Here is a 143,900-nt window from a genome sequence, read left to right on the forward strand (position 1 = left end):
GCAAAGGGCTCTGTGCTAAGTTGAAGAAGACAAATGATATGAGGGTTCTCTGTCATAATCATCTTTAATTTAGAAGTGATAACTACAAAGGTGGGTAGTCAGCTTTTCTCACCAGATTGAATAGTAGGATTTGACCAATATTTATTAAACCCATATTTGTCACAGTTTGTTTTTTTTATTGGTAATGTGATTGAGTCACAGACAAATTCTAAAGGAATCTGACTTCAGGTTTTGGGCCTTCCAGATATCTTCCTACTTCTTGAATATGTACAAATATAGTCATTGAAACAAGCCTTATTATTCTAGAAATCAATAAAGGTATGTGACAAAACTATAGTATTTTATCAAAAATGCTTAGTAGAACTAAAAAACAGACCAAAACAATTCATAAATGTTTCTTATCCTGGATTATTCTTTGCATAGAAAATTGTATTTTGTAGTTAGGCATAAAGTATTTTATGTATTCTTATTCCTATTTGAAAATTCCTGAAAGATAAACGGAATGAAAATAATTCATCCTAATTGAATCATTCAGTATTAACTACAGCAGATGCCTTCACTGAAACACAAACACATATTTTAAGAGACCCATCCTCTCTTCAAGTTATGGTTTTCAAATATTAATCCCACTGATTTAGTGGCCAGCATGCTAATAGATCAATTGTTTATGGCCAGCAACAGCATTGCTTAATAATCAAAATGAATTATCTGAAAAAGGGACTATGCTTAGGGAAGAGTATATTTTATGATTCTAATAACCCTGAATATTTTAGTGATAGAAATACACAATGTGATTAAATTCAATTTTGACAATTTTCATACAGTTTAAACTCAGGAATTTGAGTCTACTATCAAAAGATTCCTGTATAATACAGTATATATAATTAGTTATGTATACTGCTACAACACCACTTGTGGCATCGACTGCCATTTTGAATCTGCCAATGATGAGTAGATTCAACCCAACAGGAAAGGAAGCCTTTATTTTCTCTTTCATTAGTTCCCATTGACCACATGTCGTTGTAGCAATATAACTGAAAATCGTATACTGGATATAACTGTCATACAGTAACCCAATTATTAAACGTTCATACTTGTGAGTGTTGCATGCTGATGCTATCAACATTGTTATCACGAGCAAGTGATTATGTGTACCAAATACTCTGACCAGTAGTAATAAATATAAAACCAACCACACTAGTCTCTTTGTTAACCTGTAGATGACCCAGGAATGTCAAAATGTTGTTCTCTGCTTATCAATAAGTGTTAATATCTATACCAGCAGTTCTGATATACAACCACACTGCTAGTTATGGTGAGGATATAGAATCTTGCCCTCATACCACTAAAGTTTCTTCTCCAATCTGCATTAGTCCCTACTTTTAAGAGTATAGATCTGGAAAATTCTCTATGTCTAGGAGTGAACTGCAGAGCTTCAACTCTACAGATTAATCATTAGGCTCAATTTCAGTCCTGAACCAAGTATAACTTAGGTTAGTAGTTACCCTTTGGTGCTGTTGGCTTATCTGCTGAAGTAAAGTATAATTATGTGGTCCATTGTCTATTTGAAATCTGCCTATAATTTTACCATTTCATCAAAATAAAAGCCTAACATATGTTTGTTTGTTGGTTTTTTACCTTGGTTGGGATGCTCGCATCGTATCATGATGGTGTAATAAGTACATCTCCTCAGAATGGACATCATTTACTGTATTATTGTTCAGAATAAAAATTTTACTGCCTGAAGGTCTATGAACTTGTTCCTACTTCACAACTAGAATACAATGCATCTTTATTACTTTTCGTAATACAGTCTGAAAATAAAAATTAGAGGCCATTTGAAGAGTGGAATGAACAGAACAATATTTAATTAAATTTTAAACAGTATAGAGTGAGATACTCTGTAACCTGCATATTGAGTGCATTTCCTACTCTTGGTTTGTATATCATTAATTATACAGAAAAAAAGAGACAGAAATTGGTAATGTGTTCCATTTCATCAGTGGGAACCAAGCTAAGTGTTTTATTCATTTTACTAATTATTTCAACTTACTTTAGAGTGTAAACATATGATGCATTAGAACTTGTATATACACACTCTGTCTTGTTTTTCATAATTAGAGAAAAAGAGGTTGAAAACAAGTTGAACTATGTGGCCTATTGGGATACTTCTGGTATCTTAGTTCTTTTTGATTTTTACATTATGTGTTGCCCCAAACCTTCTAAAAGATATTTTATAATGCAATAAATAATAAAAGAGTCACTCAATAATTCAAAATTTTAATGTGAATGATTATGTAACAAAATTCATATCAAAATAACAAGATTCATTATTACTTCTCTGCAGAAAAGAACAATACAGAAGTACGTTTAAGTTAAAATGCAACCTATTTTATTTGTACACTCAAAGAGAAGGACTTTGGTTCTATATACACCAGTGCAATTCCAGAACATTCTTAAACTTGAAACTTATTGGATCTTATTTAACAAGATAACAATTCTAAACATTCAATTTGTACACTCATAATGCTAAAACATACAGAATTAAAGCACTTTAGAAAGAATCTGTTTCAATAAAGTAACAATAAACAGTAACATATCTACTTATCATGGGTTATGGTTCAATAATAACATTTAAGATTAACCTTAGTGCTGGAGAATTCTTTCTGTAGCTTAAATAATCCTTAATAAGAAGGAAGCAAAAAAAAAAAAAAAAAAGAAGATTAATGACCCACAGTGAAAATTAGACATCTGGTAATTCTTATAAGTTACAGTATAGTAACAGTACTCTCTTTCTCTCTCTAGTTCTTTCAAAATCATTTTAAATTGTGTTAACTGCAGCTTTTTAACACTAATACATTAGGACACAAACAACGTACCTGAACAGGATATACACTGATTACACTCTTAAGTGTTTTAGTCCATACTAAACAAATAAAGGATTATCTCTAGGATAGCAGACTTTTCCCATGTTGTAAGCTGGCTTAGCTATGACATGACCCCAATCACTAGAATTCAATGACTTCCATATGTATCATAACACCCTCAGAACAATTCTTATAAGAACCAGGATGTTTCAGATATGTAATAAGGCCACACCATAATGACAAGATTAGAAAATTCATGATCCATATAAGCAGACAATCAGTAAGACAACAGAAATAAAAAAATATAACACATTTTCCTTAACTAGAAGCAATACTCATCAAGATATGTCACTCGAACACAACAGTTTACAAAAAACAACTGAGATACAGGAAAACACTGTAAGTGTAGTTCAAGCCACCATACAAGAATAACATTGGATATCACAGACTGCCTTGTCTTCAAAAGGAATAAGATTTGTAACACAGAAAATAAGAATGGTTCTTCTTGGCAATGGTTACCCTGAATATTTAAAGAAAAAATTAATGTCAGTAGTGACCAGGAAAGAAATTATATCAATATAACTATTTGTCATGTCTTCAGAAATCACAACATAGTGCATACCAATTAAAGTGCAGAAGAAATAAGAAGTAAAACCACTATATACTTCCTCTACAAATATGCCCCTCAATATATGGGAGATGTAAAAAGATAAAATGATATAAGGCACAACAGGTTACACATACACAGAGATATTCCAACAAATCATCTTTTACCAATAAAACAAATGGATGGATTTGAGCCACACACACAAAAGTAAAAACATGTTAGATCTAGTTAACAAATATCTCACCAAACTCAGAAATCAGCTAAATCTATATATTCCACTTACAAAAATAATCTAATGTAGGAATCTGATAACACTTACTTCATTTAATACAGATGTCAGCTAAACATAAATATCTCACTTAAAAAAACTACTAAATGAGTAAAATCATAATGTAACAAGAACCCAGAGAAATAGATATTACCCTAGCAAAAAGACCCAGGTTTGTATCTACATTTGCTACAATTACATTTCAAGATTTACCTTGAGATGGCATCAGATAAAATGTATTGTCAAAACCAATTTCTAATTAGTAACTAAACAATAGTTAACAAATCAACAGTTAGTGATATGATTATTGTATAAGCTACATGCTAATTATGATTGACATCCAGTCCAAACCCTAACTATACAAGTTTTAAATAAAACTAACCTGTCATAACTGATGAATCTGTTTAATAAAAAAAAAAATCAATCTAACTGTTCTTAAATGTTCACAACTTTTTAGTTGTAAATAAACAAATATTCTGGTAACCATGGAGATTTGTCTTCATCTAACAAATAAAAGACATTGCAAATGATTTTACTGTGTTATATACAGTAATGCTTAAAACATTTTTCCCTGAATCGTTTGTAATACATTCAAACTACAATTATCTTGTTTGTTCCAATTCCTGAAGTTTGAACAAATAACAACTATGTTAAAAGTTGTAACCAATGACACTATACCCTTTCTCTACAATTAACCTCTTGGTGTTTTACATTTCCACACATTATACTGATGAGGTTTTGCACATGAATCATGCAAGTGTTCTCTGTTACAAATGTACATCATCACTAAATATTTCATACTTCTGTGGTTTACCCAAAGTACGAATCCTTCAGTTTTTAGTACCTTGTTACTTCAAAATGAGTATGATTCTTTCTCAGTGTGCACCTTTTCATGTATTCTTCTGTCAGAATTTCTTGCAAATGTTTTTCTACATATTACACAACTGTATGATTTCTCTCCAGTATGTGTTTTGTGATGCATTTTTAATTTATTATTTGTTCTAAATTTTTTGCCACACACCACACAGCTGTAAGGTTTCTCCCCTGTGTGTATTATTTCATGTCTTCTTAAATAACTATGTGTTCGAAATTTCTTTCCACATATTACACAACTATATGGTTTTTCACCAGTATGTATTGTCTCATGTTTTTTTAAGTTACTATTACATACAAATTGTTCACCACACATTTCACAACTGTATGGTTTTTCTCCTGTGTGTGTTTTCTCGTGTTTTTTTAGGTAACTATTTCTTCCAAAAGTTTTCCCACATATTACACAACTATATGGTTTCTCCCCAGTATGTATTGTCTCATGTTTTTTTAAGTTACTGTTACATACAAATTTTTTACCACAAATTACACAACTACAGGTTTTCCTTATGGTATGTATCATCTCATGTGCTTTCAGTATATTATTTCTTCCAAAGTTTTTGCCACATACTATACAACGGTATGGTTTCTCTCCAGTGTGTATAACCTCATGTTTTTTGAGACTACCCTTTGTCCCAAATTCTCTGCCACACACAAAACAACTGTATGGTTTCTCTCCAGTGTGTATTCTCTCATGTACTTTTAGGTTACCCTTTGTTCCAAATTCTTTTCCACACACTACACAACTGTGTGCTTCCTCCCCAGTGTGTATCCTCTTATGTTTCTTTAAGTTAGTACTACCTTCAATTTCTTCACCACAAACTACACAATTGTGTTTTCTCTTGGTATCATGCACCATTTCATGTGATTTCAGGTTACTAATTCTTCCAAATTTTTTGCCACACACTATACAGCTGTATGGTTTTTCCCCAGTGTGTAACTTTTCATGTTTTTTGAGGTTTCCTCTTGTTGCAAATTCTCTACCACACACCATACAGCTGTATGGTTTCTCTCCAGTGTGTATCCTCATGTGTACTTTTAAGTTACTAAGTCTTCTGAACTGTTTGCCACACATTTCACAACTGTACGGTTTGTCACCACTAGAAGGAAGACGAGATTCTTTTAGGTTATCTCCATTTGAACTGGTTTTTATGAACACACCAGTACTGTTTGGCTTCCGAGATTTTTCAATTTTTGTTTCTGTAAAGGAACCTTCTTGTGTTAAACCATGATTTCCATAGCAGTTTTTCACACTGGTCTCTACAGCTGAAAGAAAAGATGAACATATAGACAAACACAGTTATTAAGAAATACATCATATTTTAATTTAACATAATTCTAAATAAATTTTTTATGGTCTACTACAATCAACTGATAAAATGTAGTTATAAATCTTTAAAAAATATCACCAAGATGAAGTGCTATTATCATAGTATAACAGCTTGGAAAACATTTCTACTCTGGTTATAAACAGAATGAAAAGGATAAAATGGAGGTAAGCCTACATGCTTATTAGCCCACAAGGATGTCCCTTTAAGGTGTAAACCATAACCACCCCTTAATACTCATGTATTCATTCAATCTTTCCTTGATCTCAGTTACATTTTCTGCCTCCACCACCCTTGAAGGCAGCTCATTATAAATGCTAACCACCCTGTTTTAAAAGTAATACTGTCTAAACCACAGATGACTGCTACACTGTCAAAATTTGAATTCGTGATTGCCGTGTCTTAATGTTTTTACTGCTAAGTACAAAAATGGTTAGTGGGTCTAAATTATCAAAACACCAAATAACCTTAAACACATTTGATAGTAGCAAAATGGAAACCAGATTCAAAACACACAAAAAGTCACCTTCACACATTTTCGAACACTGCAAATCAAATAAACACAACATAACCATAGAAGACACCCAAATATTAAGTAAAGAAACAAACATAAATAAATGCAAAATTAAAGAAGCCTTACTTATACAACTTATACAAATAAACCAATACAAAGGAACACCTTTATACCTATATTAATAAATATATCCAACATCTAAGCACACCCTCTACATTCCTACACTCAGTTACACAACTGCCTTTAAAGATGTGGTCAGCTACTGGTCAGTAACCCTTTCTTTCTTTGTGAACCTGATGATGACCGAAGAAGGTCGAAATGTTGTTCGCTCCTCCAAATAGAGCCTGCTCTACCAATACCAGCCTATTTTACATATATAACTCTTTGATAGACTGTTTAAGCAGAGTATTCATGATAAAACTTTGTAGAATGGATGGCAACTGCCTGTCGTGGAGATGAAAGTGTAGAGGATGATGTTTTGAAAGTATTCTGCCTTTCCGAGGTTGCCGTCCATTCTATAAAGCTCCAATCTTAAACACCTCAATCAAATTTCCTCTGACCTTTCTCCTCTCCAGAAAAAATAAGAGGTTTTAGTCTCTCCTCATAGGACAATTTCACCATCCCAGGTATCACCCTAGTGGCTCTTCTCTGAACCTTCTCCAACAATTCAATGTCCTTCTCGCATTAAGGAGCCCAAAACTGTGCACAGTACTTTTATCTTCCTTCATAAAAACTGAAGAGAACATATAATGTAGCAAGTACCATAATCTTCCAAGATCACCTTCCCACTATCTATCATTTCCAAGAGACCCAATTCACATCCTAATATCATACTCACCCATCACATACCCAAATAATTCCTTATTGTTTAACTCCCTCAGCCAACCTTCTTTTATATACAGTTTTTGCACTTTTAACTTCCTTTTTAACTAGGTCTCTTGATTTCCTAAAGTCCTCCAAGTCCTTATTATTTCCAGTAAGTCTGAATTTCTTGTATTTACTATGTTTATCCTTAAGATGCTCATTTAAACATTTAATAAACCATACTGACTTATTCCTCTCCATTGCCCTTTTTTTTTTCCCCCATAGAGAGTAAGTTTATTCTGTGTATATCAATTTATCCCTAAAGGTTTTCACATCTGTTCAGGATCCTCTCCCAACTATTTAGTCCACTCTACAAGAGCCAGATCACATATCATTACAAAAAAATGGGCTTTCCTGAAATTTGGAATCAGGGTGTTATTCTCTTCAATTCTGTGTGTATTAAAACCCCACAAATAATAATAGCCCTGGCACCTCATGTCAGCATCTTTACACACCTAACAAAATTTCTATCTAAATTCTTATATCCAACCAAAGCCCAATAGCTCTATACAAATTCATTTAGCATTTAATCTCTCAACATACAGGATAAAGAGAAACTAAACTTTCTGACAAACCCCAGAAATTAATTCTGAGATCTCAAAATTTTCAAACATAAATTTCTGCCACAATCTTTGGTTTGATTTGTTACTTAAATGTTCACCAACCTCAACTCTGTCTATCATATTCACACTGAATGCTAATATAAAATATAACTTCCTCTCTTGTAGGCTCATCACCAGTTAGTGTATAAAAATATCCCACACAATTTACAAAAACTTATCCTCCTAATCATCAGACTCAAAATTTTCCCAATCAACATCCCTGAAATTAAAATCTCCCATAAAAACATCTTTTTCAGCTACCATTCTGATCTCATTATACAATTTCTCGTTAATTCCTACATTATCACCTGGTTGTCTGTAATAAATCCCATTTAAAAGGCTTTTCCCCTTTATATCCATTCACACTAACCCAATCTGACTCAAATACTATATTCTCACCTCTGTCTAGCCCTAGTTTAAATTCACCACTATAACTAAATTAATAGTAATACATTATAAAAAGATTTACTTTACCATTAAAATTATCCCATAAATCCAACCACATTATTTGCTCACCCCTACATAATAATCTAAGCCTGACATTCAATCCTAGTTACCAATTTAGTACCTCATTACTATAATTTATTCTTGGCAATATCTATGACAAAATCAAGCTATGATTCCTTTTCTTAAATACTCTTATCAGCATTTTATATTTATCAATAAGCTCTTCAAATACATATTTCCTTACATCACTAATCCCAAAATGTACCACAAAAACTGCATTGTTATTAACATTCATAACTATCTCTCTGGTTCAGTACCCCTGCTCCTTGACAACATAAATGTAATCTTTAACTGTTATTTATTCCATATGTTTAACTAGAAAGTCACCTACAACTCCACTGCATTTCACAAAATCATACCTTGTAATCCCATCTGTTTACCTTACATGCCTTCCTCGTCACTACAAGTTCATCAAATTAGTTGCTTAATCTAAACCAAAGCCCATCCTTGGCCCTAAGTGCATTATTCACCAAGCTTTTACCCTTATTCCTTTCCTTACGTCCCTTTAAACAATATCTTCAACTTGTAATTTCCTGGATTAGTTTTCTAAGATAAATATATTTTGCTTCAACTGATTAATTATCATGAATTACTTCAAATGTATTGTCCTGTAAAACATTGGCTAATGTCAGCACTTTAATAGAATCCTTACTCAAAAGTTAAATAAGTTTTAGAAATGTCAAGGTTCAGACAAACAGAAATTTTGTAATGCATTATTTATTCTTTTATCAAGTTTAGGTTACAATCCTCTTTATAAAAACAGTGAGAGTATTTGCATCAATATACAGAATTAGAGACTTTGGTTTGAATCGCACAAGAATAGGAATAGGAAACTATAATGCTTCAAAGATTCACAAAACCATATCCAGGGAAATCAATCATAGCAGGACATTAAACGTACGTACTCGAGTACAAAGTTTTACACACAAAGAAGCTTGGCTGTTTTCTATATTTAACTCCCAGACAAGCTGTGCCACTTTCTTTTACTGCTTTATGCCTTAGCTATGACTGATTGCCAAATTCCAACAGTATCCAATGTTCAACAAACATATTTTTCAAAGAAATGACAATCACACTGTTACAGAATAATTCAATGTTCCAGTATTGTCAACTGTTCTAACAACATGAAGTTATTTTCACACAAAAGATGGTCTTACCTGCAAGCTTTAAATTATACACTCTTTATCTACACTAATGAAAGGTGAATGTTAAAAATTAAATATTACATTATACAACCAATAAGAGAAAAAGAGATTCTGAGAACACAACTTCTGATAAACAAGGCAGTGTTCTAAGAACTGATCTAATCAAGAACAAAAGACATTTTTGATCAGGTAGGTGTATTTAACCATAATTAATGAATTTGTATGAAAACTACTACCGAGATACATTTTGAATTCTATTAAGAACCAATGAAATATAGTTCAATTATTCTTAAACATTTACCCAGATTTAATTATTTCATTTTATCCAGTGTCAAAGAATTTACTTAATTAGATGTGTTTATACTTACCAGATATACTTTCCAACCCAGAAACAGTTTGTTGTAAGCCATCTTGAAATTCATTTTCTTCATTCACATTTGTAACATCATATTTTAAACTACCCACATCATTGTTGTCACTATCACTGAACTTGGAAATAGCTTCATCATGTGGTACATCAGCAGGTTGCTCTGCTTTCACTCCAACAGCTTTATTCTAAAATCAAACAATATTAAAATTGTTGATAAAATTAAGTAGTGCAATCACTAAAGCACACACAAAACAAAATTACAATAATCTGAGAATGATTAAGACATGCAGTTACCCAATTTTTATACTTATTGGAGATTTAAGGGCCTTGTATACAGAGAAACAGGTGTACTAATTTGTTTTAGGTGAAATGCAGAAAAAATAAAGTTGTGTGGATATAGAATTAAAACACTTGGTTAAAGTTAGATGATTATCTGAATGAAGCAGGAATAAATGTATAATTATACTCTTGAAATAACAAATCACTGTGTAAAACGAAAGATATTATATTAACCACACGTCAACAGCATCAGCTTACACGTACATATCATAACAAGAATACAAAAGTTTAGTCTAAATAGCTTAAGTGTCATAAAACTATATATTTACATATTTATCAGGTCATCTCTTCAGTAATGTCCAAATTTAGGTTCAGAAAAAGATAAAAGATTTCAAATGTTTTTAATGTTATTTAATCAATAATGTATGTTCCATTATTATTAATTACTTCCTGCCAACGATTTACAAACTTCTGAATGCCACTTCTATAACGTTCTTGGGGTTTGGAGGGAAGAATGTAGAGTGGGTAGTTTTGACATATTCATGTGTTCCAAGCTTTTTCCATCACAATAGTTCTGCAAACATTGGAATAGATGATAATTTTCCAGTCTAGCTATTCAATCTTTACAGATGTGATCCTTGATGTATATGGACGTGCATTATCCTGGTGTAACACAACACATTTACAATTGATCAAAGCATGCCTCTTTTCTTTCAATGCAACATTCAAGCACTCTAACTTTTCATAATACAAGTCTCATGTAATTGTCACATTGTGTGGCAGCAACTCAAAGTGGATCACACCTACAATATCCCACCAATTGCTTAACAAGACTTTCTAGGCTGGAGGTCCATTTTGGGCTGGGCTTTAGCCAGTTCACTTGCACTGAGCCATAGTATGTGGAGCATAACATTTTTCATCTCCAGTCACTGACCTGTCCAAAAAAAGGTGATTTACTTTCACAAGAGTGCAGAGAAGCTCAAATGTCCACTCTTGCTCTAAGGTTGGCTTCTGTGAAATCATGGAGGAACAATTTTTCAAGTTTTGACACCTTTCCAAGCTGTTGCAGAAGATGAACTGTTGAATGAATTGAATTAAGCTTTTGTGCAAGTTCTTCAACTGTTACAGCACAATGTTCATCAAGTGCAGCCAGCAGCATTTTCTTATTACACTCAACAAGACGACCTGAGCACGGTGAATCACTTAAATTGTAGTCACCTGATTTGAACTTCTGAAACCACCTTCAACATTCTTTCATTGAGAGACTCTGCACCATAAACACCTTAAATGTTTTGTGTAGCTTCTGCTGCACAATTGCCTTTTTTAAACGCATACAGCATTATATACCTAATGTGCTTCTCAGACACATCCATCTTCATAAGAATTTATTTGATTAATGATCTGCAAAAGTGGAGTTGGGTTAGTTTATTTTACTTGTTTGAACATTTTTATACACACCCTACTACATGTTATAGTCATTAAAGTCTTCTACAAAGACAGAAATTATGATGCACTTTCTGTATTATATTTTCAGACATTACTTATGGGATGACCTGATATTCATTATTTTTTTTATTATATTGACCTTCCAGTCATGCATAGCTAACATTACACAATTTGCATTAACATGGTGCATGTGCACTCATGTTACATATCCAGTAATATAAAACTGACCTTTAGTCTTCCCTATCATGGCTGTGTTTCAGTGGACTAGAATTTTGTAATATACAGTCACATTTCAGTTATTATACATTATACATGTATACAGATTAATACTATTTAGAAATAAATTATGAAACAAATTTTTCTTAAAATATAGAACAATAAACAAATAACCATCTCTTTTTGTTACAATTTTTGTATGAGACTGTGATGAAAGTGTTGCTCAACACTATCAATTTTGTATCACACAATGTTTCAAGAGTCTTCAGCACCAAACAATAATTTGTATTACTTAGAAGTGGCCCTAGCCAAATCACCTTTGTGGAATGAGAATCTTGTTCATTTAAAAACAGTAATAGTTGTAACTGTGGATTTCTTTTAGATTCCATTATATGCAGTTTTATCCGAATATATAACAATGTTCTATGGCTTACCGTTTAATGAATGATATAATCCTTTGAATGTATTTTCATGTATGAGTGTTAGATCCCAATTGTAAACTAATTCAAATGCTGCACGTAGTGATACAGTATTGTATAAAGGAGGCAAGCATCTGTACGCTGGATCAGATCCAAGCGAGACTGAGACTATTACAATAAATATTGTTATCACGAAGCAGACACAAAAAACTTTCAAGATTTGGACTGTTCCTGTTTTTTGTATTCAAAAAATGACTGTATTCTCCCCAAAGTCAGTAAGCATTTGTTTAAGTTTTGTTGATCATAAACAAATATATTGATTTTTGTGGGAATTTTGCCAATTCACCACGAGTTTCGATCTAATAATAGAATTTGCAATTTTGTTTGTAAATGATACTTTTGTGTTCAATGAATTGTATGTGTCGATGCTATTCTGAATTATTTATAGATTGACATGTTTTCAATTCAATTCTGCATTTATGTCTACTGCACTTTGATATGTTTTACGTGGCCCTTTTGTGTTTTATATACGAGTATAGGAAGATACATTGTTTTTGCTAACCAGATCAAATCACGTATCAATTAAAATGTTTTGTTATATCATATATTTTCAACTGTTATTTTTCTTTATTATAATTGTTGGTTGCTTATTACTTAGCACTTGCTATTTAATAAAAAGATCAGTAATACAACACTTGGATTGAGTTATTGGATCACAATACATCACACAAGACAGTGAGTAATTACACTTTGTATTTGGTTGCTGAGACTTTTAAAATTTCACACTTGGAGGATATCAAACAAAATTTATTTTTAGGTTTTATATGTGTATTTGAATAACCAAAAAATTAGAAATAACTACACTGATACCATAGAATTGCAATATTAGTTATTACACTTAGTTACTAAAATGAATGTAGATTCAAAAAAGTATGAAACTTTGAGTTGACTACAGACACAACCCTACCTCTATGGAGTGTTGGATTGAAAGAACATGGTAACCTTTTTGCAGATTAAAATGGCTGCGAAAACCACTCTGCAGACATTCTGAGCTGTTTACTGGTTATTCATATGTCATATATTGAAGTAAGTGTATATAATGGACTGTTTTCAAAATGGAAAGAGGTGAATGTGCTTGGTTCAGTACGAAAGCCATTTCTCAGCAAAACAGAAAGATAATGAGATTACTTTATATCCTATCTTAATATTATTAGTAATAATGAGTTCATAATTTATACAAAACTATAGACTTTGTATTCTGACATCACAAACATCTAATTTTAAGCAGTGTTGCATTCAATGTACCACATGACTCACTAAAATCTATATTTAGATGTGTTCTTTTAACATTTACTTTTAAATTAACTCATACCTAATATATTTGAATTATAATCCACAATTTGATTCCAAAATTACTGATATAAAGTAATAAAATAGTATTTCAATAAAACTCTGAATGCAAGTTAATAAACATGGTGACATGGCCTTTGACCAACGACTCATAGCAAAAATATGAAATCTTTCCAGGCAGGTTACAAATCAAAGGTCGTGTCACCACATTTGTCGACTTTTGCTCATATTTTTTTTTAACTACTATTTTATGAACTTATATCAGTTAGTTTGGGATATGATGAAATATCACTAATGTTATGACTAAAACAGAATAGTTCCTTCTCACTTTCTTCAAATTTTGGAAATAGTTTGTTGCATACACTTGATTCTATATATCAACATGTGAATAACCAATTGAAAGCTCAGAATGTCCCTTAAGTAGTTTTTCCAGCCATTTTAAAATGTAATTTTTTTTCTTTCAAAGAAAACCTTCGTGCTGGTAAGTTGAGTATTCAGCTTGTTCAAAGTTTCATTTCTTTTTTCTTTATTTTTTTTGTCTCACATACGGCTCTATTACTAAACATGATAAATTATAATGTATTTCTGTGGTATCAATATAGTAATTTATTATTATTTGGTTATTCAAATGTATAAACAAAACCTAATAGAAAATTTAGTTTCATATCTTCCATATGCAAAATTTCTTAAGGTTGTAACTAGAAGAGTTATTTGCTCTTATTTATTGTTCTATCTTTTAATAAAAATAAGTTTAGAAACTTACTTGTAAATAGTAATAATACATATACATATGTACAGTATTATAACTGAAACGTGACTGTACCTTACAAAATACTTATCCACTAAAACACAGACAAGACAGGTCACTTAATAAACACTAACACTCAGTTTTATATTATTTGATACAGTTACATGAATGTAAGTGCACCACATCACTGTAGCTTCTATCTTAGCCACCAATGGCTAAGAGGTCAATATAATATAAATAACAAACATATATGCACTTATGTTTAAGTTATAATCTGTAGTCGCTCTAAAAAGAAAAAAACTGTAACTTATATTTACTTAATTTTTTATGGTGGTTATATGAGATTGGTCAAACCTATCAAACAAATACAGAGATTACAATTTGATAATGAAAATATCACACAAAATAATTTTTTTTTACAAAAACATTTGATAATTATCTGGAGGTTAAGAAGTGTTCACATGTGAAATTTAAAAAAAAATATTATGCATAAAAGTATATTTTACTCATAAAATGAAAATTACTCTACATGTTGGATAGCCAACATTCTGAAAGAAAAACATTTACAAGAAAACCTTTGATAAAAATATCTCAATACTTAATTTCAAAACCTAATATTTTGTGTATGAAAGCCTTGTAATGTTTTCTAATAATCTGCAAAATTTTGCAAACATATGCATACATTTCAAAAAATCATAGTGTAATTACTCTTATGGTTATGATCTGGGAGTATTCCACCCAAACTGTAATGGAAGGGTTAAGCAGTATTTTTTAATAGTAAATTTAGATACATGCATAAAATAACCTAAGTTATTTACTTAACATGTAGATTATCTTTAAATACAATCACCACAAAAAGATTTTTGGTTTGAAGGTATTCAGAAATTGGCATTAAACAGATTATAAACATCCAAATTGTACACAACCTTACAGCAGACATGACACCATTCTTCACTTTCAACTGCGACAAAAAGACAATAAAACAGCTGTTATAGATTTAAATCCTGTACATGACAATTAAGTAAACTTATATTAAACTTCTACAGCTTGTCACTAATAAGCATTACATGTAAATAAATCTTAATGCCTCACCACTGATTAGAGTCCAGATAAATGTTCATCAAACATACAACACTACAGCTATCATATTATAACAAATTAAAGTTTTCAATCTACATATTACTTCAATCTCTGTTTCTCCATCACAGTCATCTTCTTGCTCCTTTTTTGCTACATTCAACTTCAAAAATGGATATGATGATCTTTCTGATAAGGAATCAGCTTCTCCTGTTCCTAGAAGTATAAATAGTGTATGTAAGTTTTTGTTATAGACAAAGACTGGATACAGATTTTTTTTTATGTATCATTGAATCACAATAAAAGATTGCATAATGTGTGAACTATCTTTCAAAGTCAGTCATTTCTTCGGAAAGACAAGATGTCTAGAGTTTAGTGGGTATGGTTTACTGTTGTATATACAGACATAAATTTGTCCTTCCACAATAAATGAGGTTAGTTCAAGCCTCTAATTCCAGCAGATGATTGTTTCATGTTCTATTTTTTTATATTAGTAGGAAAACTTAACTTTCTTCATTTGTGTTTTTGTAAGCAGTATTTATATATGAAAATTCAAAATTAACATTTTTCTTTCCAGAAAACATAGGGATAATCAACTCTTCATACAGTAAGCTATCTTCCCTGTGTTTCTTTCTTATAGATCTGCATGCCACCAGCCTTTAGTGAACTCCAGCCTAATTTCACAAGATATTTCATTAACTACACTATTGCACAATAAAGTGCAACATATTATACTTTATCTCGGACGAGTCTCCAATCTATTATGTTATGTACATTACATATTATGATTTCAAATAGCTGGGAATTTTAATGTAAAAGTTGATTAAATGTTAACATGTATCAAATTTATGATATTTGCCAACAAGATTGATACACACAATTTTCTTTCTTAATTCAAATATATTTTAATATACAAACAACAATACAATTCATAACAACAGTTATTACAAGTATTGGTTTATATACAAGGGTTTTACAAGCTTACAAACTATAATGAGTCTTATCTCTGATCAAGAGCTAAATATTGTATTGACTGTCCAGATCCATGACAAGCAAATTAATTGTAAGTTGATATTATTACACCTCACTTAAAGTAACAACCGGTCTTTTCTTGGTTGGCCTCATGCTGCTTACAAGCTGACTTTTTACCAACAAATATATTTAATGTCCTCATAGAAATACTAAAGTCTGAAGTTAATTCACTGAAGTCAAATGGTTTGTAATGTTTGAAATCTATAAATGTTCCTGGTCATATTCTGTAGTTTTCCAATTAATAAGCATTAATCACAGTTACAGCTTCTGAAGCTTACAGTATATGAACTGTAGAGACCAAACAATATTTTATTTCTGTCGCTTGGCATGTCAGTGTATATATATTGAGGCAAGATTCTCAAATGTTCAAAGATATGCTAGTGTCTTCATAAAATACATATTGTTGATTCTTGTACCCAAGAATCTTATACAAATTTAGAAAGCAGGCAAAACTTATAAAATACACATTTAACAGTATGTGCTACATGCATCAAACTGAAACAAACATAGGTGTTAAAATAAATGTATAACAGTAAATGTGTTACAAATGTCATTATGCAGCAAATTCCCACCAATAGGAGTGCAAGTCATCTTGTACACTGCCTCCACTAGAGTATTTGCACTTATGAATCTTCATCCTTTGACAAGACAACTAAGAAAATGTGCACTGAAGGTGTGGAGGATGGGTGAGAGGTATATACTGGAAATACATTTTAAGTAAGAAAACTGTTGGCTTCTGAGACAATTGTCACACTTCTGCATCCAGTAAGCTAGAATTCCACACTTAAGTGTTTGAGGAGCCAGAACAAATGAACTACTTTGATGAGCTCCTTTCTGAGAGTGTCCAAAGGAAGCCTATGGAATATAAACCCTTCTTGAGAGCACATTTGTGGGAGACTACATCTCATCTCTATCAGAGTATACTCGTCATGAAGGAATAACAGGAGGAAGAGATATAAGAGCCCAGTGTATCCTAGGGATGGATAGCTTGCTGACCTTTTATATCAAAGTACTTGTACACAAAAAGTCAGAAAGCCAGTGCATAAAGTATGGTTGGGGTATGTTCAGACCACACCTCATGTGCTCACCTCAAATCTTTGAACCACCACAAGCTGAGAAAAGGGGCACAGTAGTTATGCAACTGAACAGACATTAATGTATTCTCAAGATGGCTGGTATGGATATTAAAACTTTAATTAAAATAAAGTACAGAACAATGTTTCAACCTTTTTAGATCATCTTCAGTTTAATAAAGAGAATTTGCAACATCATAAACAGAGATTAGCAGCAGGAAAAAATATAGTTTATTAGTGCATGCTTACCTCAACTGAACACTCACAGCCTACAGAAGGAGAACACAGTACTGTCATAGGTGCTTGTTTCAACCCAAGCGAGACCATTGACAGGAGATCAACTCCAGCCCAAAACCAAAGGAACATCCTGACCCTGGTAGATGGAGGGTCATCAACCACCTGTATACAAACTGTAAATAAGAGGTAAATTCCAGTCCAAAACTATAGAATCTAGGATTGTTTTGCCCAGTTTACAGAATGAGGTCCTTGATCAATTGAAACCAAATATGTCTAGGGCAAGTTGGACTGTAATCAGATCAACCCCATCTAAAACAGCAAACATAGTCCACAGTAGGAAGAAACTCATCTAACATTCACCACAAAATTATAAGCCAGAAAGAGAGGAACACATTCATTCTGAAAACCCAAGCCCTCATGTAAGCATATCTAACATGACCAACATCTGTCCTTGGGAACCAAAGAGGATGGCAGTAGTTAAAGGGGAATGCAATGTGGAGGTTCAACCTACACCAAAACCAAACATCATAGGGCATGTATCATCTATTCCATAGCAGGAAGAGGGTCCAGCCCTAATCCAACACCATCTCATCTGAGAACTGACATCCACTTGGTGGTACGATGAGGGATGAACTGCAACTTCAGTTTTGGAGCAAAAGGAGGATTCTACACCATCAGAACATCAATGATGTGCTCTCAACTGAGTGGTATTGAGCACAATCATGAAGTAGCTTCTATGGTCCACCACCCTAGCAGCTAGGAGCTGATAAATAATAAGTGCTCCCATATTTTAGTGAAAAAAGTAGAAGAAAATGCAATGGAACGTCAGAAGAAATGTGGCACTGGTAAAACTGCAATGGGTGACCACAAAACTTTACTTTTATAAGCAAGCCATTCATAATTTATTCCATAAAAGGAGTGGAAGGTAGGCAGCAATACCTTTTTCTTTACTCTTGCTAATCCATGAACAGTCCAATCCCTGGTGATTGGCCACTAGTCCTTTATCTTTTTGGGAAAAACAAACAACCAGGAATAGAACTCTTAAAATAACTGAGCCACAGGATTTATAGCATCTTTGGAAAGAAAGTCATGAACTACATTATGAAGTCACTTAATAAATATGGGATTCCAAGAAAGAGGGAAGAAAACTGGGTAACAGATAAAAGAATAGGTATTTGAGAAAAAAAAAAAAGGAAAATCCTTCAGCTTAAACTTGAAGAACCCAAAGATCTGTAGTAAAGGTCTTTCATATGAGGATAAAATTGTACAGCTTGGTTCCTATACATTTTGCATAAAGCAGAGTCCCCAGTACCGTAAGAAGCAAACAATATGCCTCCAAAACTCAAGCAGAAGGAACAAGTAAGGGATGGAAGAGGAGGAACTGGATACAGATATAAGAGCAGGGAAGGACTGAGAAAGATGAGTGGCCAAGGAAGATACGGAAAAATGGAGATGAGCTGACTACACACGAAACTGACACAAAAATGATGCCAAGTTTAAAAGCTTTTAACAATGTGGGAGCTTCTGTCCCCAAAAGATTCCAACATCACAAGGCTCAAGTGTGAAGGGACAGGGCAGAGGAAGACAAACATGCTTATACAGGCAACAGTATGGAATGAGTATCCCCTAAAAAGCCATCAAGGAAACAATGAATAGCCTCAGACAAGAGGTGACTGAAAGAAAGGTAGTAAATAAGGCTAAGGTTAAATGAAAGCAGAACTGTGCCTGAAAGAAGTGGATTGAAGTAGCATGGTCCAAACCCCAAACTGGGAGTACTGAATCCAACTGTTAAGAATCCAAAAAAAAATTCAAAGCTTAATGGTAGGCCAAAGAATAAGCTTCAGAACAGCAACAGAGATGTAGCATGCTATTCCACAAATGTAATTGGTCAGTTGAATGCTCAGCATGGGTCTTAATATTATGAGAGAGTGAAAAAAACAACAAATAATTCATGATCAGGTGTGTCAGGTAAAAAGAAAAGAAAAGAAAAAAGTGTGTCATATGGCCATAGGGATAAGGACAAAACACAACAAACCTGTGCTACCAAGTACAAAAATTATAAATTCATCACTGAATTATGAGTAGACAAAAATTCTTACTAAAAACAAGCTGTTGTTGAAAAAGAGAGAAATCATGAAAAAAGGTTCATTCATAATGAGCTCCTGTTAATTATTTAAGTTGAATGTTTAAGTTCTAAAACAATGAACAAAAGTAACAAAATAATGCAAAACTTGAAAATTCAAAGTGTACAAGCACAATGTCTGAATTCTTTAGTGCCAAATTGAGAAATGAGGCTAGACCCAGCAATACAGAAGGATAAAACTGACTCATTAGTGTGTGTTATGCTCCTATTGATGGAGGGTTGTTGCATGCTTGTGCATGTTAAACACATGTGGAGGTGGGTGGGAGTATCAAGGCTAGTGATGAGCAAAAAAAGGGAGGAATATAGAGAGAAGCATTAACCACAAATAGTTGTTATGCAAATAGAGGTAATGTATCATACTGAAAGTTGTCACATCCAACTTGTAAAGGTACAAGTAGAAAGACAGAGGAAGGAAATGAATCTCATGGAATGAAGAGTCTGTAACTGAATGTTTAAGTTCTAAAACAATGAACAAAAGTAACAAAATAATGCAAAACTTGAAAATTCAAAGTGTACAAGCAAAATGTCTGAATTCTTTAGTGCCAAATTGAGAAATGAGGCTAGACCCAGCAATACAGAAGGATAAAACTGACTCATTAGTGTGTGTTATGCTCCTATTGATGGAGGGTTGTTGCATGCTTGTGCATGTTAAACACATGTGGAGGTGGGTGGGAGTATCAAGGCTAGTGATGAGCAAAAAAAGGGAGGAATATAGAGAGAAGCATTAACCACAAATAGTTGTTATGCAAACAGAGGTAATGTATCATACTGGAAGTTGTCACATCCAACTTGTAAAGGTACAAGTAGAAAGACAGAGGAAGGAAATGAATCTCATGGAATGAAGAGTCTGTAACTGAAGACTTGAGAGTGTGAGGTACACGATAAGTAACAACAGCTGGCATGAACAGGGCACAATAGTCTGTCTATGTCTAATTAATTGTAAAGGTCAGAAAACAGGAGAGAAAGGGTGATCCCTTCCCAAGCAGTTGAAGTTTTAGAGAGGAAATACAGTCAGGATGAAGATGAATACAAGATAAAGAAAGTATTGAAATAATTGATTACATAAATATATGAATAATGGCAACCACAAACAAGGAGTAGGAGGAACCATGTCTTGAGAGAAATGTGGGGTTAAGTGCAAGTTAACAATAGCTTGAAAGGTTCATGGGTAAGAGCAAAATGGTTACTGCTTAATTAAATTTTGAATGTGACACAGTAAAATCTCGGGACATACACAGTGCAGAGGTGCCCATAATTATAGGGCTGAATTGAAAAATGATGTTTGATGTGTTCAGTGGAGAGGAAAAGAATGAAGATTCATGAGTGAAAATACATAAATGGAGGTGGAGGGCTTCTTCTGAACATTGATGTCATTATGCAGTAATACAATTCATGAGAATAAGTGGGAGTTCAATAAAGGCTTGTGGCAAGCTTAGTATGAAGTGTGGTATCATCTTAGGATTAACCATTTAAGAACTGTATCAATATGAAGAAAACACCACAAATGTGATGTACAGACATCATGGCTGTGCTACTTGAAATTTTGAAACTTAAAACACCATACAAGCTTACAGATATTTAATGTATGTATTACTGTCAAATTGTTTGGTTACTATTCAAGTGATAATAGCACATAACTGAAAAATATACACACACACTTGGATATTTTTCTGTTTACCTCTCTAACTTATTAACCATAATAGTACTTAAGCCAGGATTGAGTCCAGGTTACAATATTCTTACAATGCATTCTTTACTATGCTTAAATTAAATCGTTTAGTCCCAGCATGTCTTTCATCTGATACAAAAATACCTATGTGTGATAATTCTCTTGATTTGTTGCTGATCAGTTTCTAACTGACTCTGAATTTTCTTTTCTTATAAAACTTGGCAAGCAGAACTATAACAAACATTTATACATTAGTCAAATTTGTTGATACAGTAACAATACTGTTTCACAAATTTTGTAGGTTGTCTTCAAGCTGCTAAATTTAATTATACTTCGCCGTATATAGAAAACCTCAAAATAAGCCTCCATTTTAAAGTAAGAAGAAATTTTTTTATTAACAGTTGGAAATAAATGCAAGTTACATAATTTGAATGTGTGAAAGTTAAAAATGCTTGTTCCAACACTATTTTTTTTCTCTAAGAGGTAATTCAAAATGGTCACTGCTTCTGTCTACTAACAGTGACAGATCTGTGTTACTGTATCATTCCTTAATATCCTAGACAAAACAATACATCCTCATTTAACTGTTAGACATCTGTAGGACATGAAACCAAAGAATTTTACTATGTATTATATAAGTAATTTCTAATTAACGTGCAATGCAAAACTGGTATCTGGCCAAAGTAAAATTGTTAAGCTTGGGGCTGTTTTGTGAATGATAAAACTCTGCATGAATGCAATAGACTGAGAGCTATGTACTTACTGCTAAATAGTGTAAAAGTTTCCTCATTTTTTACCAATTTGATATCCAATAAAGCATTCTGTTCCTGATCAGAATATGGTTCCTCCTTGATCTTTAATACTTCCATGGTTAAGTCAGAGCTTCACTTTCATATTCTTATCAAAACTTGAAGTTAAGACTAAACAGAAACAGAGTACATATTAGAACTTACTACTACTTATTAAAATATTACAAAGATTCCAACAAATACAAACCTCAAAATTTATATCATCTTGAAAACTTTCATAAATTCATAAGTTTCATTTTCATTTACACTAAAAGAGACACTCTATATCTGACTTTAAATGATTATGAAACAAAATGTATTGTAAATGACCAGGACAATACATAAATGTGGTAGTTGGAGAGTAGGGCTTTCACTCATTGAAGAGATATCATAAGCAATACAGCTGTATTGAAGTACTGTAACTAACATAATAAATTTACTATATCTTTATGCAATTTTGGATTTTAAATTATTTTGATGTTTCATTAACTCTAGTTGTTTGTTCCCATAGTTCAAAACTACTACATAATAACTAAATAAATGTACACCATCATACCACATTCTAAAAAGTCAAATATGTTTAACTGTTTAAAAGAAAATCGTTTTTATATCACTGTTTTTAAATCTTCCATCTATCAAAACATATTTATAGATGGAAGATTTAAAAACAGTGATATAAAAACGATTTTCTTTTAAACAGTTAAACATATTTCAATGATTCATGAAAGGGTACTATGGAAGAGAGAAAAACGTTGAAAATTATTTAATATTAATATTACAGTTTGTAGTAATCAGGGTTAAATATGTGAAGAACAACTAGATATAGTAAGATTAGTAAATAAAAGTAAGACAGTCAAAGTTTTTACTTAAGAGTTTAGTGGCATAAATTTTACTGCAACATTAGGCTTAGTATGTGTGATAGTACTTTAGGCTTTGATACATTGAACGCTATTGGTAAACCATATAATAGGTTAAATAAACTACTTTTATTTAAGAAGCATAGGCAGTGGAGAATGGCAGCAAGATTTCAAAAGAAGTTTAAGCTTTAACATGCAAGGAATACGTCAGCTAACAATAACTTTCAGGAAGTTAAAAAGAGTTTTTCTAGGGCTAAAGGTAGTCAATTCAATTGTAATGAGCCTATCCTACTGAGCAACAAATTTTAGTCCGTGGTTTATGCAGACAAGAAGCTATTGGAAGGAGGGAAACAAAAGGGCCAGAGAAGGAAATGGATGACAAGAAGGTTGTAGTTATAGATGACTCCTTGACAAGGTATGGTGGTGGAATAGTCTGTAGGGTAAACACAGTGAAAAAAATAATAATCAGATTATGTCACCCAGAGATGCAGGTGGAGGATATAACTGAGAGATAGAGATATAATAAAATGGGCTAGCAGAAATGCAGGTTGTGGTGCACATAGGAGCTAATGATGTAGGTAAAGGTAGGTCAAAGAAGTTAATTAATAAGCACAAAAAGTTGATAAAGACATTTAAAGAAAAAGGCCATGACTTAATATTGTCAGGGATATTGACCACAATTAACTGGTGAGATGAAGTTATAAGCAGGTCACTAGGGCTAAATGGTAGGCTGAAGTTTGTATGTACAGATGAGCAGATTGGCTGGTTGAACTTGTAGATCAGATAACTGAAGAATGAAAGCATTTTGGAATGAAAAGTTTACGTCTGAATAAGAGAGGGGCTAGCTTATTTGCTACAGTTATTATCTCAGTTATAAGGAAAGCTTTAAACTAGAACTAAACAGTGGTAAGGGCCAGGATAAACTAGACACAGAAAACACGTTTAGCATAGGAAATGAGTAAGGAAGTAGTTATAAAGTGCAGGCTTAATTCTTACTGTCGTAGTGATAGAAGAATAAAAAATAAGATATGAGTTTAAAGCACTGGTAGGAATGGAGGATTTTGATATACTGGGAATAACTGAAACTATTAAATGTAGATGATTTTCTTTGAAATACATGATTACAGAATATTTAATAGGGTTAGAGTACTAAAGAACGGGGGAAGAGTGGCTTTATTACATAGATTGTGAGTTACATCCTATTGAAGTTGAGGATATCAGAGAAAACACCAAGGAGACTGAATCCATTTCGGCTTCTATTAGTAGGTAAAAAGACGTTTAGTAGGAATTTGCTACAAACCACCAAATGAAACTGATGAAATTAGAAACTTCACAGTGAGATTAAGATCTCAGCTATTAATGAAGTCATAATTATAGATGATTTTAGTTTCAGGTATACAGACTGGGAAATACAAGAGTCAAACTGTGAAGGAGAAATGTTTATAGAAACTGTTCAAGAGAGCTTTCTTCACCAATTAGTCAATGAACCTATTTGAAACAATGCTATTTTAGATTTATTGTTAACTTCTAATATAGAAATGATTGACAGGGTGTACACTGGGGAACATCTAGGTACAATTGGTCAATGTTCTATTAGGTTTAATGCTTTACTGCATATGGAGATAAGGAATGATGATATTTTGATTACATTTTTCAAAAAAGCAAATTTTGAAGAGATGTGACAAAAATTATCTGTTGCAAACTGGTCAGATGATTTATATGGAGACATTGTGAACCTGACGATGACCGAAGAAGGTCGAAACGTTGTTCGCTCTTCTATGTAAAATATTTTCTCAACCCAAACGAACTGTTTTTGCATATATATTTCTCTACAAGTGGGTTTTCTCAACATCACTGTTACAAACAGACTTCAGTCAAACTGGATTAATGTCATAAGTGAGCTCAGTCTTAGAACCTTTGCTCTTTTTGATTTACATCACTGACATAGATGAAGGAATAGTAAATAAACTGCTTCAATTTACAGGTGATATTAATATCTTGAGTGTTGCTAGCTGTAAGGAGAATACTTCTGATTTACAAAAGAATTTAGATCATTTAGTGAGTTTGGCAAATAAATGACAGATGGGTTTTAATTATAATCAATGCAAAATAACTAACACAGGTTATCATAATTTGAATCACCAGTACAATTTATTTGGGGAATAACCTTAACAGTGTAAAATAAGAAAGGGACCTTGGTGCAATGGTCGATCAGTCCATAATAATGGTTAATAAGTCCATCCAAGCAGTGTAGTGGTACAGCAAGTAGAATTTTAGTTTGTATCTACAGAATTATTGAATAAAAGTCTAACAGGATTATAATATCAATGTATAGGTAGCTGGTAAGGCCACACATTGAGTATTTTGTTTAGTTTTGAGCTCCTTACCTTAGGAAAGACATTGAATTGTTGGAAAGGGTTACTAGAATGGTGCCTGGGATGGAGGGGTTGGCATAAAAGAAGAGATTAAAATCTCTCATTGTTTTTCCTTGAAAAAAAAGAATTAGAGGGGATCTGACTGAAGCGTTTAGGATTGTTAATACATCATTATTTTTCATACTTAATAATGGGAAAAGTGTAACTAGAGGACACAAGTATAAATTCTGGCAGTGTAGAAGTCATCTTCAGTTAAGATAGTTTTATTTTTCTAAGAGGGTGATTGAGCTTTGAAATGGATTGCCTTCAGATGATGTGAAAGCAGTAAATATAAGCAAGTATCAGAGAAAGCTTGATAACCATATTAAAAATAAGGGATGGCTTTAAGATTTATTTATTTTTTTAAATTTATTTATTAATAGTTTAGTTGAGAGGATGGAGTAGTTAAGATGAACCAGTAGATCCATGTTGTCCTAACAAATCATGTTAACTAACAATTTAAGCGTTAGTTTCTCTTGTGTTAGCAAAGACGTACATATGACTGTTCTAGTTCTCAGATGAAACCTAGCATTTTACAGACCTCTCTAGCATTGTATTAGATATGAAAGAGACAAAAAAGATGATCAGCTATATAAACAATTTTCTTTAAAAGACTGTGAATACTACAACTAATCTTACTAATTTATCCATATTTCACTGATTTCAACATTACTTTTGAATCCAGGATTAAACATCAATTAAATAAGCTGACAATGTATAACCACCATATATTTTCTATGAACTACAGTACGGCACAACGGTGTAATACAATTTAAAATTGTAAATATTACTTCCTTTATCGGAAATCCCACAGTGGCGTAGGTAGGGGGGGCAAGGGGGTATATCTGTCCCCGGGCACAGCACTGGGGGGGGGGGGCAATTGATGTTACATAATTAGGAATTATGGCTTACATTTTGTCACGAGGGGGTGCGAAAACTGACTTTGTCTCTGGGCCCTGAAAACCCTAGCTATGCCACTGAAATCACAAGGGATCACTTGAGTTACAAGCATGAGTCACTAACTTAGTTTACCAGCCCCAAAGCAGCAATAGTAAGATCTTCAAAAGTTGTAATTACTTCTGTTATTACCTTATCAGAATAAGTGTTACATAATACTGGTTCTTTTTTCATGCAATTATTCTTTGAAACAAATCATTGCATTACTGTCATCCACACATCAGTAGTAAAATTTTACACTTAATGTATTTATAATTATACTTAAGTTCTTCCTTATAAAACAAAATATTTATACAATATCGGTAAAACCTAGTTTATATTTCAAATTTTTATACAAGTTTTACTTTTAAAAAGAAATATTCAATATCCAAATCTTTACCCTTCTTCATCACATTGTGTCAAATTGCCCAATTTAATTTTTTTTCTTTCTACTTATCGATATTCTAGGTTTAGCAAAGGTTTCTTAAACAACAGATATTCTTAAGCCATAATGCAAATTTCCCTCCAAACTTACTACCTTACTGAGATCCAACTTCTCAGAACACATGTTACTCTTTTGCATAATGGCTCATGCTGCAATTTACTGATTATTTTCAGGGGGAATTACTGCTCCACAAGAAAATAAAAACACAACAGAACAGGTGTGAAACAAAAGAATAAACTGTGAGTATGTGTAATATGTAACTTTACTGTCAGTACTAAAAAGGAAACAACTGTATTACTCCTTTTATATCATGATTAATAACCTTTCTTTTCATTAAGCAGTTTGTTTAGAGTAATTTACAGATTATGTAATTTTACGAAAAATATTTTTAATATTTATTTAAAATTTTCGAGAGATAATGTAAAAGAAATATGGAACCATTTTAATCCATATCATGTAATTCACCATTCATGCAGACTGAGTCAGTAATTTTTCAGCCAATTCTTTAGTAGAAATACTTCATTAAAAATATCAATTCTTGTCTATAATAAACTTTCCACATTTACGTACAGACTACAAATTTTGTGAAGAAACCTGAAGTTAATTTGGAATTATAGTAATAATTAATTTTCTTAGATAGGCTTGGTCCATTCAGTGAAATCTGTGCATGCAGCTTGAATGACATCATAAGTCCAGACATAAAACACTATAGTTGTTTAAAACACACATCAGTAAAACAAATGTATTTTTACTTTATCAGTAACCAGAATATTTTATTTTAGGTTTATCAAATCTAAGATTAAATATAAAGAAAGAATGCACCTTGATTTTATTATTAGACAAATATGAGACAGTATTAAATATTATAACAAATTTGGAATCTATTAGTGATGGAAGTTTCTGGCATTTGGCTAAAGTAAAATTATTAATATCACCATTATTTTGAATATAATAAAAATATTGGCAAGAACACCATACATTCAAATTCTACATATATACACTTACTGTTAGTTACTATACTAATTTCTTCATTTTTCACCAACCAGATATCCATCACATCACACTGTTTTTATTCACAAAAGGATTCAACCATAATCTTGAATACTTCCATGGTGAAGTGTCAGAGCAACACTATTCATATCATAGTTTTCTATTAGATTACAAAGAAACAGGGTAAGAATTAAAACTTGAATCCTTCTAAATAGATTGTTACAAATCTTTGTTAAATCTCAACATTCACATTATCTTATCAGCTTTCATAATGTTTTGTATGCTTCATACCTTTGCATTGTAGATATCACAAATTCTATATATGAAATTAACTAATTAAAAAACAAAGTATAGTTAGTAACAAACAGTTTGAAGTATATAAGCATGTGAGTGTATTTATGTTGAAGTATTGTAACTGTTGACACACAGTTTCTGTATCTTCATACAATTTTGAATTTCAAATTATTAATCACTTTCATGTTAAAAAGCATCATTAGTAATTCTTATGTTGATACATAAATCATGAACATACTATGACAAAAAACCAATGTTTATGTAAGTCAATACAATGAAGCAATGGGTTCATGAACCATTCAAAATTATTAATAATTTTGGTCTGTACTGAACTCCAAGTTAATATCCTCCAAATTCAAAACTGTTGTAAAATAATTTTCCATATACAACCATCATATTACAGTTTAAAAATCTAAGTCTCAACTAATTATAAAATCTTTTGAGACAAACATTGTTTAACCCTTAAACAACAAGAATATAGTAGGTAGCATCATCAATTGATGATGGCCATTGTTTAATGGTTAAAACACAAATTTATAGTTATTTTTTGTAACTACGATTCTTGACTTTTCATCACCAAAACATATATATTACAGTATAGCAAAATCAAAATAAGTCCAAATAATTATAAAAGCCTAAAAAAAAGAGAAATTATGGACTTTATGTATAAAAACATCATAACTCTTTAAAGCAGAGAGTTACTGATACAAGTTTAGAGAAAACACATAAAAATAATATCATTATTTTAATAATTAATAATAATAATTTTATTTAATAATAATTAAATTTTACATAAACTGTTGACAAATGTGCTGAGAAACATCTTAAATCTTACTGTACCAAACAGTTTTAACCTGTAACTGATAACAGCTTGGCTTTTGTTTTCCCATTTCAGTCAATACAAATGTTTGTTGCCAAAAAGAGTAGCCACTGGTAATATGTGTTGCAAGCCACTCATCTTCCAAGTTGGTCAGCATTTAAAAATTAGGGACTAAGGCAGATATCCTTAATAGCTGTGCCATAACTCAAAAACAAAGAAACATATCACATAGTTGTAAGGCTGAGCATGGTTGGTGGGATGAGAATCGAACCCATGGCCTTTTAATGATGAGGCAACCACCCTGCTCATTGGACATGTCAACTTAAAGCTTAATAAATCTAATGAGAAAAACAATAATGAGGCTTCATATTGGTAATATTTCAATTACTTGTATGACTGAGAGCAGTAATAATGTGAACACTTATTCCAATTAGCTGATTATTTTCACTGATCAATCAAACCAAACATAAAGAATGAGAAATAATAATGACAGTATTTAAATTAAGTGGATACTTGGGTTAATCCAAAACATTTATTTTGATTATCTATTTTAATGAAACTAAACAATTGTAACTTTGATTACATCAACTTGTGTCATATGAAATTATTAATTAATTAATGTTCATAGGTAATTGACTATATTTATTAGTCTAGTTTATCACCCAGTTCTATTTGTAACACTGTATTTGCTGTTCATTGCTTTCAGCAATCCAAATAAAAGGTTCTTCCATCCTTGTACTGACTGCAGGAAATTTAAATGTTCCACAAGTTAATACAGAATATTAATGTTTCATGAGACAATTAACATCCAATCATATATCTGTTTCTGGTGTAAGAACCATCTGTAGTTATGCTCTTTAAGAATATAATGAGCCTTTTTTCTTCTTCACCCAATGCAGTGTATGAGCTATGCATGTTCTATGTCTAGGCTGATTGTCATCAGGTTTTTATGTATAAGTCAAATTACTTACAGTTGTGACTGTGACTTGTTGGCATTAAATTTTAACAATAAACAAACAGCACACAAAATAATATATCAAAACAAGTCAAACATATAATCAAACATTTATCTCACTGTTGATTATTATAGTTGTATTCAGAGCATTAAATACTTATTTCTTTTATTCAAAGTCACATTCAGTTACTTTAGAAACTAACAGGACAAATTATTCTTTGTTATGTCATTACAATACAACCTGTATTAATTTCACTTTAAAAAAAAAGCTCATCTATATGTTCTTCACAGCTAAACGTACAAACACACAGTCTAGATCTATTTGACTATATTATATTGCTCACTAACTTTAGCTTACTTGAACTACATTTTGGATTTATAACTAGCCAAACTAAAGCCTAGAACGTTCTACATACTATGGGATATTATAAGGTAATATTACCTGAGAAAAACATGGAAGGTTCTAGTAACATGAGGCAATAACACACTAATCACCAATTTACAAAAACTGAACTACACAACGTATGATTTACACATTTAGGTAAACACGTAAATAAACTACTGCTTCTAAAAATAACTAAATTTATCACTGCTGCTATACTTAAAATTAAAACATTCATTTATATCTAATATTAATTTAAATGGATTCTAGTGAATTCAAATGTTTTTTTCACATAAGGATATCTGAAAGCTGATGGTTGTTGTACAGAACCAGTTAATCCAGAACTAGAGCTTGACATTAGGAATATTTCTAATCAAATACTTAATGGTCCCCATTAGTCAACTACATTTAATTAATTGATTCACCCAGTATTTCTCAAACTATGGTGCATAAAATCAAAGTAAAATAGAAAATAAAAACATTGGCAATGGGTGCTGCCAGATGGTTACTTTCCCAATAAATAAATTACTTACAGGGGTAGATAATCTTTGTAGTTTTGCAACAACAAAGATAGAGCAAGTAAGTCTGGTGGCAGTGGGAGTTGAACCTGAGGCCCTCAAATCACAAGCTCCATCCTGTAAATCACCAAGGTTTAACACACTTAAAATGAAATAAAAAAACATTAAGGCATAATTTGGAAGTGACACATTTGAACAGTATTCGAACAATTTGGATAACTGGAATAATTAATCCAAGATAGTAATAATCAAAAACCCTAATTGTGATTTGCTAATTAATTCTGCAACAGTCAATTTAATAGTAATTTCAACTGACTGTTTGAATAACCAAACCCAGTGATAACTGGAAATACTAATTATGATTAATTGATTCAAGAGTAATTCAATTATCAATAAATTATCTCACATGAAACTAATTGATATAATAAGCATTACTCATAGGTTATTGATTATATTGATTAAATCAACCAACTCTAGCCACCAACTCTCCCAAGGTACCTTTTAGGCCATCTTTCATTTGGGTTTGTGCCTGTAGGGTCATTGTGAAGACTGAATGTCCCAAATGTAAAGCACACTCATATGATGATGGGATGCATTGTACACTGCAAGGTTCCAGTGAAAAATTCCAACTTTAATTAATGTTGCTGAGACTAGCAAGATGTAATATGGTTTCGATGGGAGTGGCTGAAATATATCCAGTGACCAGACTTAAAAAGATTTTCTGTATCTTATCACTCATATGGGTCATTGGAAGTGCATAATCCAGAATGGAAATAAGGACCTTTGTTGATTACTAGACGAAACATGGAAGAACATAAAAGAAAAATAAAAGATTAAAGAACAAAATTTATGAACCAGAAAATTTAATATAAATGAAGAAAATGCCATAAGCATATGCATGCATACTCTATAATACTGGAAATCCCAACAAGTGAGAGGCAAATAATTAATTTCATTAAGAACAATTTTAAACCTGCATAGTGAAAAAGAAGCTTCAGAATAAACACTGTAAGGTTGCTAAAACAAATAGTAAATAAACACTGTAAGGTTGCTAAAACAAATAGTAAATAAACACTGTAAGGTTGCTAAAACAAATAGTAAATAAACACTGTAAGGTTGCTAAAACAAATAGTAAATAAACACTGTAAGGTTGCTAAAACAAATAGTAAATAAACACTGTAAGGTTGCTAAAACAAATAGTAAGTAAATAAACACTGTAAGGTTGCTAAAACAAATAGTAAATAAACACTGTAAGGTTGCTAAAACAAATAGTAAATAAACACTGTAAGGTTGCTAAAACAAATAGTAAATAAACACTGTAAGGTTGCTAAAACAAATAGTAAATAAACACTGTAAGGTTGCTAAAACAAATAGTAAATAAACACTGTAAGGGTTGCTGTAAGGTTGCTAAAACAAATAGTAAATAAACACTGTAAGGTTGCTAAAACAAATAGTAAATAAACACTGTAAGGTTGCTAAAACAAATAGTAAATAAACACTGTAAGGTTGCTAAAACAAATAGTAAATAAAACACAAATAGTAAGGTTGCTAAAACAAATAGTAAATAAACACTGTAAGGTTGCTAAAACAAATAGTAAATAAACACTGTAAGGTTGCTAAAACAAATAGTAAATAAACACTGTAAGGTTGCTAAAACAAATAGTAAATAAACACTGTAAGGTTGCTAAAACAAATAGTAAATAAACACTGTAAGGTTGCTAAAACAAATAGTAAATAAACACTGTAAGGTTGCTAAAACAAATAGTAAATAAACACTGTAAGGTTGCTAAAACAAATAGTAAATAAACACTGTAAGGTTGCTAAAACAAATAGTAAATAAACACTGTAAGGTTGCTAAAACAAATAGTAAATAAACACTGTAAGGTTGCTAAAACAAATAGTAAATAAACACTGTAAGGTTGCTAAAACAAATAGTAAATAAACACTGTAAGGTTGCTAAAACAAATAGTAAATAAACACTGTAAGGTTGCTAAAACAAATAGTAAATAAACACTGTAAGGTTGCTAAAACAAATAGTAAATAAACACTGTAAGGTTGCTAAAACAAATAGTAAATAAACACTGTAAGGTTGCTAAAACAAATAGTAAATAAACACTGTAAGGTTGCTAAAACAAATAGTAATAGTAAATAAAATGTAAGTAAATAAACACTGTAAGGTTGCTAAAACAAATAGTAAATAAACACTGTAAGGTTGCTAAAACAAATAGTAAATAAACACTGTAAGGTTGCTAAAACAAATAGTAAATAAACACTGTAAGGTTGCTAAAACAAATAGTAAATAAACACTGTAAGGTTGCTAAAACAAATAGTAAATAAACACTGTAAGGTTGCTAAAACAAATAGTAAATAAACACTGTAAGGTTGCTAAAACAAATAGTAAATAAACACTGTAAGGTTGCTAAAACAAATAGTAAATAAACACTGTAAGGTTGCTAAAACAAATAGTAAATAAACACTGTAAGGTTGCTAAAACAAATAGTAAATAAACACTGTAAGGTTGCTAAAACAAATAGTAAATAAACACTGTAAGGTTGCTAAAACAAATAGTAAATAAACACTGTAAGGTTGCTAAAACAAATAGTAAATAAACACTGTAAGGTTGCTAAAACAAATAGTAAATAAACACTGTAAGGTTGCTAAAACAAATAGTAAATAAACACTGTAAGGTTGCTAAAACAAATAGTAAATAAACACTGTAAGGTTGCTAAAACAAATAGTAAATAAACACTGTAAGGTTGCTAAAACAAATAGTAAATAAACACTGTAAGGTTGCTAAAACAAATAGTAAATAAACACTGTAAGGTTGCTAAAACAAATAGTAAATAAACACTGTAAGGTTGCTAAAACAAATAGTAAATAAACACTGTAAGGTTGCTAAAACAAATAGTAAATAAACACTGTAAGGTTGCTAAAACAAATAGTAAATAAACACTGTAAGGTTGCTAAAACAAATAGTAAATAAACACTGTAAGGTTGCTAAAACAAATAGTAAATAAACACTGTAAGGTTGCTAAAACAAATAGTAAATAAACACTGTAAGGTTGCTAAAACAAATAGTAAATAAACACTGTAAGGTTGCTAAAACAAATAGTAAATAAACACTGTAAGGTTGCTAAAACAAATAGTAAATAAACACTGTAAGGTTGCTAAAACAAATAGTAAATAAACACTGTAAGGTTGCTAAAACAAATAGTAAATAAACACTGTAAGGTTGCTAAAACAAATAGTAAATAAACACTGTAAGGTTGCTAAAACAAATAGTAAATAAACACAAATAGTAAACACTGTAAGGTTGCTAAAACAAATAGTAAATAAACACTGTAAGGTTGCTAAAACAAATAGTAAATAAACACTGTAAGGTTGCTAAAACAAATAGTAAATAAACACTGTAAGGTTGCTAAAACAAATAGTAAATAAACACTGTAAGGTTGCTAAAACAAATAGTAAATAAACACTGTAAGGTTGCTAAAACAAATAGTAAATAAACACTGTAAGGTTGCTAAAACAAATAGTAAATAAACACTGTAAGGTTGCTAAAACAAATAGTAAAAGGTTGCTAAAACAAATAGTAAATAAACACTGTAAGGTTGCTAAAACAAATAGTAAATAAACACTGTAAGGTTGCTAAAACAAATAGTAAATAAACACTGTAAGGTTGCTAAAACAAATAGTAAATAAACACTGTAAGGTTGCTAAAACAAATAGTAAATAAACACTGTAAGGTTGCTAAAACAAATAGTAAATAAACACTGTAAGGTTGCTAAAACAAATAGTAAATAAACACTGTAAGGTTGCTAAAACAAATAGTAAATAAACACTGTAAGGTTGCTAAAACAAATAGTAAATAAACACTGTAAGGTTGCTAAAACAAATAGTAAATAAACACTGTAAGGTTGCTAAAACAAATAGTAAATAAAACACTGTAAGGTTGCTAAAACAAATAGTAAATAAACACTGTAAGGTTGCTAAAACAAATAGTAAATAAACACTGTAAGGTTGCTAAAACAAATAGTAAATAAACACTGTAAGGTTGCTAAAACAAATAGTAAATAAACACTGTAAGGTTGCTAAAACAAATAGTAAATAAACACTGTAAGGTTGCTAAAACAAATAAAACAAATAGCTAAAACAAATAAATAAACACTGTAAGGTTGCTAAAACAAATAGTAAATAAACACTGTAAGGTTGCTAAAACAAATAGTAAATAAACACTGTAAGGTTGCTAAAACAAATAGTAAATAAACACTGTAAGGTTGCTAAAACAAATAGTAAATAAACACTGTAAGGTTGCTAAAACAAATAGTAAATAAACACTGTAAGGTTGCTAAAACAAATAGTAAATAAACACTGTAAGGTTGCTAAAACAAATAGTAAATAAACACTGTAAGGTTGCTAAAACAAATAGTAAATAAACACTGTAAGGTTGCTAAAACAAATAGTAAATAAACACTGTAAGGTTGCTAAAACAAATAGTAAATAAACACTGTAAGGTTGCTAAAACAAATAGTAAATAAACACTGTAAGGTTGCTAAAACAAATAGTAAATAAACACTGTAAGGTTGCTAAAACAAATAGTAAATAAACACTGTAAGGTTGCTAAAACAAATAGTAAATAAACACTGTAAGGTTGCTAAAACAAATAGTAAATAAACACTGTAAGGTTGCTAAAACAAATAGTAAATAAACACTGTAAGGTTGCTAAAACAAATAGTAAATAAACACTGTAAGGTTGCTAAAACAAATAGTAAATAAACACTGTAAGGTTGCTAAAACAAATAGTAAATAAACACTGTAAGGTTGCTAAAACAAATAGTAAATAAACACTGTAAGGTTGCTAAAACAAATAGTAAATAAACACTGTAAGGTTGCTAAAACAAATAGTAAATAAACACTGTAAGGTTGCTAAAACAAATAGTAAATAAACACTGTAAGGTTGCTAAAACAAATAGTAAATAAACACTGTAAGGTTGCTAAAACAAATAGTAAATAAACACTGTAAGGTTGCTACAAACAAATAGTAAATAAACACTGTAAGGTTGCTAAAACAAATAGTAAATAAACACTGTAAGGTTGCTAAAACAAATAGTAAATAAACACTGTAAGGTTGCTAAAACAAATAGTAAATAAACACTGTAAGGTTGCTAAAACAAATAGTAAATAAACACTGTAAGGTTGCTAAAACAAATAGTAAATAAACACTGTAAGGTTGCTAAAACAAATAGTAAATAAACACTGTAAGGTTGCTAAAACAAATAGTAAATAAACACTGTAAGGTTGCTAAAACAAAAGGTTGCTAAAACAAATAGTAAATAAACACTGTAAGGTTGCTAAAACAAATAGTAAATAAACACTGTAAGGTTGCTAAAACAAATAGTAAATAAACACTGTAAGGTTGCTAAAACAAATAGTAAATAAACACTGTAAGGTTGCTAAAACAAATAGTAAATAAACACTGTAAGGTTGCTAAAACAAATAGTAAATAAACACTGTAAGGTTGCTAAAACAAATAGTAAATAAACACTGTAAGGTTGCTAAAACAAATAGTAAATAAACACTGTAAGGTTGCTAAAACAAATAGTAAATAAACACTGTAAGGTTGCTAAAACAAATAGTAAATAAACACTGTAAGGTTGCTAAAACAAATAGTAAATAAACACTGTAAGGTTGCTAAAACAAATAGTAAATAAACACTGTAAGGTTGCTAAAACAAATAGTAAATAAACACTGTAAGGTTGCTAAAACAAATAGTAAATAAACACTGTAAGGTTGCTAAAACAAATAGTAAATAAACACTGTAAGGTTGCTAAAACAAATAGTAAATAAACACTGTAAGGTTGCTAAAACAAATAGTAAATAAACACAAATAGTAAGGTTGCTAAAACAAATAGTAAATAAACACTGTAAGGTTGCTAAAACAAATAGTAAATAAACACTGTAAGGTTGCTAAAACAAATAGTAAATAAACACTGTAAGGTTGCTAAAACAAATAGTAAATAAACACTGTAAGGTTGCTAAAACAAATAGTAAATAAACACTGTAAGGTTGCTAAAACAAATAGTAAATAAACACTGTAAGGTTGCTAAAACAAATAGTAAATAAACACTGTAAGGTTGCTAAAACAAATAGTAAATAAACACTGTAAGGTTGCTAAAACAAATAGTAAATAAACACTGTAAGGTTGCTAAAACAAATAGTAAATAAACACTGTAAGGTTGCTAAAACAAATAGTAAATAAACACTGTAAGGTTGCTAAAACAAATAGTAAATAAACACTGTAAGGTTGCTAAAACAAATAGTAAATAAACACTGTAAGGTTGCTAAAACAAATAGTAAATAAACACTGTAAGGTTGCTAAAACAAATAGTAAATAAACACTGTAAGGTTGCTAAAACAAATAGTAAATAAACACTGTAAGGTTGCTAAAACAAATAGTAAATAAACACTGTAAGGTTGCTAAAACAAATAGTAAATAAACACTGTAAGGTTGCTAAAACAAATAGTAAATAAACACTGTAAGGTTGCTAAAACAAATAGTAAATAAACAAAGGTTGCTAAAAAAGGTTGCTAAAACAAATAGTAAATAAACACTGTAAGGTTGCTAAAACAAATAGTAAATAAACACTGTAAGGTTGCTAAAACAAATAGTAAATAAACACTGTAAGGTTGCTAAAACAAATAGTAAATAAACACTGTAAGGTTGCTAAAACAAATAGTAAATAAACACTGTAAGGTTGCTAAAACAAATAGTAAATAAACACTGTAAGGTTGCTAAAACAAATAGTAAATAAACACTGTAAGGTTGCTAAAACAAATAGTAAATAAACACTGTAAGGTTGCTAAAACAAATAGTAAATAAACACTGTAAGGTTGCTAAAACAAATAGTAAATAAACACTGTAAGGTTGCTAAAACAAATAGTAAATAAACACTGTAAGGTTGCTAAAACAAATAGTAAATAAACACTGTAAGGTTGCTAAAACAAATAGTAAATAAACACTGTAAGGTTGCTAAAACAAATAGTAAATAAACACTGTAAGGTTGCTAAAACAAATAGTAAATAAACACTGTAAGGTTGCTAAAACAAATAGTAAATAAACACTGTAAGGTTGCTAAAACAAATAGTAAATAAACACTGTAAGGTTGCTAAAACAAATAGTAAATAAACACTGTAAGGTTGCTAAAACAAATAGTAAATAAACACTGTAAGGTTGCTAAAACAAATAGTAAATAAACACTGTAAGGTTGCTAAAACAAATAGTAAATAAACACTGTAAGGTTGCTAAAACAAATAGTAAATAAACACTGTAAGGTTGCTAAAACAAATAGTAAATAAACACTGTAAGGTTGCTAAAACAAATAGTAAATAAACACTGTAAGGTTGCTAAAACAAATAGTAAATAAACACTGTAAGGTTGCTAAAACAAATAGTAAATAAACACTGTAAGGTTGCTAAAACAAATAGTAAATAAACACTGTAAGGTTGCTAAAACAAATAGTAAATAAACACTGTAAGGTTGCTAAAACAAATAGTAAATAAACACTGTAAGGTTGCTAAAACAAATAGTAAATAAACACTGTAAGGTTGCTAAAACAAATAGTAAATAAACACTGTAAGGTTGCTAAAACAAATAGTAAATAAACACTGTAAGGTTGCTAAAACAAATAGTAAATAAACACTGTAAGGTTGCTAAAACAAATAGTAAATAAACACTGTAAGGTTGCTAAAACAAATAGTAAATAAACACTGTAAGGTTGCTAAAACAAATAGTAAATAAACACTGTAAGGTTGCTAAAACAAATAGTAAATAAACACTGTAAGGTTGCTAAAACAAATAGTAAATAAACACTGTAAGGTTGCTAAAACAAATAGTAAATAAACACTGTAAGGTTGCTAAAACAAATAGTAAATAAACACTGTAAGGTTGCTAAAACAAATAGTAAATAAACACTGTAAGGTTGCTAAAACAAATAGTAAATAAACACTGTAAGGTTGCTAAAACAAATAGTAAATAAACACTGTAAGGTTGCTAAAACAAATAGTAAATAAACACTGTAAGGTTGCTAAAACAAATAGTAAATAAACACTGTAAGGTTGCTAAAACAAATAGTAAAAATAAACACTGTAAGGTTGCTAAAACAAATAGTAAATAAACACTGTAAGGTTGCTAAAACAAATAGTAAATAAACACTGTAAGGTTGCTAAAACAAATAGTAAATAAACACTGTAAGGTTGCTAAAACAAATAGTAAATAAACACTGTAAGGTTGCTAAAACAAATAGTAAATAAACACTGTAAGGTTGCTAAAACAAATAGTAAACAAATAAACACTGTAAGGTTGCTAAAACAAATAGTAAATAAACACTGTAAGGTTGCTAAAACAAATAGTAAATAAACACTGTAAGGTTGCTAAAACAAATAGTAAATAAACACTGTAAGGTTGCTAAAACAAATAGTAAATAAACACTGTAAGGTTGCTAAAACAAATAGTAAATAAACACTGTAAGGTTGCTAAAACAAATAGTAAATAAACACTGTAAGGTTGCTAAAACAAATAGTAAATAAACACTGTAAGGTTGCTAAAACAAATAGTAAATAAACACTGTAAGGTTGCTAAAACAAATAGTAAATAAACACTGTAAGGTTGCTAAAACAAATAGTAAATAAACACTGTAAGGTTGCTAAAACAAATAGTAAATAAACACTGTAGGTTGCTAAAACAAATAAATAAACACTGTAAGGTTGCTAAAACAAATAGTAAATAAACACTGTAAGGTTGCTAAAACAAATAGTAAATAAACTAAAACAACTGTAAGGTTGCTAAAACAAATAGTAAATAAACACTGTAAGGTTGCTAAAACAAATAGTAAATAAACACTGTAAGGTTGCTAAAACAAATAGTAAATAAACACTGTAAGGTTGCTAAAACAAATAGTAAATAAACACTGTAAGGTTGCTAAAACAAATAGTAAATAAACACTGTAAGGTTGCTAAAACAAATAGTAAATAAACACTGTAAGGTTGCTAAAACAAATAGTAAATAAACACTGTAAGGTTGCTAAAACAAATAGTAAATAAACACTGTAAGGTTGCTAAAACAAATAGTAAATAAACACTGTAAGGTTGCTAAAACAAATAGTAAATAAACACTGTAAGGTTGCTAAAACAAATAGTAAATAAACACTGTAAGGTTGCTAAAACAAATAGTAAATAAACACTGTAAGGTTGCTAAAACAAATAGTAAATAAACACTGTAAGGTTGCTAAAACAAATAGTAAATAAACACTGTAAGGTTGCTAAAACAAATAGTAAATAAACACTGTAAGGTTGCTAAAACAAATAGTAAATAAACACTGTAAGGTTGCTAAAACAAATAGTAGTAAATAAAATAAACACTGTAAGGTTGCTAAAACAAATAGTAAATAAACACTGTAAGGTTGCTAAAACAAATAGTAAATAAACACTGTAAGGTTGCTAAAACAAATAGTAAATAAACACTGTAAGGTTGCTAAAACAAATAGTAAATAAACACTGTAAGGTTGCTAAAACAAATAGTAAATAAACACTGTAAGGTTGCTAAAACAAATAGTAAATAAACACTGTAAGGTTGCTAAAACAAATAGTAAATAAACACTGTAAGGTTGCTAAAACAAATAGTAAATAAACACTGTAAGGTTGCTAAAACAAATAGTAAATAAACACTGTAAGGTTGCTAAAACAAATAGTAAATAAACACTGTAAGGTTGCTAAAACAAATAGTAAATAAACACTGTAAGGTTGCTAAAACAAATAGTAAATAAACACTGTAAGGTTGCTAAAACAAATAGTAAATAAACACTGTAAGGTTGCTAAAACAAATAGTAAATAAACACTGTAAGGTTGCTAAAACAAATAGTAAATAAACACTGTAAGGTTGCTAAAACAAATAGTAAATAAACACTGTAAGGTTGCTAAAACAAATAGTAAATAAACACTGTAAGGTTGCTAAAACAAATAGTAAATAAACACTGTAAGGTTGCTAAAACAAATAGTAAATAAAACACTGTAAGGTTGCTAAAACAAATAGTAAATAAACACTGTAAGGTTGCTAAAACAAATAGTAAATAAACACTGTAAGGTTGCTAAAACAAATAGTAAATAAACACTGTAAGGTTGCTAAAACAAATAGTAAATAAACACTGTAAGGTTGCTAAAACAAATAGTAAATAAACACTGTAAGGTTGCTAAAACAAATAGTAAATAAACACTGTAAGGTTGCTAAAACAAATAGTAAATAAACACTGTAAGGTTGCTAAAACAAATAGTAAATAAACACTGTAAGGTTGCTAAAACAAATAGTAAATAAACACTGTAAGGTTGCTAAAACAAATAGTAAATAAACACTGTAAGGTTGCTAAAACAAATAGTAAATAAACACTGTAAGGTTGCTAAAACAAATAGTAAATAAACACTGTAAGGTTGCTAAAACAAATAGTAAATAAACACTGTAAGGTTGCTAAAACAAATAGTAAATAAACACTGTAAGGTTGCTAAAACAAATAGTAAATAAACACTGTAAGGTTGCTAAAACAAATAGTAAATAAACACTGTAAGGTTGCTAAAACAAATAGTAAATAAACACTGTAAGGTTGCTAAAACAAATAGTAAATAAACACTGTAAGGTTGCTAAAACAAATAGTAAATAAACACTGTAAGGTTGCTAAAACAAATAGTAAATAAACACTGTAAGGTTGCTAAAACAAATAGTAAATAAACACTGTAAGGTTGCTAAAACAAATAGTAAATAAACACTGTAAGGTTGCTAAAACTAGTAAAAAACAAATAGTAAATAAATAAACACTGTAAGGTTGCTAAAACAAATAGTAAATAAACACTGTAAGGTTGCTAAAACAAATAGTAAATAAACACTGTAAGGTTGCTAAAACAAATAGTAAATAAACACTGTAAGGTTGCTAAAACAAATAGTAAATAAACACTGTAAGGTTGCTAAAACAAATAGTAAATAAACACTGTAAGGTTGCTAAAACAAATAGTAAATAAACACTGTAAGGTTGCTAAAACAAATAGTAAATAAACACTGTAAGGTTGCTAAAACAAATAGTAAATAAATAAAACAAATAGTAAATAAACACTGTAAGGTTGCTAAAACAAATAGTAAATAAACACTGTAAGGTTGCTAAAACAAATAGTAAATAAACACTGTAAGGTTGCTAAAACAAATAGTAAATAAACACTGTAAGGTTGCTAAAACAAATAGTAAATAAACACTGTAAGGTTGCTAAAACAAATAGTAAATAAACACTGTAAGGTTGCTAAAACAAATAGTAAATAAACACTGTAAGGTTGCTAAAACAAATAGTAAATAAACACTGTAAGGTTGCTAAAACAAATAGTAAATAAACACTGTAAGGTTGCTAAAACAAATAGTAAATAAACACTGTAAGGTTGCTAAAACAAATAGTAAATAAACACTGTAAGGTTGCTAAAACAAATAGTAAATAAACACTGTAAGGTTGCTAAAACAAATAGTAAATAAACACTGTAAGGTTGCTAAAACAAATAGTAAATAAACACTGTAAGGTTGCTAAAACAAATAGTAAATAAACACTGTAAGGTTGCTAAAACAAATAGTAAATAAACACTGTAAGGTTGCTAAAACAAATAGTAAATAAACACTGTAAGGTTGCTAAAACAAATAGTAAATAAACACTGTAAGGTTGCTAAAACAAATAGTAAATAAAAGGTTGCTAAAACAAATAGTAAATAAACACTGTAAGGTTGCTAAAACAAATAGTAAATAAACACTGTAAGGTTGCTAAAACAAATAGTAAATAAACACTGTAAGGTTGCTAAAACAAATAGTAAATAAACACTGTAAGGTTGCTAAAACAAATAGTAAATAAACACTGTAAGGTTGCTAAAACAAATAGTAAATAAACACTGTAAGGTTGCTAAAACAAATAGTAAATAAACACTGTAAGGTTGCTAAAACAAATAGTAAATAAACACTGTAAGGTTGCTAAAACAAATAGTAAATAAACACTGTAAGGTTGCTAAAACAAATAGTAAATAAACACTGTAAGGTTGCTAAAACAAATAGTAAATAAACACTGTAAGGTTGCTAAAACAAATAGTAAATAAACACTGTAAGGTTGCTAAAACAAATAGTAAATAAACACTGTAAGGTTGCTAAAACAAATAGTAAATAAACACTGTAAGGTTGCTAAAACAAATAGTAAATAAACACTGTAAGGTTGCTAAAACAAATAGTAAATAAACACTGTAAGGTTGCTAAAACAAATAGTAAATAAACACTGTAAGGTTGCTAAAACAAATAGTAAATAAACACTGTAAGGTTGCTAAAACAAATAGTAAATAAACACTGTAAGGTTGCTAAAACAAATAGTAAATAAACAAAGGTTGCTAAAACAAATAGTAAATAAACACTGTAAGGTTGCTAAAACAAATAGTAAATAAACACTGTAAGGTTGCTAAAACAAATAGTAAATAAACACTGTAAGGTTGCTAAAACAAATAGTAAATAAACACTGTAAGGTTGCTAAAACAAATAGTAAATAAACACTGTAAGGTTGCTAAAACAAATAGTAAATAAACACTGTAAGGTTGCTAAAACAAATAGTAAATAAACAAACTAAAACAAATAGTAAAAGGTTGCTAAAACAAATAGTAAATAAACACTGTAAGGTTGCTAAAACAAATAGTAAATAAACACTGTAAGGTTGCTAAAACAAATAGTAAATAAACACTGTAAGGTTGCTAAAACAAATAGTAAATAAACACTGTAAGGTTGCTAAAACAAATAGTAAATAAACACTGTAAGGTTGCTAAAACAAATAGTAAATAAACACTGTAAGGTTGCTAAAACAAATAGTAAATAAACACTGTAAGGGTTGCTAAAACAAATAGTAAATAAACACTGTAAGGTGCTAAAACAAATAGTAAAACACTGTAAGGTTGTAAAACAAATAGTAAATAAAAGGTTGCTAAAACAAATAGTAAATAAACACTGTAAGGTTGCTAAAACAAATAGTAAATAAACACTGTAAGGTTGCTAAAACAAATAGTAAATAAACACTGTAAGGTTGCTAAAACAAATAGTAAATAAACACTGTAAGGTTGCTAAAACAAATAGTAAATAAACACTGTAAGGTTGCTAAAACAAATAGTAAATAAACACTGTAAGGTTGCTAAAACAAATAGTAAATAAACACTGTAAGGTTGCTAAAACAAATAGTAAATAAACACTGTAAGGTTGCTAAAACAAATAGTAAATAAACACTGTAAGGTTGCTAAAACAAATAGTAAATAAACACTGTAAGGTTGCTAAAACAAATAGTAAATAAACACTGTAAGGTTGCTAAAACAAATAGTAAATAAACACTGTAAGGTTGCTAAAACAAATAGTAAATAAACACTGTAAGGTTGCTAAAACAAATAGTAAATAAACACTGTAAGGTTGCTAAAACAAATAGTAAATAAACACTGTAAGGTTGCTAAAACAAATAGTAAATAAACACTGTAAGGTTGCTAAAACAAATAGTAAATAAACACTGTAAGGTTGCTAAAACAAATAGTAAATAAACACTGTAAGGTTGCTAAAACAAATAGTAAATAAACACTGTAAGGTTGCTAAAACAAATAGTAAATAAACACTGTAAGGTTGCTAAAACAAATAGTAAATAAACACTGTAAGGTTGCTAAAACAAATAGTAAATAAACACTGTAAGGTTGCTAAAACAAATAGTAAATAAACACTGTAAGGTTGCTAAAACAAATAGTAAATAAACACTGTAAGGTTGCTAAAACAAATAGTAAATAAACACTAGTAAGGTTGCTAAAACAAATAGTAAATAAACACTGTAAGGTTGCTAAAACAAATAGTAAATAAACACTGTAAGGTTGCTAAAACAAATAGTAAATAAACACTGTAAGGTTGCTAAAACAAATAGTAAATAAACACTGTAAGGTTGCTAAAACAAATAGTAAATAAACACTGTAAGGTTGCTAAAACAAATAGTAAATAAACACTGTAAGGTTGCTAAAACAAATAGTAAATAAACACTGTAAGGTTGCTAAAACAAATAGTAAATAAACACTGTAAGGTTGCTAAAACAAATAGTAAATAAACACTGTAAGGTTGCTAAAACAAATAGAAAATAAACACTGTAAGGTTGCTAAAACAAATAGCTAAAACAAAATAAATAAACACTGTAAGGTTGCTAAAACAAATAGTAAATAAACACTGTAAGGTTGCTAAAACAAATAGAAAATAAACACTGTAAGGTTGCTAAAACAAATAGTAAATAAACACTGTAAGGTTGCTAAAACAAATAGTAAATAAACACTGTAAGGTTGCTAAAACAAATAGTAAATAAACACTGTAAGGTTGCTAAAACAAATAGTAAATAAACACTGTAAGGTTGCTAAAACAAATAGAAAATAAACACTGTAAGGTTGCTAAAACAAATAATAAACAAATAAACACTGTAAGGTTGCTAAAACAAATAGTAAATAAACACTGTAAGGTTGCTAAAACAAATAGTAAATAAACACTGTAAGGTTGCTAAAACAAATAGTAAATAAACACTGTAAGGTTGCTAAAACAAATAGTAAATAAACACTGTAAGGTTGCTAAAACAAATAGTAAATAAACACTGTAAGGTTGCTAAAACAAATAGTAAATAAACACTGTAAGGTTGCTAAAACAAATAGTAAATAAACACTGTAAGGTTGCTAAAACAAATAGTAAATAAACACTGTAAGGTTGCTAAAACAAATAGTAAATAAACACTGTAAGGTTGCTAAAACAAATAGCTAAAACAAATAAATAAACACTGTAAGGTTGCTAAAACAAATAGTAAATAAACACTGTAAGGTTGCTAAAACAAATAGTAAATAAACACTGTAAGGTTGCTAAAACAAATAGTAAATAAACACTGTAAGGTTGCTAAAACAAATAGTAAATAAACACTGTAAGGTTGCTAAAAAACAAATAGTAAATAAACACTGTAAGGTTGCTAAAACAAATAGTAAATAAACACTGTAAGGTTGCTAAAACAAATAGTAAATAAACACTGTAAGGTTGCTAAAACAAATAGTAAATAAACACTGTAAGGTTGCTAAAACAAATAGTAAATAAACACTGTAAGGTTGCTAAAACAAATAAATAAACACTGTAAGGTTGCTAAAACAAATAGTAAATAAACACTGTAAGGTTGCTAAAACAAATAGTAAATAAACACTGTAAGGTTGCTAAAACAAATAGTAAATAAACACTGTAAGGTTGCTAAAACAAATAGTAAATAAACACTGTAAGGTTGCTAAAACAAATAGTAAATAAACACTGTAAGGTTGCTAAAACAAATAGTAGGTTGCTAAAAAAGTAAATAAACACTGTAAGGTTGCTAAAACAAATAGTAAATAAACACTGTAAGGTTGCTAAAACAAATAGTAAATAAACACTGTAAGTTGTTGCTAAAACAAATAGTAAATAAACACTGTAAGGTTGCTAAAACAAATAGTAAATAAACACTGTAAGGTTGCTAAAACAAATAGTAAATAAACACTGTAAGGTTGCTAAAACAAATAGTAAATAAACACTGTAAGGTTGCTAAAACAAATAGTAAATAAACACTGTAAGGTTGCTGTAAATAAACACTGTAAGGTTGCTAAAACAAATAGTAAATAAACACTGTAAGGTTGCTAAAACAAATAGTAAATAAACACTGTAAGGTTGCTAAAACAAATAGTAAATAAACACTGTAAGGTTGCTAAAACAAATAGTAAATAAACAAATAGTAAATAAACACTGTAAGGTTGCTAAAACAAATAGTAAATAAACACTGTAAGGTTGCTAAAACAAATAGTAAATAAAGGTTGCTAAAACAAATAGAAAATAAACACTGTAAGGTTGCTAAAACAAATAGTAAATAAACACTGTAAGGTTGCTAAAACAAATAGTAAATAAACACTGTAAGGTTGCTAAAACAAATAGTAAATAAACACTGTAAGGTTGCTAAAACAAATAGTAAATAAACACTGTAAGGTTGCTAAAACAAATAGTAAATAAACACTGTAAGGTTGCTAAAACAAATAGTAAATAAACACTGTAAGGTTGCTAAAACAAATAGTAAATAAACACTGTAAGGTTGCTAAAACAAATAGTAAATAAACACTGTAAGGTTGCTAAAACAAATAGTAAATAAACACTGTAAGGTTGCTAAAACAAATAGTAAATAAACACTGTAAGGTTGCTAAAACAAATAGTAAATAAACACTGTAAGGTTGCTAAAACAAATAGTAAATAAACACTGTAAGGTTGCTAAAACAAATAGTAAATAAACACTGTAAGGTTGCTAAAACAAATAGTAAATAAACACTGTAAGGTTGCTAAAACAAATAGAAAATAAACACTGTAAGGTTGCTAAAACAAATAGTAAATAAACACTGTAAGGTTGCTAAAACAAATAGAAAATAAACACTGTAAGGTTGCTAAAACAAATAGTAAATAAACACTGTAAGGTTGCTAAAACAAATAGTAAATAAACACTGTAAGGTTGCTAAAACAAATAGTAAATAAACACTGTAAGGTTGCTAAAACAAATAGAAAACTGGAACAAGTTTTAAAATGCAAGTTACATAACAGTTAAAGAAAAGCCTATAACATTCAAATATGCACAATATTCAAAAATAAGTATAATACAGCTAAAGATGAAATGGAAGAGTATGAAAGATTGGTTATTACTGAAAGTTTGTTAGATTTGGAGAACAATCATACAAGGAATTATTTTGACAATCCCACTTTTTAAGTTATTTAATAATGAAAAACAGTTTACAAGATAGGTGGGGTGGCTCTATACACAAGAGATTATTTGTAGCTTGTTTATTATGAAAATATAATAGTAGCTAATCACTGTGTAGTTGAACCTGTGTGGGTTATAATCAGGGGTGGTTTCAAGGGTTGGATTTTTTTTTATTGAAAAATGTTACAATATGCTTGACCAGACAGGTCATGGTCTAATGCTATCAGAGATGTTTACACAATGGATCTCGAATCAGTATTTACACAAGACTTTCATACACTGTGACTAAGTTTGTATTAAGTGATTCAATATATTTTTTTTAAAAACTCTTAAGCCTACACATTAATTTCTCAACTATTTTTAATATACTTCAGTAGAGCAATTACCATTATTTTTATCATAATAGTTTTCAAACTCTCAATATATGTAATGCAGACTATATAACATTACATCATTATAGTTAATCTGAAAGCTTCTAAGCAAAAGCAAAGACAAATATATGTTAGCCACAGTACATCAGCCATATCCAATGCTGATAATGCCTTGCACCCAGTATCAGGGCTCATTAGGCTGACTGGGGTATTACAGACACAGTAGTGACTTTAGCACTATTTATATCACCAGCTTTCATGAATAACAACTGTTATGGTCTATTACACTAAGAAAGCTAATTGCAATCATCATCAATCTAATTCATGTCTTCAGTTTCTGTTAACTATTTTGTCATATTTACCATAACTGTTCTGTGTTTAAACATTATTACTGTTATTTTTATCAAGCTTCATTATTTCAAGTAAATTTCAGTTGGGCCTTAAAGCAGCTTCAATTATTACTTCCAACTAACTGCCCTATAACTTGACGATATTTGTAGGAACAATTTAGATCTGATTAGCTTTTTCAGACATACCTTACAGTTTGTTTAATAAAGTATTTTTGTTTTTCTTGAATTTACCTTGGTTGATTTAAGTAAAGAATTAATGTTATTACCATTTGGTGTATAATTTTGCTTTTATTTTTTCTCTTCATAAACATAAGATCATATTTTGTACTACCTGTATAGTCCCAATTATATATTTATATAGCATATGTTTTACCACAAATACCAAGCTGCTCTAAAGTTAAACTGTTGGAGCCAATTAGTGGAATTTTATTGACCACATACTACTTTAGAGAATATTACAGATAAGTTTGTACATACCAAGTTGGTTGGAATTTTAATGTTATTGTTTTGTATTTTCTGTTTTAAGAAATAAGGGATAATAGCATTCCTGATCTTAGGCATTCTAAAGGAACTAAGCAGTGTCATACATGGAAGTATGGAAGTAAATAGGTCAAAATAATAAAAACAGACAGACCATCAGCAGTGTCTCCATACAGGGAACCAACCTGAAAGTCCTCAAGCTTACTGCCAAACTACCATGAGACAGAGCAACTGAAGTAAATCATACTGGCATAATGTTGGAAAGACACTCAAGTCATTGTGGTAATAATGTGTTGCTACAAGTAAAGATAATATAATGTTTGGATGTTTTGACAGACATATTGATTACAAACCAAAAGAGGTAATTTCCTCTTCACAAATCATTGGTTAGGCTTCATTCGTATGGGAACCAACACAGACATATTCTAAACGGTTTGGGGAAGAGCTGAAATGATGATTCTGGATATGTTAAGATCACTTCATCCCACAGAGAGAAGAAGGGTAAGAGGTGGTATTGTAGTTTTCAAGGTTATTTAAGGAATGACTAGAATAAAAAATATATTACCCATCATGTTTGCTGCTCTTAATGTCAAGCAATAAAAGTTTAAAAATTAAACACACACTAGAATACAACAGAATAATGTTCTGTATCATCAGTACTGGTAATGTTCAATACCAACAGTTTCCTTAGTTTCACAGAAATATATATTTACACTGTACTTCTATCAATGTCAAGTATTTTACCAGAAGCCATACTGTGATGCCAAGTAAAAAAATATGATATCAAGATGAAAACATTTACCTCCTAATAAGAGATGGTGGAGCAAACACTGTAAAAGGATTAATGATACTGTATTTTAAAGTAAATCAGATTTTCTCAACACATAAAACATGGGATACTCTAGAACCTGAGTGATCTATAAGTACTATCACATAAGCCATTAAAATAATGTTACACAGTCTAATCACTTGTCCATAGTTTGTTAAAAACTAACAACTAAACTGGAGTGATTTAAATATCTCTAACAAAATGTGTACAAATGTAAAGACATTTTAACATACTACTTCACAGAAAGGATTAAAAAGAAAGAAAAATATGAGTCTACACCTAACACTAATCATAAACCACAACAGTAATCAGTAGCCCCAACCAAAGACATTCAAACTACTGCAATCACTAATAAAAACACCATCTGAATGGACTCAATCATTTCAGAAGTTATATTACCATTCTTACCATTAACCTTTTATTACAGATTGAGTGGAATACACACACCTTGTAACCATAAAGCATCCAAGAGAGTAATTATGATTTGTTCTAATGTGAGTACATGTTTACAAACCTTTGCAGGTTACTGCTAAACATTACAAGGCTTTTATACCCAACATATCAGGTTTTTAATCCGTGATGACAAAAAACCCACTTGTAGAGAAAATTATATATGTAAAAACAGCTGGTATGGATAGAGAAAGCATTATGTAGAGGAGCGAACAACGTTTTGACCTTCTTCGGTCACTCTCAGGTTCACAAAGAGAAAGGGCTATTGACCAATAGCTGACTACATGTTTGAAGGCGGTTGCATAATTAAGTGTAGGAATGTAGAGGGTGTGCTTAGATGTTGGATATATTTATTAATATAGGCATAAAGGTGTTCCTTTGTATTAGTTTATTTTTTGCTTGAGTTGTATAAGTAAGGTTTCTTTAATTTTGCATTTGTTTAAATTTGTTTCTTTATTTAGTATTTGGGTGTTTTCTATGGTTATGTTGTGTTTATTTGACTCGCAGTGATCAAAAACATGTGAAGGTGACTTTTTGTGTTCTTTGAATCTGGTTTCCATTTTTCTTCTTGTTTCTCCAATATAGAAGTCGTGGCAGTTATCACATTGTATTTTATAAATAATGTTGGTGTCGTGTTTGTCAGTATAGTTTTTATATAGTACAGACCTTAGTTTTGTGTCTGGTTTTCGAATAAATTTGGCATTAACTGGAATGTCATATTTAGTTTTTACCAAATGTTGGTTATTTTTCTGCAGATGTCGGGAATATATGATATGCAGCAGTAAATGGTTTCATGATTTGTTTGGTGGATTCTTATTTCAAATTGTGTATTGGTTCTTGGAACTTTGAGGTTAAGAAATGATATTTAATTGCTTTCTTCCTGTTCACATGTGAAGTTAATGTTGGGATGTATAGTTAATGTGATTGAAAAAATTAAGTGTGTGTTCTGTAGATGTGAATCCTGCGACTGTGTCATCTACATATCTGTACCAGTATAGTAGTGGATGTAATGCTGTGTTAACTGCTTGTGTCTCAAGTTGTCATAAAAATATTGGCTAGAACTGGTAATACTGAATTGCCCATGCTTAGACCATTTTTTTGTATATAGTTGTGGTTGTTGAACATGAAGTTTGTCTTCATAGTGGTGAATTCTATGAGGGTTGCTAATTGGTTACTGGGAATGTCTATAGTTGGGTTAGGGTCTCGGATATAGAGTTCTAAGGCTATCTTGCAGGCTTCAGTGGTTGGAACTTCTGTAAAACACCTGCGATCAGTTATTGGTCAGTAATCCTTTCTTTCTTTGTGAACCTGACGCTGACCAAAGAAGGTCTTAAACATTGTTCGCTCCTCTACACAGTGCTTTCTCTATCCATACCAGCCATTTTTACATATATAATATCAGGTTTTTTTAATTAAGTATTAAGATATTTTAAAGATTTTGACTATCCAACATGCAGAGTAATTTTCATTTTAAGATTAAAATTATTTTTATGTATAAGAAAATTTTAAATGTGAAATTTTTATAACCTCCAGATAATGATTAAATGTTTTTAAAGAAAAAATATTTTATCTGTTATTTTCAGTATTGGATTGGAATTTCTCTGTGTTCATAGGGAATGTAAACACATGTGCTTAGCTTAAATACTTTAAATGGTTAACATACACAGAAGTTACAATGATACTAAACACATGCACTCTTGTTACCCTATCCCAAAATGTAAAACTGACCTTTATGAATTATATATATATTATTACTATTTACAAGCAAGTTTTTAAACTTATTTTTCTTAAAACATAGAACAGTAAATAAATAATTAAAGCAAACAAATATTTCTTCCAGTTATGACTTTTGTACTTGTTGCCGTTTTCATAGGTTACTAAGCCTTAAGAAATTTTGCATGTAGTGGATGTCAAACAAAATACATTTTTTAGGTTCTATATATACATTTGAATAATCAAATAGCCATAAGTTACTATATCATTACCACAGAATTCCATTATAATTTATCAAGTTTTGTTACTAAGCTATATCTGGGTCAAAACAAAAACTTTGAACAGGTTAAAGACTCAACTTAGCAGCAAGATGGTTTGTCTTGAAAGAAGGAATTAATATTGTTATATTTGAAAACAGCTGAAAATACATCTGTAGGAGACACTAAGTTTTTGATTGGTTATTCGCATCATATATAGAAGTGTACATGACGAAGCATTTCCACAAAATAGGTGACTGAGATCACGGAGTATGATCCAGTGGAACAATATCTCAGCAAACAGAAAATATAGGAGTTTCTTATTTTATATTCTAACTTTTCAGTACTGGTAATCTGGGTTTCTAATTCATACAAAACTGTAGACTTTGTATTTTGACATCATAAATATCTAATTTCAACCAGTTCTGCATTAAACAACCATGTGAAACACAAAAATAGATTTTTAGGTTTCTTTTAATATTTGCTTTTTAAATTAAGAAATTAAATAATGTGTAACATGAAAACTTGAATTACAGTGGAGCGCCATTAAGCTGCGGACCAGTAAACCGCGAAATCGCTTAAGCCGCTGTAGCAAGTCTTGTCCCAAAATTTTTGATGTATTAAATCTACTACCTGGCTTTTTAAAGTTTCTCACACTCTCCTTGTCGTTGACACTGATGTGACAAATGTGAGCGAGGATTATCGTGGCTCACCGCTAATTTAAGAACATGTAAAAACGCAGCTTACGAATTTAATCCTGGCTTTATAACTTCAAGGGGATATTTGAAAAGGATTTGCTTTAATTTGGGGAAAAGTGAACCATCACAATGCATTGGTCGTTTTTGTTAAAACGGCATTTGTCAATTGTATCTGAATAGTCTATACATTAATATTATAATGATCACGCAATGGCCCGGATGAGGCTCCTTGGTGGAGCTATTGGCGACTTCGGCTTTTCAGTCACAAAGGTTTAAGCCGTGATTAAGCAGGTTGACCCCCCAAATACCACGGCTTAACGGCGCTCCACTGTATAATCTACAGTTTGATACCAAATATAATGACAGAAATTCATAAAATAATAGTCCAATAAGAGTTTGAATGTGAGTCAACAAATGAGATAACATGGCTTTTCATTTGTAATCCATATGGAAGGGGCTAAAAAAAAAAAAAGTATCACACCTACAGTATCACTAAATTCATTTTAATCACTTCAGTGAGATTTCATCATAACTACTTATTTTAATCCATCCTTGTATAGATTTTTTCCATCACAAGTATCATCCTAACAACCTTTCTTAAGGCAGGGCATCCAAGATTGAATGCAGTACTCCAAATGTGGGCTAACCAATGAAATTATAGCCTCTTTACACTTGCATTCAATTCAATACCTTTGTAGATACAATCTAAAATCCTATTTGTCCTACCATCAGCAATTAATGTAGGAAAGTCACCATCTGATTATTACTATTTAAAAATAAATTAATACAATTATTCTTTTTAAACACAGAACAATAAATTAAGAAGTAAATCACACCATTATTTTTTCTGGCTACAATCTTTGTACTTGTTGCTGGACATAGGATGCTAAGCCTTTTAAAATTTTGCATATGGAAGGTATCAAATGATTTTTTTTTAGATATATATATATTAACAACCAAAAAAATCATAAATAATTATACTGATACCATAGAACTTCACTACAATGTATGCAGCTAAGTAACTATGATATATATATATATAGCTTTAAAAAAATATTAAACTTCAAACATAATAAAGACAAAACTTACCTCCTTGAAACCTTGCTTAGATCAAAAGAATGTGACAGTCTTTTCTTTTATTACACATTGACAAACATAGCTGAATTTTTAATGGTTTTGGTTACACAGTTAAAAAGATTGAAAAATTATGACTGTTATGGAACATTATTTTCTTTTTGCATGTTATTATTCTGTGTTCTTTGGTATATTAGTTAATTCAATAGAAATGATTTAATGCAGTAGTACAATTAGTATAAAAAAAAAGTAAAGTTTCACTGACAACTGATTGAGAGAAAAAACAAAAAAAAGGTCTAGATAAATATTTCTTTTCTAGTTTTTCATGTGTATTCTTTGTTAATTACTATAAAAATAACTAAAATGTAATAAGTGAAAACATTTTAGGTTAGATAAAGTAAAATAAATAATTATTTATGAGCTACACTTACAAATAGTCAGTGCATTATGTAATAACTTAATGTGAACTGTTAGTTCACCTCATGATTTGAAATTTACATGGTGTGAATAGCAGTTAGATGCAGTTCAAAGGTCAATAAAACAATAAACTTTAAGGTAAATAGATGCACATTGTTACAAGCTTTAACTCAGAATAACAACTGTGGTTTTCTGTTATAATTTACAGTAATTACATATGATGTTGTTTTTGAATTTCGCACTAAGCTACTCGAGGGCTATCTGTGCTAGCCGTCCCTAATTTAGCAGTGTAGGACTAGAGGGAAGGCAGCTAGTCATCACCACCCACCGCCAACTCTTGGGTTTTACCAATGAAAAGTGGGATTGACTGTCACATTATACACCCCACAGCAGTAATTACTTGATTATGAAAAGGCCATAATTACATATGAAAAACTAACAATTATTTCCTTTTGTTTGATAATTATGAGGTTGAGCAAGTCAACGAACCTCATACAGAAAATAACTGATAAAATATAGTTTTTATGAAAAACAAACAAATGCATATTCTACATTTCTTTAAAGGGTTTATGGCAAATGATAAATGAAAATTCAGTGTAAATTATGAATAAAGTTTTTTATTGAATATTAACATGGTATTTTCCATGTGAAGAAGGTAAACATGCAGTGTCCTTTGTAAATAGTTTTCACTGAGACAGAAATGCTTTTTCTTTTTTTAATATATTAAACTCTACCTCTGGAGCCCTTTCAAATTTTATTGGGACTTTACAAAGAAAAAGTTGAGAGTTCAGAATCTCAGTGAAAACACTGTGTTTTTAAGTTATCTCATGTGATAATAATGGACTTCTCTGTTGGTTCTTTTCCTGTCTCATAGGAGTAATGAGTCTGGTACAAACTGCAGATTAATCCATCAGCTCTGGAAATGAGATATCTATTTTCCTTCAAATGCTCTAATCATTTCCTAGCATGTTGCTTATCCTTATTGTATTTTAAGAAATACTTATTATTATCTAATCATTTCCTAGCATGTTGCTTATCCTTATTGTATTTTAAGAAATACTTATTATTATCTAATCAGTTCCTAGCATGTTGCTTATCCTTATTGTATTTTAAGAAATACTTATTATTATCTAATCAGTTCCTAGCATGTTGCTTATCCTTATTGTATTTTAAGAAATACTTATTATTATCTAATCAGTTCCTAGCATGTTGCTTATCCTTATTGTATTTTAAGAAATACTTATTATTATCTAATCAGTTCCTAGCATGTTGCTTATCCTTATTGTATTTTAAGAAATACTTATTATTATCTAATCAGTTCCTAGCATGTTGCTTATCCTTATTGTATTTTAAGAAATACTTATTATTATCTAATCATTTCCTAGCATGTTGCTTATCCTTATTGTATTTTAAGAAATACTTATTATTATCTAATCAGTTCCTAGCATGTTGCTTATCCTTATTGTATTTTAAGAAATACTTATTATTATCTAATCATTTCCTAGCATGTTGCTTATCCTTATTGTATTTTAAGAAATACTTATTATTACCATTTACATTTTCAACCAATGTTGTTATTTTTTTAATGCCCTGCTTGTCTGACTGTCTTGATCTTCCATAATTCACCTAACCTCTTAATTTAATATTAAATTAATGATACTTTTAATTTTGTACCTTCTATCATTTGTGAGTAAACCTGGTTTCTGTGGTTGCAGCTACCTTTTTTCTGTAACAAATGTTTCTATCTTGAATATTTAAACAATTATTAAAAACAACTTCCAATGTTTAATCAGTATCTCCAAATCATTTAGTTACCTGATTCCAAAATAAACAAAAATAATTATTGTTGAATTCCTTCAATTTTTTGTTTAATTATAAAAAAAATCCCATATTGCATAATATTTCTATGGAGTTAAACATCACACTCAATTGAGAAATGATTACTTACACCAAGATATTCCTCAGTCACCACCTTCTGAACCATTTCTGTATTAAAAGTTAACAATAAATCCAAAACAGCATTCTTTCTAGTATGTTCCCTGACAAACTGGTGAAGAAAACTATACTGAATGGTTTAAAGAAAACTGTCTACCTTATGGTTTAATTAATGTTTCACAATATTAATACCTTCTAATTATAACCACATTAACAGCTGTATTCTTTATCTTCATGAGAACTTCTTGTTAATTTCATCAGTTTTATCTGGTGATCTGTAACAAATTCTAACTAAAAACCATCTCTCCTCACAACCACTAACTGCAATATTACTTTCCTGATTGAATATTAATAATATCCTGTACAATGAAATGATTTCATCAAGTAACAGCTACAATCCAACTACTCTAATCCAATACTTCCAACTTATAGAGTCCCCTTTACTTTGCTATTTCTCTAGCCTAAGCATCTTTGGCTGATAAGCTTCTGTAATATTTGCATAAACACAAGTTCAAAGATAATTAAATAACATTTTGTACAGGTTGAGAATTTAGTCTAGGATAGGGTTCAATCTCCTAAACAATATCACAAAAAATAATTCAGTTCTAACCAGCAGACTAAAGATGAAGATCTTCTACAAAGCAGACAACTCTAGAATGTCAATGAAGACATAATTATGAGCTTTAGCCTAGTGATGCAATCCTACAAGATTGCACATCTTCACACAGATCCTTCAGAATGTTGAACAGCAAAAAATCTTTGCCCTTACTGACAGAAAGCAACTCTCAAAAGTACAGTTTAATACAATGATCCAAACAACAAAAAATTAGACCAGGCTCATCAGCAGGCAAAACAATGAAACAAGAGACTATACAAGTGGGTTTTAACTAAGGTAAAAAACAATCTTGTTTGAAAATGCCAAACTCCATTAATTAATTAATGCATTTCGTGACACAATTTTAAGCTTTTGAGGCAAGGGGTCTTATGGTTCATTTTATTCAAGTATTTTTAAAACTTGTTTCAGAAATGTACTTGTGATATTAACTTTAATTACATTCATATTTGTGAAACATCAAAAATATCATTAAATAGTTGAATAAATTAAATAATTTATAATTAATATTTAATTACTGTTTCAATTATTATCCTCGGATCAACGAAGAATTGAAATGTTATTATTGATACACATTATATAGGAAATGGGTTTCAAAATATTCATGGAATCGATCGGAAACACAAAACTGGATCAAAAGGGAATCTTGCTGTGGAGACGGCCAGAAAAAGCCCATTTTGGTTCGTATTTACAATTAATGGGAGAAATCTCTTACTAGAACAAGACCTTTAGAAATTAGAAGGGAATGTAAGATTAAATTAGTAAATAATAAATGCAGGAAGACTTGGTACACCTAAATAAACATAGGTGAGAAAACATTCAAAAAGCCATATTAGGATAATATCTACTTCTGTTAGAGAAAGCATGGTAAACAATTCCTACAAAAATAATTCAAACGATACACCATAACAAGAACGTTACAAGAACCAATTGTAAATACACTGGGCTAACCGGATTTTACTGCATAAAAAGTAAAATGACATGCTATTATTAGTATTAAAGATCTAACATTAATATTAACTTTTACTAATGTTAATTCTCTTACCATTAATATTAGTCACAGTTAACTTGGAAACCTTACCATTACTACAAACATAACCTTTGTATTCTGTCAAGACATTAAACATATGCTGAACTTGCTTACTAGTATTAATTCCTGACCCCCGTATTCAAAGTAGTTTACGTTACTATAACAATAATCATCTAATACGCACTATTTACTCATAATTGTATCTCTCGCAATATTGTAGTAGCAACCAGCAAGTTGCCACTTTGAAGGAATATACAGAGACCGAGCGAGCGACACTCCGTTATTCAGACTCTGATTGGCTCAAAATAATATAATATAATCGAATAATACTGTGAGTAACATCGGAATTACTTTAGTAATTGTCTAGCTAACTTTGTTGTTAAGCTCATAGCTACATAATGGTCAATGGGCTATTCGTGGTACATGCTTCACGGATATCGAAACTCGGGTTTTGCGGCGTCTATAGAATCACTGCTGAGCCACTGGTGACGAGTTGCTAACATTTTACAATAATAATCACAGCCAGAGCCAGTTTAATGAACATTCTAACTTATCTCTAACTTGACTCCCTTAAATAGTCAGAAAATCTTTTATTCATAATCCATAACCTACATTTTCTGATCCTTTCACTTCAGACCACTTTCAAGTTATTATTTACAAATGGACAAATCACAGGTAACGCTAGGAAGTTTATTACTGCTAATTGAATTTCTTAGAAAATGTATTTAGATAATTTCCGATTGTTGTTGTAGTTTTTTTTTTTTTTTTGCTAATTAAGCATAAAGTTACAGAAAAGATTATATGTACTTTGCCAACAGGTATCGAAAACAGGCTTCTAGCTGAAGAAGTTCACAGACACAAAATAATTCACCAGTAAATGAAGTATTTCGCTATTATATTGTATGGAATATAGAGTTGTTGGGTTTTTGTTAACAAAAACATAAACTTTTTTGAATAAATTTCGTGCTGTTGCTGTGCCGTTTTCGTTTATCTAATTTGATTTTGTTTGTTCTGAATTTCGCGTAAAGCTACACGAGGGCTATCTGCGCTAGCCGTCCCTAATTTAACAGTGCAAGACTAGAGGGAAAACAGCTAGTCATCACCACCCACAGCCAACTTGTGGGCTACCAACGAATAGTGGGATTGACTGTCACATTATAATGCCCCTACGGCTAAAAAGGCGAGCATGTTTGGTATGATAGGGATTTGAACTCACGAACCTCAGATTACGAGTCGGTCTTAACCACCTGGTTTATTTTTCTTTTGAGCACAGTTTAAAACCTTTTTATACAGCATTTAAAGTAAAAATTAATAATTACTTTGAGACAGGCATTTTTTCCAAAACTAATTTCCTTATAGATTTTTTTCTTACAACATTGTGCGATGTTTCTTTATTGACGGGTTCTTTTACATTAAGTGGTGAAAATAATTCAACGTTTAATCCAGGTTACTAGAACAAATTATTTTATTTCCTCTTTAACGTTGCTACAAGATTTAATACTGCAATAAATTGTTATAATCCTATGTTACAAACGACGTTCAAACCTTTAATAGTATCGCTCGGCACTAACGTAAAACCAATTTACTTGTACAAAATAACTCAGTTAATGCGATAAGCAAACACAGATTCAAATAATTCACAAAAACACACTGACTGCTTCAACTATCTTGAAACAACCTCACTATTTCTTTGACTATTTGTTAACTCACTTTATTCTTGAAAAAAAAAACTACATTAAATTATTCATTCACCAAGTCGTGTGCTTTTCTCCACTGAAGCCCATAATATAAAGATGAGCTGATGTCTTGTATCTTCTTTTCACTGGGTAAGTTATTCCTTGGTAAGTGGTTATGTGGATGCACTGACGGTTCCAATCTTGATGATTCTCTAGAAGTAGTCTATACAGAAATCCTAGACTCTTCTGCAGATTGAGATTTTGCTGACACGTTCTTCACTGGATGTATCAAGCTGGTCATTCTTTTACCAATGCACCTCCATAGAAGATTATTGTAAATGATATTTGACTTGGATTGCCTCTCCTCTAACAACATACGTATATTTGGAGTTTCTCCTCTCACACAACACGAGCTGTTCAGCCATAATTGAATCCAGCTACTTAGTACTTAAAGCATAGCTACCTGTCATTTTACAATAAGCGAATTTAAGTCTTTGCTGTATAAAGTTGTACATCTTTATTCTTCACATCATATAGCTCTTTCAACAGCCAATCCATAAAGACATGCTGGAGTATTTTATTCCATTATATTACCCGAGAACTAGACGATAAACTGTTGCAATAATTTATTATGTGCATATAACATTTGTTTGTAATAATAAACATAGCACAGAAAGAGTTGCTCATTTGAAACTTACCTAACTTTACATCCGTGTCTCCACAAAGAGTCATTTTCCAAAATGCACTCTTCTTCAATGTCAATTGCCTGCACATCATGAGACAAAGGGAAGCTTCTTATACTAAAGGTAGCTTCCCTTTTGCTTGAGGCAGATTATGCCTACCTGCTGCCCACATCAATATATTTTCTTTCTTTCATCTTTTCTGGAAACAGTTTTACATCTATCACTAAGAAACCGGGATGAACAATTGTAAATCCAGAACCAGTGTGAATCAGCACACTAACAGTTTTACATCAATAAATCTTGAAATCATAGTCAATATTCCTCAAATAATCAACTTCTTATTTGCGGTAGATGGAGCATTTCCAACTGAATATCACTCAATACAATTAACTTATTCTTTTTATTGTTGTTCTTTTACTTTTGTTGAGCTCTACAGTCTAATCTTAATAACGTTTGTTGATTTATTACAGATTTGTTGCAATAGCAATGTTTTCCACATTCCCAAACAATATAGCAAAGAAAGAAGCTGATTCCATAAATGCCTTTGTCTTTAAGACAAAATGCCCTTTCAAGTTGCACTTAACGCATCTGTTTTCCTGTGGTTTGTTTCCTCTGTTCTGTCTAACTGGTTGTCGAACTGTTATACTTTAAATTCTCCATAACTATTGATATGGAAAACTGATGTTTAAATACTACATGATCTAATATTTTTGTAAATTTTAGAGGATGCTGTTAGAAGTTGACCTGAAACTCGTCTGTTATGGCGTCTACAAATTGTTCACTTGCCATGGAATCCATCATATCATGTGGAGTGTCCAAATAAAATTATTGGGAAATCCTTCCTAAATCTTCTGTTCAACTGAGGTACCTTCGTTTATCTGTATCCTATTCCAGAACTTTGTTCTAGATCCTTCTTTCTGTTGCAAAATTCTGAGTACATTCGATGAAGCACAGAAGGTACCAATGTTTGATAGCTCTTATAATTTGCAGTTGTAATATTAATTAGTGTTAGTAAAGCTCTTTGTTTTAGGCAGCAGTAAGATGAATGACCTGTTGTTCAACCGAGAAATGGTTTCAAACTAAGCCTGGTATGATTCTTATGGTACCTTCTCATCATAATCTATTTATCTCTCAAATGACCACTGTTGAACTGGCCAGCAGAATTCTGGAACTGGATTTAGTAAAGTCATGGTTTAAGTAGTCAAAACAAATCCTTCAGTAACAGATGTTTCAGCAGTAGTGGTGACGGGAATATACCAAAAAAGTTATCCTATCTCATATCTAACGGTAGATGGTGTTTATAGTTTGGACTTCTTGGGCAAATGCAGAAAGAGGTATAGCTAAAATAATATTTTGATAGTGGTAGCGCTGTGAGGGAAGTAGCATTTGTCAGTCCAATTTAATCCAAATTTAATTCTACATACACAGAGCAAATATAATGTGTACAATGAGAAATCTCGTTCCCAAACGCAATACTATATTACATGATAGTTTTTTTTTAATTGTATGGGAAAAGTCAACCTGATATATCCTACAATAATATCCCTTAAGCCTACTTTTTATACTACTGTTACTACTGCACTCAGTAATTATTTATTTACTTAATTGATGCTTGAAAGAACATAATTCATCAATACACTTTTAAAGGAACTCATTATTCCCTGGCCTCCAGAAAGAGAGATATGTGAGAATGCTTAAAACCTTTCGATCCTTTCCAAGATTTAGTACTTTGGGGTTTCAAAACCCAATACAAACTACTTTTTTCAAAACTAACATAAACTCGGTGTGATTTAGCATGCTGAAATTTTGGTGGGATAACAAGTCTCTTTAAAATTACATGTAAGTATAAGATCTCTTAATTTGCCCTCACAATTTTGGCTTGCTTTCCAAATAGTTGGTGCTTGTGCCACCAATGTCTTTACATTTATCAATTCGCTTTTCAGATGTTTTACGCTGTCACCAGTTATTTTTAGCTCTGTTATGTTCTTTTTACTTTACTTTTGACTCAAATATCTTTTTGTACTTCATGCTTGACTACTGATCTCCATTTCTTTCATTAACAGGTTCTATAAAATTAACTGGTAAAAATAATTCAATGTTCAGTTCACGTGACGAGAAGAAAGTACTTTTATTTCCTCTATTAACGTTTCTACAAGATGGAACACCTTATACAATGTAGTAAAGAATGGTATTATTAGAAGTGACGTTCAAACCTCTCTTACAATATTAGGCTTAACGCAAATTCAACTTATTTGTACAAAATAAGAGTAATATGTCTTTTGAAACCAAGCAACATTTGGCTACCTGCCGTTTCTACCATGGAGAATCAAAACACCATATATTTGCACTGTATCTCTGTAAACATGCTTCTGGCCCACTGAGAAACAATAACAGAAGCATCCTGACAGTTCTATAATGATGTCTTACAAACACAGTATGGTTTATTCTGCTGGACAGGTATATAGTTTGTGATACTTTTTGACCTTCACCATACAATTTTTGCAATTTTTATTTCTACGTGATAAGAAAAATAAATATATTTTGACGTAAAACATAAAATATAGTGTTTTAAGACCCAAGCCATTGTCTCTACAATGAATTGAATAATCAAAAGTTCACCTTTCCAGAACCAGTTTAGAATATAGCTTACGTTCAAATATTTTTTTTTTCCTTCTAAATTTTAGGTCGCGCATTCTGCAAGTAGTATATCGAATAAAAAAACTCATAAAATCACTAATCGTTTTACTCTGATAAAACTGCACATTCTAATCTAGAAATTTATATCAGTTTGGTCTAGTGTCTGAACTATTTTGGGGAGGAAGTTCCATTTGTAAGGGCAGTTAGTACAAATCAATATTAATTATAGTGTTTTAGCATTGTTACAATGAATTGAATAATCAAGAAGTTCACCTTTCCAGAACCAGTTTAGAATATAGCTTACGTTCAAATATTTTTCTTTTCCTTCTAAATTTTAGGTCGCGCATTCTGCAAGTAGTATATCGAATAAAAAAACTCATAAAAATGCACTAATCGTTTTACTCTGATAAAACTGCACATTCTAATGACTAGAAATTTATATCAGTTTGGTCTAGTGTCTGAACTATTTTGGGGAGGAGCAGTTCCATTTGTAAGGGCAGTTAAGACACTTGTACAAATCAATATTAATTAGGGGTTTTCGTCTCCATAAATGTTAACTGTAGAAGTGGGTGAGCAGCACCTAATTTTGATATACTGCACTTTAACGTTTTGTTCGAATTTTGGTGGCACATCAGAACTCGTTTCGTGCAGATGTTTTGAAGGGTCTTTTCTTTCCCAGTATCGGGGTCTTATGTATATTTAGGATGAGGACTCTTCTACAGTAGGTGGCTGTGATTTGTTGTCGAAAAATTTGAATAATAAATAGGTTGCACAGAATCCACTTGCTTTAAAATACATTCAAAGTAAGTGAAACGTATGTACAAAAATTCTTTATATACTCTTCAAAAAAAGAAACGCAAAAGGTATATTTTTGTTATTTTAAAGAGAAATATATGTAATAACGTTACAAGCTCAGAGTGTGTGATGTTACACGTGTTAAGGCACTGATTGTCAGACCAAAATGACAATAAAAGTTGTGCACATTGAAAACGGAGGAAAACATCGGATTTTTCGCCAAAACGCATGCGTGTCCAATAAATTTGTTTGAGAGATCTGCATGTTCTGCAAGTGCAACATGTGCAGAATCCCTATAAAAGTGACGGGTTCTCGGTTTCCATAGCTCAGTGTTAAGCCACTGACACGCAATACAGTTACGCTAAGACTGACTGAAGCACAATGCAACAACGCCATTGGTTGCCTGGAAGCAGGCGAATCTCGATCAGATGTTGCCAGAGCTGTGAATGTCCACCTAAGCACCATGGAATCGTCACCAACAACATGGATCAACTTGTGACCGTCCACGATCTGGCAGAGCTCGTGTGACCACGCCCGCACAAGATCGCTACATCCGGTTACGTCACCTTCGGGATAGGACCACCACTGCGACGTCTACTGCCTCAACCATACCAGGGCTGCGTAGGATTTCCGATCAGACCGTACGCAACCGTCGACGAAATTCTTAGGCCCCATGTGCAACCCATCATTGTGAACGTCAACGACGTTTTTCAACATAACAACGCCCGTCCTCACACAGCCCGACTCACCACTGTCTTCTTGAGACACCACAACATCAACGTTCTTCCCTGGCCTTCTAGATCACCAGATTTAAACCCCATCGAACATCTTTGGGACTAGTTGGACCGACGTCTGCGACGGCGACAACCTCAACCGCAGACTCTACCTCAGCTTGCGGCAGCTTTGCAGGCTGAGTGGACAGCCATTCCACAGGATGTGATTCGTCATCTCATCGCTTCCATGGGCAGGAGATGCCAAGCAGTTATTGATGCTCACGGGGGGCATACACGTTATTGACGTTAAACTTCAACTAGTGAGCGTGGACTTCGCCTTTGCAGACTTTGGATGATCAGCAGTCAATGTGCAAAGTTTGACACATGTCATATAGAACTACCCGGAATAAACTTGTTAACAATATGTCTCAAATTTTGCCTTTTGGGTTTCTTTTTTTGAAGAGTATACTATATCACAGTTGTATCTAAATCTATAAATGATTCTCTTTTCTTGTCTGAAGTCCATTCACTATGATTCAATTATTTTAAAATCCGATTCACAAGACGAATTGTTTTTCTACACTGTTTCTTACCATACAATCTGCAATAAAATTATTTAAATTTCCTCGAACATTAGACTCCTTCCATCAACATCCACACAAACTGGTTTAATTGCTTTATAACACCCTTTCACAAGTCAAATTATTTATCTTTATTAAAATATGAAACCCATCTTCATGTATCATCTGTTAAATGTCGGCTAATTTCATGTTTTCTTTTGTCAACTAATATTCTAACTGAACTGCACTTGACTTGCCCGTGCCTGGTCACATATCTATATGTTTTATTTACTGAGGCCTTGAACTCTCTACAAACTAGAGCGGTGATGACATAACAATACTCACTAAAGGTAACAAGCAAAATACCAAAAATTCGGGAAACTTAAAGTTGACAGTACTACAAAAATTGAATCTCACACATACAACGTACGACTCTTAGCGAGTTACGTTATCACCCTTAAATTATTAACTTTTAACACTCTTGTAATGGTTTGTTTGTGTTTTTAATTTCGCGCAAAGCTACTCGAGGGCTATCTGCGCTAGCCGTCCCTAAGTTAGCATTGTAAGACTAGAGGGAAGGCAGCTAGTCATCACCATTCACCGCCAACTCTTGGACTACTCTTTTACTAACGAATAGTGGGACTGACTGTCACTATATAACGCTCCCACGACTGAAAGGGCGAGCATGTTTGGTGCGAAGGGGATTCGAACACGCGACCCTCGGTTGTCTTACAGATTTGGTACCAAGTCTCGAGACAAGCTTTTCTTTGGACTATTTCTAGGCATTTCCCGATACCTTTGCTATGGTTCTGCCATCTCACTAGGAAGGAAGGCTTTTCTTAGGATGGTTTAATGGCCGAGTTTGTTTTGCATGTTCAGCATTACTGTTTTTAACCTTTCCTCTATTCTTGAGGTAACGCTAACTTTGCTGGGACAAAGGTTTTTCAAGGTTAGCAACATAAGATTTTCTCCTTTTTTTTTTTTAGTTTCTTTTGCACTGTTTCAAGTACAACCTTAGATGTCAATAGGTCACACGAAATTTGAAAACAATGCATAGGTAACTGTATAACGTATCGTTCTTGTTGTCAGTTTGGTTTCGAATTTCGCGCAAAGTTACTCGAGAGCTATTTGCTCTAGCCGTTCCTAATTTAGTAGTGTAAGACTAAAGAGACTACAGCTAGTCATCACCACCCACCACCATCTCTTGGGCTACTCTTTTACCAACGAATAAAAGGATTGACCGTCACATTATAACGCCCCCATGATTGAACGAGCGCGCATGTTTGGTGTGACGGGGATTCGAACTCACGACCCTCAGATTACGAGTCGAGTGCCTTAATCACCTGCACGGATATATAAAAGATGGGATTCTATAATCACTAAAAACAAAAATAAAAGTATAAGATAGAAAGAGGTATTTTTTATTATCTTTTAAGAACAGTATCTCACAACAAATTTGGAAAACTTCAAAGTGTAAAGTTATAAAAACATTATCTTTTTTTAAAGCCACAGAAAAATAGTGATTAGTACAATTTAAGATTAATGTAAGCTGGTTAATTATTTACTCTGTCAAAGGAAAAATCAGCGATATATTTGTGATACCTTACTTTAGTGTTTAGGGTTGAGTTACTGAGACGGCAATGAAATAAAAAGTTTTCTTTAACAACTACACATTTTAGCACGGTTTAAATTACTTTAACTCTTCATGAATAAAATGGTATTGACAAGACTTTGTTGAATGCCTTATTTGCATTAATATGTGGTCACCGCAGTTGTAAATGCTTGTAAAAAATGTGTAAGTGTCAATTTACGTGCTGTTAACTTCTTTGGTAGTCATAACGTTATAATGGCCAGTAGGCATCAGTTGACAATTCCACACTGATAATAAAAGACAAAAAACTGGAAACGAAGATACATTATGAATATACTATAAGTGAAAGGTAAAAATGTTACATAATGCATATTACCTGGTTAAGATTATTCAATGAAGATAAAGTGTATGTATATATTTAAAAATTTCAATGCACCATATGTTAACGAGTTTGGGATATTGTAGAGAAGACTGAAAATATAAATATTTATGAAAAAAAAATTCTGATATTTATTTAGGAGGTTCTAGAAATTATAAAAATTATATGTGAAAACTGCAAGATAAATTGGAATTTTATACTCAAAATGAAAGTCACCTAGCTAAGTGGAAATGATTACTTTAAATAATGATTTTTTTATTGCAAATAGCACAAAAAATTTAAATTATTATTTTTTTTGAAAATACATACTTTCAAGAATGTACTTGTCAGATTCAAAACAATTTCACCCATGAGTTTTTTTTTCAGTTTTTTTTAAAGGAAATATGATGAAAATAATGTTATTTACTTACCAGGTAAGTAGCCAGTAGTCAGAGTTTTAATTTATAGATTGCCATGTCCAGAGAACAACAAACTTTATTACAGACTGTCTTTATTGGCCATATTGTATTCTGTTTTCCAAATGGTTGCTTCTTTCCAAGTTTTCTGATAGATTTGCTCTGTTTTTGATATTCCACTCACTAATGCCTTTGCCACACCTCTCAATGTCAAGCTTTCTATTGTTTTTGTCCCCTATTCCTTATCTTTTACTCCTAGTCTCACATTTTCCTATATGCTTACGCATCTCTATGCCTTTTATGATGTGTCCTGGTGGTAATTTGTGACACTCTTTGTTGTGTCCTTCTAGTGGCACCTCTTGGGGCTGGCTGAGCTCTGTTTTCCTTTTTTATGCCAACTATCCATCTCTACCTCTGACTTACAAACCATCCCTATTACTACAACCTCACGTATTACTGTTCCATCCAGCAATCTCTACCACTTTTTTTTCAAACACCTACTTTGTTTTACTCCTTTCAAGTGGTTATTGTTGTTCTGATATTCATGTTATTGATTTTTCTTGTATTCTTTTCAATTGTACACATATTCTGCTTCATCCTTATAGGTCATTTCTCCCTAAGACTTCATCAACTCAAGAAAGTGGCAGCTCCTTTTACCTTATCTCAGTTTCTTAAATCTCTCACCTAAATGATTGGAGCTACTCATTGTTATTTAACTCTTTACCTTATCAACTGTTCCCTCCCCCCAAATCCCTCTTCTTCTGTGGATATTTCCTTTTTCTACACTTACAGGTTAGGTTCATCAGTTTCTGCATTTGGTCTGTTTTTCCTTGGGGGTAGATGCTCACATACAATTGCACATTTAATTCTATAGTGAGATGTAGAGGTGTATGGGGTAGTCCAAATATATGTGCTGATGACGACCTACAAAGCAAAATGGAAATGGGCAGCTATAGACATGGTCAGGTAACGTATTTGAAACAAAAGTCACAAAAAGACAACTGTTCTGAAGTGAGGCAGGCAGTGAGGGTGAGAAATGGAAAAAAAGAACAGAACATAGACAGAAGAGGAAACTGCAACACTGATACAAGTTTACTAAACTGATAAATGGTAGACAAAGCCTCCTGGTAACCAGCAACAGAGGAAACCAACATGCCCATGTCATAAAACCAACTGAAAGAGAATGACAGACCAGACTAAAGCCACATATGAAGATGGAGTGCAGGTAGGGAAGGATTACACACTCCAGAGTGGGGCTGATGAAGGCAGGTGGAAGACAAAGAGAGACAGACTAGTGGAAACACCAACATCTGATGTAGAAACAGAAACCACATCTGAGTCAAACAACATGGTGCTATTAACAGGACCAAATAAAGAATGGTCTGTACTATCAAAAGGACACAAGGAAGAAGATGAAAAAGAGGATAAACATAAAGTTAACTGTTTATCCAATTCTCACTGAGAGTATCCACCTACAAATGAGGAACAAGTGACCAAAAGTGGGAAAGTTTGGTCCTAAGAGAAGATGCAAAAATGACATCCAAATCAGGGATACTCCAAAGAGCACACAACTCCCAAAAAATGTCAGGATCTAAAGACAACTCTCTCAGGTTGGAATAACTGATTAACCATTAGATTCATGGTACCCAGAATATGACACAACAGAAATTTGAAGGTTGTAAACTCAATACAGAAGAGTCAAGGTGTAAAAAGAAAGGTTTCTTGATTGGGTGCCTCCTTGCCTGGAAATGTAGGATAGCAATGTCCAAGTACATCATCATCACCTCTTCCCAGAGAGACAGCAGGAATGTTGAACAGCAAGAATTTTTAAGGTATTGATATGGAGGGTGGATTCTTAAAGAGTCCACCTTCCTGACCTTTGAGATATGTTCCTGAACAAGAAAGGGAAGCATCTATAAAAAGGTGACATTCCAAACAAAGCAGAGGAAAAGAAACCTCCATGGCAGTATTGGTGTGATCTATCCACAAGGTAAAGCCCATAAGCAATGAAGAGAGATGGATAAGAGAAGCCTCCAAGAAATTTTAAACAAAGCTCCATTGGTTGATTAAATCTCACTGCAGATGGTGCATGTGGGCACAAGTAAGGAGAAATAAGTGCCTCATGAGAAGCTCACATCCCCAAAAAAAGATATAACCACTAATGCAGAATGAAAAGATGAGGAGACCTACCTTGTAAACAGGCCATTTCATATCTCATAGACAAAGAAGTGAAGACTGAGACCAAACTTATCCACCTTAATGAGCCAACCAACCCAGGCAGCTTCTTAAAAACGAAACTACAAGGATACCAACAGTAGCCAATTACCCAGATAATGTTAGAAACAAAGGCCCTTGGAAGAAGGAAGTAGATCAAGTAACCTGGCAACTCTGCAAAAAACACAGGGGGCTGAAGCTAGGCTAACTGGAAGATCTCCCAAACTGAAAAACATTCCTGTAAAGATAAAAGTGAAGAAAATATCTGGATGCTGGGGAGATAAGTATCAAATACACCAATCTCCTTCATTCACAGATCTGGAATGAAATCCAACAAAGAGTTAAGTATGACTCCATGGTGAACTTTGGAATGATAAGGAAGATATTCAAAGACAACAAACTGATCACCAGGCATGAGTCTGTATTTTTGGGAACTGATGACAAATAGACAAAAATGAAACCATAGATAAAAATAATTTATTTACTTGATATCACCATTTTAAATTAAATCCTAAACTTTCTCCAATAAATGCTAGCAGGAAAGAGTAGCTTGCAGAGGAGAAATGAAAACTGGATAAGGCAAAATGGTAAAAAAAACAAAAAAAAAAAAAAAACAGAAAATAGAAGGCCACACAGTGGAAACCAACCTAAACACCCATGAATCACACACAAAATTCTTACAAACAAAGACAAAGTGAAATTGTTTGGTGCTCTTCAACTCAGACTCAAGAACCAAGTCACCAACACTGATTGCTTTGAAGATGGCTGTGTGCAACCAAATGATTAATTAAAGTCAAAGAATGAGCAGTCAAGATTGATAAAGGGGTTAGAGAAGGGGATATGGCACTGACACAAGAACTGGGGGATATGATAAATGAGATGCCAAAGAGGAAATGAAGTGATATAAATGGGCTGATCCAACCCTTGATTCCAAACTGTCTGGAAGACTCTGAAAGACTTCTTTCTGGAAAACTGGTGCTATATGTAAATCATGCAAGGATAAAGCATATAAATGAACACTGGATGACAGAGCATCCCAACCCAAACAACATATTATGTTAGCCACATCTGTAAAGCCAGGAAAGAGATTCATCAGAAAAATCCTCAGGAAACTTATGAACAGCTACCACCATACTCATTCAACCTACATTGAAGATAGCTGAATTGAGATAATCCACTTAAGAAAAACAAACAACATACACATAATAAACTGAATCAAGTCCACATGCAGCAAGTGGTTGTTAGTAATACTTTCTAAGCAGGATAATATCCAGCTTCCTACCACATGCATTCCAATATTTACCTTTAGATGACAATAGATTAGCAGGTAAAATGCAGTGTCAAAAGTAACTTCTAATCAGTGAATAAGATATTAAAGAAACTAACAAATCAACAAGTAATCTATGTAATTAAAGGAACACTGTGTCCGTTAGACATTGCACTTATGTGTGCTAGCTCACATAAAAACCAAATTTTCCTATCTGCTAATTGTAGTGATATTTTTAAGTTCATACAAGTACAACAGTGAACGATGTTTAACATACATCATTCTATACGAGTGAAACCTATAACATTTATAACATCAACTTTAAAAACAGTTATTTCAGTAACATAAACCAACACACAAAAAAACACATTAATCCTTTACCTTTCAGTGGTTTATAAATAATGCAATACCATTACATTTCAATACAAATTCCAACAGGTGCAACAAATACAACAGTTATATGCTTAAAGTTTAAATACATTTTGAATGAGAAACACAAGTTTATCCACTATATAATTTGAAATGATTAGCCTTAATAGTCACGGCCACAAGTTCATTCATTTTCAATGTTCTACAGCCAATTCATTGTGTGAAAGAAAATAATTCCAGGTTTCATGATATACAAATGCAATTTATACACACATGGTGAGGACTGATTCCATAATTTTAAAAATTCACTACATTATAATGTCGTTTCCTCAAGAGTTCACACTTAAGATCTTCGTCAAAGATGGCTATTATCCAGAAAAACAAGGTGTTGATGCTAAAAATGTTGTGTACACAGACACATGGTCATCCTTTCCTTTAACATGCACTTACTCTAAGTAGAACCTCATATTATGGTTAGTATGCTTTTGTTTAATTCATATTCCACAACATAATACAAAAACAGTATCATTTAAAGGCTTTATACAATTAAAACATATATCCTTATGTCTATAGTGTTCCACTTTATAAAACTGCACGTGAAAACAATTCTTTAGGATTTACTCATATAACACACACTTTGTATGCAGAAGTTCAATCCCATCTATCACTGCTTTTGTTTTTGCTAAACAATGCTTCAGTAGCTAAATAATTTTAGAACATAAAAAGGATGGCCAAAACAAATGTTAATTTATCTTTTATAATGGAAAAATTTTAAACAATATGTTTTTAGAACACAATCAATGAGATCTGTTCAAATATTATATTAAATCTGAATTTTAACACTGTTTTTCATAAATACTTGAATTTTTCATGATTTTAGTAACATTTTCTCATAAAAATTGTGCACCTGCTGTACTTTCTTATATTTTCTTATTGCAATTACCCTACAAAATAATCAAACAAGTTTCTGTAATTGTAAAGTCCTTAAAATATATTTTAGAAATAAGAGAACTGATGTTATGGAATGGCCAGGTCAGTCACCTGGTATCAATCCAATTAAAAATTTATGGGCTGAGTTAAACTATTAACAAAAGATTGCGAGGCAAAAACAGAAGATAAACTTTTAGAAGTACTCAAAGAAGGACGGCAGTCAATCAGACAGAAATATCTGCAGAAATGCACTGGAAACATGTCATGTTGATGTGAATCAGTACTGAAATTCAACAGAATGCCAACTAAATATTAACTTGCAAAACTGACTTGTTATTTTGAGATTGATAACATAAAAATATGCAAAACTGTGTTTTTAGAACACACTTGATGAAATCTGTTCAAATATGATTTCAGATCCTTATTTTAACACTGGCTTTGGTAAATACCTGAATTTTTCATTATTTTAGTTACATTTCATCATAAAAAGTGTTTTGCACATTTTTATGTTATCTAATAAAAGATATAACAAATTAACTACATTTTCAGGGGGAGCACCTTTTTTTTTATCCACCCACTGCTCATTGTATGAGTTTTATTTCCTAGTGATCAGATTATTGTAGAGGCTACTATGCATGGTAACTAGCATTCCTACTTTTGAAGTAAAGAACAAGATGGAAGACACATAACACCAACCCACTATCAACTCTTGTCAGACCAAAGAGTGTGATTTAAACATCTTTCTTTTAATACATCCATGTTCCTATTGGTAAGTCTTTGGATTTACAATACTAAAATCAGGGGTTTGATTCCCATTGATGGACACAGCAGATAGCCTGATATGGTTTTGCTATAATAAAAACACACAATATGTCCATGTCCCCCCCTCCCCTGGGACAGCAGTAAGTCTTTGGATTTACAATACTAAAATAAGGGTTTGATTTACCTTGATCAGGGGTTCCCAACCTTTTGGCACTTGCGACCCCTTACCTAAAGGTTTGAAACCCATGTAACCCCTACTTAGGGCTTACTATCAGCAGCTTAATTTTTCTTTTATTTTCTGTGAAGGAGAGGGAAAGAAACATCTAAAAAAAATATTTAAAAATTCTGTAATTATTTATTAGCAAATTAAATCACATTGGGCCAACCTGAATTCACAAAACAAACATATATTTCTTAAAATAATATTAACATAGGTTTGAACAGCTATCCAACCCAGCTAGTGAGATGCCTGATGTTGCATTTCAGCAGCAAGCTTTGAAATTTGTGGCCGAGCGTTTGTTAGAGCCAGTCTCATGTCATTTCCAACATCCAATCTGTTCCTATTCTTTGTTTTTATGATGACAAGAGTGGAAAATCCTGCCTCATACAAGTAGGTAGAAACAAATGGAACAAGGACACATAAAGCTATCATGCTGACTTTAGAGTATGACTGATACATAGCGCACCAGAACTGAGTCATGGATTTCACCTTGAAGAGATCACGAACTGAAGAGTCGTTCCTTAGACCCAGAAATTCATCTTGGATATCATCTGGGATGCTGGATACATCAAGTTCAGTACAAAATGGGTTCCTTACTAGGGCCTCCTGTTCTTGTGATAGCTCAGGGAATTAACACTCGACTTCCTTTTCTAGAGGCTGAAGATGTTCGGTAATCTCATCCTTGAGGAACTGATCCAGTTGGATCTGAGACTCATCTGTCACTCCACAAAGTTTTTCAAACATAGCGATGTTTCCAAGATTGGTTTTCCGATGCCAGTTCTGCAGTTTGGAAACAAAGGCCCGAAGACTATCTTGAAAAAGGAAAACATATGTTTCCCTTCCTTGAAGCTTCAAATTGAGCTTGTTCAGCTGGTCAAAAATGCCGGCTAGGTACGCAACCCTTTTATTCCATGCTTCATCTTCAAAGTGAGCTACAAGATCTTTCCTTTTTTGAGTCTCCAGGAATAGCTTTATTTCATCTTTCATTTCAAAGACACAATTAATAACGTTTCCTTTCGACAACCAACGTACTGCTGTGTAGAAGAGACAAACTTCGTGGTCAGCATTCATGTCTTTACATAGTTCTTTCAATAGGCGAGTGTTGAGTGCTTGAGTCTTCACATAATTTACAATTTTGATTACAGATTCAAGCACTTCCTGCAGAGAGGCAGGGAGAGTCTTACTGGCAAGAGCATATCGGTGAATCATGCAGTGGATGCCCTTTGCTTGAGGTGTTAGCTTTTCACTCTCGACTGGAATTCTGATTTCGATCCCAGCATAGCTGGTGCCCCATCCGTACAAACCCCACACACGTTTTCCCATTGAAGATCTTCGTCTTGAAAAAAAGTTGAAACTTTTTCCATGACATCATCAGCTTTTGTTGTGGTTTCAAGTGCACTGCAGAATAAGAATTCGTCTTTGATGTCACCTGAATTAATGTATCTCACGAAGACAAGCAACTGAGAACATAAACTTACATCTGTTGACTCATCAAGCTGAAAGGAGAACAAAGGGGAACCCTTGATTTCAGTCAAAACCTGTTCTTTCACATCCATAGACATTTTAGAAATGAGCCTCTGTATAGTATTATTTGACAGGGATACTTGCTGCATCTTCTTTGCACTGGCTTCTCCAAGAATAAGATTTACTTCTTTCATCATGCAGGGTTTAAGAAGTGTTTCTCCAATCATGTGAGGCTTTTTTTGTTTAGCAATTTTGAATGCAATCTCATATGAAGCTTCCACTACGGATGCACTCTGCTGCTGAAACGACCCACTTCTTTCGATTCTTTGGCTTTTAAGCCACCGTTCATGCCGTTTGAAGAAATCCAAACCCTTCTTTGCGTGTTCTGGATGTTTCGTCTCGAGATGACGCTTGAGTTTTGATGGTTTCATTGACTCTGCACTCAGGACACTCGTTGACGAGCACAGTGGTGAAGCCAATGTTGAGGTAGCATTCTGAGTATCTGCGCCGTTTAGCCATGGACACAACTCACCTCTACTGCTTACTTACCTCCTTGTTAAAATAAAATAAAAATGTTGAATAATGAATGCTTTGGCAACTGTAGATCTTACACTGACTACTTGTGGGGGGTGCAGGTAGAGTAATGATGGGGCAAGTATAGGGAGGGAAGGGAGCGTGGCAAGTCGCGCGATTCGTCATCCACCAATCAGCAACGGACATGTGACTCACGTGGTCGGACAGCGAGCACACACACACACTTAATCACAGCTAAACAGACACACAAGCATACGTACATGCGCGTGCACTCACATACTCGCAACTCACTAGTACACACATACATACAGTTGCAGACACATACACATTCACACAGGCACATTCACTCATAGGCATGCATACATACATCCATAATATCACCTAATGACATTGAACTAACGTAGCACATGTTTTGCTTTGCACCGAAACAAAAAAAATGTAAGAGCATGAAAATGTAATTGATGAAATAAAATTAATGTTATCCCAAGCTACTTCTAACAAGGCTAAGTGACTCCCCTGCCAAGGCTTCGCGACCCACCAGTTGGGAACCCTGACCTTGATGGACACAGCAGATAACCTGATGTGGCTTTGCTATAACAAAAACACACAATATATCCATGCTGCTAAATTTCACTCAGCGATTATTTTTCCCCATGACAATAGGACACGAACTATAAATTCTTAGTCTGGCATGCTGACCACTGGACACCATGACAGTTGTTGGTGTACAGTCACAACAATGTTATCACAAATATGTAATTGTTGTAAACCTAACATATAAAAAAACAAACATCCACTACTTTAAAACTATAAAACCAAAATTATACAAAGGTTGAATTATGTAAAACTCACCTATCATAATTAACCAATCTGTTAATATTAAAAAAGTAACTCTAACTATTGTTAAATGTATACAATTCTTTAGTTTTAGATAAAAAAAATTGATATCACAGATATTTTTCTTCACTCTACAACTTATAAATATTGCAAAAAATATTCCTTATATTATTTATAATGATATTTAAAATTTTTTCTCACAAGTCCTTCGTAACACATTTGTCTTGCCATTTCTTGATACTATTTAAAGGAGTACCTTAAAAGTGCTGACTACAAACATTCCTGAATGATCTCTCCACAGTTTCTATCTCCTTATGTTTAGGGTATAACATAACTGTTCACACACAATACTAATCTAGTTTAATATGTGAACCATGCAAGTGTACCTTGTCAAAACTGTACACCATAACTGTAAACATTTCATACTTTTGTAGTTTATCCTAGATAAGAATCCTCTAGTGTTTTACTAGAGTGATTGAACTTACAACTGTAGTTCCTTCCCACTGTATGTCAATTGATACTGATATTTTAGTTTTTTTCAACACACTTAATAGTGCTAAAAGTTATCTCTAAATATATATTTTTTTATGTTTTCTGAAGATACTACCAAGTCACACCAATACATACACTATAAAATTGTATGGTTTCTTCCCAATGTATATTCACTGATGCATTTTTAAGTAACTTTTTGTCACATATCCATTGGTACAGATTATGCACTTGTACAATTACTTGCCAATGTGTATTATTTCATGTTTGTCTGTTTATTTAACTCTATTACAAATTTGTTACCAAATGCGTATCCTCTCATGGTCTTTTACATAAATTTTACTTCCAAATTGTTTTGTTACATACTAAAGATCTGAATGGTTTCTCTCCTGTATATATATCATAGCATTTCAGTTCATGTCTTAACACAAATTCTTTGCCAAAGTATGTACTGTCTCTCATCCTTTCTTACAAATGTTTTATCACATACTTTACGACTGTATGGTTTACCTTCTCTATGTAAACTCTTATGAGTCTTTAACTGATTTATTATTTTAAATTTTTTTCCAACAAACATAACAGATGTTAGTTTTTTTTTTGGTATGTATTTTCCCATGCACTTTTATTTTACTATTTGATGATTGATATATTTCTCAACTGTACAGCTTCTAACCACTATGAATCTTCCTATGTCTTTTTAGATCAAAATTTCTTGCAAATTTTTTTCTACATATTACACAACTGTATGGTTTTTCACCAGTGTGTAATTTCTCATGAGTTTTTAGGTTACTCTTTGTCCCAAATGTTTGGGCACAAACAAAACAAGTGTGTGGTTTTTCTCCAGTGTGTATTTTTTCATGAACTTTTAGTTCATTACTTGTCCTACATTTTTTGAAACATATTATACAACTGTATGGTGTCTCTTCAGAATGTATAATCTCATGTTGTTTCAAGTTACTATTTGTTCGAAATTCTTTTCCACAAGTTACACAACTGTATGGTTTTTCTCCAGTATGTATTCTCTCATGTATTTTTAGTTCACTATTTGTTCCAAATTTTTTACTACAAACTACACAACCATATGGCTTCTCTCTAGTATGTATTTTCTGATGATCATTTAAATTGCTTTTTCTTAGAAATTCTCTTCCACAAATTATACAACTGTATGTTACATCTTTAGTATGTATTCTCTCATGTACTTTAAGTTCACTATTTGTACCAAAATTTTTTAAACATACTATACAACCTGTATGGTTTCTCTCCAGTGTGTATCCTTCCATGTTTTTTCAGGTCACCTTTTCTTACAAATTTTTTGCCACACATTACACAACTATGTTGTTTCTCTCCAGTGTGTAATTTCTGATGATCTTTTAAATTACTATTTCTACAAAACTCTTTCTCACAAATTTCACATCTGTATGGCTTTACTCCCATGTGTATTCTCTCATGTATTTTTAATTCACTATTTACTCCAAATTTTTTCCCACAAACCACACAACCATATAGTTTCTTCACAGTGTGTATTTTCTGATGGTCTTTTAAATCACAATTTCGTCGAAACTCTTTTCCACACACTACACAATTGTATGGTTTCTCTCCAGTGTGTATCCTCTCGTGTACCTTTAGCTCACTATTTGTTCCAAATTTTTTTAAACATGCTACACAACTGTATGGTTTTTCTCCAGTGTGTATCCTTTCATGTTTTTTTAGGTCACCTTTCCTTACAAATTCTTTACCACACACTACACAACTATGTGGTTTCTCTCCAGTATGTATTTTCTGATGAATGTTTAAATCACTATTTCTTGCAAATTGTTTTTTACACATCACACAACTATATGGTTTCTCGCCAGTGTGTGTACTTTGATGTATTTTTAAATGACTATTTCTCACAAATGTTTTGCCACACACCACACAACCATATGGTTTCTCTCCAGTATGTATTCGCTGATGTATTTTTAAATTACTATTTGTTCCAAATACTTTTCCACACATAACACAACTATGTGTTTTCTCACCATTATAAGATGCAACAGATTGTTTTAGGGTATTTACACTTAAATTTGTTTTTCCAAATACATCACTGTTTGGTTTCCAAGATTTGTTGATTCCTCTTTCCATAAAAGGATCTTCTATGCTTAAAACATGATCACTAGCAAAGTAATTTCCATAAGATGTGTTCACATAGGTCTTTATACCTAAAATAAAAAAATATGGATTTGAAAAAATGTAGTTTATTAATAAGACATCATACAATTGTTTGATGTGCTCTTACATATATTTCATAGTTAACAGAATAATTAGATAGCTTTAAAATATGAAACAAACAAACAAAAAAACAAGATCTGGAAGGTGAAATTATGTTAATGCCACAGTTTGAAAGCCTTAAAAAAGGTTTCTTCCAAGTTCCATGTGACATGGCTTAGCCAGATGTTTAGGGAGCTCAACTCTCAACCTGCATGTCATTGGTTTGAAATTACATCCCATCAAATGTGTTTGCCCTTTCAGCTGTGGGGCTCATTATAATGGGGTGGCCAATCCAATTGTTTGTTGGTCAAAGAGTAACCCACAAGTTGGCAATGGGTAGTGATGACTAGCTGTTTTCCCTCTAGTCTTTCACTAACAATTTAGGGATAGTTTGCACAATTAGTCCTTGTGTAACTGAGCAAAATTTAAAACTAAGTTTCATGAAAAATCAAGAGCTTTCATAAAAATGGAGGTGATATACAATGCTCAAAGAAAGTTTTGCAACTATGAAAACAACTGCTACAATAACTAATGTTACTTTTAGCCAATAATTCTTGTTTGTTGAGTCATAGTGCAAATTTACTTGAGGGCTATCTGTGCTGACCATTACATACTTTGAAGTGGTAGACTAAAGAAAAAAGATAAATATCATCTACAACTACCTCTTGTTACATTGACTGAATTGTGGGTTTTGACCATTCCGTAGCCAGAAAGTGTCGAGTCTAATTTATTTGGATAATAATATAATTTAAACCACACAGTATGTCATGTTAGCTGTTTGAAATATCTATATGCAAGTTAGGTAAAAATACAGAAATAAAGATTTTGACAAAATGAAATTACTTATTGATATTTTATGTATTACTTTATCAAGGTTAAGACAGAATCTTGTGACCAGAAACAGTGCATTTGCTCCAGCACAGAAAAATTAATTTTTGTATAATGAAAATGTATTTCAATACATACTTCCATTTTAAGCACTGGAAGAAAATGAGGAGAAAATGTAGATGAGAGAAGTACCAATGGGAAATATATTTTCAGTATAGGAAAATTATAACTTTGATACAGTACTTCCCTCCACCCACAAGATTAGCTAGAATCCCACACTGATTAGAGAGAAGGACCAGTTCAGGGGAATGACAGATGATACCCCTGGAAAGAGTTAGATCCAAAGATCTGATGAAAGGAATCTCACTTCTTTATATGCAAAAACGGCTCGTTTGGGTTGAGAAAATATTTTACATAGAAGGTCGAAACGTTGTTCGCTCTTCTACGTAAAATATTTTCTCAACCCAAACGAGCCGTTTTTGCATATAAATTTCTGAACAAGTGGGTTTCTCGACATCACTGAATCTCACTTCTGTAAGTCAATTACATCCAAACTTCATACCACTGAGAACCAACATCTGCAAGTTCAAGAGATTGGGGAGAACCAAGAACCACTCTGACTACTGACTATGACATGTTAGCTTTGATACATCAATCCAAGGACCTGACATCAAAATGATGTCCATATAATATAAATCCACACCCCCAACAGCAAAACTGACTGGAACTATCCAAAAAGCAATTACATTCTCTGAAAGATACAATGAGAGACAGCAAAAAGCACAAAACCAGAACAATCTCCCTTGCCTCCACTGTGACACACAACACAGAAGAATAAAAAAAGGCATATAGACAACCATAAACATGTGAGGACTTGTGTTGTTTAGTGGTTCTACTCTGAAACTAAAACCAAGCAACAGGGTATTGACATTCACAGGGAGTGAGGGTAAGATGAGGGCTCCCAATCCATGGGGTGAACTGCAAATTGATGCCTAACTCTTTTGAGAGTGTATATTCCATATTGGAAGATAGCACATCATCTACACCCTCAGAACACCAGTGCCCTTCTCTGTACTGAATGATTACAGCCATCTTTGTGTGCAGCTTATTGAGAAGGGTGTCTCCAGGGTAGACCACCCCAATGGCCTGGAACTGGAAAGTATGATGAGGACTCCCATATTCCACTAGATGAGAGAGAGGAAGAGAACATAGTAGAGAAGCTGGAGCAATGTCATCACCTGAGACAATCTGATCGGTTACCATGAAACCCTATTTTGAATAGCAGACCACACTGATTTATTCAATAAAAGGCATGAACAGGGGATAGGTAGCTATCCCTTTTTGCTTTAACCATGTAGTCTATGGGTACTAAAATCAGAAACAGACATCAAACATGTAACCCAACTGGTGTGGGTAGAAGGGGAAAGATCCTGAACAGAGGCAGACTGCCAAAGGATAAAGAGTTGTAAATGGGTGTTACGGAAGTAAGATATACAGACAAAATAACAATAAAGAGTACGGACTGAACAATAGAAGTATATCTGGATCAGGATGATGGTAGAGATGAAAAATAGAAGGAAGAAACAGAGGCAAAAAGGAGGAAATGCCCTCCCTTGCCCCCAAGATCTTTAGGAGTAAAGAACAATCTGAATAATGAAGAATATAGGTGATGTCCACAGGTAAAAAGGAGAATGAAATACATTTTAAGGGAAAGGTGAAACATGGAACACAAGAAAAATGGTTCAAACAGAGGCAAAATGAAGAAATCAAGGACGACATGAATATTCCAGTCTGAAAGGAATGCATTAACATGGTTAGAACAAGGCAAGCAAAAAAACTCAATAGTACTGAGAAAAATGAAAGGTATAGGATAAGTCAGTCCAATAATCTCCATCTTAGAAACAGAAGACCCCCAGTTAAAAAGCAATGCGAGAAACTCCATCAATTGAGCTATAATAGGTTGGTAAGTGGAGAATCTCCGACATAGAGATCAACTGTGAAACACTTTCCATTTACATCTTTTCACTTCCATTGAATAAGGATACATGAAAACTAGCTAAAAGAAAAGCTATTCAATGAGAGAAACCTGAACTACTTGCCAAAAACTGAAAACACCAGGTGTAATACAAAGGTTGTGAATAGCTGGATGAAGAATTATTGACTGAGATGGACAAAGAAGAGAAGGGAGTAAAAATACAGTTGTTGTAATCATGGAAACCAAGGTGGAGCTGGCCAACATGAGTGATCAGAATGACTTGACATAGAATGGTATGGATACGAGATCACTCAATGAAGTAATTGGATAGGAGGATAAAGAAATTTTTGGAACCAACACTGGTTGTAGGCATTGACAGCCAGAGCCTTAGGATAAGGTACAAGGAACCAAAAGAGGTTAACTTGTGATTAAGGTATGCAGTAAATGTATCAGAGTACAAAAAACCTCACCAGCTGCAAAGCCACTGAAAAATTACAAAATCTAAAGACCACTCTCTATTGATTATAGTTTAAATTATATTGATTATAGCTATTATTTAAAGAATCCGTTAGCTTGTATTATCTGCTGTGACCTATTGCTTTTCATGGATGAATTGCTGCTTACATGGTACAAGCCAAGCAATAAGACCATAAAATTAAATGAAAACAGATATAAAAAGTTCAACAGTCCAAATAGTAAATGTAATTAAGCTCAAAATTTGACGGCAAATACATTCAAAGAAAGAAAGAAAGAAAAAAGGGCATTTTTTTTTATTTCATAATTTTAAACTTTTTACTGTAAATTGATGATTTTACCATAGTTAGTGTCAGGATAAGAAATTAAATACAAAGCTTTAGCAATAAAGAACTGTTGGCAATCACTTTGGAGAGTTATAAAGGCTATTAAAATAAAATAAGAAAAATTTAAGATGAAAAGACATATTTTTATTCTTAGCATGAAAATAAACTGTCAAATAAAAATTCTGATATTCTATATACAGTTAGCATATTCAGTTATAGCATGGGTAGCTTCGTGATTACATAGTAGGCACGAAGTCAGTAAAATTATCAATTTTGACTGGTGTGTTTTTATACAGGATCATTCAAATTTTGGAAACCAAATGATTCAAGTATTCAGAAAAATATACCCAGAGAAATATATCATAGCAGTATAATATAGAAGCATGTTATATATTAACATATATATAACATATATTAGCTATATATGCTTAAAGTGCATAAAAACGTGGCCCAGAAAACCAATAAAATTTTGTTGTTCTCTAGTATTCACTATGTTCATGATGTTGTTGTTGCAACTACATTATGTGTGTAAAAAATGCTTTGTTGTCACCAATGTCCTCTCTTATTCAAGTGGATAATATCTAGATATTATAGTCTTTGTTTTGTAGAACAGCCATTTGTGTTGTTATACATATTACACTCCAAGAATCCCAAGGTTTCTTTGTTTTGCAAGAAGTCTTGATTTACTGAGAGCTCTACTTGGGTTTTATGCAACTAATTTCACAAGAAACTGTTTTAAGAAAACTATCTGCCTATTTATTCACTGATGCAGTAGTAAATGATTGTTTAAGTGTTCACACTAATATCCACACCTGCTTTCTTTTGCACTATATTCTTAATAAAGATTGTTTACACTTTACATCACATTAAATCTCGGTGATTTCTGGCTAAATGATACAATAAATTACCTACGAGTAGCAATTTCATCAAATGGTTTTTGTGTAAATTAATCAGTTAATTGATATTATGATTAAATAAACTGTATCAAGAATAATCAACTGATTGAAATTAGTGTTTCCAATAACCACTGCTACAAGTTATTCAAACTATCCATTACTTGCTTTGAAGTAACTAGAGAAAATGTAATTAGTCAACATCAACATTATTGTTATATTGAACTGTGGAATTTGACCATTCCATGGTCACAACGTGTAGAACAATTTTTTGGGTAATAACAAGATTTAAGCCAGGGAACTTTGGTTACACTTTAACATATCTCAAGAATACTTTAGTGATTGAAATTAGAGTTTTCAATTATTACTCTTTCCAATTATTTAAACTATGTAAGAAAGTGGAGTATTGTTATTATGTATGTTTGTTGTTAAGCACAAAGCTACCTATTAAACTGTGTGTGTTCTGTGATATTGTAACCTTGTAAGATGTAGTTTACACTTTTAATTTTTTGCAGCCTTGGCAGCAGGAGTGCCCTCAAGATTCAAGAGCCTTTAGTTTTATTCTGTTTGCCATCACAATTCCTCACCCTGTCTTTGTTATGACACAGTTAATAAGAGTATCTGCTACTGTCACTAATTTTAAGCTGCTGATTGAAGGGAAGGTAAATGGTTAGCACCACCCACTGCCAACTTTTATTTTTTGGCTTCTACATATCATAATTTGGAACACTATGTTTAACAATTAATTTAATGCAATCAGTTGATTATGCTGTAAAATAATTGATAAGCAACTATAACTAATCATCAATCTTTAATCATGTATACAGTCTATTCTATTTATTTCTCTCTCTGCTTGATGCCATATGATGTTAAGAGTATACAACTGAGGTTGACATTATATGAAACAAGCATTTTGTGTGCAAAATTTCAAAAGGACCCACTGCAAAAGTTTGTGAATCTTTGTACTTGGAGTAATAGGCAGATTTACATAAGCCACAATTGAAGGCTAAAATATGGATTACTTTGCAAATTTCCTGCTTGAACTGCCTGTTATTCAGAGGACTTATCAGACAACTAAAAATAAATAATTTACATGAGAATACTATAAATAGATAGGAAGGAGGAATTTTAGTGTCATGATCACTGAATTTATTGTGGAGTTTTAACGTAACATTAGAAAACAACTTAGGTGGACACTTAAATTTGACAGGGTAGGAACCATCTTCAGCTGTGGTTCCTACCCTGTCAAATTTAAGTGTACCTTAGTTTTATCATTCTCATTAATAAATACAAAATAATGATGCATCAACACTAATAATACCCTTAATACTCTTAAAACACCTAAATCAAATTCCATCAAACTCTTACTTTTTCCAAAAGAAGGCAAATTCAGAGATATACATCTATCCTTATATAACAATCTTTCCATCCCAGGTATCATTGTAGTAGTTTTCCTCCGAACCCTTTCCAAAAATTGAATGCCCTTCCTAAGCTAAGGATCTAAAGTCTAAACATAGTACTCCAAATGTGGCCAAACCAATGACCTATACAAACGACATTATAACCTCTTTAAACTTTTATTCAATATTTCTGTAGATAAAACCTAAAATCCTATTTATCCTGCTAAAAGCAACAACATATTATCTGGGCAATTTAAGAGACTCATAAAGTCCTTTTCTAGACATAGTATTTTTGCCAAGACAATGATCATTCTACAGTTGCAGGCTCAGAGAGATATTGCAATACCTGGAGCACCCTGACATGTAAAATAAGGATCGCTCTGTAGAACCAATCTGGATCATTCAAATCTGAAAGTAAAAGGCAATTTGGACAAGAAGCAACAAATGGACTGAAGTACAGCCATCTAAAAGTTCTGTTACCAATTAAAACCTGTGGAAAGAATCTCAAACACTTCCAAGTGTTTAAATATTATTCTTCAAGACAAAGAGGATTCTTTACTTCTAAGGAAGGATAAGACAGTTATTTCAAAGTGCTTGAATTTCAGGGATATTTCAAAAATATTTCCAATACTGTATATACTTACACCTAGGTAATGTAAATGTTTGTTCTTCATTTTTCAGCAATTTTGCATCCAACAAAGCATCATGTTTCTCATCAGGAATGGGTTCAACCTTCATTTTTAATACTTCCATGGTTACATCACAGTATTAGTGTTCTCTTCTTCTCAAAGTTTATAGTCAAACTAAGGAAAAATTAAGTTAAGAATTATAACTTCCTTCACAAAAGAAGATATTACAAAGTCTACAGCAAAAATAAGTCCCAAGTTTCACATTATCTTCATAACTTTCATGAAAGTTAATATTTTCTTATTCTTATAATGTATTTATGAGAGGTACTTGCATGTGCTGCTCACCTGACTACATTCCACCAATCATACTGTTCCATCTATACTGGTACATCTAGCTCTCATTACTATTCTAGAATAATCCTCACTTTTGATAATTAGCAGGCACAAACCATAACACTGGCAGTATTATATCTACCAATATATTAAAATCTGTATCCGTTTTGACAGATGCAGGTTTTGCTCTTTTACTGACTAGTGAAAATATTACCAAATAATTCAAGCAATATAATCATTATGTTGTTTCTCAAAGTGTCAAATCAAGTCTAATTACACATGCATTTAAAGAAAGTTTTAAAAAAAAACACAATAAAAGTTAATTGTAGAGGTTAGAATAGGTACTTTAAAACACAGATACCTGCCGAGGCTTTAATTAATAGTCCAAGTCTCTTTACTTCATATATTAATCATGAAATGAAAAAACAATAGTCAGTAAATGACCCATAGAAGTTTTCAGCTTGAAGGATATTTAACATTAATAATATTAATTTACCTCAGGTGTTTATTAATTATTATTTTATTACTTTATTTCTCAAAGAGGCTACATAAGTTCACAGATGTGAAGTTATAAAATATACACATACTATAAACAAACCCTAATTATGTGTTGGGTACTCAAAATATTAATACTGTGATTTCTTTAAAGCAAGTTTCTTTTTGTTATCATTTCTTAAACAGGACCCAGATATTTTTCACAACAAGGATCTGGTTCCAAATTTTTTTCTAGTGCCAGCCTTTAATTATTTTTTGCAACCAAGGTTGTTGACTTACCATGTAGATAATGTTATCACATGATAACAACAAAAAAAAAATTATCAAATCATAAACATACAAGGTAAACACCAATATACATCTCAAACATGATACATAATAATATAAACTGTCACATTCTTTAATCATGTTTATAAACATAATTGTTTTGTGTTCAAATGAAGATGCATCTGACTTCTCTTGGTCTCAAGTGATGTACCACTTTAACAAGGCATAAAAGAAACAGACATTAATGGTTATCAAACACAAACAAAATTCTTATAAAAAGACTGTGTTTAGTACAGACAATTCTATTAATTTCTGCATATTTCAGTACTTTTAAAAGGAGTATATAAAACTTTATGAAAAGAAAGCAGAAAAAAATTAGATATTCATAAGATGAGTCTTCAAATACATATACAGCATTGCAATATTTAACAAGTCCTTATGGCATTACCCACAAAATAAATACTGGTGAGGCTTCACAACTGTTTTCATATAATGTACATAACTTCTGTACTTCATAATATCCTGGCTGTACCACAGTTTCTAGTTAATCAATATAAACAAATCATATTTCACAGTACCATGATTTTCTATTGATTAATATCAAACGTCAAAGGTTCATTGTACCATCATTTCCAGCTGCTCAATATTAAAACTTCATATTTTCACAAAACCAAGGTTTCCAGGTCTTCAGTATCAAAACATGGTTTCATACCACTACAAGGCTAACCAGATTGATGTGCTAAAAGACCTAAATATTTATTTTAAGATAAATTTTTCCAACGTATGAATTTAACATGGCAACCTATAATGTTTTATCTACTTCATCTTGTATATTTTAGTGATTACATCAAACCAAATGTAATATAATTTTAGAGTCACATACACAATTTATCAACATCAGTTACTGCTACTATTTCTATTCTAATTAAATCTCAATCTAGACTATTACATAAGTAGTTCACTTGCAACTTTCCCTGTGTACAAAAGTTCTCTGAATACCAATAGTTCAATCATGTAATTTGAGTACAACAAATCTGTTTCAACTAAACTTAAACATTTTGTCATTTCTCACTGATAAAAAAGGCTGAAATTATGTTTATACACACAAAAAGCAGGTTTCTGCTGATTTTTCAAGATGGGTGTATACATTTTATAACAGTTTATGTTGAAGTATCACAGTTTTAGATAATTTTCTGTACTTTAGTTATTCAAAGGTCTATACTCATATCATTTAATTATTATAAACTAAAGAAATTTTACACAAACAATAACAATGCGGAAATTCTGATAAAAGGTCCAAAACTTGTCTAATAATGATTTTTGACAAAATTAGTTATTCCATGAAGCACGTATCTTAAAATATAAGTCATAATATCGTAAACTATTAAAAGAGGCTAAGTTATTACGAAAACAGTCAGTTACTAACAATCTTCTGAAACGTTTTTTAGTTTTTCTACCTCAAAATATTGGTTTCCAAAGTGTGGTAATAGTCCTAACCCATGTTAACCACATGTGACAACGGACTTCTGGTTCGAATTCTTGTCCTAACGCAAAATAACTTTAAAAGACGGTATTTTTTTTGTATATTATCTCATTGCTTTAAAATAACAAAAATGTTAATTTCTAAACATACATTATCTCCAAGATACTCACCTAATTCTGAAAGTGAAAGAGTGCAGTTCTCACACATCTAAAAAAAATGACAAAAAAAAAGATGATAATTTAATCTTGGTTCCTAAGTTACAGAATTTATTTACTTGACACAAAACACTGAAGGGACAACAATGTACGCACAATATTAAGCCACTTCGGACAAAACATAAACTTAAAAGTTATTATGTTAAAAATCATTAACTACTATACAAAATACATTAGCTTGAGCCAGATGCCGCTGTATTGCACTACTGACAGATATTATACATCCTTAATTACGAAGGTACGTTTATCTTAAAAAAAGTCATATAGTGTGGGGTCACATGATCAAGTGTAATCGAAATAGAACATCAAATACAAGTCAAACTCAGTAATGGCAGTGTTCCTAACCATATCTAAATCTGTTTACGGTTTGTGTGCTTTTATCTAACATTTTAGACCTATTAGTTTCCCATACTTTAACGGCTTTCGATATTAATTCGTTACTTGTAATGTTCTATACTGCATGAACTGTGACGTATTTAGGTAGGGATTAGAGGAGGCTCAGCCCCAGGGCCCATGGTCTTAATGAGGGCCCATTGGTAATTTTATTCTGTGTAAAATTACATGAGATAGAGAGTCCACAAAATTTATTAGTCTCTAGGCCCACACTACCTTAAATCCCCCACTGTGCATGAATGAAGAACATTTCACAATACTTTTTATCTCACAACATCCAGCTCAAATGATGAGTTTGGCATTGTACAAAAGGTCGATCCATAACATTATACATATAACCTTGAAGAAGCTGCAAAGGAGAAGCATTGGTTCGAATAAAAATATATTATTTTATATTTATTTGGAGCGTAAATGTCGTTTTCTTCTTACATAAGCCCGGCATGTGTGTTAAGGCGTTTGACTCGTAATCCGAGGGTCGCGGGTTCGAATCCCGGTCGCACAAAACATGCTCGCCCTTTTAGTCGTGGGAATGTTATAATGTAACGGTCAATCCCACTATTCGTTAGTAAAAGAGTCGCCCAAGAGTTAGCGGTGGGTGGTGATGACTAGCTGCCTTCCCACTAGTCTTACACTGCTAAATTAGGGACGGCCAGCGCAGATAGCCCTCGAGTAGCTTTATGCGAAATTCAAAAACAAACAAACAAACAATCTTGTTACCTTTTTTTTAATCAAAATATAGCGTCTGCTGCTTTTCATCTACTGCTTTAATATGCGTCGATGCAATTTGTCTGCTACATGACATAATATCGGTTCCCCCCCTACAGTGGCTCAACGGTATATCTGCGGACTTACAACGCTAAAAACTGGGTTTCGACACCCGTGGTGGGCAGAGCACAGATAGCCCATCGTGTAGCTTTGTGGTTGATTCAAAAGAACAACAACAACATAATATCGGAGAGTGCCCTAGCACTCTGTTTGGAAGGATGGCGTGTGTGTTTATAGCAAAGCCACAGCAGCGTGTTCTCATAATATTGCATTAAGCAATCTTATCCTGAAGCAGTAGTAGGCATTAACTGCTTTTGCGAATAATAAACGTAACTTGAGGTGAGATAAACAAAGAATAAATTCAGAATAAATATATCTGACACTAAAAGAAGATTGAAACACATGGTATAGTCACGTACTACAGAGTATTACATTGTATATGTTCTATATTTGTTATTAATGTCTTACTATGATCATATGCAGATCAACTACGTGTTATGCATCTGTTAAATTATTTTAAATAACTGAACAATACGTGACTACAATTAATGTACATATTAATTATTATCTATAAATAGGCTAGAATTCTAATATACAAACTTTCCTCCACCAACAAAAATCGCAAAAACTGCATATTTAGTGTACAACAAACTCCAACATAATACATTACAATAATCATTATATACGTGTATGTATATAATATTCACGCACATGCATACATATATATACCTAAACACAAGTATTAAGAAAATGCTATCTAGAACTGGTTACTGAACCTGGAAAAGCATGGAAGTGAACACATTACTCGTCTGTTTATAGTTAAACACAAAGCTACGCTGTGGATTATCTGTGTTCTGGCCACAACGAGTATCGAAGCCCAGGTGGTAGCACTGATAAATACGCAGACATACTACTGTGCCTCTGGTTTTATGTTTTTTGTTACAGTACCGTAATTACATAATATTCCCCGATGGTCATCCTTCTAAGTACTACCCAGGCCCGACATTGAGTGTCTAAAGGGATCAGACGATACCCGGTTTTTTTCATTGGCGTATGAACGTTGGTCCATATTACTTCATCTGGCTAATGACAACTTAGCAGACCACAGAGTCTCAACTTGAGGTAAAAAACTTAGGGAAATTAAAATATCCATAGTACTGACTTTCCAACTTTGTCTGGAGAAATTAAGTATTTTGAATAGAATCTCAGCTTTCATCATTATATTGTTCCTTCAGTTATTTTGAAATACTCCTTTTATGATTATTTTACAACAGAACAACATTTTACGATTATAAATTATGGTTGAATTTGTTTTGCCAGTAAGGAAACCAGTAATGTTTGTATTTTACTCTTCATGTAAAATCGAGACGGCTTAGTCTGCTATGTGATCCTCAACTGCATCAAGTGATATGTCCATTTTTATCCCTACCCTGAATAGCTCCTTGTTCTCAAGTTCAGTAGCCAGCCCATCATAGTTTGTTTTTTTCATTTAGCGATATTTTTTATAAGTTAGAGTACCTGGTTTTAGAGAATGTGTGTGTTTTGTTATAATAAAGCCAAATCGGGTTATCTGCTGAATTCACCGTGAGGAATTGAACCGCTGACTTTAGCGTTGTAAATCCTTAGATTTACCGCTGTATCAGTGGAGTATTTACTAGATTATAAAATGGATTCTAAAATTTAGAAATTTTGCTTAAAATAATAATAAAATAGGTTTTCAAAGATCGCGAAGACTCTTTTGACCTATCAAACGGTAATAAAATTACAATTGCTGTTAGAACTAGGTATGAGCAAGGCGAGTTGAAGGAAATCGATGATGAACGAAAGTAGGAAATCTTGGTTTTTGATTTTTTGCCATTTTCGGGATGCTCTGGATGCATGAAAAATGGCATATACACCAGAGACAGGGTGATTATGTCAGTAGCTCTTCCTATCTGATTTCTGATGACCTGCATGTGTTTTGATTTCTTTTATTTTTTACTTCTTTACTTGAAACATAATATAGGAGTTAGTTCTTTAAAAACACTGATTGTATAGGGTATAAAGTATTAAGTATTTTACATATTGCAATATTCTAACGGTCATCTATTATTGGCTGGTAATTCTTGTTTCACACTACACTTGAGCTTTATTAGGGAATATCTATTTCTGTAAGAAAGCTAACTTTAAGGGGTAATAACGTATTGTGATTTGTTTATTTTTAGTAATTTTACACAGAAAAATAATAATGTAGGCACTCAAAGATCGTGAAAACTTTTATCCTTTATCAAATGATAAAATTATAGTTACAACTAAGGCTAGATAAGAACTAAGTCTGTTGGTAAAAGATAATGATGAATGAAGATAAGGAATCTCGTTTTTGTCTCTTCGCTGGTTTTCGACTTTGGGACGCTTTGAATAGTTGAAAAGCGAAATATGCATCAAAGATAAAGTTACTGTACCAGGTAGTTCTTCATGAATAGCTTCTTATAACCTGTAAAGAAAAAAATTCAGATGACTTTTGGATTGTTTTAATACAGGTGTCCTTGTCATCCTTCCAGTGACACGCTGGTACAGACTTTGGTAAACAAGTTTTTTATTTTATATTTATACAACTTGGTAAATGAATGCATTCAGTAAATGTGATTTGTGAAACACACACTATGTTTCATTGTTTAATAAAGATTGTTCATTTGATGTATCACTTTCAGACCATAACGTTACTATGTTTAACACTAACTCACTTATTAAGAGTATTTAAAAGTACTCTGTAAATGATATATTGATTTATTCTCATCTATGCAACATATTTCTAAAGTTAATTCAGTTGACCTGCCTGGATATACCATACTTGTTTTCATGTTAGAGTTTATATCTGTATCCTTTCATTGTTACGTACTTTGTGTAAATTTTATTTGTTTTTTATGGAATGTATTTCTTTGTTTGAGAGTATTTTTATAATTAAGATACATCTTATATTAAAATTATTTTAAAGTATGTAGATGTACCTTGTGTGTTTTATGCTTTCTTTTATTAATATAGAAATTTAAGAAAAAAGTGTCAGTTTGTTTTCTTACAGTTTTTTGCATAAATACATAGTCCAGTTGTTTTATTCTAGTTAACTTTGTTCTTCTTTTTTTTTTCTAGTAGACAGTACATATTTCACCCACATGCATTTCTCCACAATCTATAAAATGAGTAAAAAAAAAAGCCTTCACTGGCCGAGTAGGTAATATCTAGAAGTTATATTTAAATGTGTGACAACGAACAATTCTGTGGGTGGTATGAGTTCTTATGGGAAAATCCACAATTTCCTGTTAGTGTGGAATTTACAGCAGTTTTGCTTGATTTAGAAGTTGGGTTAGTCAAAAGAAACATATCTCAAGATACTGTTCAGCATTTACAAAAGCACTTATACTATTGTTTGATTACAGAAATCAAGACTGTCTTTCACTTTAGATCACAGACCCAGTGATCTATTATTAGCTTAAAATTCAATCATTTAGTTTAAATTCAGATTCCTCTGAAATTATCCTGCAAGAATCTGCCGTCATAAATTGGATCGATGTTGTACTCTCAGAGGAAACGTTTGTTCTGAAAATATCACACAGAAGATAGGAAGAAACAAATTGGCATAATGACTACAGAATTTAATGTTCAGTTTGTTCTTTACTAACACGCATTTAATTGATCTCCTGAATTAAACGAATTTAAAAGAATACTTTTTACCGAAACAATAGCACAATCTCAAAGCGGAAATACAGGTTTCTTGGTCTTGCTTTGATTTTCTATCTCTTTTCTCCTTCACTTTCGTTTATTTGTTTTGTGGTTTCTAGCAAAGTTTTAATGTACTACGTGATATAGTTTTTACGTTGGAATTTAGTCAGTTTTATTTAATTTCACCGAACTAACCCTACCTTTGACAAAAGGTTATAATGTGCCTTGTTGTCAGAGGCGTCCCTAGGTGCTTAAAAGACTCAGGTCTCGTGCCCATAGTCTGGTGGATTTTAAGCATTTCAGTATCATATTGATCATGGTTTCAACTAGGATATTTCAGTAATTAGGGATTCGAGGAACTGTCAAACAAAATTACCAGCGCCTAGAGACACCTCTGCCTATTGTCAAGTGAATTCTTTTGAATTGTTTGGTGAAATTTGATATACTAAATACGTGCAGCCTTTGCATGTGGCAGTAACAAATTAGTTTATTTCTTCTTACTTTTTAAATAGTTTCTGTAACAATACTCATTTATAAGCTGTAGACTTAACTATATATACATTTTCACATCTCCAAACTAAGTGTAGGCCTAACCTGAAATACTTTTCAATGTAAATTGCTATATGCACATTTAACTTAATTACCAAATTTATTAGATATTTAGTTGAAACAAGTAACCTACAATGTGACTGCACAACAACAAACAAACATAACTGTTACTTAATATTCATTCATCAATTAATATTTGCACTATCTACTCATGTTTGTGCGTACATGTTTATAAATATTGTGTAGGTTGTATTTGTAATACCATACTTTGTTTAGTGACTAGAGGATGCTGTGGGTTTTAATGATTACATTAAGATGGGTCCAAAAATTATAAACTTGACGCCAAATTATATAGTTTAATATACGCTAAATTATTAGTATAAGATAGTTGAGGAATATATAGAGCTGTTTTAAGATAGATAGTTGAATCAGTCAGTTTGTTTACGTGAAATATTTAGATCTGTATGACCTTTAGCCAACATATTAACAGTTGATTTTATGTTAATCCTAGTAGTGTTAAAGGCTTGAAACACCAATTTTTAATGCAGGACCAGAATAATTACAACAGTTTACAAGTATTCATGCACGAAAACAGTCGCGCCCACAGTCCAAGTTGTCAAGCTAAGACAGCAAAAGAAACACCCGAATTAACTCCCATGATGAAAGAATTGAGCAAACTTAACCAGACTGAGAAAGATCGTTTACCTGTGCTGTTCAAGACTGCCCTTTATATGGCTTTGAATGCCAAACCATTCAGGGATTTCAAGAGCTTCTGTTGCTGCAGGAGCACAACTTTGGTATGAACTTAACAGAACATTATGCCAATGACAAACAAGCAGTTATCTTTACGAAGTATATTGCAGAAACAATTAGAATTAATGTCAGATCTGGTCTGCACACCTCATTATTCTTTGGCATTATGACTGACGGCTCAACAGACACTGCCAACATTGAGCAGGAGATAGTCTATGTAAGATACTTGGACAGTGACTGTTACCCAGTAACCCACTTCCTGTGTCTGTAGTCAGTTGAGAAGGCTGATTCTGAACACTTGCTACAGGCACTTAGTGCAGGTAAAAGTTTCTTAATTACCTGAGATGAGAATTTTCTGGATTTATCCTGAATTCCTAATTAAGAAAAATTAAAATGGACAATATTTCATGTACATTTGTGTTTTAATTGAGGTTTACACAGTCATTCCATTATTAATATATATCAGTGAAAACTCAAGCGCTTTTCAATTGATTTAAACCAAGGAGAACCATGTATTTACCACTTCCAGAATTGGAGCTTAAACTAGCACAACTAGTGTAATAGAAAATGGAGCAATTGAATTTTCCAAAGTACAAATTTACATTTTGTTTTTTTTACAGAAAGTAACTAATATTGCGTACTGATTTTTGAACTTGCAACATTGTCCATATATGGCAAGTTTCCCGACTGGCTCGAATCAATTGTATGCCTGACAGCTGATCGGACAGCTGTCAATTTTGGCACAAATAAAGATTAAAGGCGCAAAAACCTTATTTGATAGGGATCCACTGTGTTAGTCACAGGTTGGAACTTGCAATTTAGAAGACCATCAAGGACATCCCTTACCTTGATATTATCCAAACCTTTTTAGAAAACCTATGGAAGTTTTATGACAATTCGCCACAGAACTGAGCTTGCCTCATAGAAGCTGGTAAAGCCAACAACATTGTTGTTAGAAAGCCAACAAAAGGGGCAGAAACCCGGTGGGTGGCCTACAAAGGGCGCACTCTGGAATCAGTTTCTCATAACTGGCCAGCTTTAGCAGAGCATTTGTATCAAGTAAAGCTGCATGACAAAGGGGAACGTAAACAGAAAGCTGCAGGGTTATGCAGTACTTTGACAAGCCTTAAATTCATTCTGTACATGGACATACTCTTGGCAGTTCTGCCTGTTTTGACATCTCTTAGTCTCAAAATGCAAGACAATTCTGCTACTGTGAACATTGTTTCTGACAAGCTCACTGTTTGTAAAGAGAATCTGGGCAATCTGAATCATGTTGAGAGATCCCAGAAAATTGTTAAAGAGCTCACAACATGTGAACAAACTGGCAAGTGGTTACTTAGAGGAAAGGTGATTGCTATTAGTAGTCAGACAAGGGCCAGAGGCTCAAAACATGCCACAAAAGAGACAATTGCTCAATCTGTGGCTGAAGAAACTGTCATCTTCATAGGTAAAATTGTCACATATCTGAATGAGACATTTGAAGAATTTGATGAGGGTTTTAGTGGTGCCTTTCAAATTTTTGAACCAAGCAACTGGCCTAAAAGCGAGGAAGCATTGTTATCTTATGGCCATAATGAGCTCCAGACACTATTGGACCATTTTGGTGCTCTGCTAGAAGCTAAGGGTTTCAACATTACAGCTGATATTTGCCAAGCTGACTTACACGAGACACTGCTTAGAGCCACAAGATTTGCCAAATCAGATGAGTCCCTGGCTAGTAGTGCAAGTGGAATGTGGGCCCACATGTTAAGTTAAATTACTGTTGAGAACGGTAAACCTTTTCCTGGATCAACAGTGTTGACCTTGGTATGCCTCATGCAGGTGATTTCCATGTCATCTGCTGAACCAGAATGTGGATTTTCCCAGATGGCAGTTAGTAAGGATGACTGGCGGTCCAAACTAATAATTAATGACTTGATGACAATAAAATTAGCTAAGAATAAGACCTGTGATCTTGCAAGCACAGAATTACTGTGCAAATCTGTAGAATCCTGGTGGAAGGACAGTAACAAAATCAGACGATTTGTAAATCCACATTGAACTCACACATGTAGAGACAATAGAGATACTGAGTCTACATTAGCTGATGTCTTAGTGCTGGATGACTAAATCTACCAGCTTGATTTATGTGTCATTTTTAATGGATACAAGGCTTGTTGCCACTTGCTCTGAAATAATGTTTCAGTGCCATAAATAAAATTATTCTGTTTTATATAATAATTTTCTCTACTTTATTTCTTGTTTATGGTAATGTCCGGTGACAATTTTGAGGTGTCCTGCTAAAATTTCAAATGTCTGGCAAGTTTCACTGTCCAGCAGGACATGTGTCCTGCTGAAAATTTAAAATATTTCTACCCTTGAGATAAATAAATGTATTGGAGATGTACAAAGAGATTACAATAACAATGAGATTGAAGAAGCCAGGAAAAGACAGTAATGACAAAAGCTGAAGCACAAAAATACTTATGAAATCAATAGTAAAGAAAGACAAAAAGATAGAAAAGAGCACCGATGACAAAATAATATAATGAAATTAATTATGAAACGTGGATATTAAATCAGGCACATCTCTTTTTGCAATGTCCCAGAAGTTCCAACTTGAAATGTTATATGTTACAAATATGAAAATTCATCTAGTCTGCATCTATTAATACTACTGAACTGCAATCTGTTATTGAAGAATCTTCCTAGGCATTTCAGCTATGATGCTATCAAAGCCAGCTCTAGAATTTGGTTTGCCAGTTCAACATTATCCAATAAAGTAACTTACTATGATTGGAAGATACTTGGATGGGGATATACGAGGCTCATTTCAAAACAATTTTCTGAATGAACTGGTGGAATAGTGAAAAGAAAGAAATCCATCCATTCTGCTGCTCATTTAATTAAAAGGATCACCTTCGACAACATTAACTCACCTTCCAGCTGAAAGCCGTAACAACTATAAAACATTAGCAACCAACTTATTCAAAAAACTTGGTGTATCATTCTAGGAAGAAATATCCAGACTATATTATGTTTAGGAGCCTTGTTATTATTTTTTGTTACTTGAAGAGTGGTGTGTATTTCTGGTACTGCTATTGGTTTCACGTGTGTAGAAGGTAAGTTTAATTTGAATTTCGCGCAAAGCTACACAAGAGCTATCTGCACTGTCCATCCTTAATTTAGTAGTGAAAGACTGAAAGACAGTTAGTTATTATAACGCAACGCCAACTCTTTGGCTACTATTTTACCAAACAACAGGGGATTGCCCGTAACAATTTGCCGTCCTCATGGTTGAAAGGTCAAACATGTTTGGTGAGACGGGAATTCGAATACGCCATCCTCAGATTACGAGTCCAGCATCGTAACCACGTGGCTATGCCAGGTCTGTAGAAAAGAAACGTGAAGGAAGAAATAATCTAATTTGTTATCGTTATGTCGATTAGACTTGGCCTTATTTTCCCAAACTAATTTTACAAAGCTTGTCCAACGAAAAAAAAAACAAAGGTACAATAATACTTTATCACCAATGACAATATTTTTATTTTTAAAAAATCTCTGTAACTGATTTTCATTTTGTGATATCAAGATTTAATTTTTTAATTTAGTTTCGTCTGGAAATGTTGTAAGTACTTCAGTTACACAACCGTATTTGTTTAAAACAAACATACAATTTTTATTTTCTATAACTATAACCATTTCTTTATTTCTAATTAAATTGTCAATTGTTTCTATTTCTTTAATTATTTCTCACGAATTTCTTACTGTCTGTTTTATATTCTATTTTATTACGTAGAAATTTCTGCAGTCTTTTAGACTAATATTTACTCTTCCATACTTTTTATTATAAATTTTAAATAGAAGAAAGCTTGATATAGTTTTAATCTTTTATATTCAATTATAATCTTAATATTTAAGCTACCAATTTATATTTTGAAATAAACTTTTCCTCAATTCTGAAAGTTTGTAAACGATTATTATTTCGTCTCTTCCTTGGGACATCTGCAACAGTTTAATAATTTTTGTAACGTACGTATTTTACTTTAAAATGAGAAAATTAAAAGAGACATTGTAACATTATGTTATTAGGTAGTATAAGTTGTAAGCTCTATTTCAGTGTTTTAATTCATGAAAGTGAATTTTTTAAAAGGTTCATGTAGTAATATAAAAAGATTCAAGGGTACGATGTAAATACAGGTGATTAGTGGATAATAATTTTGTACAAGTTTTCAATGAATATCTAATCAAAAACACCTTAACTGAAGGAAATAGGTGCAGCCAAAGATTTTCTTTGTTTGTTTTGAATTTCGCGCAAAGCTACTCGACGGCTATCTGCGCTAGCCGCCCCTAATTTAGCAGTGCCACACTAAACATGGTCTCCCTTTCAGCCGTGGGGGCGTTATAATGTTACGGTCAATCCCACTATTCGTTGGTAAAAAGAGTAGCCCAAGAGTTGACTGTAAATGGTGATGACTAGCTGCCTTCCCTCTAGTCTTACACTGCTAAATTAGGGACGGCTAGCGCAGATAGCCCCTTGTGTAGCTTTGCGCGAATTTTAAAAACAGACAAACATGTTTTATCCCATAATAGATATCGTAATTTATTGATTTTTATGAGGGCATTCCCACCCAATCATTAATTTTATTAATGACGATTGAAAACATGTTCACAAAATGGTACGTACAGAATCGATATAAGTGATGTCTAACTTATTTTGATTATTCTTGTATATTCATGTATTTGTTATTTTTGTTATACCAGGGTCACAAGACGAAATATTACTAAAACACTTCTACTTCTGTGATGTAACCAGGGCAAACTGAATTAACTTATCAAATATATTGGATAGATCCAATTGATAACTGGAGATTAGGATTAACGAATCAGTTACGGAGTGGTACAAAATATCTTACTGGCTGAGTTAGTGTAAAATAAAATACACTTAAAACGTGTGAAGCAAAATTCGGTTCTACGACATTTCGCACCCGACTCTTGGCAGCCAACATCACAATAGAACTTAGTTGTTCATTTCCTTCATTTTTACATGTTCAAAATTTTTAACTTTTAACAATATATTTTAATTTCATTTCTATCATTATACATTTTCACAAATGTTTAAGCGACAATATACATGTTACAAAGTAATACTGAATTTAGTAGAATACCTGAGTTGATGAGAAACAGAGACTAGCTCACGTGCTGTTAATTATCCTCCAAACATAACATGATCTTAAGGTATCGTCTAACCTGCCATAAGTGGTTCACCGGTAAATCTTAGTGCTCATAATACTAATAATCGGGTTCAACAAGGGCAGTGGACACACCATAGATAGCCCATTCAGTAGCTTTCTGCTAAATAAACAAACAAAACGACCGAGCTTATATATTGAGGTTCGACATTAGCGGTGTAGCTGTCACAGCCCATTCAACGACAAACAAAAATACAAACGTTCATCGACATGCTCGTAAACGTAATTGTTTTAAACAGTGTGTTAACAACAAATCATAGACACAATGGATTGATTTTAAATTATGTTGCATGAAGACTATGATGTTAATAACATTATGAAGTGATGAAAACTATAATACGAATAACATTATCGAGTGATGAAAACTACGATATTAATAACATTATCGAGTGATGAAAACTACGATATCAATAACATTATCGAGCGATGAAAACTATGTTATTTATAGCATTATTAATATCATAGTTTTCATCATTAGATAATGTTATTAGTATCATAGTTGATGTAAATACTCGGTTGTGTAATCATCCACTACCAATTTTCCTGGGTGCGAAATTGTCCGCTGCCAACGAGCTCGGCTGTCAAATTGTCCGCTGCCAACGAGCTCGGCTGTCAAATTGTCCGCTGCCAACGAGCCCGGCTGTCAAATTGTTGGCTGCCAAGAGTCGGGTGCGAAATTGCGGCTGCGAAATGTCGGTATACTGCAAAATTCGACTTTAGATGAAAATCGGTAATTTTCATTTCCACATAAATGGGGCCATAGCCTGTCGATGCCACGTCAAGAGCCATTGAGGTATACTGTTGTCTATATCCTTCCTTACATAAGGTGTCATATTGAGAAATATCTTCCATGATGGTAAATTGGGATTATTTACTTTTGAAAGCTCCCCCCATTGGTGCAATGGTAAACCGGGTTTAGGTACCCATGAGAGCAGAGCACAGATTGACCATGTTGTAGCTTTATGCTTTATTTCAGAACAAACAAACAACTCTACTTTTGAGAATAAATGAACAAAAAATATCTTTTTAACCTACAATTAGGAGTTTCATTTTGTCTAAATATAAGTCGTATGTGAAAAGATATTTAACAAAACCGCTAAAATTTGACTTTAATCTGGCCATATATTGGTGTCACAGTAATCCTTCCAGCTCTGATCATTTACCATCTCAGGAATGTGATGCCCCTCGCCGGTGTCTGGTTATTTGCAGTAAAACCTTGGTTCAAATGGGAGAGATAATACTGAAAACTGGTTCCTCACATCCAACATTGAAATTTCTCTTAACCTAGAATGATCAAACGATATTTAAAAACTGTTTTCTAATACAAGTGACACACAAATTGACTAAAAGGGTAAAGTTATGTCCAACTTTACAAATAAATCAATAAGTATATTTCTGTAGTTCAGATGAAATATTTATCATAATGCTGCAGATAAATGTAACTTAATTATTTTTTTATGTAATTACTTTTTTGCCACAAGTTACACAACTGCATAGTTTATCTCCAGTATGTATAACCTAATGTACTTTTAGGTTACCCTTTGTTCCAAATTCTTTTCCACACGCTACACAACTGTGTTCTTCCTCCTCAGTGTGTATCCTCTTATGTTTCTTTAAGTTAGTACTACCTTCAATTTCTTCACCACAAACAAAACAATTGTGTATTCTCTTGGTATCATGCACCATTTCATGTGATTTTAGGTTAATAATCCTTCCAAACGTTTTGCCACACACTATACTATGTTTTTTTCCAAGTGTGTAACTTTCGATGTTTTTTATTGCTTCTTCTTGTTGCAAATTCTCTACCGCACACCATAAAGCTGTATGGTTGCTCTCCAACGTGTAACCTCTCATGTAATTTTAAGTTACTAAGTCTTCTAAACTATTTTCCATACATTTCACAGCTGTATGGTTTGTCACCACTAGAAGGAAGACAAGATTCTTTAAGATTATCTCAGTTTGAATTGATTTTTACAAACACACCACTACTGTTTGGTTTCTGAGATTTTTCAATTTTTATTTCTGTGAAGGGATATTCTTGTGTTGAAACATGATAACCAGTGAACTGATTTCCATAACAGTTGTTCATGCTGGTCTTTACAGCTGAAAATGAAACAGAATACAACAAATATAATTATTATAAATAACTCATAATTTCGTTTGATTTAACCCTAAATATACTCTTAATGGTCTAATACAATGAATTGATAAATGTTGTACACTTTTAAAAAATAAATCAACAAAATGAAATGTTATAATCACAGTATGACGGTTCAGAAAAATTTCCTCTAAGATTACAAAGAGCACCAAAAGCATAAAATAAAGATATAGCTACACATTCAGTAAGAAGGTTTCTAGTAGAAAACTATAGTATCATGACAACCATCATTATTTTCAATCTGTAATTTTCTGGATTAATTTTATGAAATGATAATATCTTAATTCATGTCATTGATTATCATGAAATATTTCTAATTCGTTGTTTTCTAACCCACTGACTGGTACACGGACATTACCTAGGCCCATCAGACCTAACTCGTAACCATTTGTATTTGTTATAGTTTACATACTAATAACTTTTAATATATTTAGTGTATCTTCACAAAACGTGTTAGACTTTTAGTAAACATCACAAGGCTTTTGCACACGAAAAAATAAGATTTTTGGATGAAATATTTTTATTAAGATTTGTTCATGAAATTATCGATTCTTTTTAACTAGTAGGAGAGGAAAGTGATTTTCATTTTGAGATTAGAAATACGTTTCTTTGTCTCAAAAATCTCATATTTCATTTGTGTAACCTCTAGAACCTTTTAAATGAATATCACTTTTTCAGTAAAACTTTATGTTTTATCTATTATTACTTTTATTACTAGCTTCTTCAGCCTGTAGAAAAATTGTAAAATTAGAAACAAAATGAGCAGCTGTGTTCTTTTCCTTCATTATTAATCAAGAGGTTCAAAAGTACTTACCCTGAGATTTTCAACTGTTAAATATATTTCACAAATTTTCTGTGTTTATTTTACTTTCGACTGTAGATAAAGCTAAAATCTCTGACTGTCTGAGCCCGTTTTTGAAGAGCGCGCCGTAATACGATACTAAAGAGCATGAAGGCACGTGCAAGACAGAAAAGTGTCATTCATACATATCCTTGCTCGGATAACACAACATTGGACTAAGCGGCTTATGTTTCCTACAACACTTTTAAAAGAAATTTCCAAGGGTAATAAAATTGCAATTAGAATGTGTGAAAACATTTATTACATGGTTTAAAGTTGCACTGGTCCAATAAATATTGTAATTCTCAGTCTCGCCAATTCATTTATATCGCAGGTGTTTCACTACTACGGCTCATCTATTTGATGTCTGTCGAATTTCGCAGCATATGTGTATGAAGGTGTTATTTGGGTACTTATAAAATTTATTACCCTCTTGTTTTAACGGGGTCAAGTTCTGAATGTGTTTTTAGATTTACCTCAGTTTAGACAATTACAATAATACAAATGCAATATGCAAAAGTATGCCATTTCGGCTACCCTACGTTACATATGCACACAAATATGCATATACATATTACTCTTTACTCCTAGATGTTTAAATTTTAGTTATCACTTTAAAACAGAAAGAAATGAGATAAACATTGGCTTCTAGTCATTACCAAACATGCTCGCCTTTTCAGCCGTGGAGGCGTTGTAATGTGACAGTCAATCCCACTATTCGTTGGTAAAAGAGTAGCCCAAGAGTTGGTGGTGGGTGGTAATGACTAGCTGCCTTCCCTTTAGTCTTACATCGCAAAATTAGAGATTACTAGCGCAGATAGCCCTCGAGTAGCTGGCGCGAAATTAAAAAAATAAGCAAACAAACAAATATACTCATATTACGAAATTATGCGCGAATTTTATGGGACTGACTGTCACATTATAACGCCCTCACGGCTGGGAAGGCGAGCATGTTTGGTGCGACCGGGATTCGAACCCGCGACCCTCGGATTATGCGCGAGTGAATACGTACTATCATTAAGCCTTTTCTGGACTTGCGGGTGTGACGTGTAGAGATAATTTTTGTAAGCTTCAAACATTAATTTTTGAAAAATAAAAAAACATCAAGTTACATTATTAATATCCTCAAATTCATGTAATTTAGTAGGGTCTCTAAGTGAATTATATGTGTGCGTTGAAAAAATCTAATCCTATTTAGAGAAACGACTTACACATCTACAATTTCGACAAACTTCTTTCTTTCGCCTTTTATTCACTTATAATCATTTGCCAGTTTTATGTAAAGGGAAAATTTTCTTTATACTGGTAATAAACTTGAGCGACTTAATAGTAGGTGGTACAAGTGAAGAACTTTCAAATGATTGATTTGAAGGGCGGAATCACTCTGGTATATTTGCTAAATATATTGATATCATAGGTGGAAGGTTCTTATTTTTATAGATAGATTGTCTGTATCTCAAATTTGACTTTCTAATTCATTAGATACTTGTAAATTTTGTATAGTGGGCGTAAAAACATAAAAACTGAGCATAAGACAACTGGACGTGTTATGTGACACACAAAACCGATACTCAAATTTTTTCTTTGCATTTACTTTTAAATAAAAAAAATTAAAACATATATATTTTAAATTTAAATTATAAACTACATTTTGATGCCAGTCTTATTGTCATAAGTAGTAAAAATGTTGTTTAATAAACATTTTCAAAATAAAGTTCCAAACGTGCAGTTTAACCTCCAGGGGCGAAAGTTTGATTGTTTGTTTTGAATTTCGCGCAAAGCTAATCGAGAGCTATCTGCACTAACCATCCCTAATTTAGCAGTGTAAGACTAGAGGGAAAGCAGCTAGTCATCACCCCCCACCGCCAACTCTTGGGCTACTCTTTTACCAACGAACAGTAGGATTGACCGTCACATTATAACGCCCTCACGGTTGAAAGGGTGAGCATGTTCGGTGTGTCGGGGATTTGAACCCCGACCCTTAGGTTACGAGTCGAACGCCTTAACCCACCTGGTCATGCCGGGCTGAAAGAGTTAATAGAATTTATCTTCAAAAGATCAATATATAATAGGATAGCCCTTATTTTTGGGCCCGGCATTGCCAGATGGTTAAGGCACTCGACTCATAATCCGAGGGTCACTAGTTCAAATCCCTGTAACAACAAACATGCTTGCCCTTTCAGCAGTGGGGGCGTTATAATGTGAGAGTCAATCCCACTATTCGTGGCTAAAAGAGTAGCCCAAGAGTTGGCGGTGGGTGGTGATGGCTAACCGCTTTCCCTCTAGTCTTACATTGCCAAGTTCCATACGGCTAGCGCAAATAGCCCTCGTGTAGCTTTGCGCGAAATTCAACACAAACCAAACCTTATTTTTTAATTTATGATTTACAACTCTCTCACCACCTCATTTTATTCTGATATATATAAATATGTAATTCACACCACATTTCATTCATATTAAATAATATTTAAGGGTTGTTCAAGGTAGTTAAAGTTTGGTCAGGAAATAGCATGCAAAGCAGGAATAGCAGATCTTCACTGAAACTATTAGTTGTTGAGATGCATGAACCAACCATCAACAGTTCTTTGATCCATAAATCCTAACATCGCTTCCATGAAAAGTTTTTCAAATATTTAAAAGAACAGTTCTAACCAACAGTATCGCTTTTAGAGATAGCATGCTTCTTAATGATCTCCCAGGGAGAAAAGATGTGGGTTATCGGGAGCAAGAGTATACCAAATTCTAGATGTTTCAAAACTGACTCTGGCAGTGAAGGGACTCAAGTTTCTGCTGTGAAACATTTTTTGGAATAATGGGGACTCATTGATAACATAAAGGCAATTTGCTTTGACACAAGTACAGGCAACACTGGTCACAGAAATGGAGCATATGTGCTGTTCGAACAACAATTAAGCAGAAATCTTGCGCATTTTGCATGCTGCCTTAATACATTACAACTTCTCACAGCATATGTTTATTAAGACTATATGGAGTTTTTTTTGGTCTAGTACCACAGTTATTAATCGATTCCAGTAATCTTAGGAATACATGGACTAGTCCAGTTATGAAACTTCCACTGACCATGAAGTAACAGAAGCCATAGAGGAAGTTAAGGGCAGTGTTACTGTGTTTGATACAAGACAACTTCAGGTCAGCTGACCTAGAGATGATCATTGAAAGCTTCTTGAACTAGCCATAACCATTCTTGGTGACGTTCGTCTTTGTGGAGTGTAATTTACAGCACCTGGAGTGCTGCATCATACATATTCAGTGGCCAAGATATTATATGACCTCAAGATCTGGATGTCCATGTGACAGTTTAAGTTAACTGACCGTTTGAGTCCATCTTATGGCATGGTTTACCGCTCCTGATGCCACATATGCTTCTTAAAATGGCCTTAACTTACTATAATGTCTTGTTAAGTATAATAAAATGAATTATGTTTTTTGAAAATCTGCCCCTTAAAATTTGGTAAAAATATATCGTATTTAAATGAGGAACTCATTGGTTTGGAAATATATGAGTTAACTGTATCCACAGAAACAAAGCAGGTAATGGTAAAGCCACTAAATTAAAAGGAAGGCATGGATGTACACCTAATTGAATCACAAAGTTTAAGGACATGTCATCTGAAGACTGTATCATAAAGATTACAATAGGCATCTTCATGAGTCTTGAAATTCTGTCTGTATTCTTGGATTATGATTCTGAGTCATGGAAGCTATCAAGAGGTACTACAGATAGAAACTATAGACTTTGTATTTGGACATCACAAACATTTTATTTGAACCAATGCTTCGTTTATCATCAGGGACGTAGATTTTTTACACCCGATAGGGGGATGATTTTTGCAACCATTTATATGGACTGTTCAATTTGCAAATTGATAACCTCTGATTACGTGAACCTCAAAGTTGTAAAAAAGTCACAGAGTAATCTTGTTGCCACGATACTTCAAGGTTTCCATGTAGGTTTGTATAAGTGAGGTGTTGTGAACAGTTTTCAAAATGTTAATAGAATAAAGACAAATGTGTCAAAAATTAACTGCTACATGAATTTATTCCTGCACACTGCACAGTATAAAAGATGGCCATTATACTTGACAAGGTTACTAATAACTTTCATTGCATGAATTACGCTTTCAAATATAAATAAAATTAGTAATTACCCTTCATAAGTTTATATCTACTGAAAAACTGTTCATGTTGTTTGATAAAAATAATTAAAATGTCTTTGCGAACTCTTGAAAATTACACATCAATACAATGTAGCACATAATTATTCATACTTTTCATTGAAGTAAGATTCATTTAGTCGTCTAGTCTACATGTTCCCAAACGTAGACCTCCTTTATGATGATCTGTTTATGAATTCTTTCATAAGTTCTTCTATATTTATCTTGTCGACCTCATCTTTGTGTGTGTCACAAACTGCCACATGGTTGAGGCGGCACTGAGACATAGTTGACCTTAACCACGTCTTCAACCGTCTTAATGCAGAAAAGCTGCGTCCACATTCGCAGCTGGATACAGGACATACAAGCCAAATTTTCATGAGAAGAAACACTTCACTAAACATCTGCTCGTTTGTTTCATGCATTTTACAGTAAGCATCCTTCGCACCTTTCAGAAATACTGCTTTTGTTGTTCCTTTGAACATGGGTAACTGAAACTCGAATTGTTGTGCAGAGATTTCTGGATAGAAGTTTATAACCGAGTAGTCAATCTTGCCAGATGTGATCATGTTTTCAAGTGCCAGATATTGCCTCAAGTCATTTTTGTCTGCATTGAATCTAGTAGTCAGATGTTTTGTGACTGTGCCCACAAATTCAAAATATTGGCTTCTGTAGTAATCTCTAGCTGTTGCAGAATGGTGTGCTGAGCCATCACCTGTAATCCTTCTGGTGGATCTGCGAATGCGTGATAGTTCAATAGGCAACAGATCTAGGGAAGTTACCTTTTTCTCAGCTTCATCAAATATTTTGTAATTTTCCTCTGTTCTCAATATCGGCAATTTCTCAACCGTCATTGCAGATGCTTCAATCATGCCAGATACTGTCGCTGATTTTGCTTGGAATGCACAGTTTAGTTCCTCTAATGCAGCTAATGGATCCTGGGCCATGAACAATCCTAAAACTGTCTTTCCAGCAGACCTCGTGCTTTCACTGCTATATCTGATTTTTCATTTGCTATTTCAGACAAAGAATCAACAATGTCACTGTGGTGATCATTAGCACATGTCATTGCAGATAGGCGGCACAACCAGCGTGTTGGACAGAATGGGCGAATATATTTAACTGGACCTGACAATACAATATTTTCAAAGATTGTCTTGTATTTGCCTCACCTCTGAAGCAAGACACCAAGTTCATGTACCTACTGGAGAGAATCTCGAACACATTCACAAGCTTCAACTGGATGTTGCATCATTTAATTAGCATTATGTTCTCTGCAGTGAAAAAACAAAGCTGACAGTTGCTTCTCTTTTATTTTTGCCTGGCATTCATTGTACGCACCACTCATGTTAGCGGCTCCATCATAAATTTGTGCTCTTAATCCTGACAGTAGTAAATTGAGTCTAGTCAGTACATCAAGTACAGTCGAGGATATTGTTTCACCAGTTGTATTGGAAACACCATACAAACCAAGAAATGTCTCATGGACGTCAAGGTTCTCATCTACGTATCGTACACATATTGCTTCCAGTTCGGCACCTGTAACATCTTGAGTGTCATCAACCATTTCACTTTGCGGCACTTCGTGTGCTATGTTCCTCAGTATTTGATGACTGAACATCTCTATTATTTCATTCTGAACGTGGGCTGTCAACTCAGGATCTACCTCTTCCAGGAGCTTCATTAACTGCACGAAGTTCCCTTCCGTATCAGTATGTCCACGTAATGCTAAACCTTGACGCAGTAAGAAACGTAAACTTCTGAATATTTTGGCTAGACTTCTTTTGCATTCTTCCTGCTACTTCTTTTTTCCATCATGTAGCTGGACAGTCACTGGAGTTACATCAAGTGAATCTTCTGGAGATATATGGAATCTGTGCTGAGAGGAGGATTGGTGTTCGTTGAATTTCTGTTTTGCCTTTTTCCAATTGCAAAAACCGGTGGATATGAAGGTATACTCCACTGGCCTCTCCAATTTCCCTGTAAAAAGGCCTCTATTTTTCGCCTTGGCACAATGAAAGCATATGACTTTTTGAGTCTGATTGTCGAAGTGCAGTCATGGGAACTTATCAAACCACTTGCTCTGGAAGTTGAGATTTCGCTCTTTGTCATGGTATTAGTTGTGCGTCTGGATGATATGGCTTTCAACACTGTATCTGTGAAGTGTCAGATTTTTCATTACTGCACAAACTTGTTTCACAACTATCTGGTGGTTCATGATGTGCAATAGTTGCACAAGCATTTTCAGACTCGTCCTCTGATGAGCACAGTATTTCTTCTGTATGGCAAGTTTTTATTCCTTTGCTTGAGTTTGTTGGATTATCTGCATCTGTATTGTCACTTGTAGTACTAGTAACTGGCTTGCAGAACTGTCTAATATCGGAACGTTTCAGACGCTTGCCTGCCATAATTGGAATATGTTTCCTAGATGACTCAACAGGCTAAAATACAGTCTTTATTGAAAAACTCTAACGTACAACGTACGAAGATAGAACAGAATGGTTGTAATTGTACAAGTTTCTCGAAAAATACTTAAACAATCACAAATATATTATATTCCTGTTAAAGCTCATCAAAAGGCAAACACGTTGTGATATAATGTCTATAAGCACGTCTATTAAATAAAAACACCTGAACAAAAACTAGCAATACAATTCGAGTAGAGGCTTCAGGCCGTTGAAATCGCTCCTTTTGTGTTCTAATTATACAAGAAAAGAAAATATTTTTACTATCTATGATAAGAGAACATATAGTTCTTTTACCATAAAGCACCAGCACTTTATTAGAGGGCGGTGATAATCTGAAATTTCATGGATTAATGAGGGCCACAAACATAGGTCTAATGAGCCCTGTTGTAAAATCGAGGCTCAGACTAAACTTGGGGTTTCCAACCGGTGGGTCGCGACCCCCCAAGGGGTTGCGAAGCCTTGGCAGGGGGTCGCGTAGCCTTGTTAGAAGTAGCTTGGGATAACATTTATTTTATTTTATCAATTACATTTTCATGTCGCAAGTGCCAAAAGGTTGGGAACCTCACTAAAGGGAGCAGAGGGGGAGATGTAGGGCACGTCTAGATCCGAGCGGCCCGAACCTGTCATTCACTGTACATTAAACGTACACTATGGTCAGCGACTTCGGCGGCTAAGGAGAGTAAGACGTTCGACAATAAAACCTGCTAGACATGCATAAGAACATATGGCATAGGAAAACCGCACAATATACACATAAGATTGATGCAGCTACAAGCTACAAATGGCCTGCCAGATATAGGTTACAGGAGTTTACGCTTGGGAGTAATATCTCCGAATTTCATGCTCTGTTCAATTTGTTGTGATGAAAACTTTACTTAATCTTACACTACGTACAAGACGTAGGTAGATTCTGTGATAGTGCTTGCAAACCTTGCATGTATACGTAAGCATACTGACTGATACTTACGAACTATCGCTTAGATCGAAAAGCATAGAAGCAAGCCTATATTAAAGATGTTAATTTCGGTTACTGAAAAGGCCTACATCTAGGCCTAATTATGCACTTCGATTGATAAGAACAGGAAAACACAAGAACAAACACAATTTGTAGGTCTGTGATGCAATAAAACAATTCAATAGACCGAAATGTAAGGGGGTGATTATATGCACCATAGGCCCCCACCTAAAATGAAGGGGTATGTACCCACCCATCCCCCCAGGATCTATGCCCCTGTTTATCATACTATATGACACACAAAAATTGATATTTTGATGTATCCTTTTAATGTTTATTTGTAGTTGAGAAATTAAAATTTGAATTATAATCTGTAATTTGATACTAAACTTACCGATATAAATTATAAAATAGTAGGTCAATAAAATTTTGCATGCAAGTCGATAAATGAGAATAAGTGGTCTTTGACCAGTGACCTGTTACGGTAATGTTAATGCATATGTTACAAGAAAGTTGTTTTGTAGGCTTTGAAGAACTTGACAGATATGTCGTTCAGTATGTTAAAGGAATGTATAACAAAGGATTTCCAATAACAAGAGAAGTTATCCAGTTTATAAAGGCAAAGAATCTGCAAAAATTTAAACGTATTAGAAAGAGAATTTAAAGCAAGTTTGGGATGGTGTAACAGGATGATGAAACATTATGGGCTAGCTCTGAGCTGATGTAAAAGTTTGGCACAAAAGCAACCTCAAGATTACAATGAAAAACTGATTTCACTTCAGTGTAGTGTTGTAGGCTTAAAGAAGAAGCTTAACCATCCACTCTGTTGCAGAACTAATGCAGATCAAACACTTGTGTTCTTTGACATCTCTGCAAATGTTACTGTTCTCAGTAATGGAGGAAACCTATTGGTAAAAAGAACCTGAAAGTAGAAACACAGAGTTACAGTTATGTTTACAGATGCTAAAAAACCTCCTCCATATGTCATTTTGAATAAATTTTCTTCTGGAGTGATAGTGCAAGTACAAGAAAAGGATCAGATGGAGGAAAGATTTGTTTTGGATTGTTTTAAACTTGTTTGGAGGAATGCTGCTCAGAATGACATTGATGCTTGTACTTTGTGCATTTTGGGGACACCTAACTGAAAATGTCAAAAAAGAAATAAACAAATTAAACACAGATTTGGTTGTCATCCCTGGAGACATAATCTCCCAAATGCAAGTCTTACATGTCATTGTCAATAAGCCTTTTAACGATAGATTAAGAAAGAAACACTCAGATTAGTTTCTAAATAGTGACCACATTCTTACTTCCATAGGTAAGATAAGAAAACCACCAGTCAGCTTGTTGTGTAGCTTAGTGCTTTATACATGGGACTTGATATCCATAGGTTGTGGATTCAAGAAATTATGTACTTCAAATGCTGTTGATGGTTCTGATGGTGATATTTTGTGGCAGTCCAAACCTCAAGAAACACATAAAGTAGCTTAAGTGAAGAAGAAACTGGAGATAAAGATAGCATTGATGATGAATGAAAAATAAAATTCCACATGCCATAATTATTTTCCAAAATACTTGTAATGTTTTGATATTTGAATTTATGAGCAATAAATTAATTGCATATTTCATTAAAATGTTACCACACTTGATTATCTTTACTTCCTGTGTTTCGATAATCCCTTATAAAAGGGGCAATACACTATTTCATGTAAAGTATTCACTTCAACTGTAAAATTATTACTACAGTGGATATTCTATTTTCTTGTTAGGTCTGTACTGTAATTGTATAATTCTTGCAGTTTTTTTTTTACTATTTCTAGTAAATTTACAGCACACTTCTCAAAATGTTTATTCATATGTGTATTTCAGTAGTCTTTGCTATTTGCATTGTTTTTAAAACAATGTAATTCAACAAATCAGGAGTAATTTTTCCTCAGTATATAGTACACAGTTTCTACATCATACTACTGAAACAGCAGTATCAACAAATACACCAAACATGGATTTATACACCCAATTCACTTAATCAAGTTCAATAAATTTTAAAAAAGCATCATGATTTAATCATTTTTTAAAACAGCATCAGTTAATATAGATTTTTTAGGAGTTATGTTTGTACTTACCCAATGCACTTTTTAATCCAGAACCAGTTTGTTATAATCCATCTTAAAATCCAGTTCCTTCATTCACATTTTTAACACCATATTCTGAACTATCCAGATTATGGTTGTCACTATCACTGTACTTGGAAATAGCTTCATCACGTGGTACATCAGCAGGCTGCTCTGTTTCCACTCTGAGAAAATTGTTCTGAAATCCACAGGACACATTTAAAAGATCAATGAAAATAAAAATTACTGGAATTACTAAAGTAGATAAATATCAACAAAATTATAACCTTGTTAAACTTAAAACATGATGATAAACAATTGACATTTTAATTGTATTCCCAGTAGATACAGCTTTGCACAAGAAACTATTATTAGATCCCATCACTGACATATTGATTTTTGCACACAAAGAAATACTCCACTAGGCTACTCTATTCTACTAAGTGACACACTATACCAGTTTTTCCTTTTTGATGCTATGACTGCAGAAAGAACCTCATCTTTGTAACTTCTTTCTTTTTACTGGCCCACTGTGAGAATCGATCCCTTTTTTTGCATAGAAGTAAGTACAGTTTTTGAAGTTAATATTTTCCTTTCCTGAAAATTTATTTCCAATAGATACTCACCTCCACACAGAGTTCAACTATCTTCCTCATGTGTCTGCTCAAGAGATCTACATGGCTCAACCTTGATGCTGCTCCAACATAATTTCACATCTTTTAAAGTGAACTGTGCTGGTGCATGATGATGTCATCAAGTGACAAAAGCCCTCTATTAATAGGAAGGTGACACAATCTCCATGTTCAGTAACTTCCCATATATATTTGCACTGGTGATAATGTCATTCTTTATCAATGCAAGACAAAAAAAATTGTGCTGAAAAATAGGGAGGTGGGGAAAATGTCAATTTCCGAGACAAAAACTCATTCTTGCACATAGTTTAGATAGAATCCCACATTAAACTGGTGGAGGTGTTGGTGCAACATTTTACCCAGATGTACTCCATTCAGAAAGTGCTTAAAGAAAAGCACATGAAGTGTGACATTCCATAGTAGAGACCCATAGGGGCATACCCATGGGAGACTGCACCTCTTATGAACCAGGTCATACTATGCCCACAAAGAAAAGGAGGAAGATGCAAATGAGTGCTATGTGTTGTAGGGCTAGGCAAAATGAAAACATATCTTATGTGCTTACTTCAACTTCACCAACAGACTCTATAGGATAGACTCCAACAGCAGGAAGATACATCAGTTATGTAGTACAGATTCATACAATATGTGTGCTCAGACTACAGCTGTTGGAGGATGGCATTATATAGTGTGTTTACCTTGACTCTACTGAAAAGATACATGCTACATGAGGAAGGTACATCAATGTGATATAATGATGTTGTACAGTGAATGCTCACTTCAACTCTACTGAATAGTTTCAGGCTACAGGAGGAGGGCAAAAAAGACATAAATTCTGTATAAGAGGGATGAACTGCATTATATTGACAGTGTCAGCACTGTCCTTTTTTAATGTATTGAGACTGCTGTGTATAGTACTAGTGAGGATTCTTCATAGTCCACCACCTTTGTAGCTACAAACTGGTAAGTGGTAAAGGCCTCTTGTAATCCATTCACCAAGGGGGAAATTCACATATTACCATTGCACCTTCAGCTGGAAAGATATTTTACAGAAATCAGTGCAGTGTGTGACCATGAAACCCTATCTTTGAAAGCCAGCATTTGCAAGTCAGAGAAGTGGGCAGAACACTTCCTTGGTACTGCCTTTTTCTATGATAGTCCATGGAATAGTGTTCTGGATAAAACACTTGAGTGCATATTTATATACATACACTATGAGGATACCTTAAATGGTCTTACAGATCACCCCATCTCTCACTGGGCAAAAATAGAGCCAGAACAGATGGTATGAGCACTTTCTGTCATTCTGGTTTCATAAAGGTTTTGAGTAAATATACCCTGAGAGGCAACATGAGTCAAATAATGAGATTTTATGAAATGAAATGGAGCTCTCTCTAAATGAGAAATAGTATTTGCTATTCTCAAAGGTTGTGAGGTGAGTAAAGAATGGCAACTGGTGGAAGCAAACACCATCAGGAGATAAAACAGCCAGAAGGTATAGAAAAGGAAATGAATGTGTGGAGAGTCATCCACATGTCCACCAGCACAATTTCATCCCAGGACCAACAAAGAATATTTGCAAGAGAATGAGAAAGGTGGTGAATCAAATACAAAAGTATGAAATAGTCTGCATGTATCCACTACCCAAGACAAACATACCAACCAAAGGAATTGACAGACTCATTAAGTAAGGGCAAAAGGAAATTAGGAGTTCAGAGTAGTGATGGACAAAGGAAGAGAGACAGATTGAGAGAAGTCCATGACCATGCACTCTGAACAGCCCAAATGGAACACAGAAATCAATTCTGGTTCTGGTCTGAACTGTGAAGAAGGTGAGAGACAGAAGAAAGGTGGAAAAAAAGAGAAGTAGTTACCCTCCCTGAGTGTTCAAAGTCTCTGGAAGGATTTGTTTGTTTCTAATTTTCATGCAAAAGCTATATGAGGGCTATCTGCAAAAAGAGGCACACGTGTGCATGCCACAAAGAAAAGAGGGGTACCAGGAAGGCCAGAGCCCCCAGATATGAAAGAGCTTCAAGCACAGGAAAGATATGAGAAGCACAACACCTGGTTACCTAATACAACATAGCTTGCAGGCAAAAAGGAGAAACTGAACTCAGCTGAAACAAGAAATGAAGAAAATACCCAAAAGTACCACATACTGAGTTGGCATTAGACACAACAGAGGATCTTAGAATAAATCTCCTCCCCTCCAATACAAGTATCCTACTGTGAAAGAAGGGAAGTATGAGGAGAGCAAACAAGTCAAAAAAAGGATATCATTTTCAGGCTGTAAATATAGCAAGTGAAGGCTCACACAATATTAATGAATATAAAAGGGACTGACATGAAGGCAAAGGGAAGTGCAAGGAATGGGATGATGTGGAAACAATGGCCAGAATGAATAACACATATGGAGGATGAGGCAAGAGTGATGTAAAGGAAGATGTCTGACATCTTGATCATGGTCAACTGCAGAGTCTGAGTAAGGAATAAAAGAAATGAGATGAAAAGTGAAGGGTAAGACCAAGGTGGAGATAAGAGAACAGTTATCAGTAAAATATTAGACCAAAACAAGAAACAAAATGGATACTCATGGATCATATGTGTCTGACAGTCACTGGCAGGAAGAGGTGTGAAGAAGACAAGAAGGAAGACAAGTAAAAATAGGAAAGCCTGGAAACTGGAATGTGAAGGCTAAGGGTAGAACAGTTGAGGTAGGGAACAACAGTTAATGAGCTTCGAAAAGCCATGGTAGAAAAAAAGGATTGTATGTGAACAGAGATACTCACATGATTAAATATAATCCATGATAAAAATTAAAGCTTAAAACAAAAGCTAAAGAAACCAAAAATCAAAGTTTCATTAATAATGAAATATAAAACAAAATTTAACTCAGAGAAGAAATTAAAAATTCATCTGTATTGTTCAGTGCTAAAGAAAAGTGTGAAGTTATCACAAGTGCATAGGGTGTTGCTGTGAGTGAAGGTTGTGTAATCCTCCTATTGGTGTAGGGCTTTTATGCAAGATTACTCACAGTGCACCAGTACAGTTCATATTAAAACGTGAAATTAGGTGGGAGTTGCTTCAAGGCTATTGCAATGCAAATCTCTTTGGCAGATGTACGAAAAGGATAGCTAAATTGTGTGAGGAGGTGACTCATCACCTTGAAAATTGAGAATTTGTGATGAGTTTGAAAAGCATTTTTTTCAGTGAGGTTACAAACAAATGTGTAAAAACTACAAAACAGTTACTTCATTTCCATTGCTTGTCACTTCACCATTTGATTAACATGTATAACTGGAATACAAGGAACATGGAATTTACATTAAGGAAATAGCTGACAAAAACTACATTTTAATTTATACGGATAATGACATCCTATTAGTATAAATAACTTCCAAATGGTTTATTTGAGAATATGAGCAATATTCATGTTTCATTATCCTGACATTCTAAAATATTACATTTTCAGTGTTTTATCTCAAAAACACTTTCCAACATCGTTTTTGTTTAAAATACAAATTCATAACAAATGTGTAACACTTTTTATGTTACCCATTGCCACCTTTAATGAGTTCTATGTTAATTATTAAGGATAATGGTATTTTAAATCAAATAGATAGTCTGCCACTGATAACATAACAAGCAGAGGAACATCAAAGAATGTCTGTTTACAATAGGCTTAGTGTGTTTAAACTTTTCACTCCTTCTCTAACTTTCACTTTTTAAGTCTAAAATATAGTCATTAAAAGGTATTAATTAAGACTGCTATTGAAAAAAAACACATAAAATTGAAGAAATCATCACATATCCACAACATTAAAGATAGCTGCTCAAATCAGGACAAAAACTATTTTATACAGCTGAAGAATTTTATTTCTTAATAATTAATTTGTATAGAGTAAATTACAGGTAAACACCTGTTAACCATTAAATTAATGCTACAATGAAAAGAGAAAAACAGTTGTATTGAGTTTATTTCTGGAGGTAACAGTACTACTAAAATTAATTTACAGTTAATAGAAATTAACAGCAGTAATGGGTTTATTCTTATAAACAATAATACTAATGTTACAGTAACAAAAGTAAAACAACTTTATTAGGTTTATTCCTGCAAATAACAATCCTATTTATATTATTGTTGCAACAAGAAGAAAAAGACAGTTATAGAGGGTTACTTCCAAAGACAAAAATGGTACTAATTTTGATGTTGCAATAACAAGATTAATACAGCTATACTGGGTTTATTTCTTTAAATAAAAAGACCAGGAATATTAATGTTACAATAAGGAGATAAAAACAGCCATTCTAGGTTTATTCCTGTAGATCACAAGACCAGTAGTATTAATGCTACAATCAGAAGAGTCTACAGGGTTTCCACTCTTTGGAAATTTAAGCATTGAACATGCTTGCTTCAGTCTTTTATATTCCACTTGAATGTCCCTGACAAATTATAATTTGCAAAATTCTTCACTAGCTTCAGTGCCCCCTCTATCTAGGTGCTTACTGTATATAAGCATCTCACTCAGATAATGTAATTACTTTTTTTGAGACATAAACTGACTCCAGGTGGGGTAGTAGGGTGGGAGAGTGTCAGCAGAGGTAAATATTATTGGAAATACATTTTCAGTTTAGGAAAGTTTCAAAACATGCTTACACCTCCACTTACAGTATAGTTAGAATGCCACATTGATAGGGTGGATGGGTCACTGCAGGTATGATCCACACAGGAGGTACCTGTATAGAACATGGTGTACCAAGATAAAGATGGTACAAGAGTGAGGGAACTGAACTACATCCAGAACAGGTATGTTCTTCACATGGAACTTAATTCCAATATCAAAAGTGGAACACAATAAAACTTATTGTCAGTATAGACCAACTCCAAAGTTCCACAACTTAGGGTTGGAATTAAGGTCATGTGGTACCTATATCTCATGTAGGGGGCTAGGACTATTGAACAGCAGTGGTATATATATATATATATATACACACACACACACACACACACATACACTGGAGCCAACTTGTAGCCGTAGAGTGATGTATTCCACACCACCGGAATCATGACAAGAAAGTAAGCAACATAGAAGTGGACAACCTTTCTGCTCCATTTGAAGAAGTACAAAAGGTAACATCTCAGGCTCAGAATGACAGGATCATGTATGCTGTATACAACCAAAGGAACAGAACTAATCCAGTCTGGAATTATGAACATTCATCCTTACTCTCCAATGAAGTTGGAAAGGAGTATTCCATATGCCCCTGAAATCATGGAGAGGACATGGAAGCTGCAATCAACCTCACAGCTTATGGAATTATGAGGAGACAGTAGACATCCAATAAACAATATACAAAATTGAAATTGATCAAAGAGAAGGGCCATGCATCCCTCAAACAGATAGCATAGTGTCAAATCTGAACCAGAATTTCAAGTAGGCTCTTGCAAAGGCTGGTGCAACTCCAACTGACATCTAGGAAAAACATCCATCAACCAGAGTAGGAGGACCCCAACTTTGCCCTCTTCTTCAAAGAGAGGAGGAACACTCTGGAGCAAAAGAATCTGTCCATCACCCCAGCAACAGGAAATTGGAGATGGTAAGGACTCCTGAGCTCCACTAGTAGAGTCTGGGGGTGTAATATGCATCGGGAAGTACTGAGGAACACTGTTCTGGAAACTGTGCAATAGGTGAACCAAGTTCTCTAAATTTTTAAAAGCAAATTGACCCCAGTTTATTCTGAGTGAAGATTGGCATTGACGGGCAGGGTCCCCTTTAACTTTGCTCACAATTTGTGATTATAAGAAACCCACTTGAAGTAAAAATGTATCTCACGACAGCTGGTATGGGTATTAAAATTTTATTAAAATAAAATAGAGAACAACATTTTGGTCTTCTTAGGTTATCTTTGTTAACCTAAAGATGATCTAAGAAGGTTGAAACATTGTTCTCTACTTTATTTTAACAAAAATGTTAATACTTATACCAGCTGTCTTGAGATACAGATATTGAACCATCTCCTAATGTACTGCAAGAAGTTTGAGAATGTTGAGATAGAAGGTAGACTCATATTTTGTTCAAATAACCTGGAACTTCTGGTCTTGCAGACAAGTTCCCCATCCCTAAAGAGATGCATCAGATGGAGGTGGTAGAACAGGTACTCCAATAGTAGTGTTCTGATCCAACTATCATTTGCTATCAACAGTGTTGTTCCTTAGTAGTGAAACAGAATGATCCACAGGACAGGAATGCATGATCTACTGATGACACAGTGACCACTGAAGGGATCTCATATGTGCTTGCCCAAAGGAATTAGAGGCTTAAAGGCTGCCTACACTCCCAAAAGAGAAAGAGAAGGATCCATACAGTAGGAGAAAGAGGCATAAGTAAAAGCCTGATAGCTCTTTCCATGGCTTGAAACCTGATAGGGGCTGGTTGGGTGTGATTTAGGTGAGTATTGAGAAATACACCCAAATGGATGAGATATTGCATGGTAATAGAATGGACTTCTGATAAGGAAGCCCACTTTTGTGGCTTCTGAAAGGAGAATCTAATCACACATGATTATATGTATGAACAGAGCCAAAGAATGCACATGATGCGAAAAAGCTTGAACAACTCTGTAGAAGACATAAGTTGCTGATACAAGACCAAAACGTAAAGATCTGGACTACAGCACTTGATCATTCTACACAAATCTGAGAAACCTCCATGAAGATTTTGCTATGGAGATAATCACCAGTAACATTGAACTTGGTCATCCAAAGCCCTGGCATGAAGTGCTATCATAGCTTGAGGAAAGATTCCTTTATAAATAAGGAAGATATGAAGCTTGGTTGAGCCAATATCCTGTCTTCTTGGGTACAAGAAATAAATGGAAATAAAATCCCATAAGAATGAGATCAGCCAATTCTACTGCCCTTTTGACTAACAACTCTTTTCATGGTCTAGGAAAGAAGCTACATTTTCCATGAATCTTTTGGAGATGAAAAGGCAAGAGACTGTGCAGAGAATCTAAAATGAATGACCAACCCAGAAACCAGAAAATGAAATATCCATGGATCCATGGTGAAAGAACTCCAGATGTCCAGAAAGTTATGTAATTGTGCTCCCACTGTTCCTTCACTCAGGGGATAGTCACAGATGCTGCTCTCAGTGGCCTGCCCAAGTCAAAGTTCCTCAAAAATACAAACAGATTCTGTTATGGGATCCAACAGACCTATGAATTGGAGCAGGAGGTTGGGAAACACTACAGACTGACACCCCCAACTTAGCACCAGATGCTGAAAAGAGTCAAAAAGCCAACAGTGATAAAGAAGAATGTAAACAGGCTCTATTGATATGTGATTCCAATGTTTCTGGATCTATGATATACAATATGGGATGGATAAAGGAAGCTTCTGTAACTCCCTGAGAGCAGAAAATGGTAAATGAATACTTCTTACAAAGCAACTCTTCCTAAACCAATAAAAAAACCAAAGAAAGAACTGAAGAAGACAATCTAACTGAGGTGGAGATCAGCAAAATCCCCAACTCTTTTTAAGTTGTTGAGAGAAATGTTGATAGGCTTCAGACAAAAGCTGGATTGAAGATAAATTTCTTAGGATGGTCATGAGAGTAGGACAAATCCAAGAAAAGAGTGATCTGTTTAAGGTTATCACAGGTTCCAATCTAGACCCCCCAAAGGTATGAAAGAGTGTACTTCCATTGAGAATCTAAATATACCTCCTCCTTTCAGTGATAAGCCAATGCATGCTGTTCCAATAAACATGGGGGACAAGGCATAGCTTTCTGTCAGTTACTTGAGTGATAAACCTCCCAGCATTAATAGCAATCTCAGGAAAAGGAGAAAAAACCAAGTAGTCATTTTCTGTCCCTTCTGCAACAAGGAAAAAGTAGTGTCAAATGCAATTGGAGATTCCAATCTAAACCTTTCAGACCTGAATGACTAACTGAAAAATAGGTGGTTGATCAAAATGATCCTTTGTTGAGGCAAATCTAATAAAAGAAGCAGTTGGAAAAAGTGAGTTTAATTTTTCTCTAGCTTGTTCCAAGTTGTTTGCAAGAGCTGCTTCACAACTCCTTGGAGAGACAACATTAGTCTGTATATCTCTTCATATCTCAATGAATCATATCATAGACAGCTTCGACTTACCCTTCTATTGGCTGTTAATGAACATCAGAGAGCAGAGGTGGAAGAGAAAAGGTTTGGTTGGCCTCTGTAGTAGAAACATTAACTCAGGAATTCAAGCATGTTAGCAAGTTTGTTTTTTGTTAAACTAATTTATAAATGTAAACAAAGATACAGCTAGAATTGTCAACCACATGCAACATCGCAACGTAAATAATCACAACACTCATGTTTATAGAAATCTATGCTGAATGCTTTGTCGAGGATAAGTGATTTATTATCTGAATGAGGTGCTAATTTACAGTGTCTAGATAGAAGGCACATTGAAGTTGGAGAATTTTGTAAATTAGAATTTCAGAAAGGTGTTCAAGTGTGGTATAAAAGACTGGAGCAAAGATGTTTAGTACTTAGATAGGCAAAGAGTTGAAACCCTGGAGATCGAGAAATGGTTGTATTGTCAGCAGAGGTATGTATGTTTTGGAACCATCTTTTCCAACATAATTGTGAACAATAATGCATACTTACTACAAATGTTGTACATCAATGATATCTCTTATTAATTCTCTCTGTTTCTAAGATAAAAATAAGAATTGTCTCCCATTGTCAATTATTTTAAGTGTCTTTAATCATGATTTTTGAAAACAAAATGATAAAGAAGTCTTCTTACTTTTAAGAGTTATTTACATGTACACTTCAAAATGTTTGGAATACAAAACTTGTTCTCACTGCACTATCTGTGACATTTAAAACTACAAATCACTTTTGGAGAAATTTCCAAATTCTTATTATAATCATGGTCTTCAGGTAGTTGATGCAACTTCTCTACTATCTCATAAACACTGTTAATGTCATCATCATAATCTACATCAGCAACAGCTTCATGCCAGAGAATGTTGTCTTCTAAACCATCCATGGCATTTATAAGGCCAATATGTGACCTGTTGTGTTTCCAAGAATAGTAACAAGATCTGTATGATTATTCTTCAGCATATCTTTGATGTATATCATTCTTTGACACCTGAGAGCATGGAGTATCATCATAGGATGCTCCTGCAAGAAGCCTCTGCATCACATGCTACACAACCAGTCTTTGGTCAAACCTTCATCCATCCAGTCTTATTCATCTGTACAAATTATCACAATTTGGTACCATGTGACATTCTTTGGAAAAGTGTTTTCTATGTAAAAACTACACTGACAAACACCACACCAACGTTATTTATAAAATACAATGTGATAACTGCCACGACTTCTATATTGGAGAAACAAGTAGAAAAATGGAAACCAGATTCAAAGAACATAAAAAGTCACCTTCACACGTTTTCGAACACTGCAAGTCAAATAAACACAACATAACCATAGAAAACACTCAAATACTAAATAAAGAAACAAACATAAACAAACGCAAAATTAAAGAAGCCTTACTTATACAACAACTTAAACCCAAAATAAACCAATATAAAGGAACGCCTTTATACCTATATTAATAAAATAAAATAAATAAAATTATATATTCAAACATCTAATACCGCCCTCTACATTTCGACACACAGTTACACAACCCCTTTCAAACATGTGGTCAGCTTCCGGTCAGTTACCTCTTTCTTTGTGAACCTGACGATGACTGAAGAAGGTCGAAACGTTGTTCGCTCTTCTATGTAAAAGTGTTTTCTCAGCCCAAACGAGCCGTTTTTGCATATACATTTCAGAACAAGCTATCCATACTCCAATGTAACAAAATTGTTGCAGAGGGTCATGATTAATGAAAACATTTACTTGCAAGCCAGGATTCCAAACATAGAAAGCACTATAGTTAACACACAATTTACATTCAAAACTCCACTTGTGAGGCACATTATTAGGGTCATAATGTATTTTCTCACTATGTATCCCAGTTTTTCACTTGTATTGTATTAACATTTTTATGAATCTTGAGATGGTAACCAACAGGGCCATAATGTATTTACTGAATGCATTATCTATGTTTGTTTGTGGTTTGAAACAACACACTATGACTCTGTTGGCTACTATGCACATGGTCATAACATACTGATTCAACATGTTGGATCTACTTGTTATGGTACTGTAAATTGGTAGCCAGTGGGGTCAGAACATGTTTAATTAACACATCATCTAAGTAGCCAATAAGACTTTCATAATTCTCACTAGGCCTCTTATTTTTAAGCTTATATAAATAATAATCAGATGCTTAGAAACACGAGATGTTAGAAGAATTACAAATCTTTAAGTCAGTACTTTATTATCCTGTTAACTACAGGATTTTGGCAATAGCATGTTGATCCAGTGCCTAATTGAACACTTTGATGTAATGTAAACATTGCACATGTAAATAAGTCTCTCTTTCCTATTTTGATTTTATTTTGTGCAGATGTTAAAACTCTCCGTACCTTACTGGCCAGCTTTAGTTAGGACAAAAACTGGAAGCCTTAATGCACAGAAAAATATTTTATTTACACTTCCTGAGCTACCAAATTTCATTTTATTCTCTGAGTAGCATTTCAGTAACATGCCTATTGTGGATGCCTAGTGCTTCATTCATAATCTGGATTCAGAAACAGTTTGAACATAAAGTACAGAATTGCCATGTGGCATGTATGTGAGGTGGGTATAAGACTACTGTCTCACTTGGTTATAAACAAATAATTCATAATTAGTGAGTCATGGCTTATAAGTTCAAAAAACTCTCAGGAATGTTTACAGTGAGCTAACATGAAGAGAGAGAGAGAGATATACAAACACATTTATCATATTCATTAGGATAAGATACAGCTAGGTGAAATCAATTTTTTCATAAATCTGTATATGCTTTCTTAATTTTTAACCATTCGTGTTTTCAAAAGTTAATTCTTACTTTGTTCTATGTAACAAAACACTTACTGCCTGTGAACATGCCACAATGCTATCTTCATGTATGAAAAGGTTTAAGGTTGTAATGCTCTGATTCTCAGAGAACCTGCAAGCTTAGCACCAACTTTTATGGGTAGCAATGCTAACATTGGTGGTTCTCATTCATCATGCATACTCGCTAACCCTTGAAGCCATGCCAAAATATACACCCCCTTTAATCTTTATTAAGCTTGCTTATACAGTAGAACTGGCACCAACAGGGACTAAGAGGTAATTTTTACTTGGGGGATTCTACATCTCAAGAAACACCCACACATGTAGCAAGTAATGATATACATTTTATGCTCTTAAAGAACCTATTATTCACAGCTGTTCATCTGAGATCTCTACCTACAATCACTTAGATATGTGGTTGCACTTGGTAATGATCATTACAATTGGTAATGTTATTCTAATGACATAATCAAAGCACATACAAAGTCTCCTTTCTTAAAAAGTTACAGGTGTGTTTTTGGAAACTCAGTTTGAGGTTCCAGTTAATGACATAACTGTACTTGCATGAAACAAATGATGTCTTTATTTCATAAAAATAAGTAAACCACACAAGGCATAGCTAACTCATTTACTTTTACTTTACATAGCTTAAGTATAATACATTTGTTCTCTTGTACAAAGTACATTGCTACAGAAGAAAAAGTATTTTATATATTTTTCCAGCGTTCAACATATTTCACTTATTAAATTTGTTACTTTAATGCTGATTTATTAGTTCATTAAATTTTATAAGTCAATGCTACTTTCAAAATGTAGCTAATAACTCTAATAGTGTCACTTTTAGTATGTGTTCAAGGCACATCTTTTAATTGGTACAACCCTCCTTTCTATTAATCACATACATGCTGAATATACATGAAAACCAAGATTACCTTTTATAAATTACTTTTACAGGTAAGGAAAACTTGTAACAGCTTTTCCATAAAGAAAATGAAGCTAAGAAAACTGGAAAGTTGTCAAGATAATGTGAATTTTAACATGAGTATTTGTTTAGTTCATTGTAACCTTTCTGAAAAATGCAAGGTCTAATTTTGTACCTTCTTCTTTGTAGTGTAACTTCAAACTGATAAGAATATAAAGGTGAAGCTCTCATGTAACCAAGTAAGTAATAAAAACAAAAGGTGAACCCTTTTCTGATGGATATAAAGTTGGTAAAAGATGAAACCTTAACTAACAGTAAATGCTTATTTTAAGAATTTAGGTGTAGATTCAAGTCAGTAATTGGATCAGGGTTTGGTTATGCTACACATAATTGTTGTTTAAGAGATGTTACCTTGCTTCTCTGCCTGACAAAGAGCTGTTATCTCTTATCACTGCTGTGAAGCTTGCATTGAATGAAATTCCCACCTCTGTACATATTAATAATATTAAATCAGATTATGCTGTAACCATCATAAAATTATAACCATCCACCAATAGGAGGACTACACATCTTTCATGGACAGTAATCTTTCTGTGCACTAGCATTGAACAAAGAATGTTTTTCATGGTGTAGTTTTATTGAGTCATATTTCTTTTAAGAATTAACAGCATTTTTGTGCTTATTACTTTGAACTTTCACAGTGTAGTCTTCCTTTCTTAAATTTTATTGATCATGAATAAGAAAGATACTAAATTTTAAATATTTCAATTTGAGCTTTGATATAAAATTTCTTCAAAATGATTCTTTCTTTTAATTATATTTCTAATTATGGTATATGTGTTTCATAGTCTTTGCTAAGTTTACTTTGACAATACCAGTAGCCATTGTCTTAACCCAGTGTATATGTTAAAGTACTTAGAGTTATGTGGAAAAGTTAGGACACCCTATGAAAGCCTGTGCATTTTTGTAACATTTTTGGATATACAGATATTTAATCTCAATTTGAACAATACTGAGAGATTATAGGAATATAACTAAACAATCAAAACTGAAGAAAAGACTTTTCAAGATCTTCTGTAAATGTAATTCGACAAAAATGAAGAAAGTTTGCCCCACTCCTCAATGCAGAAGTCTGTCAGCTGCGATATGTTTGAGGGGTTTCTTGCATGTACAGCCCGTTTCAAGTCACCCCATAGCATCTCATTAGGATTAAGACCTGGGCTTTGACTTGGCCATTCCAGGACTCTCCATTTCTTAGTTTTCAGCTAGTCCTTGGTGGATTTACTGGTATGTTTTGGGTCATTGTCGTGTTGCAGGGTCCAGTTCCACTTCAGCTTTATTTTTCATACAGATAGTCTCACATGATCCTCAAACACCCTCTGATACATAGTAGAATTCATGGTGGATTCTATGATTGTGAGCTGTCCAGGTCCTGCTGCAGCAAAGCAACCCCAAACCATGGCACTTCCACCTCCATGCTTCACAGTTGGTATGAGGTTCTTTTCCTGGAATGCTGTATTTGGTTTATGCCAAACATGTCCTCTGTTCTGCTGTCCAAATAATTCAATTTTGGACTCATCTGTCCAAAGAATATTATTCCAGAAGTCCTGGTCTTTGTCTACATTCTCTCTGGCAAACTTCAGTCTGGCCTTGATGTTTCTCTTAGAGAACAAAGGTTTCCTCGTTGCACACCTCCCATGCAAGTTAAACTTGTGCAGTCTCTTTCTGATTGTAGAGGCATGCACTTTCTCATAAACAGTAGCCAGAGCCTACTGTAGGTCCTGTGATGACATGTTATGGTGTTTGGAGACCTCTTTTAGCCTCTTGTGGTCTGCTCTCAGGGTGAACTTGGAGGACCAGACATGGGCACGTTGGCAGTTGTTTTGAAAGCCCTCCACTTGTTGACTATTTTCCGGACAGTGGAATGGCTGATTTCAAAATCTTTTGGGATCTTTCTCACCATGATGCTCACTCTCACTTCAGCAGTCAGGAGCACACCAAACTAAATGTCTGAGGTTTAAATAGGGCAAGCCTCATTCAAAATGCTGAGTAACAATCTTCTAATCATGTGCACCTGGTGTGATACACCTGTGTGTGAATTGAGCCATTTTAAGTGGGAATAAATGTAAGGGTGTCCTAACTTTTTCCTCAGTTAGAATATGCATTTTTGTAGAATTACATTTACAGAAGATCTTGAAAAGTCTTTTCTTCAGTTTTAATTGTTTAGTTATATTCCTGTAATCTCTCAGTATTGTTGAAATTGAGATTAAATATCTATATATCCAAAAGTGTTACAAAAATACACAGGGTTTCATAGGGTGTCCTAACTTTTTCATATGACTGTATAGTTGTTGATATTAAGCCAGTGACCTATGCACCATAAACATACCAAGAAAATATTTATCACTAAAATAAAGTTGTTGGTTTTTGTTGTTGTTTTTTTTTGGTGGGGGGTAGTATCAACTAGATTACGAATTAATGTTTCCACGTTTCTGACATATCTCAAGGTTCTGCCATTTCTGAGCAGCAGTCATCAAATATCACAATGATAACTGGAGGAACTCTGTTATCATCACAGTGCAGCAGGTGTTTGGCTCCATTCTTTTCTCAGATTCAGGGTTTCCAACCTCTTGCTATTGTTACTTCAGCTGAGCCTGTCCTATCATTTCATGAGTACCAACTTTTAGTTTTCTCTTTCCAACAAGGATCAGTTAACTCACCTTTGTCTTTCACTACTTGGATTACACAGATATATCTTTTGTTTGCTATTTCTTCAGTTATCTCTTGCTGAATCTCAGGACACTTTATTGCATGAGTTTCTTTTTCTCTCCCTCACTATCCATCTTCTTTACTAACTCTATCTTTCACCATTTTTGTGTGATGATCCCATTATCAACTTTACCAGGAATCTTGCACATACTTGTTTTCTACTTCGTTATCAGTTTTCTTCTTCTCTTTTATCCAGTTTAACTTAATTTTTTATCACTCAGAAGTACTTTGTCAAGGATGTTTACTTCCTTCAATTTTTGATGAGTTTCATTAGTTTTTTTTATCACACCTATTGAAGGTTTTTATGTGTTTCACTCTTTCTTTTTGCATTTTTTATTCTTTGAAATCTTGTGCTAATGTAACTCATCCTTAATTATCTCTTCTCATTTTGATTTTTCTGACTTTTTGGATTAAGGGGAGCCACAAATGTTTATCATCTTCTGCATTCCCCCTGAGACAATTATTTTCTTTAGCTTCTACACCCTGGTGTGGTAGAATCTTAGCTTTCTCAATTTGTAGTTTCTTTGCTGCAAACTATTGGATTACCCAGATGCTTTCTGAGGGTTTTTCCACTCTCCTTCCACTCTCTTCCTCACCTAATTAGATTTCTGAGGAATAATTCCCCAGTGTCACTCTAGGGTTTTACTCTCATTTTTCTTCTCATACCCCTAAATAAGAGAGTGTGGCATTCTGTTATAAATCTGTCCCACTTGAACCAATTCTGATCTTTCCTTAGTGATTTTCTCACCTTGTATTCAGTACTCTCCTGGAATTTGGATGGTGTAGATTGAGGTCTCAGACTCTTCCTTCACATCCAAAATTGACTGCAATTTTATACATTTTGGCTCATCCACAATGATCAAACATTTCATTCAAAGCCCTTTTCTTCAAGTTGGCTACAGTCCCATATGTTTTTCTTTGGGGTAGATGGGCTTTTGCTTGGAGATTGCATTCCTGAGGCCTGTTCTTCTATTGGTACATGAAAGTTTGGTATATAGTTGCCACATTTAATGTGTTTTCCAATGTTGTAACCTTCCTTCTCTTTTGGGAGTTGTCTCATTTCATGTGGCTCTTCAATTCATTCCTCCTCAATTTGTATCAGGGCAGGTTTATCCTAATCTATTACGTTTTTGAGACAGAATTTCTGATATTAAGACTTTTGTGTTTTCTTAATTTTTTACATGAGAGCATTTGCCTCTTTCAAGGATTAAATACTCTCCTTTTTTCAGTGCATTGATCCTCATAAATGCACCATTACATGTTTCTTTTAGTTTACTCTGGCCATGTGTGCACTGAATGGCCAGAGAGTCACTGTCTTCTTTTTACATCTTGCTTTCATAATGGTTTATTCAATCCCACATTGTCCAGGACATTTTCTTTCCCTACCTTAGCCTTACTTACATCAGTTCAAAAATTTCAAGAGGTGACTGGTAAGTCTGAGGGCTTATGATGCTCAAATGTTTGGGTTTATATGCATGTGGTAAGTGCAGCATAGGTGGCACATTGTGTTGCTTTGTACAGAATCACAATAAAACTTACAGTTTTACAGTCTAGTCTTCTTATCATGATCCATTGAGAAACTTTCTATGTTATTTTCTCCATCTACTGATAGATAGACACTTCCCTCGGGATTTCTGTTTTTCTTGCTCCAGACTGTCATGTCTCAGGAACTCATGGCCTGGTGGCAGATCAACTGTCTTGTGTAGACTAGATCCTTACCATACAATGGCTCTCTTCCTTGTGATGCTTTCAGTGGGCTTTCTTCCACTATGAGAGTTCAGTTACTGCTGCCTTTCTAACTCCACACAATGCCTAGATTCCACTTCTATGGTTTCCATTCTCAGAAAAGATAGGAAGCTCTGTGCCTGGATAGGTCAGATTTTTTAATATGTTTCATACATATATTCTTCTCCATTTAGATTTCTCTCTTTTGCCTTAGAAGCCTTATGCACTGTTAACTACTGTGACAGACTGGTGTTTTTCTTGGCTGCTCCTTTGTTCCTCAAACTTGATATGTTTCAAATGGCATTTGAATCTTTTCTTCAATCCTTATAACCCTTTGATTTCTTTCTTATACACTCATCCTATTCAACTACTTTGGTGTTATCTTGCTGATAATGCTCTCATGTCTGACAATTATCATTATCTTTTCTGGTCTTAGGATTCCTCACTTTTTAGGGATTTGTCACTTCCAAGTGTAGCCAGTTATGTAAATCTACTCATCTGGTGTTTTATTCTTCCCTAAGATAGGATGCCTGTCAAATTTATCAGATATTATTTCATCAGGTTTGTCAATCTCATGGCTTCTCTTGCCTCTTACCTTCAACATTTGCTGGATCAGACGTTTAAAGTGGGGATATGGAGAACCCCTGAAATATGTGTTTCATAACTTACATCACATGTCAGTTTTGTTTGCATCTGGATTATGTTTACCTCCAGTGAACATTTTTCACTTTTCTCAGTGGCTCTAGTTACGTGATTATTAGCTAGTTTGTTATTGTTTTCTTTTCATAATTTCTTTATCGCCATTGCATTCAAATATATATATATAGAGAGATACTAGAAAATATAGAACCCACCAAATGGTTGATAATGCTTCACAGGGAGTATTTCTTTTTCCCAAAATTTGTATAAAGTTGGAGAATACAAAAATGTTAAGCCTATTTGCTATTTCTCTGTGCCTACATTTAAGATTAGTTTTCCTCAAGACTAATTTTTCTTTCTGAACTGTACTTCATGTGAAAAAGTGTGTGCCTATCCTCACACCTGCCCAGTACTTACTGTTCATCATGATAACCCACTGCACAGTCTAACATTCTGAGATTGCTTGCAGATGTAATGTTTACTGTTTGGTCTGAACACCACTCCTCATTCTCCCCCAGCTCAGCATGGCCAGGTGGTTAAGGCATTCAACTCATAATCTTAGAATTGCATGTTCAAATCCCTGTCACATCAAACATGCTTTTCATTTCAGCCATAGGGGTGTTATAATGTGAAGGTCAATTTCATGGATTATTAATCCCACTGTTCATTGGTAAAAGAGTAGCCCAAGAGTTGGTGGTGGGTGGTGATGACTAGCTGTCTTCCCTCGACTCTTACACTGCTAAATTAGGGATAGCTAGCACAGATAGCCCTCATGTAGCTTTGAACAAAATTCAAAAACAAAAAACAATCATTCTCTCCCAAATTAATTCCTTAATCCTGTTTTTTTTATAGTGATATATAATGTTGTATGTATTAAACCATTGTGGAGGTCACTATATATAGTTCTCCTTTGCATTGGGGTTAATCCTACTGTGGATAGACCTTTCAATGGAAATTAGGGGTGAGGTGTTAACTGAAAGTGTTGTACAGGACACTCTACTACATTATGAACCAAGCTGCTTCAGTAGTTAGAGAGTCAGATGTGCTTTGTTTTTCTCTTTGGGATGTAGGTCTTGGATATTTTCTCCTTGTGCCTGCTTTACTTTTTCTGGTATGTATCTCACATAAATATGTCTTCAGTATGGAATGATGTATTTTATTCCTTGAACCACACTTTTATTCTCAGCTGCCTACTTTTGAGATAATGGCTGGTTTAACAACTTTACATTCTGCCTATCTGTTCAACATCTCAGTTGCATGAAAACCTTTCTTTCAATATTATCTTTGTTCTACCATGTCTGTTGAGTGAAGAGCATTGCCTGTTTCATACAGTTGTGGTCTCCAAATGAGTGATAATCCACTAGGCTATGCCACCTAGGGGTGAAATGCTCACATGGATTTTCTTTTTCCAATGCAAATATTTCATGTAAGAGCAAATCTTTGTCATTTCTTTATCTGCCTTGGTGCTTTTGCCATCTTCATAGTGGCATTTTAGCTCTTTGTTATGCAGAGAGGTGAGAATGTTTATCAAGTTCAAATTTCCCTTATTTGGAAAATGTATTTCAAATAGATATCTTTCTGTGCAACCTCCCACTCTTTCTCTCTACTTCCAGTGTATTTATTTTGTTTCACAAAGAATGAGGCTTTGTTCAAACGCTAGTGTTCATGGGAATTACTATGCATGAAAAATGTGTTGCTTTCCTATTTGTGGATGGCTATTGTCTTAAGATGATTAGACTATAGATGATTGTTGGTGTACTAAATATTAATACTGAATCAGTGGAAGTTACAATCAAAGCTTGTACAATAAGCAAACATCTTTGTAGCAGTGGTGCAAGGTAATAGTTCTTTCTTGTAGAGAAAATAATTTATATGAAATACAATTTTAGGTAAAAAGAATACATGTAGACCAAAGAGAGTGATTAGGATGGGTATTAAGTAGATTCTAGTTACTTCTGCCAGGTGATGAAGTTTGAATTTTTTTCTTTGAGTGTACTGCCTCATGTATTTGTGTGACATTCTGGCATTTGGCTGTGCAGTGGTTGGGTGCATGTTATAACAAAAGGATTTTGGAGCCTTGCCAATTTTTACAGTTCTTGTTACTACATCCAGTCATCCTCCATCTGATGACTGTGTGTATTGTCAATAGCCTGGCAGTACAGTTTCCATTTGAAAAATTCTGTCATACGTCTGTTGTGTCTAATATACACTACATCCATGGAGGCTTTCATTCAGATTTGTAAGGTATGAAGGTGATGGTTTCTCAATACCCAATTCAGCATTTCATTTGCACAGAAATTCATAAGTGCTGTGTCTGTCAACTTCATCTGTACATTTTGATATCTAATAGCATGAATAATTATTCCATTCTCTAGCTTTGTGAAGTATGTGACAGTTTAACAAATGTCATAACAGCAACTTATATACAGGACTTGTATCACTTTTACAAATGAAGATCCTTTCTGATTGTTGTGTACTATTACCTGGAATACATGGAAATCATTTTCTTGCAAACACTTGTATTATGGATTCTTGTATATTGCAAGTCACTGTGCCCCACAGTGGCACAGCACTATGTATGTTGACTTGCAACCCTAGAAACTGGGTTTCAATACCCATGCTGGACAGAGCACCAATAGGCCATTGTGCTTAACTGCAAAAATTGCAAGTCACTGCACTTTTCTTACCATAGCTGAGGATATCCCCATCATGTAAATTTTTAATCTCCAGTCTGAGCATGTTTTTATGATCACCATATAAACATTTTTCATTACAAAGGACTGCAGCATACCATTTGCAAAAGTGTTAAGTTTTTAGTGGCATCGCCCTATCTATGAAATAGTAAACAATGACAAAATGTAATTTTTATACATTGCATTCCACTGTGAATTTATATTAAATGTGTTTGTCACACGACTTGCTGATTTGCATATTAAATACATTTTGATATGACACACTTAAACAAGTCGCTTTAACAAATCTTAGGTTAATTTTCTTAGTGGAAAAGGAAAGCAGTACTGATACTTTAGTTATTTACACTAAACATTTTTTTTTGTAGTCATTCTTCAACAAGAAAAGCACAATTTATATTTATTTCTTAATTTTTAATGTGGTTATGAGATCAGTCAAACTGACAGATCCCATATAGTTATGGAAGAGTAAATAACAGACAAAATAAAAAGTTTTGCTATAAACAAACATTTCAAATGTACTTAATAGATTTTAAGAGATGATACAAATATTATTGGAGATTTTGGGGAGGACAAACAGTTTTAAGTCATAACATGAAAATCATTTCACACTTGGACTAGTAAGAAAACAGATTTGATATTTTCACAAATAAGTTTTTAGCAAAAGTACTTCATTAAAATATGAATTTTGTTGTTTAAAAAATACTTATAATCTATACTAAAAGTCTACCAGATTTTGTGAAAGTTCACTTACTATGTCAAAGAAAAGTATAAATACTTATCTTGTGTATATTACACCGAGCCATTGTGAAAGGATTAATGCATTCTTTTTAGATTCATCATTCACCCAGATATCCTAGTCTTCCAAACTTGGATATTAATGTGATCCTCCATTCCCTCCCTTTACCCATTTAAACCTATTTTCTCATGCTCCATGTTTCACCTTTTCCTTAAAACATATTTTCTTCTTCTCTGTTGAAAGTCTGATTTGTTTGTCATTGATGTTTCATCTTCTCTTTTATTCAGATAGTTTCTTGCTCCCAAACACCTCTGCAGCGATGGAGGATAACTCCTCATTTTAGCCTGTTTCTCTTCTTTCTATTTGTCATCTCTACCCTCATCCAAATCTGGATAAACTTCTTTATCTGGTCTGTACCATTCACTACTATATTGCCCACATAATTTTCTTCTGTGATTCGTGTTCCCGACTCTTTATGGCTTGGCAGTCTTTCTCTGTTCATGACCTACCTCCTTCTACTCTTATCAGTTGGGTTCCATGTTTGATTCCATTGGCTTATTCTTCCTACCAGAATTAATTCATGGCATCTTCTAATCAAAATCAACACTTCACTTTTTCCACAGCATCATCCATTGGAGGAAATCCTACAGTTGAGCATGTGGACTACACCTAATATGTTTGCCTCCCATTACTTATACTATATTGTGTTTTCTTCTTCTTAGGGTTTTAATCTTCCACCTCTTGCTGTTCTTCAAGATTCAGTGCAACTTTGACTTCTTAACTGTATATTAATACTTTTCTTTTTAGAGACCCTTGCTTCATTTATTATTTATATGGATCCTTATTTGTGGCAAGTGGTGCCTGATCAGGTATATTTCAATTCAGAATCCACACTGTGTAGTCATGTTGACTCTCACACTGACTTACAGGGCTTTGCAATACTCACCATTGGGATGGTATGTTCCACAAGATCACTTGCAGGTAAATGACCTTGCAATGTAATATCTACATAAACTTGCCAATTCCAGACTGTACTGCATGGGTAAAGCAAAAGAGGACAGTTGCTCATCACTGCCATGCCTCATAATGAATAAACAGGTATGGTCTGCTTTTCAAAATTGACTTCCTGATCACCCATTGCACTGTCTCAGGTGATGGCATTCCTCCAAAGTCTTTAACACTTTCTCACTTCCAGTTCTTCTAGTGGAGTATGGGAGTTCTTACCACTTTCTAGTTCCAAGCCACTAAGGTGATTGACCATGGAGGTACCCTCCTGAATGGGTTCCATTAAAAAATGGCTTTAACCATTCAGTGCAGAGTAGGGATGTGGTGTTCTTTGGGTGTAGATGTGATATACTCCACTATGCATAATATAATCATAAAGGAGTGAAACACTAAATTGCAGTTGATCCCTTCGATTGTGAGCACTCATCCTACCCTGTGTGGATGTTGATATCCCATGACTGGATTTTGGATTTAGAGTAAAACAAATCACTGTAAGTCCTCATACATATTTATGATGGTCTCTATTCCTTCTCAGTTATGCTACACCTGTATTATTGTTTTGTCGTTTTTTGCTATCCCTTCAGTATCTTACTTTCAGAATATTATTACTTTTTGGTTGGTTCCTGTAGGCTTTTGCTATTGAGGAAGATGATTATATTTAATAGGTATCCTTTCAACACCAGATCAATATATCAAAGTTAACATGTGTGTAAAGCTCTGGTGTTGGAGTGGTTCAAGATTCTTTTTGGTCTGTTGAACTTGAGGAGAAGACTACATGATCTTCATTCTACCCTTAAGTGGATGTCAATTTACAGCAGCAGGGGTTTTAACTTAACTGAGTGTGGTTCTTTTTATCTAGCTAATATACACCTTGGGGCACATCCATTGATTTCCACACTTTCATACTTTGTGGGATTAATTTACCTGTATATTTCAGGGTTAGGTTTGCTGTCCTACCTTATTTTCTCTCCCACTTAGATATGCTCTTATACTTTCTTGCCCTTATCTGCGATACACTTGACAGGTGGGTGAAGAGTATACTTCATGAGATGTGGTATGGTTCTCTTCACCAGATCTTTCAATCTGACTCTTTCCATTTTAGGGGTATTCTCTGTCATTCCATTGAACTGGTCTCTCTGCCTAATCAAATTGGGATTTTAGCTAATCTTGTGAGAAAGGAAAGTTCCTGTACTAGAAATTTATTTCCAATGATTTCTTTCTTCTTTACCTCCTCCCCACTTTCCTCCAGTTCTCATATCTTCTGCCAAACTTCAGAGTGTGATAGTTTGGTAAATGTGTATAGAGGGAGTCACATGTATCAAGCATGCCACACTTCTGTTGGTGGAAATATGAAACCATTTGATTTCAGTAGGTGGGAACATAAGGACTGTGCATGCATAAAAAAAAATCTTGGATATAGAGGGCAGCACTATGCAAGAATAGCTATTCTTGTGATAGGAGGAAATTATGTATATTGAAAATACATATTCTACTGGTATGGGAAAATCATAACTTTTGATCAAGATTAATTGCTTTATTTTATTATTAATGAAAATGAAAAAATAACTTTTTTTTTACACTGTACTCATGATGGTTCTTTCTGTAACAGTAACAGTGCTCTTAACACAGAACCTGTGTCTGGTGTAGCTAATGGAGTCTTGCTGTTTGTGGAATACATGATGTGTTGTGCATTCCTTTATGCACAAACCTCTTCCTTCTATACATATGGCTGATATTTCTTCTCTTTGCTTTGAATGTGATTAGAATAGTTATTTAACTGACTTTTTCCCTCAACAGAGTTTACTGTACATCCTCACTCTTCTAAACTCTTCCTTGACACAATTTTGCAGATATGTTATTTTTTTCCTTTGTCTTCTTATTTCTCCAACTCTTTATTATGTGAAACCTATACTCAAGACTTCCTTCTTTTAACATTATGGTTCATACAGACTCATTTTTCTAACAACTACACACCTGTACTAACATTCCTCATCCTCCTTATATACTTCATTTTTATCCTGGCTTTCAGACATACATCATTTCTGTTCCTTGATTCTCAGGTGATATATCCCTTAATGTCTATTTACATTTTTGGTGCTCAATTTTTGTGTCTCTTTCTTACCACCCTTTGTGTTACCTTTCATCACTTCACCATGTGTCCTAGGCACTTTTTCATGCTCTGGGGAATAATTTCCTAAAGAGGTTCTTTTTTTTTTTTTTCACCACATTGGCCTATAATACTCCTAATCTATCTATTCTAACATAGGATCTCTACAATTAACCTTCCTAGTTAATATCTGCATTTCACCCCCGTATCTCCATGATCTTTATCTAGCTCCATTCTTCAACCAGAAGTCTTTAGGAATGCTCCTTACTTACTGGAGATGAAAAGGCCTAGCATCAGTCTTCATAGTCCATTATGGTTCCTCATAATTCTGTTCCCATTTCTAGACCTGCTTAATCCATGTTTCCCCTTCCACTTCCTGACATCAGGGTTATTGCTTGTCTCATTAGTGTTAGGTATGGCTTTGTGGAGGCCTGTCAGTCTCTGTTTCTTGTCTCCATTTTATTCTGACAGATGGATTATTTAAGTTCTTACTCAAAGACTATCTATCTGCTTTTTTCACCTTCTCCCCTTCTTCATTTCCTTTCCTTCTTTTTCATTCCTCAGATTTCTTGACCAACAATGTCATCAAGAGGATATTAACCCTGTCACCTGATTACTACTATTTTCTTTTTGTGGTCACCAAGAACAAATAGCAACTGGTGTCTGGTTATAAACCTATCATCTCTCAACTGGTTTCTTATCACCCCTCAGTTTCGTTTCTTTCTTATGGTTCTTTCATTTGGAACATAGATGATCAAGTTAGATACTTTGTACACAGTTTTACACATTCCAGTTATCTCATCCTTTAGACATTTTCTTTGTTTCATCCACTAGGATTGGATCTCCCAGTTCTGTGCTCTTTCATTGGCATTATGTATGCTCCTTATGCCTTTAATCGAGTCATAAGAGCACTTGCTCATCTTGTTCATGAATTAGGGCTGAGATTCCATTATTACATGGGTGATTGGATTATTTCCACTCCTTTGAAAGGACTCATTTTCTCATATTTGCATTCTTGTGTGGGAGGTTACTCATCTGGACTAGATTGTCAAGCCTTCCAAATTCTTTCTCATGCATGCCATAAATTTATTACATCTGGCTGTGTTCCTCACTTTCAAACTCAGTGAAATGTCTTATTTCCAAGGTTTGTGTCCTTTTTACATATTCTGCAAGAGATTCTTTTGGTAACTTTGACTTTTCTTCATCAATCATTTATTTAGGTCACACACACATGTTCTTCTTCCAGTAGAATATTTTTCTGGATCCTTTGTCTTCAACTGTGATCTCCCTTATCCTTTTTGCAAAACTTGTCTAGGTGGCTCATGTGTGAGCATCTCTTTGCCACCTCCAGGTGTATTTCTGTCTCTTCACAAATTCTGCTACTTCAAGTTTAGTCATGTATCTGAATGCCTTCATGTTTTTGGGTATGTGGATTTCATAGAAGCATCCATTTCACATCAACATTCTTGTTCTTATCACCATCTATTGGGTATTTTCTTATTTCCTCATGGATTGTTTGTTCATGATCCACTCCATGATAGTTTATTATATTATCCATTAGAAGTTACTCATTCCAAGGTTATTTGTTTCCATACATTTGACCTGCTGTTTTGGGCTTATTCCCATTGAGCTTGTCTCATATCTTGACATATTCTAAGGCCTTAGAACTTCGTGCCAGATTACTTCTCTCTCAGCCAACGTTCTAACTACACAGTGATCCCTCACAATTTTCACTGAGGTTGCTTGAAGCTGGGTAAACCTCTCATCAGTTTCTTTGCCATTCTTAGCACCAAAATTCTGCAAGTCCTCATCCTTTATCCCTGCCAGTTGCTGCTCTCAGCTAGAACAGGACTCACCTTTCTCTGTAATATTATGCCTGTTCTTCTTTTTGTCTTCTCACTTTAATATGCAACACTCCTTGTCATGCCCTATTAGTGGTGCTTCTTTGGTCAGCATAATCCTAATTTTCTCTGCTTTATTAATTGGCATATGGATCACTCTTTCTCCACCTTGTTCTCACTATCCTTTGCTCCACTCATTCCTGTTGTCCTTCAACTCTGTCTATCAATGGAAGTGACGTGTTTTTCTCTATTGATCCTTCACCCCTCCATTCCTCTGAGTCAACTGTAACACATCGTTTGGCCACTCTTCAAACAGTTGGTATGCCCTCCTCCTGTAGAAGTATAGGTTCATTGCCCATCTCTTCATCTGTCCTTTTGAATCCAAATGAGACATTGTATTGTCTGGTTATGCTCTATCCTCAATTCAGTTCTTGACTGTGTGATTACTTATGTGTGGGTACTCGGTTATGCTAAAATTCCACTCACCTATGTAATACTTGGGTCTCTTTTAACTTTCCCTCAGTTTTTTACAGGGAAAGAGTTTTCCCTGACTCAGATAACATGCAGTCTCTCACTGGTGTGCCCTTATAGTTCCCTTGTCATCATTTGGCACATTCCATTGGCTTTCCCTTTGGACACTTTCTGAAGAAAGCTCATTTAGTTTTAATGTTTGCACTGGTTCCTCTACTGTAGGAGTGTGGTATTCTCACTATAATTTGTGTAGAATTGAGGTATTAGTACTTATGATATTTGCCTCTGCACACCTTTCCATCCAGTGCACGTTCTTTTTGCCCAATCTAAGAATGAAGTTATTTTGATGCAAGTGCTTAGAGGTTGTCGCTACATGAAATGTTATCACCATTCTTGTGTAGTTCATATTAAAAATTGAAGTTTTAGATGGGATGTAATTAAAGGCTAGTAGTATGTAGGTGTTATAGACATATGCATGAAAGATGAAGCTCTTCTGTGTGTCAAGGTGAGTATCTACATTTTTAGGTAAAGAAAATGTTAACTTTTGCATTTAACCTATTTAACTTTATATTGTAGATTCATAATGAGAAGAATGACTTACCATTGCTAGGGATAGCAGCACTATGAAGTAGTAAGTTTAAAAAATAAATTGTGGTTAGTATATTATTAAAACAATTTTTCTAAGTATCTTGAAGTTAATACAAAATTTACTAAACTTGGTGTTTAAAATACAGTATGAGGAACTTAGTACATGGATTAGAATGGTCCCTATTTTTGAAGTTTTGACTTGCATTATTCTCACCTCCCTTAATTAATATATAAATAAGCAATTCACATCGAATTTTATCCTCGTTGAATAACACTTGGAGTTGCTCAAGGTAGTTGATATTTTGTCCTGTAGCTTATATATGAACATTCTGAATGATCCAGAATAATCTAGATAAATTTGGAAGGTTCTAGATTATTCTGGAATGTTTTAAAATATCACTGTTGGATATTCTAGCACAGTCTATAACATTCCAAAGTAGAGGTATACCACATTATTTAGAAGGTTCAAGAACATTCAATGTAAAAATGATACATGCCGAAACATTTTACTTTTGGAATACTCTGTTTGTCATGAAAGTAGATTTTTAGAATTTCTGCAAGAGTTTTCTGGACTAGCTACAACCTTCTTGATGGTATCCTTCCCAGTGAAGTGCAGTTTAGAGAGCCTGGAGCAATGCATCATGCATAATGGCTAACCAAGGCATTATACATCCATAAGATATGAATGTTTGTGGAACTGTTTAATCTTGCTGCCCATGAGGTAAAAAGACTCTATGTCATTTGCATTTTTGTCATTGGAGTTTATGATGCTATTTCTTTTCCTTGCAATGATCTTACCTTCCTATAATGTCTTACTATAGAGTATTCAGGCTTGTATATCTGTTTTCCTCTTATCTCTTCTTGAGTAGATACCTTGATTAAATCTAGTAACGTTGCATCTGGTGTATTCACTTCATTTACATGATTGTAAGCTACACTGCTGAGTGAACCTCGTTGGTAATCAGATTTTAATCTGTCTTGAATCATTAGTTCGTTGGGGTGCACATAAGCTCTACCTAATCTAATTCCCAATTCTTGCAATCTATACCCAAACACTCAGACTGACTCACCTCAGTTAGTTAAATTACATATTTGTGTCAAAATTACATTTGGTGTTTCTCACTTTATGAATTCCTCTGTTAAGCTACACGCTAATAACTGAAAATCTGCCGTCTCACACAGTTCATTATAAACCCTAATAAAGGGTTTTGCTTCTCCTGCAATTTTTGTCTCAAAATATCTGCTTTTTGGATATTGATCCTACTGGATATTATGGCAGCTTCATTCAAAGCATCTGTGAAACCCTCGATATCCTTAAAACAATGGTACTGCCACATGAATCTAACTGTGCAAGTTAATCTGCCACAGCTTTAATATTAATATCAGCTCTTCTGTCAACTCTAGGGTGTGCACCACCCTCATCTGTAGTATTATCTGCATCAGCAGTAGACATATTCATTTATTTAAGCTTATATTTTATTTATAGTACCTTGGGCTAACTTTTCTACTTTAATTTCATTTTTTTTACTCTAACCAACCAGTCATTAGTTACTCCAAAAGTCTTCAAAGACTGCGCCGGTTGTGACAGACAAACCGGGTAGCCATTGGGGTTTCGTCGATAACAACCAGTCGGAAATTATTTATATTAAATTCATAAATGCAGTGGTGAATGGAGTACACAAGCAATAACTTGAGAAATTTACAGTTAAAGTAAAGATTCCGGCTCTTAGACTCATATAATAAAACACTTTTAATATGCTTTTTAAAAAATTATATATAACAATCAATTTTTAGAATAATTTTAATTAAACTAACAAAATTCGTTTAATAGTACTAACAAATGTTCTTTAAATGCATTTTCAATAACATTACTAAATCATTACACTATATTAATCAACTGTATTTTAACCATGTTATTCCATGCTAGGAAGGACAGCAACAAGTTACTTACAGAGAGCTTAGGCGAGAAACGTTTGGTGGTAATGATTCGTCTATCAGTTTCAGAGACTCTACTGACAATAGCTGCAACTTGTTGATAACACGAAGAGAATTTTTTCTTGATGACGACTCGTTATTTTGAATGAGACTAACTTTTGAGCTCCAAACATGAGTTTTTAGACAAAGTCTTTCTGAGGAACTGATTGGTCTTAATGTGTACCTGATGGAGAACGAAGTCTAGTCATAAAGTTCCAGGTTCATACTGGAAGCCCTAAAAAGTGTGAAAGATTTCTCTGTGTGTGTGTATATATATATACACTGCTGACCAAAATCTTAAGGCCAATGAACATAAAGAAAAAAATATACATTGTGCGTTGTTAGACTCAATCACGTATTTGAGTAGAGTTTCGAAAGATGAAAATAAGAAAAGGGAAAATAAAAATAAAAAACTTTTATAGCATTTAATACGGAAAATGTGAACACTATGAAATTAGCCTAAATACTAGCTGGTCAAAAGTTTAAGACCATACCAAAAAGAAGTCCCAAACAGGGTAGGACTCCCACTGACTTCTCCTGTGTTACATTGGGTAAAAACATGGCAAAGGCTAAAAGGTTGACAGAGTTTGAACGTGGCAGAATTGTCGAGCTGCAAAAGCAACGTCTCTCTCAACGTGCCATCACTGGTAAGATTTGGCGTAGTAAAACTACTGTTGCAAATTTCTTAAAATACCCTGAAAGATACGGAACAAGAATTTCAAGTGGTCGACCCAAGAAATGCGTTGAGCAGGAGGATTCGACGAGTTGTCCGGTAAGACACCAGCCGATCGTCGAACTAGATTAAGGCCCTTATGGATGGAGAATGAAGCTCGAGAACAATAAGACGGCATTTACGAGAGAAAGGTTTTAAAAACCGTAAACGTTTTCAAAGGCCATACCTCCTTCCACACCACAAAACAGTTCGGTTAAACTTTGCTGAGAAGCACCAAACATGGGACGTAGAAAAGTGGACGAAGGTTTTGTTCTCTGATGAGAAAAAATTTAACCTGGATGGTCCATATGGCTTCCGACGTTACTGACACGATAAGGATATCTCACTGGAGGCATTTTCTACACGACACAGTGGCGGAGGTTCCATCATGATCTGGGGTGCTTTCTCCTTCCATGGAACAATGGAGCTTCAGGTTATACAGGGGTATCAAACAGCAGCTGGCTACATTGGCATGTTGGAGAGAGCATCCTTATTGACTGAAGGCCTTCGCTTGTGTGGAAATGACTAGATCTTTCAGCAGGACAATGCTGCAATCCACAATACCCGCAGGACAAAGGACTTTTTCATGGCGAATAACGTGATTCTTTTGGACCATCCAGAGTGTTTGCCTGAACTGAACCCCATTGAAAATATTTGGGGGTGGATGGCAAGGGAAGTCTATAGAAATGGACGTCAATTCCAAACAGTGCATGATCTTCGTGAAGCCATCTTCACTACTTGGAATAACATTCCAGCCAGCCTTCAGCAAACGCTTATATCGACCATGTCAAAGCGAATGTTTGAAGTTATTTGCAATGACGGTCGTGCAACTCACTACTGAAACCTCTTGTAGGCATTTTCTACCCTGTTTAGGACTTATGTTTGGTACGGTCTTAATCTTTTGACCAGGTAGTATTTAGGCTAATTTCATAGTGTTCACATTTTCCGTATTAAAAGCTAAAAATTGTTTTTTATTATTTTCATCTTTCGAAATTCTACTCAAATAAGTGGTTGAGTCTAACAACGCAAAATGCATATTTTTTCTTTATGTTCATTGACCTTAAGATTTTGGCCAGCAGTGTACATCGTCATCCAAGGTATGTAGTGTAATCATTTGTTGGACATTTAAGACTGTTTAGTTTAAGTTATTATTTATTTTATTAATGGTTTGAATATTTAATTATTGTTTAATTTACTTAACAAGAGTTAGAAGTTAGTTACTCTACATGCGTTTATTATAAGTTTCGTTAAGCTACTGGGAAGCAATCGTACGCAATTTAATTAGTGCTTTTTTTCTATAATATTGTTGACTTTATGTTATGTGAACATCTTTATCACTAGAGGGATAAATGTTGTTGTGTTTTTTTTATAGCAGAGTCACATCGAGCTATCTTCTGAGCCCACTAAAGGGAATCGATGCCCTGATTTTGGCGTTGTAAATCCGAAGACATACCGCTGCACTAGCGCGAGAGAAAGGATAGATGTTTTTATAGTTTTCTATTGTGTGTTATAAATATGTGAAGATCCAGAATACAATTTAATGAAAGTTATAAAAAGTTAGTGAGAGAAAAATAACTTGACTGTGTTCATGACTTTATCCATAACGAGAATTTCGAGGCAACTTTTAAATTATTATAATTGCGGATTGTGATGTAAAAACAGAGTAAAGAAGAACAATTCAGTTGGGTTCTAAAGTAACTGAATCATTCAAAATGTAGTTACTGTTTTTAATACCCCAGTTAACCCTCTCCTAGAAAAAGGCAAATCTTTAGAAAATTTTAAAAATAATTATTCTTACCTAATTAATGTTACCTAATATTTTTGAATA

The 143,900-nt window shown here is 33.2% G+C and overlaps 2 protein-coding genes and 1 long non-coding RNA gene across 17 annotated transcripts; all 3 read right to left on the reverse strand.

The window, feature by feature from the left end:
* Window positions 1–2,266: 2,266 nt before the first annotated feature.
* Window positions 2,267–58,720, reverse strand: LOC143223680 (uncharacterized). Of its 13 annotated transcripts, none has more exons than XM_076451962.1 (9): window positions 58,140–58,567; window positions 56,459–56,557; window positions 31,529–31,823; window positions 31,046–31,147; window positions 28,077–28,221; window positions 22,395–22,551; window positions 15,584–15,693; window positions 9,941–10,127; window positions 2,267–5,878 (listed from the first exon to the last, which is right to left on the reverse strand). In XM_076451962.1, the coding sequence occupies exons 6-9, from the start codon at window positions 22,498–22,500 to the stop codon at window positions 4,596–4,598; spliced, it is 1,686 nt and encodes a 561-aa protein (XP_076308077.1). In that variant the 5' UTR covers window positions 22,501–22,551; window positions 28,077–28,221; window positions 31,046–31,147; window positions 31,529–31,823; window positions 56,459–56,557; window positions 58,140–58,567; the 3' UTR covers window positions 2,267–4,595. The 13 variants fall into 13 exon arrangements, with proteins under 13 accessions (XP_076308077.1, XP_076308079.1, XP_076308083.1 ...); XM_076451964.1 differs by lacking the exons at window positions 56,459–56,557; window positions 58,140–58,567 and adding exons at window positions 49,426–49,616; window positions 54,109–54,748; XM_076451968.1 differs by lacking the exons at window positions 56,459–56,557; window positions 58,140–58,567 and adding an exon at window positions 58,701–58,720.
* A 12,639-nt stretch (window positions 58,721–71,359) lies between these two features.
* LOC143223683 (uncharacterized) lies at window positions 71,360–88,453 on the reverse strand. Of its 3 annotated transcripts, XM_076451981.1 has the most exons (4): window positions 88,341–88,400; window positions 88,124–88,160; window positions 85,391–85,549; window positions 71,360–78,801 (listed from the first exon to the last, which is right to left on the reverse strand). In XM_076451981.1, the coding sequence occupies exons 3-4, from the start codon at window positions 85,497–85,499 to the stop codon at window positions 77,813–77,815; spliced, it is 1,098 nt and encodes a 365-aa protein (XP_076308096.1). In that variant the 5' UTR covers window positions 85,500–85,549; window positions 88,124–88,160; window positions 88,341–88,400; the 3' UTR covers window positions 71,360–77,812. The 3 variants fall into 3 exon arrangements, with proteins under 3 accessions (XP_076308096.1, XP_076308094.1, XP_076308095.1); XM_076451979.1 differs by having other exon boundaries at window positions 88,124–88,453; XM_076451980.1 differs by lacking the exons at window positions 88,124–88,160; window positions 88,341–88,400 and adding an exon at window positions 87,928–88,025.
* A 12,071-nt stretch (window positions 88,454–100,524) lies between these two features.
* LOC143223685 (uncharacterized) lies at window positions 100,525–141,614 on the reverse strand. The gene is made up of 3 exons (XR_013013044.1): window positions 141,338–141,614; window positions 112,279–112,465; window positions 100,525–101,661 (listed from the first exon to the last, which is right to left on the reverse strand). It is a non-coding gene; the product is annotated as an uncharacterized LOC143223685 (long non-coding RNA).
* Window positions 141,615–143,900: the final 2,286 nt, after the last annotated feature.

Source organism: Tachypleus tridentatus, chromosome 8 (genome assembly GCF_004210375.1).
Source record: "Tachypleus tridentatus isolate NWPU-2018 chromosome 8, ASM421037v1, whole genome shotgun sequence".
Classification (NCBI taxonomy): Eukaryota; Metazoa; Arthropoda; class Merostomata; order Xiphosura; family Limulidae; genus Tachypleus; species Tachypleus tridentatus.

What these genes read in the sequence shown, in the direction of transcription:
- LOC143223680 (XM_076451968.1), bottom strand. Translation starts at nt 22,500, where the DNA reads ATGGAAGTATTAAAGATCAAGGAGGAACCATATTCTGATCAGGAACAG. An exon ending in ATGGAGAAACAGAGATTGAA is followed by an intron (nt 10,128 to 15,583) that starts GTAATATGTAGA and finishes GTTTGATTTTAG; the next exon opens with AATAAAGCTGTTGGAGTGAA. An exon ending in TGGGTTGGAAAGTATATCTG is followed by an intron (nt 5,879 to 9,940) that starts GTAAGTATAAAC and finishes CTTTTCTTTCAG; the next exon opens with CTGTAGAGACCAGTGTGAAA.
- LOC143223683 (XM_076451979.1), bottom strand. Translation starts at nt 85,499, where the DNA reads ATGGAAGTATTAAAAATGAAGGTTGAACCCATTCCTGATGAGAAACAT. An exon ending in AACATTTACATTACCTAGGT is followed by an intron (nt 78,802 to 85,390) that starts GTAAGTATATAC and finishes TTTTTATTTTAG; the next exon opens with GTATAAAGACCTATGTGAAC.